The 144,179-nt window shown below is 42.7% G+C and overlaps 2 protein-coding genes across 4 annotated transcripts in view; both read right to left on the bottom strand.

The window, feature by feature from the left end:
- Nucleotides 1-10,193, bottom strand: part of SPP2 (secreted phosphoprotein 2) — a 26,426-nt gene extending 16,233 nt beyond the window's left edge. Inside the window, exons 1-4 of the mRNA XM_016950765.1 lie at nucleotides 10,002-10,193; nucleotides 9,778-9,902; nucleotides 1,920-2,042; nucleotides 404-517 (exon numbers count right to left, since the gene is read on the bottom strand). Coding sequence (XP_016806254.1) covers nucleotides 404-517; nucleotides 1,920-2,042; nucleotides 9,778-9,902; nucleotides 10,002-10,086 — 447 coding nt within the window. The 5' untranslated portion in view covers nucleotides 10,087-10,193. The remainder of the gene's footprint in view (nucleotides 1-403; nucleotides 518-1,919; nucleotides 2,043-9,777; nucleotides 9,903-10,001) is intronic.
- Nucleotides 10,194-43,257: 33,064 nt separating this feature from the next.
- On the bottom strand, nucleotides 43,258-134,764 carry TRPM8 (transient receptor potential cation channel subfamily M member 8). Of its 3 annotated transcripts, XM_054679580.2 has the most exons (25): nucleotides 134,598-134,764; nucleotides 130,675-130,748; nucleotides 123,904-124,060; nucleotides 122,237-122,414; nucleotides 118,676-118,848; nucleotides 115,385-115,559; nucleotides 114,258-114,325; nucleotides 111,267-111,464; nucleotides 107,408-107,510; nucleotides 106,173-106,291; nucleotides 100,316-100,606; nucleotides 98,013-98,108; nucleotides 96,635-96,764; nucleotides 94,625-94,770; nucleotides 91,574-91,686; nucleotides 90,955-91,171; nucleotides 81,695-81,786; nucleotides 80,059-80,200; nucleotides 78,750-78,921; nucleotides 76,108-76,285; nucleotides 65,458-65,648; nucleotides 54,752-54,851; nucleotides 53,602-53,635; nucleotides 47,046-47,138; nucleotides 44,286-44,392 (listed from the first exon to the last, which is right to left on the bottom strand). In XM_054679580.2, the coding sequence occupies exons 1-24, from the start codon at nucleotides 134,712-134,714 to the stop codon at nucleotides 47,088-47,090; spliced, it is 3,315 nt and encodes a 1,104-aa protein (XP_054535555.1). In that variant the 5' UTR covers nucleotides 134,715-134,764; the 3' UTR covers nucleotides 44,286-44,392; nucleotides 47,046-47,087. The 3 variants fall into 3 exon arrangements, with proteins under 3 accessions (XP_054535553.1, XP_063646955.1, XP_054535555.1); XM_063790885.1 differs by lacking the exons at nucleotides 130,675-130,748; nucleotides 134,598-134,764 and having other exon boundaries at nucleotides 44,047-44,392; nucleotides 123,904-124,124; XM_054679578.2 differs by lacking the exons at nucleotides 47,046-47,138; nucleotides 90,955-91,171; nucleotides 91,574-91,686; ... (12 more) ...; nucleotides 130,675-130,748; nucleotides 134,598-134,764 and adding an exon at nucleotides 85,460-85,550 and having other exon boundaries at nucleotides 43,258-44,392.
- Nucleotides 134,765-144,179: the final 9,415 nt, after the last annotated feature.

Below are 144,179 nucleotides of genomic sequence, written 5' to 3'. Positions count from 1 at the left end.
TGCCAGCAAGCCACATACTTAGATCTGAAACTTTAAAGGTTTGCTAATTTTACTTGAAGGCCATTTCCCAATCCCAGGGAAATCAAGTGTGTGTGCGTGTGTATGTGTGCGTGTGTGCATGTGTGTGTGTGTGCATGTGTGTGTGTGCATGTGTGTGTGCATGTGTGTGTGAGAGAGAGAGAAAGAGAGAAGACGTACAAGAGTGAAAGAATAAGCTGGGAGAAGTAGGGGATGTGGACAATGAGGCTGTAGGTGTCCAAGAGAGAATCCCACTGTGTCAGCAGAGTTCGGCATCCCCAAGCCCAGGTGATGATCCAGCTACCCAGCAAACCACTCTGTTTTTCACAAACCCACACAGACCCTAAGAGGTGCGGTCTGGGAGGAGACAAGGCCCCAGTCATACCTCTTCGCTGCTGCTGTAAGACTCAGACGTGGAGGAAGACCAGCTGCAGCGAGCATGCACGCCCTGCACCTGCTGGGCAGATACCTTCACGGTGCTTCTGCAAACAGCTGTGGACTGGAAAAGACAAAGGGGTGAGTTCTCTCTTCAGCTGCTTGTGGAAAGGGATAGCCTCCACTGAGTAAATCAGGAAATAAATGTCAGGTTTGATGAAATGACAAAGAAAAACTTCACAGAGGCATTTTATTTTTTCAAAATGAAAATTCCTCAAGACCGAAGCAAAAACAAATGGAATATTTAAACATCTCTTTGCTGTTTGACCCATTACAAGTCTCTAGGAAAAGCAAACATTTCCCCCATGAGTGCTAACTGGGCTGCCCTGAGTCAATTTTCATTCGGACAAAAAGAAATGACGAAGAACCCCACAGGACTTCACTCTCTTCTTCTTTGCCCTCAGATTTCATTAGAAATAGAAGCTTGTGACACTTTGGTGTGAGTCCTTTGTAAAACAGAGTCACAGTGAGTAGTTTCATGAAACAAATAACACATCAAACAATCCTCTTTTAAGTAACAAAACCCACGAGCTTGAACCTCAGAATGCAAACACTTTGGAAAGCAAATTTTGGACTGCTGGCGTTGCCCTGTTCAGATGGGATTATTGCCCATGGGTGTTGACTAAGTGTCTGTGGAGACTAAAGCTATTCCACCTTGGATGCCAATCTGCCATGATGACTTCTGATTAACCCGTTTCTGGGAATCCCTCTAAGATTTCCACTTTCATGTGCATACCGTAAATCCTGGCCTTGGGTCAAATTCCCTACAATATGTAAGCCCTGGATCTGGGAGGTAATGGCACAGGGATCCACTGTCTCACCTCCACCCAAGACATGCATTCTGTTTGTAAGTCCCTATGAAGTGTTTTTTGTTTGTTTGTTTGTTTTTCTGAGAAACTGGATTTGGGAGCCTCTTTCTTCAGCCTCTCAGCTCCCTTGGCCTTTGGGGTTAGGTTTTCATGGTCCTGCTTACCACGGAACAGTGCTGTACATGTTCTGGTCATGAGAGACACGAAAAAGAACATGCCATGTTCCTGATCTCACTGAGCCTGAACTAGTGGGGAAGACAGATGTCATTCAACAGTCAATGGCAAAAGAACGTGACATGTGCCAGGAAGAGTCAGTGTTTCATAATCCTTTGTAAGAGAATTTTAAGTGTGTCTGGGATTTGTCTCTGGTGTTGTATTCACTTTACCTGATACAAATTCATCCTCATGTTAAAAAGCAGGAAACTGAGGCACCAGGGATAAAGTAATTTGTCAGGATCACTCAGGATCTCAGACTCCACAGCTCAATGTTCAGCCATGGAGTAACACTTCCCCCACCAGGGGACACAATGTCCACATGTTAGCAGTGTGGCCAGATGCTAGCCAGGCAGCGACCAAGTTCTTTGTGTGACTCCAGGTCATGGAAGAAGTGAGGCTCTTCCTTTTGTTCATTTCTGGGATGGGTCTCCTCCCACTTACCACATAGTAGTCCCTCTGGAAGGCACATGTAGTGGGATCTTCTCCAGAATCCTTCCTGCATGTAGTCTCCCGGATGCTGAACTCTAAATTCATGACCAAGTTGTTCTCATCTAGGACCTCAACCTTCACAAAAATAAAGTTTCAGAGTGTGATCAATGCATTTCTGAAGTTTATGATGTTATAAACCATTGTTTCTACCCCATAAGAAAAAAATTACAGAATTGTCCACCATGAAAGCAATAAATTATCTTAGCAATCACCTAGTTCCATGCCTTTCTTCTGCAGACCAGAGAGGAAAAGTGACTTAACAAAGTCGTACAATAGTTTAGTGACGAAAATGGAACCAGAATGTAGGTGTTCTAACTCCAAGGCCAGTATTGCTTCTAACACTTTACAGTGACAATTGATCCTCACTATTTGTGGATTCCATATTGGCAAACTCACCTACTCACTAAAATTTATTTGTAACCCCAAAATCAATACTAGTAGCACTTACTTTGGCAATCATCTAGGGACAAATGCAGAACGACAAAAATCTTGAGTCATCCAACGTGCATGTTACCAACAGAAGCCGAACAAGGAGACATTCTTCCTTCTTGTTTCAACTCTCATATTGAAAACAAGTGTGCTTTTTATGGTCTATTTCGTGGCTTTTTTTGCATTTTTGTGCTTTTTGTTAGTAGCTTTATGTTTATGATGGCCCCCAAGCCTGGTGTGGAAGAACCCACTAGTGTTCCAAAGCACAAGGCTGTGATGCAGCTGACATGGAAAATATGTGAGTAAGGTAAGCTTTGTTCAGGCAGGAGTCACAGTGCTGTTGGTCGTGAGTTCAATGTTAATGAATCAACAATATATATTAATTTAAGCATCTTTAAGCAGGAACTCACAAAAACAAGGTTAGTATTGATGGGTTGATGAAAATGTTGTGACCCAAGGCTCACAGGAACCAAACCTTCTATTTCCCCTAGGAGCAATGATTCTGTGTTAGCTAATTCAGTGTTCGTGGTGATTTTATACAACATAACTACTACAAGTAAGAAGAATCAACTGTACATATTTCTAAGTGTCATTTTCCTAAAAGACTGCTCCATAATTTTTTAATAATTCCAGAAATAAATAATTGAGCAACGAGTGCTCTCTGCAGTACAGACTATTCTCCAGCCCTAGCTTCCTGCTTGAGCAGTTCTCATATGTGAACGAGTTTAAATGATTTTATTCTCCTTTCCACAAAGGAAAATAATCTAAACTCCATGACAAATCTGGGGAGTTCTGATGTCACAAATTCCTGTGACTTCTTGAGTACTCACTGTGTGTTCAGCACCAGAGGCAGAGCAGGGAAGATGCCCTGTGGCTTAAATTCCAGAGGAGGTGCCACACAGTGGACATATCAAAGAAAACTATACAAGATCATCCCGGATAGTTATGGGGCTATCAAGAAAAACAACAACATAGCAATGGGGGTGAGGGAAGGAAGCAGCTGTTTTAGAGAAAATGCCAGAAAAATCCTCCCAAGGAAGGCAAATTTAAACTGAGCCTTGAAGGATGGGAAGAAGCTCATCCTGTGAATAGAAAGCAGAGCCAATGCCCTGGGGCAGGGACAACTCCTACTCTTGTGGCTGGAGCAACCTGACCAAGGCAGGAACCATACACTGTGACTTTGGAGAGATGGAGCGTGTCAGGTATGGTCTTGGAGCCCACGGGAAGGTGTTTAGATTTAATTCTCACTGCAGCGAGATGCTATCACAGAGTTTTAAGAGCAGCACGTGAATCACCGTGGCTGCTGCAAGGTAAACAGATTGGGGCAGGAACAAGGGGGCAGCAGGAAGCCAGCGGGGAGCCTGCCACGGTCCAGTACCTGACAACACCCCCAGGATCCAAGTCACTTCTTGCCTCTTAGTTTCTGAACCCACCTTGCAGCAAATTGAAGTCAGCAACACATTGAACGTACTGCCCAGGGAGGAGAGAGATGGAGGCAGCGCTCTTTCTGTGAGAGCGAGAACTACTTACAAGTAGGGAATAATAGGCACATGCAGAACATTTTGTTTTGGAAAAAAAGTGGCAAAACTCCAAGCTTAGGACGGGGATCTTTATGTCTCCTAACATAGGACACATAATGAGTGCTGATAAAAGTAGAATTTTCTGAAAGCAAGTAGAAATAAAAACTCAACCTCACCATTAATTACTACCTCATATATTTATAATTTTAATATATTGAATGTTAAATCGGTGTCTCATTAAAAAATTAAAAAGTAAAAGCCTCTCCCATCAGCTGAAGTCCATTGTTTGGGGCCCTCCACTGCAGGGTGAGCTTCAGCAATTCACCTAAAAGCAATTTGATGGAAGCAACTGGCAACACAAAAGCTTAGCTGAAAAGATGAAAATGTGGGTGTTTTGAGGGTACAGATCATTTTATTGAGCTATGAGATAACTTTGCAACCTCTTTTGCATCTTGAAGGGGACTTTCAAGAATAGGGAGAAACATCTAACAATTTTGCTGTTTCATTTGAACTCACTTTCTGCCAGTAAATTTTTATTCTGTGTAATTCAAGAAATGTGGGACAGCCTAAATGCTGAACAATAAGAAGTCAACTCATTGTGGTTTTGATTTGCATTTCTCTGATGGTCAGTGATGATGAGCATTTTTTCATGTGTCTTTTGGCTTCATAAATGTCTTCTTTTGAGAAGTGTCTGTTCATATCCTTCGCCCACTTGTTGATGGGGTTGTTTGTTTTTTTTCTTGTAAATTTGTTTGAGTTCATTGTAGATTCTGGATATTAGCCCTTTGTCAGATGAGTAGATTGCAAAAATTTTCTCCCATTCTGTAGGTTGCCTGTTCACTCTGATGGTAGTTTATTTTGCCGCGCAGAAGCTCTTTAGTTTAATTAGATCCCATTTGTCAACTGGGAAGCGGGGAGGGATAGCATTAGGAGATATACCTAATGTTAAATGATGAGTTAATGGGTGCAGCACACCAACATAGCACATGTATATATATGTAACAAACCTGCACGTTGTGCACATGTACCCTAAAACTTAAACTATAATAAAAAAAACTTACCAAGATACTCATAAAATAAAATAATTCATTTCCAAAAAAAAAAAGAAGTCAACTGGAGAAAATTAAAAACCCAGCATTATTGCTGAAACAAATTATGAGAATTTACAATCAGTATTACAGTATGGTCCTATTTTTATTTAAAAATACATTGTATACCTTCATATGAATAAAAACACTCCAAAAGGATATCCTCTCATGGGTTTATAGTGAGTGTTTCTCAGATAAATGGATAATGAATGTTATTTTTCATTTTCCCTTTCTTGTATTTTTTGACTTTTTGTAATGATTACATTTTGGTTTTTATTTTTAAAAGAAATACAAATATATAAAAATAAAAGACCCATAGCAATTCCATTTGACAATTGTAATGGTTAATTTTATAGTGTCAACTTGACTGAACCATGGTGTCCAGATATTTGGTCAACATTTTTCTGAATGTTTCTGTGAAGCTATTCTTTGAATGGGATTAATATTTAAATCAGTGGACTTCAAGTAAAGCAGATGACCCTCCATTATGTGGGTGGGCCTCATCAAATCAGTTGAAGGCCTTAATAGAATAAAGACAGAAATCTTTCCATCAGAAAGGAATTCTGCCAGCAGACTGCCTTTGGATTTAAACTATAAGTTATCCCTGAATCTCCAGCCTGCTGGCCTACCTCATCAGATTTTCTTTTTTCCTTTTGGGCTTGCCAGCCTTTGAAATTGCATGAGGCAATTCCTTATAATAAATCTCTGTCTCTCTCAATGTCTCTCTCTCTCTCTCTCATATATTCATATGCATCCATTTATATATGTATGCATGTCATATTGGTTCTGTTTCTCTGGAGAACCCTCACTAATAGGGTATCAATGGTCACTTAGGTTTTTCAAATGAATCCCTTATTAATGGACAAAAAGTAAAGATCAGAAATGGCTAGCTGAGAATAATTTAGAAAGCCAAAAACCAAAAAATGCAAAGAGGTTGAAAGGTAAAATGGACACACAAAAAAGGCATGGAGACCTCAAGGATCCCAAAACTCCATGGCTTTGCCTCCAAATGTACCTCAAATCTATCTGCTCCCCGCATCCTCCCTGCCCTGACTTGAGACCCCACACCAGCATCTCACCATGCTCAGTTTCTCCCCTCACACCCCACTCCACACAGCAGCTAGAGAGATTGCAATGGACTGTTTGTCCCCCCGCCCCAAACCGTATAGTGAAACTCTAATCCCTGATGTGATATTTGGAGGTTGGGCCTTTGGAAGGTTATTAGGTCTTCAAGGTAGAGCCCTTATAAGTGGGATTAGCATCCTTATAAGAAGAGGCTGGAGAGTCAGCTAGCTCTCTTTCTGCCATGTGAGGATACAGCAGGAAATTAGCAGTCTGCAGCCCAGAAGAGGGCCCTCACCAGAACCAGACCATGCTGGCACCCTCATCCCGCATCTCAGCCTCCTGAATTCTGAGAAATAAATTGGTGTTTTTTATGCACCACCTAGACCATGGTTTGTTATGTGTTCGTGGTACTTTGTTACGGTGGCCCAAGTTAAGCAGAGATGTTTTGCAAATGCAAATGTCCCTAGGGGCTACCCATTGCCCTTAAAACAGACCTCAAACTCCTCAAAATCATGACCTAGGCATGTCCCACTCATGCCCACCTCTCTGACCGCTCTCCACTCCCACCTTTCTCTCCCAGGCTCACTTGGCTCTAGCCAGCCTCCTCTCAAGGTCTTTCGTCCTTCAGGGCCCTCCCACTGACTCTGCCAGCTCACCCCAATATTCCTCAAAACATCTTTCCACAGTGGGAACTTCTTGTCATTGGAGTGAGTCTTAGCTCAAAGATGCAGCATCAGAGGACACTGTTGCCCCATCTGACTGCTGCCCCAGGCAAGGCCTATCATGTCAACCTGCTTACCCTCCTTTATGGTACTCTCCACTATTGGAAATGAATTTGATTTATTTAACTGTGTCCTCTTCCTCTTCCCCTTTCTTCCCCTTCCCCTCCCTCCCCATCTCCTTTCCCTCTCTTTCCCTGGTAGAAACTGCTCCCTATGAAACCACAGCCCTACTTGTCCTCTTTGCTTCCCCCTCCCCAGCATAGGGCCAGTGCCCACCTTTCCTTTCTCTGCTTGTGTCCACTGAGGGAACAGTCCAAGTGAGCCTAATGTCAAGGTTGGAGCAAGAAAACCATCAGTGCTAAAGTCATGTGGATTTTTCCTTTCTCCTCCTTTCTCAAATTTGGAGCCCAGGAGGTGAGTAACTTGAAATCAATTACAAGAATATTTGATCTAGGTCTGTTGGTAATACCCAGTGGTTCTTCACCCAGACCGCACATTAGAATGAGCAGGAGAACATTTAAGAATATGAGTCCCGCCCTCAGAGACTGGGATTTAAGGAGTCGACCATCCCTCCTGGACATCAGAAATATTTAAAGCTCCCGTGCAATGATGATGTGCAGTCTGAGTAGAGAATCACTGCGCTTGGTAAGCAAACCTGAGGGCAAAGCGGAAGGGCCCGACCCTTCTCCCTACAACCATTGAACTGTACCCCCAAATACTCATGAATAAACCACTTATTTGCTTTGAACATATTCTTAGAAGTGAAACTATGCAATTGAAAGTTTTAAATATTTATTAATTTAACATTTAACATGCTAGTAAATATGTTTAACACATATTTCCAACTTGCTTTTCAAATACAATTTTACAAAATTACAAACTCTCGAGTGGCAGTTGTGATGTTTTTTTCACCGTTATTCTTTTACCTTGTTATTCTTCTTTTTCACATTGCTATTTTAATTCTGCACTTTTCTTCTATTAGGGAGGTTGAATAGCTTTCCAAATCTTTCTTAGTCTTTTGTATTTCCTCTTTCGTGAATTGTTTGTAACCCCAGTGCTAGTGATCTATTCACTCAACTCTCTCCTGAGGGCTTTGCCTTTTAGTGTATCCCTCATGTCTGCTAGGGTAGAGAGAATTGGTATATTTGGAGCCGTCTATAGGGTGTTTATAGAAGACGTGGTTAATACACACAATATAAATCAAAATATGAAACACTCCCAATAGGAAAAAATATCACCAGGAGAGATCAAAGGAAGAGAATCTCCCTTCCAGTGGGAGAAGAAATAGAGTTCTCAACAAGAGGGCACGGTGACTGTAGCTTGACCAATGAATTTGAATAATCAGAAAAGGCAGGGAGAGGCAAGAATAGGCAGACCTCCAGGTAAAGGAGCAGTGTACTTGAGGTGGAGAGGCAACATTTTTCATGTGCTCATCAAGAGTCACACACATCGCATATTATTGTATCTATTTTTAGGTGCATGTGCGTCTGGGCTCAAGTCTGGGTGACTATACCAAGATGGCGCATGAGCCAGAACACGCTCTGGTGGCTGTGCCTCACAATAGCTCATCTCCACAGGCCAGATTTCCACGGTGTCAGTAATTGGTTCTCTTGGGATCTATCCTCATGCTCTTATTCATCTAATAAACTGCTAACTTTCTTCTGTAGTGAGCAATAGCTAAATCGAAAGTAAATTTAAACTGTTCATCGGCAAGGTTGGCAAAAAGACCCCGATTCCACACCACCACAAGTGGATTTCATTAAATGCCAATGGAAACTGGCATTTGAAATACAATACAAGCAAGGAAAGGGGGTTCTGTATTCTGATCCAGGAGCAGCTCAACCTTTGGTGTGGCAGCTGACCAGTGCCTCCACACCACAACATCCAGAGCAAGTGACTCCACTCTGGCCATGATTCTGGAACGGCACCTAAAAAAAGCATAGCCCATAGTCTTCATGAACTATAATCAAACTAGAAAAGAAAACTGGGTCCTTTTGGTTCATTTCCCTTGAAATTTGGAAAAGAGAAACTAGGAGCCAGGTTCTGAAGAAGATCACGCTGAATATGTTGTATTTGGAGACTAGAACTAGGAAATCATGAGCCATGCGCTCTACAGAGTAGCAGAAGGAACAAGCTAAGAGTCAGTCCAGGAGGGATGGGAGAAGACAGCAGGCAGACAGAGAGAAAGCAATGCCCATCTGGCCTCTGCTGCCTGGACCTTCAGCCATGTCTTCATTCTCATTCCCATGCTGCCTGGCTATACAGAGCCTTCATTCCTAAGATGTGCAACTTTATAGACCCTCTCTACCTCCCACCTTAACCTAAATTTGCTTGAAAATATGTTCATCCCTCCCTCCAAATGAGCCCCATGCAGATGATAATAAGGCAGTGAAATTACCTGGGGAACAGGAAGAAGGGAGATGACTTGCTGCTTATGTTTCTCATTTCCTTTGAAGGATATTTTTACATTTCTTTCCTTGCATATCACAGACTTAGTCATTGGAAGCCCAAGTGATTACTCTTTCTTTAGCTCCCAAAGCTAAGAGGAAACAGACTATTACCAAATTGACAAGGAAAGGTGAATTTCTTTGGCTCAAAAGCCAGATTATTTCCAGTAAGTATTAGGAGCAGAACTGCTGAATTTGAAAGGAGGCTCATTTCCAATAAATGAGAAGTTCTTAATAAAACACCTCAGAAAGAATCACGAGGACTTCAAGTACAAAAGCAGGCTGCAGGGAACCAGAAGACAAGGTTAGAGAGGAGAATACAGCAGAAGAATCAGTCATCAAAAGTGGTTTGGATAGCCTCATGACAAAAAATTGTAATTAAATCCTTTCTCTGTCAAAGAAAAGAGACAGTATGAAAGAGATGACTAGCTACTATCATTTTTAAACTGGAAAAAATTTCTTAAAAGTATATCCAATGAACTGACAAAAGGCAGACAGCATTGGAAGGAGGAGTAGAGAAGATTTCATTTTGCACTTACTCTTTTTAATGAGCTTCTGAATGCCCGAAACAGATACGGACTCAGTGACTGGGAATTCACTTTTGCCACAGAGGCACTGAGGGCATCCCTTAAGGAGGATGGATCGTAGTCGTACACTGGGAAACCTGGACACGCAAGCACATGGGGCACAGTGAGACAAGACACAGGCGCCAGCATGGCTCTGCATGATCCAGAGCAGGTGGCCAGGTTGGTGAATACCTTACCTGAGCAAGACCAGTAGTTCATTCCAAGAGCAAACATAATCAATATCTTCATCATCATCGTCATCTTCTCCATTCTGGAAATCATGATTGTAATCGAGAGACAGAGAGTGTCTCTCTATGTGTTTGGGGATGACAATTCTTCCTAAGAGGAGCTGTCTTTATCAAACACTGGCTGCTTATTTTGACTGCAGCAATCTGTAACTTAAACAGAAACAATTGATCCTGGGGTCAATATTTTCTGCTGACTTTTCCTATGGAAAGGTTCCAGTTTGAGGACACTTTTGAAGTTTACAACTCACAAGAGAACTTTAGCCCAAGGCAAAAGGCATCAAGAGGCTCAGGATTCCACGTGTGCTGTTTATTTTTCTCTATTTTAATTTCATTCTTTTGGGGGAGGGGATATAATCTTACATTCAACAAAATGGTTAATCTTAAATTGTTGTGTATTGAGATCCCCTCATGGTTCTAAAGATCTTGCAGTTGACTACTTAATGAAAATAGTGTGGGTATAAGATCTTCTTGGAAATTATGACTTTGGAGAAGATAATTTTATATAGGGGTCCTAAATATTCAAAGCAAGTACAAGTGCAGTAAAAAGCTGGGACACACCATCCTATTAACCAATCTTCTGTGCTACTGGACACTTTTGCACATCACCTGGATAATAAGGTATTTACATATTATGATTCCCATGCACTGTAAGATCCCAAGGTAGTTTTTGAATGATTAAAAAGGAGAACTACTTAATTGGAAGTACAGTTTGTGTTGTATGTAGGTCATTGTGTTCTTATTTGTGGATTTCATGCATAAGAAGCTGTGTTTTGTCTCAGAAAGACCTGGACTGGGATCTTGGCTCTACCATGTACCAGGTGTATCCCCTTGGGCATGGCATTCAACACCTCTGAACCTCAATTTTCTCATCTATAAAATGGGCATAAATGGTTAGATGTCAGGTGTGTTCTTAGTCAGGGTTCTCCAGAAAGGAGAACCAAAATATAGAGGGAAAGAAAAAGAGAGATTTTTTAAATATATACTCTAAGTTCTGGGGTACATGTGCAGAACCTTCAGGCTTGTTACATAGGTATACATGTGCATGGTTGTTTGCTGCACCCATCAACCCATCATCTACATTAGGTATTTCTCCTAATACTATCCCTCCCCCAGCCCCCCACCCCCCAACAGGCCCCGGTGTGTGATGTTCCCCTCCCTGTGTCCATTTGTTCTCATTGTTCAACTCCCACTTATGAGTGAGAACATGTGGTGTTTGGTTTTCTGTTCTTGTGTTAGTTTGCTGAGATTGATGGTTTCCAGCTTCATCCATGTCCCTACAAAGGACATGAACTCATCTCTTTTTATGGCTGCTTAGTATTCCATGGTATATATGTGCCACATTTTCTTTATCCAGTCTATCATTGACGGGTATTTGGGTTGGTTCCAAGTCTTTGCTATTGTGAACAGTGCCACAATAAACATATATGTGCATGTGTCTTTATAGTAGAATGATTTATAATCATTTGTGTACATACCCAGTAATGGGATTGCTGGGTCAAATGGTATTTCTAGTTCTAGATCCTTGAGGAATCGCCACACTGTCTTCCACAATGGTTGAACTAATTTACACTCCCACCAACAGTGTAAAAGTGTTACTATTTCTCCACATCCTCTCCAGCATCTGTTGTTTCCTGACTTTTTAAGGATTGCCATTCTAACTGGCGTGAGATGATATCTCATTGTGGTTTTGATTTGCATTTCTCTAATCACCAATGATGATGAGCATTTTTTCATATGAGTGTTGGCTGCATAAATGTTTTCTTTTGAGAAGTGTCTGTTCATATCCTTTGCTCACTTTTTAATGGGGTTGGTTGTTTTTTCCTTGTGGCTAGCCATATGCAGAAAGCTGAAACTAGATCCCTTCCTTACACCTTATACAAAAATTAACTCAAGATGGATTACAGACTTAAACGTAAAACCTAAAACCATAAAAACCCTAGAAGAAAACCTAAGCAATACCATTCAGGACATAGGCATGGGCAAAGACTTCATGACTAAAACACCAAAAGCAATGGCAACAAAAGCCAAAATAGACAAATGGGCTGTAATTAAACTAAAGAACTTCTGCAGAGCAAAAGAAACTATCATCAGAGTGAACAAGCAACCTACAGAATGGGAGAAAATTTTTGTGATCTATCCATCTGACAAAGGGCCAATACCTAGAATCTACAAAGAACTTAAACAAATTTACAAGAAAGAGATTTTAAGGTGTTTGCTCACACAATTGTGGAAGCTGGCAAGTCCAAAGTGTGTGGTGTAGGCTGGGAGGCTGGAGCCCCAGTGAAGAGTTGCTGTTTCAGCCAAAGGCAATTGACTGGCAGAATATCTTCCTGCTCGGGGGACATCAGTCTTTTTCTATTCAGGCCTTTCACTGATTGGATGAGGCCCACCCACATAATGGAGGGTAACCTACTTCGCACGAAGTCTATTAATTTAAATGAGATCACATGGACACAGGAAGGGGAATATCACACTCTGGGGACTGTGGTGGGGAGGGGGGAGGGGGGAGGGATAGCATTGGGAGATATACCTAATGCTAGATGACGAGTTCGTGGGTGCAGCGCACCAGCATGGCACATGTATACATATGTAACTAACCTGCACAATGTGCACGTGTACCCTAAAACTTAAAGTATAATAAAAAAAAATTACAAGCAAGGGTGTTAAAAATAAAAAAATAAATAAATAAAAAATGTTAATCTCATTTTTAAACATACCTTCCCAGAAACGTCTAAAATAGTGTTTGACAAAATGTCTGAGTACCGTGGCCTAGCCAAGTTGACACATTAAATTAGTCATCATATACAGATTAAATAACAAGCTCTCAGAAGAGTACTTGGCAATTAATTGCTCAACAATTGGTAACCACTAGTAAGACTTCAATTCAATTCAATAGATACTTTTAGTATCTGCTACGTGTAAGGCAACAGGTCCAGAGAATATCTGAAATGAACTAATAATCCAGCCTATCCTTCATAAACAATGCAAATGTGGGTGCCAACACAGGTAATACAAATCCCTGGAGGAATTCAGAGAGAAGCTAAAGAAAGACTTCTTGGAGATGACAGAAACATTAGTAGTTTGTGTTATTCTCTCAAGCTCAGTGCCCAGGAGATCATGTGTCTCTTTGACCTTGGCCTTGATGGATGCAAACTCATTCAACAGGAGAGAAGGAGCCTCAGCCCAGGACAAAAGACCAGAAAAGGCAACACTGGGAACGAGACAGCAATCATTTGCCAAGGGATGTGGTGGGGAGCAGGGATATTCTTTAAAGGCAGGCCAGGCACTGTTACCAACCAGGAAGATGAGGAGACCTAAACACAATAGATGTACCCTGTAGGAAGGCAGGGATGCCAAGTTTCAATTACTGCTACTGTTATATAAGGCAACTTTATGAATCAAAGTACTGCCTCAGTTTTGCCTGCCCTCTTTACCAAGGGACAAAAGTATGCTTCTGACGACTTTACATACTGACCAGGTCATGATGCTCTCATGAATATTTACTGCCTTGACCAAAAGATGTTCTTGCTGCAAGTCTTACTCATCAGCACTTTGGCACAAAGGCATATTTAAAATCCCTGGATAATCTCAGGTTCTTAATGCTCATTCATCTCACTCATGCACAACACTGGGTCCAGCAGTTTCTGGCCACTCTCCAGCCTCATCTCGAGCCATCCTCCCTTCCCCACTAGGTGTCCTTGAGTTCCTTGGGGACACCAAATGACTTCCATCCCAAGGCCTTTCCATATGCTATTCACTGCATCAGACAATAATGACATTCTTCTTGCATGCCCCCAATCAGCTTCTCTCTACCACTCAAGTCTCAGCTTAAAGAGCACCTCCTCAGAGAGCTTCCCTTGATCAAGCCCTGACCTAAACCACTCTATCCTCTAACCCTCCATGCCAGTTCCCTGCTTCCCCCATTCCTAGCACTTACCACAAATGCATAATGATCTTGCTGGTTTGCTTGATGTTGTCTTTCTCCTCTAGTAGACTCTAAGCTCCATGAGGCAGAAACCATGACTGTCTTATTTATGGTATCCCGAAGCACCCAGATAGGAATATGATTAAATATTTGCTGAATGAATGAGTGAGTGAATGAGCACACTTGGTCTCTCTGAACTTGACTCCAAGCCTTTCTGTTTGAAACCGGCACTAATTTCTGGTATGTAACAGGTACACAGAGCGGTGTGCTATGAGGTGATGACCATTAAAATTTGTAATTCTATTACTTTTAACCTGCTTTGAGCTCAATTCCATTAGAGTCTTCCAGATTTAACTAATGGCACCATCTGGCAGCAAACTCCATGGTCTCATTAAATGAGCAGTAGTAATAAAACTAATTGCAAAAGAGTAGAGGAGATTAAGGAGACAACAGTAAAATAATGTTGCCAGCACAGGGCTAGTGATTTTGTTTGTAGCTTGCTGGTGTGGGGAGAGATTCTTTCATTTCTCAGATTCTCTAGGCTACAATTAAACGTTGGCACCAGACATGCAGGGCAGGCACAGATTAGTGCTAAGAAGTGATGATCTAAAAATGCCTCTGCAGACTTCTGTCATGTCTAGTAAACCTAGGAGATTAAACACAAGACGTCTATTAAATTTCAGGCCATAATGATTTCTTTTATTAGTCTTTCTCCCATCTGCATAAATGTGTACAGCATTAACGCCCCCCAGTTTTGTGCTGCTCCAACACAAATTATTTAGGTAAGGTATTAAAAATTATGTGGCACTAAGTGAAAAGAGTTGTGTATAATAGCTTTTTTTAACATAGCCTCTGGAAAGTTATATAAAATTTACCACAGAAAGCTTGACAACAGCAATTGGAAACCTATCGAATTAAGATGGGTGGGCATGCACATTATAGACTAATAAGATTCATTGCTATCATCTTTATTATTTCTTTTGATATTGTTTCTTTTCATCTTGATCATCTCTGTTATTTGAGAAAAATCACTGCATTTAGAGCAAATGTAAACCAAATCTTCATCTAATGCATAAACCATAGTTTTTGGTGCTGCCTTCCAATTTCATGTAATAGCATGATTTCTAAATTCCTGAACTCCACTATCAAGATTTACCTTGATGGTCTATAGTTCACAACCCTTCCATGTTCAATGCTATTGTTATATTTATTTGGTAGGAACCACAGGTTTATCTGCTAAGCAAAGTAGTACAGATCAGCAGTTCTCACAGTGCAGTCCCAGACCAGCAGCTTCAGCACCTCCTAGGAACTTGCAAATTCCCAAGCCCTATCCGAGACCTGCTAAATCAGGAACTCTAGGAAGAAGATCCAGCCATCTATACGTGTACTGGTTTCCCCATTATTGTGACTTACAGTCAAATCTGAGATTCACTGGTACAGAGCAATGGTTCTCAAAAGGGATGATTTTTGCCCATTTGGGGGCACTTGGCAATGTCTGAAGTCACTACCAATTGCCACAACTGCAGGAGAGGGTTCTACTGACATCTAGTAGGTAGTAGCTAGAGATACTACTGAACATGATTAATATAATGCACAGGACAGATGCCCACAAGAAAGAATTATCTGGTTCAAAATATGAATAGTGCCAAAGTTGAAAAACCCTGGTATAGGAAAGGACAAAGAAGAGTGAGCCCCACCCCTTTAAGGACACTTCCCAAAGGTCACACACACAACATTAATATTTGCATCTCATTGGCCAGAAATACGTTACAGAGCTAACCTACTGTGAGGAACAGTAGGAAATGTAATCTGCTAACTAAGAGGATAGATGTTGGAGTAGTAAGCAAGACTTTGCCAACTTGAGTTGTAGAAACCAGGGAATTTATGCTGCATAGTATAGAGATGAAGGGTATCTCCAGGAAGACAGTTATGCAGGAGGCTAGAGAGCAATCCTTGGTTGGAAAGTCCCAAAGAAAAGATGAAATTAATAGAGTCCTTGATAAACAATATTCAGAAGAGATTTATATTTCTGATGGAGAGTTTTAGAGTTTCATTTCTGATAAGTACAGAGAAGATAAAGCAAATTTTTTCAATGAGGTGTTGTTATTTTCAGGAAAAAATAAACATTTATTCAAGAAATGTTTATCAGTTGGGAATGTCTTAGTTATAGTGTGGTAACAAACATTTCCAAAGTTGCAGTAGCTGGTAACAATAAGGTTTCATTTTTTGCTTATACTACATATCCACCACAGGTTGAAAGGGGGTTCTGTTCATAATAGGCACAAATGGATGCAAGGTAATGAAGCAACCATTTATTATTATTATTATTATGGTAAATAACACATAGCAGAAGATCTGCTCTCTTAACAAACGTTAGGTATACAATGCAGTATTGACAACTACGAGTACAATGTCACAAAGAAGATCCCTTGAACTTTTACATCTTGCATGACTGAAACACTACACCCATTGAACAACTCCCTTTCCTCCTTCCCCAAACCCCTATTCTCTAGCAATCACTGTTTTATTTTCTGTTTCTATGAGTTTGGTTACTTTAAAAACCTCATATAAATGGAATCATGCAGTATTTGTCCTTTTGTGACTGGCTTATTTAACTTAGTGTAATGTCGTAGCACAATGTTCATCCATGCCATAGCATATGATAGGCTTATTTTTCTAGCTAAATAATATTCCATTCTATGTACATACCACATTTTCCTTATCCATTCATCCATCAATGAACATTTAGGCTATTTCCACCTTTTGGCCTTTGTGAACAATGCTACAATAAACATAAGAGTGCAAATATCTCTTCAAAAACATGATTTCAGTTCTTTTGGATAAATTCCCAGAAGTGGGATTGTGAATCATACGGTAGTTATTTTTAAGTTTTTGAAGAATCACCTTACTGTTTTCTATAGCAGCTGCACCATTTTACATCCACATAAACAGTGTTCAAGACTTCCAACTGCTACACAAGTTCACCAACACTTGTTATTTTCTGGCTTTTGGATAATGACCATTCTAACAAGTGTGAGGTGACATATCATTGTGATTTTGATTTGCATTTCTCTGATGACTAGTGATGTTGAGCATCTTTTCATATACTGGTTAGCCATTTATATGTCTTCTTTGGGGAAATGTCTATTCAAATCTTTTGCCAATTTTTTCATTGGGTTATTTGTGGCTTTTGGCCATTATGTTATAGAAGTTCCTTATATATTTCAGACATTAATCCCTTATCAGATGCACAATTTGCAAAGATTTTCTGCCATTTTGTAGGTTTCCTTTTCACACTGTTGGTTGTTTACTCCACTGTGCAGAAGTCTTTCAGTTTAATTAATCCTACTTGTCTATTTTTGTTTTAGTTGCCTGTGCTTTTGGTGTCATGTCCAAGAAATCACTGCCAAGACCAATGTCATGAAGATTTTCCCATATGTTTTCTTCTAGGAGTTTTACAATTTTAAGTCTTATGTTTAACTTTTTAATCCATTTTGAGTTGATTTTTGTGTATGGAGCAAGATTAGGATCCAATCTCTTTTACACATGGATATCCAGTTTTTCCAATACCATTCATTGAAGACACTAATGTTTCCCCAGTGTTTACTCTGGGCTCCCTTGGCAAAGAGCAATTGATCACTTTTTGTATAGATTAATTTCTGGGCTCTCTATTCTGTTCTATTGGTCTATATGTCTATCTTTAGGCAAGAACCACAGTGTTTTCATTACTATAGCTATATTTTGAAATCAAATAGTGTAACACCTCCAGTTTTGTTCTTTCTGAAGATTGATTTGTGGTCTTCTGTGGTTCCATATAAATTATAGAATTTCTTTCTTTTCTATTTCAATTAAAATGCCATTAGAATTTTGGTAGAAATTGCATTGAATCTTTAGATTTCTTTGGGTAGCATGAACATTTTAACAATAGTATTTCTTGCAATTCATAAAACATAAGTTGCCTTTTTATTTATCTGTGTCTTCTTTGACTTCTTTCCACAATGTTTTGTAGTTTTCAATATACAAGTCTTTTGCATCTTTGGTTAAATTTAATTCTAGGTATTTAATTCATCTTGATGCTATTATAAATAAATTGTTTTCTTAATTTCTTTTTTGGATTGTTTGTTGTTAGTGTATAGAAATGCAACTGATTTTTGTGTGTTGATTTTGTATCCTGCAACTTTGCTGAATTCATTTATTAGTTCTAACAGGATTTTGTGAAATCTTTCAGATTTTCTACATATAACATCATATCATCTGTGAACAGAGATAATTTTACTGCTTCTTTTTCAATCTGGATGCCTGTTATTTCTTTTTCTTGCCTATTACTCTGACTAGAACTTCCAGTACAATGCTGAATAGAAGTGGGAATGTGGACATCCTTGCTTTCTTCTTGATCTTAGAGGAAAAGTTTTCAGTTTTTCACCACTGATGTATGATGTACAGCTAACAGTATGATGTTAGCTATGGGCTTTATATATACAGCCTTTATTATGTTGAGGTAATTTCCTTCTCTTCCTACTTTGCTGAGTGTTTTTATCATGAAAAGGTGTTAATTTTCTTAAATGCTTTTCCTGCGTATATTGAGATAATTGTGTGATTCTTATACTTTGTTCTGTTAATGTGCTATATCACATTGATGGATTTCTGTATGTTCAACCATTCTTGAATCCCAGAAATGAATCCACTTAGTCATGGTGTATGATTCTGCTAATGTGCTGTTGCATTTATTTGGCTAGTGTTTTGTTAAGGATGTTTGCACCTATATTCATCAGGGACATTAGCCCATAATTTTCTTTTCTTATAGTTTCTATTTCTGTGTAACTCTGGTCGTATATAATGAGTTTGAAAATGTTCCTTCTTTTCAATTTTTTTGAAGAGTTTACGGATTGGCATCAATTCTTTAAATGTTTGGTAGAATTCAGCAGCGACGTCATCTGGTCCTGGGCTTTTCTCTGTTGGGAAGTTTTTGATTACTATTTAATCTCCTTACTTATACATCTGTTCAGATTTTCTATTTCTTCATTATAGGTATTTACAGGTTGTGTGTCTACTTAAAATTTAAGAGAGAAGATCTCTCATTATGTGTTATTTACCAGAAAAACCTGGGTTTTCCAATGCATTGGCGTGTAATTGTTCATAGCAGTCTCTTAGAATTCTTCCTATTTCTTTGGCATTAGTTGTAATGCCTCCTCTTTTATTTCTTATTTTATTTATTTGAATCTTTTCAGTCTAGTTAAAAATTTGTCAATTTTATTGATCTTTTTCAAAAATAAACTCTTACTTTGGCTATTGTTTTTCTATCCATTTTATTTCTGTTAGAATCTATACAGTTTTATTCATTCTGCTAACTGTAGGCTTAATTCATTGTTCTTTATTCTAGTTCCTTGAGGTGTACGTTTAGGCTGTTTATTTGGGATCTTTCTTTTTTTTAGTGCAAGCATTTATCACTTCCCTCTTAGTACTGTGTTTTTTTAATCAAGTAAGTTTTGGTATATTATTTGTTCTCACTTGTATCAGTATTTTCTAATTTCCCTTTTACTTCCTCTTTGTCCCATTAGGTGTTTAGGAAGATGTCATTTAATTTCTACATATTTGCAAATACTGGTTTTCCATCTGCTATTGATTTCTAGTTTTATTCCACTGTGGTTGGAAAAGATACTTGCTGTGATTTCAATCGTTTTAAATCTATTAAGACTTGTTTTGTGACCTAACATGAGTTCTGTCTTAAAGAATGTTCTGTGTGTTTGAGAAAAACATGTATTCTTCTGCTCTTGGGTGGGATGTTCTGTATATGTCCATGAGGTCCATTCATTCTATAGTGTTGTACAAGTCCTCTGCTTCCTTATTGATATTTTATCTGGATTTTCTATCCATTATTGAAAGTAGAGTATTGAAATATCTTACTCTTATTATGTTGCTGGCTATTTCCCCCTTTCTATTCTGTCAATATTTGCTTTACATATTTTGGTGCTCTGATGTTGGGTGCATATATATTTATATTCATATTTATATTTATCTTCCTAGTGAATTGACTTTTTTATCATGATACAATGCCCTTCTTTGTCTCTTGTGACAGTTTTGACTTCATATCTATTTTCATTGATATAAGAATGGCCACCCATGCTCTCTTTTGGTTACCATTTTCATGGAATATGTTTCCATCCTTTAACTTTCGGCCTACATGTGTCCTTAATTCTAAAGGCAGCATTTTGTATACAGTGTACAGTTGGATCTTGTTTTTTTTAAGTATATTCCCCACTCGATAGCTTTTGATTGAGATGTTTAATCCATTTACATTTAAAGTAATTATTGATAAAGGAGTTACTATAGCCAATATTTAATTGATTTTTGTATTTTTTGTAGTGATTTCATCCCTCTTTTCTTGTTGTCTTTCTTTGTTTTATTGATTTTTTTGTAGTGACATGTTTTAAATTTCTAAATTTTTTGGTATATCTTCTGTAGGTATTTTCTTTGTAGTCACCACAAGGCTTTCATAAGACATCTTTTAACAATCTATTTTAAGCTCATAGCAACTTAATTTCAATTGCACACAAAAGCTCTACACTTTAATTTCTCCATGAAATACTTTATATTATTATTTATTAAAGAAGCATGCTTAGATTTATTTTAATTTTTATTGATATACTATATTTGTACATTTTTGTGGGGGTACATGTGGTATTTTGATACGTGCATAGAATGTCTAATGCTCAAGTCAGGGTGTTCAGGGGATCCACCTGAATGGACTTATCATTTATAAGTGTTAGAGACTTTTTAAGCCCTCTCTTCTAGCTATTTTGAAATACACAATATATTGCTGTTAATTGTAGTCACCTTACTCTGCTATCTAATGACGGAACTTATTTCTTCTATCTAACTGTATGTTTGTACCCATTAAACAATCTCATTTCATTTCACCCCTCACACACACAAACCCTTCCCATTCTCTGGTAACTGTCATTCTATTATCTACCTCCATGAGATCAATTCTTTTAGCTCCCACATATGAGTGAGAACATATAATGTTTGTCCTTCTATTCTTGGCTTATTTTACCTAACATAATGACCTCCAGTTCCACATATGTTGCTGCAGATGGAGAATTTCATTCTGTTTCAATGGCCAAGTAGTATTCCTTTGGTTATACGCACCACATTTTCTTTATTCATTCAAATCTCGGTGTACACTTAGGTTGATTTCATATCTTTGCTATTGTGAATAGTGCCATAATAAACATGGGGGTCCAGGTTTCCCTTGGATGTACTGATTTTCTTTCCTTTCAATAAATACCCAGTAGTGGGATTGCTGGATTTTATGGTAGTACTATTATTAGTTTTTTGATAAATTTTCATGCTGTTTTCCATAATGGCTATACTAATTTACATTCTCACCAACAATGGATAACAGTTCTCTTTTCTCCACATCCTTGCCAGCATTGGCTATTTTTTTTTTTTTTTTTTTTTGTCTTTTAAATAATAGCTATTCTAACTGAAATAAAAGGATAGCTCACTACAGCCTCAAACTCCTGGGCTCAAGTGATCCTTCTTTTTTGTTCTTTTCATTATACTTTAAGTTCTAGGGTACATGTGCACAACGTGCAGGTTTGTTACATATGTATACATGTGCCATGTTGGTGTGCTGCACCCATTAACTCGTCATTTACATTAGGTATATCTCCTAATGCTATCCCTCCCCCCTCCCCCCACCCCACAACAAGCCCCGGTGTGTGATGTTCCCCTTCCTATGTCCAAATGTTCTCATTGTTCAATTCCCACCTATGAGTGAGAACACGCGGTGTTTGGTTTTTTGTCCCTGCGATAGTTTGCTGAGAATGATGGTCTCCAGCTTCATCCATGTCCCTACAAAGAACATGAACTCATCCTTTTTATGGCTGCATAGTACTCCATGGTGTATATGTGCCACATTTTCTTAATCCAGTCTATCATTGTTGGACATTTGGGTTGGTTCCAAGTCTTTGCTATTGTGAATAGTGCTGCAGTAAACATGCGTGTGCATGTGTCTTTATAGCAGCATGATTTATAATCCTTTGTGTATATACCCAGTAATGGGATGGCTGGGTCAAATAGTATTTCTAGTTCTAGATCCTTGAGGAATCGCTACTCAAGTGATCCTTCTTAAGAGGCTGATTCAGTTGTGTTACTTGTTATTAGTCTGTTCAGGTTTTATATTTATTTATGGTTCAATATTGGCAGAGATTATGTGTCCAGGAACTTATCCATTTCCCATAGGTTTTCCAGTTTGTTAATATATAGTTGTTCATAACAGTTTCTGATGATCTTTTGAATTTCTCTGGTATCAGTTGTTATGTCTCATTTTTTTATTTCTGATTAGGTTTATTTGGATCTTCTCTCTTTTTTTCTTGCTTAGTCTAGTTAGTGATTTATCAATTCTATCTTTTCAGATAACCAAATTTTCATTTTGTTTGTCCTTTGTGTTTTTATAGTCTCTATTTTATATAGTTCTGCTCTGATCTTTATAATTTATTTCCTTCTACTACTTTTTGGTTTGGTTTGTTCTTGCTTTTGTATTTCCTCAAGTTGCATCATCAGATTGTTTATTTGAAATCTTTCTCTTTTTCGCTGTAAGCACTTATTGCTATAAACTTCCCTTGTAGAACTCCTTTTGCTGTATCCCATGGGTTTTTGGCATGCTGTGTTTCTATCTTCATTTGTTTCAAGGATTTTTTTTTTATTTTCTCCTACATTTCTTCATTGATCCAGTGGTCTTTCAAGAGCACATTGTATAATTTCCATGTATTTGAACAGTTTCCAAAGTTCCTCTTGTTATTAATTTTCAGTTTTATTCCACTGTGGTCTGAGAAGATACTTGGTATGACTTCATTTTTAAAAAAATTTGTGGAGACATTTTGTGGTCTAACATATGATCTATCCTGGACAATGTTCCATGTGCTGACGAGAAGAATGTGTATCCTGCAGCTGTTGGATAAATGTTCTGTAGATGTCTGTTAGACGAATTTGGTCTAAAGTGCAGTTTAAATTCAATGTTTCTTTGTTGATTTGCTGTCTACATGATCTGTATAATGCTAAGAGTGGGGTGTTGAAGTCCTTAACTATTTAACATTATTATACTGGAGTCTGTCTTTTCCTCTAGATCTATTAATAATTACTTGTTATTATTACTATATACTTGTTATATATATATTTGTTATATATATATATATAATTACTATATACTTGTTATAATTACTATATACCCAGATATATAATCTGGGTACTCAGGTGTTGGATGCTTATACATTTAGAATTGTTATATCTTCTTGCTGAATTGATTGATCCCTTTATCATTATATGACTTTCTGTGTCTCTTATTACTGTTTTGGACTTAAAGTCCATTTTATATGACCTAACTATAACTAATCCTTCTTGCTTTTTGTTTCTGTTTTTGTGGAATATATTTTGCTATCTCTTTATTTTCAGTCCATAAGTGTCTTTACTGATGAAACAAATTTCTTACAGGCAGCATACAGTTAGGCCATTTTTAAAAAATCATTCAGCCAGTCTATATCTTTTAAGTGGAAAATGCAACTCATTTATATTCAAGTTTATTATTGATATGTGAGGATTTATTCCTGTCATTGTGTTTGTTGTTTTCTGGCTGCTTTGTATATCTTTCGATCCTTTCTTTCTCTCTTATTGTTTATCATTGCAGTTTTGCAGCTTCTACAGTGGTAACATTTGAGTCTTTTCTCTTCCTCATATGTGTATTTGCTCTGCCAGTGAGTTTTATACTTTCATGTGTTTTCATGAAGGTCGATATTATCCTTTGTATTCCAGGTTTGGGACTCCCTTAAGCATTTCTTGTAGGACCAGTCTATTGGTGATGAGCTCCTTCAGTTTTTGCTTTATTGGGAAAGACTTTATTTCTCCCTCCTTTGTGAAGGATTATTTTTTTAGGTATACTATTCTTGGATGGCAATTTTTTTCTTTTAGCACTTTGAATATATCATCCCATTCTGTCCCGGGCTGAAAGGTTTCTACTGAGAAATCCTCTTTTAGTCCAATGGGGATTCCCTTATATGTGGCCAGACTCCTTTGCTGTTTCTACAATTCTCTGTCTTTGACTTTTCACAGTTTGATATAACATGCTGTGGAGACTTTTTGGATTGTATCCATTTGGGGATCCCTGAGTTTCCTGGATCTGGATATCTAAACCTCTTGCTAGACTTGGGAAGTTTTTAGCTATTGTTTTGTTAAGAAAGTTTTCTATGCCTTTGGCCATCTCTTCACCTTCTAGAACACCCAAAATTCATTTATTGGGTCTCTATATGGTGTCCATATGTCACATCTGCTTTATTCATTCTTTTTTCTTTTCTTCTTCTTCCCCTTTTTTTTTCTTTTTGGCCTGACTGGGTTATCTTTAAAGACCTGTCTTCAAGTTCTGAGACTCTTCTACTTGCTCTAGTCTATTATTGATGCTCTTGAACAAATATTTTCTCTCATTTAATTCTTTAGTTCCAAAATTTCTGTTTTTTTGTTTTATTTTGTTTATGATATTGGTGAATTTCTTGTTTATATCCTGAATGGTTTTCCTGATCTCTTTGCATTGTTCATCTGTGTTCTCTTTTATCTCACTAAGCTTTTTAAATGTCATTATTTTGAATACTTTTCCTGGCATTTTATAAATTTCTTTTCATTGGAATATGTTGCTAAAGAATTATTGTGTTCCTTCAGAGGTTTCATATTTCCATGTTTGTTCCTGTTTCTTACATTTTTAAATTGATAGCTGTGCATCTGGTACAATGGTCACTTCTTCGAACTTTTAAAATTGGCTTTTATAGGGAAAGACTTTCTCCTGAAGATGAATCTATGGTGTTTGTTGGAAAGGACATTTTAGCTTTTATTCTGGGTGTGTGCAGAAGTATAGTCTTGTATGATTTCTTTGGCTATAACCAGCAATAGTGGTGTCTGATTTCTTCAGTGGCTAGAGCTGCAGTTATTAGTGGAGGCTATTGTGAGGTTTTGCTGGTAACAAGGACACCAAGTGGACCAGTCTTTGGGCCCCACTGGTGGCAGTGGTTAGCTGGATGGGTCTTTCCTCAGGCCCCCAGGAGAAGTGCACAGAAACTAGAGGTAATGGACAGGGCAGGGTAATTCCAGGGTCCTCGGGGATGTGCTTGGGTACTGGGATGTTGGGGGTACATGTGCATTGCCAGGCCAGGTAGGTCTGGCCTAAGGGCTCCTGGTGGTGTGCTTGGGTGCTGGCTATGGCAGGCAGGGCAGGCTGATTCCCAGGCCCTCCTCAGCAGAGTGCTTGGCTGCCTGCCTACAGCGGTGAGAGTAGTGGTTGCAGGGAGCCTGTCCTTGGGGCATGTGCAAGTGCACTATGGCCCTGTTGCTGGAGGAAGCATAGCTGCTGACAGTGGCTGCAGCTGCAGGTAGCAGGTCTCAGGCCTCCTGAGAACTGCAGCTCTGCTGCTGAGGAAGCAGGGTTAACGTCAGTGGCATGCACTTCAGTCTCCACGGGCAGCAGAAGTGGCTGTAATGGATGGTGGCTGAGTCTGTTCTCAGGGTGTGTGTACCCCAGCCCTAATGCTAGAGGAGGCTGGAGTTGCTGTCTGTGGTAGCCACCCTATGTAGGCAGTTCTCAGGCTTTAGGAAGCACAGGCTTTGGCTCTCTTTGTCCCATGGACAGCCTCCATAGTGTCCTCCACTGTCCATTCCCTCAGGTGCAAGACACTGTGTGTGCTAGAATGCTGGGGACCCTGCTGCTCCACTGAGTCCAGCTGGCATTGTGCTGATGCAGTCCTCTTCGTGAATGCAGTGGGAATGTTAGTGTGTCCCTCGCAATGTGTAAATGTAGGGGCTGTTGGGTCCCAGGGCAGGATGCAGTCTGGTAAGGACTGAGCTCTCGAAATGGTGCCAAGCTACAGCTACTTAGGAATGGGGAAAGGGGGCTGGTTGAGGAATCCAGTGTGAGGCTCCTTTCTGGAATGGTCTTCAGGCAGCTCCCTATGCTATCGTAGGCCCCACAAGGATTGAAGGGTTCTCCCATGGCTAGGGTTGCAGAAGTTCATGGTGGGAATGTGCACAGCTGGGGATCTTTTACCCTTTCTTTAGACTGGGGAGCCTCTCCAGGCTCCCAGCCAATCCCAGTGAACTGACTGCCTTGCTTCTCTCTCCTTCCATGCCTGTGGTGTTTTCTGTCACTTCTCTGCTAAATTCCAGTGTTCTCTCTCAGATGCTCTATTCAAAGTGTGACTGTCTACTTGCTATTTTGATTTTTCATGGAGGAGGCAAGTGTCAGATGCTGCTAGTTGGCTATCTTGAAGGTCCTCCTCACACTCTATGTTGATGATGTCACATTTCTTTATACTTTGTATCCATTAACATATTTTATATAGTTATTTTGAATACTTTGTTTTAACTTCTATACCTGCATTTAAAACGATTTATGCACCATCATTGCAGTATCATAGTATTCTGTATTTATCTAGATATTCAATTTTATCAGCAAACTTTATACTTTCATATGCTTTTGTGCTGCCATTCAATCTTTCATTTTAATTTGAAGGACCTCCTTTATCATTTCTTGTAAGGCTGATCTAGTTGTGATGGCCTCCCTTGGCTTTGTTTATCTGGAAAAGTCTTATCTTTCCTTCATTTTTGAAGAACAATTAAGCCAGATATAGTATTTTTAGTTGGCAAATTTTTACTTTCAGCACTTTGAATGTCCACCCCAATCCCCTGATATCTTATGGAGTTTTCTTTTATGCATTCTCTTGAGGCCTTCAGAACTCCCTCTTTGTCTCTGACTTTTGATCATTTGATTATTATATTACTCTGTATGGACTTCTTTTAATTTATCCTATTTGGAGACCACTGGGCTTCTTAAATCTGGATGTGCCTTTTCCTTCCCAATTTTTAAAAAGTTTTGGCCATTATTTTTTTAAATAAGACTTGTGCTCATTTTTCCTTCTCTTCTGAGACTCACATAATGCATAGCCTTGTTTACTTGATGGTGTTCCATAAGTCCCTTAGACTTTCTTTACTCTTTTGTATTCTTTTTTTCTTCTTGCTCCTCTGACTGGGTAATTTCAAATGATCTGTCTTTGAGTTAGCTTATTCTTCGGCTTGATGACGTCTACTGTTGAACTTCTCTAATGAATTTTTTAGTTCACTTATATTCTTTAGCTCCAAAATTTCTGTTTGTTTCTCATATTTTTTATTTATTTGTTGAGATCCAAATTTTGTTCAAACACTGTTTTCTTGAGCTCACTGAATATTATTATGATGGTTATTTTGAATTCTTTGTTTGGTGTTTTGTATACCTACACTTATTTAGGGCCAATTTCTGTAGATTTATTCTGTTTCTTTGATTAGGCTATATTTTCCAGTTTCTTTATGTTTCTGTAGCTTGGAGTTGATGTCTGCAAATTCAAAGGAACAGGCACCTTTCCCATTATTCACAGACTGGCTTCATGCAGGGAAAGACTTTCGCCAATTAGCACAGGTAGAAAATCTGGGGGTCTCTCAAATTTTCTATGGATGTATTTTCTCTTGGCGAGTGTGTGTAAATTTCTAATTAGAAGAATTTGCTTGTTTCTATCTTCATATGCTCATAATCTCTTACTTCCTCTGGTGTCTACCTGCTGTACTCTGGGTCTTCTGTAGCAGCAGCATGTGCTCCAGCTTTTTTTTTTTTCAGTAGTCACCAGGAATCTAGAGTATGTTAGGTCCCATCGGCACCCTGAATTGGGTGAGACAGAAATCAGTACTTCAAGCAGCTCTGCAAAATGCCGTGCTCCAACAATTTCTTTCCCCAGGGAGAAATTACCATTTGAGAGTTTTCACCCACTCATTCTCTGCTGAGCCAGGAGGAGGGGCTGTTGTAAATGAGTATATACTAGTCCAAACTGTTGCCTTTATTTTCAGTGTCCCTACCAGCCTCGTGCTTCTTCCTGCCAGTGCTTACATTCAGGCAGATGGAAACCAGTCCCTCAGGCAGCCACTCAGAAAGCGGGACCTTTAGACACACGTTTCAATTCCTTACCTCCTAAGGAAGAAGCCAGGAGTTTTGGTTTATTTTACCCATTTGTTTTGTGCTGTACTGAAGGGAAGAACAAGGCCAAGAAAAGTGCCCTGAATTTTCCTACTGACTTTTATGCCCCTGGTCTCATGCCCATCTCAGATGCAGGAACTTCTTCTTATCTGTTTCTGGGCTTCTCAGAAAGGAAGTTGCCCCATGTATTATTATTAAATCAGTGTGTGCATGGGTAAAAGGAGGGTCTGGATCTTCCAATCCACCATTATGCTAGCATCACTCATAAACTTCTTGAATATTGGTAGTTAGCAATACCAGACAGAAAGAGAGCTCTGGAAAGTTTCACACCAGTAATTACATGCTCTGGCCTGGAGCTCATTGGCTAGACCTAGTCACATGACTTTACCTAATTCAAAGGGAGCAGGAAAGCAAGTCCTGCTATGTACCTTAAAAGTTAAGAACAAAATATCTGTCAGTGAGCACTAATGACAACCACAAAAGGAAATGCGGTATTGCTGTGAACAATACTTATGGTCATGATAATACAAACACTGAACAATAACAACAACTATAATATGATTCTCTTGGGAGGATGAAGGTGGGGTTGGAAACAGGGCATGAAATGACTAAGTCTTTATTCTTTCACCATAGGAAGTCACAAATGCTAAACAATCAAAACTAGCAGTATGAGTCTATTACTTAGAAATAGGAAAAGAAAAAAGAAAAACAAACAGGCAAAAGACTTTTAAGTGGTTGCTTCAGCTCTTAGAGTGAAGTGGGGCAAGGATTTAAATGAACATTAAAACATGTCATCCATCCAGGAAGAAAAGGGAAGAATGCAGTGAGATGCCTTATGAGCTTCCCTGTCACTCAACTCCAGATGCTCAGACTGGGAGCAAATCCTGTGTCTGTTTCCATTTTCACAACCAGCAAACATGCACCAGTCATAAGCAAAAAACCTGAAGAACTGAATAATTTTCATTTGAAGGATAATTTGCAAATTTTGATACTTCCAGTAACCAAGTCTGATCCTGTGCTAACCCCTGGAAGCACAATAGCATTACTATGTGACCAGAATCCAAATATTTTAATACAACACTCTTTCATTTTTAAAATGTAAATCAGTGGACATGTTTATGGGCTCAACCATTGAAAGCACTCCAAAAACTTCTCTAAAAGAGTCTGTGATGCTTTCAAATTATTGGGATTGCTTTGTACCTCTCCAAAATTACTAAGAAGCATGAAGTTATTTTCAACCTGGGAGGATATATACATTTTTAAAGCAGTCTTTTTCCAAACATGTGCTATTGAGAAAAGTAGTGACAAGGGCATGTCTTGGGGTCGAAAACCATTGTCTTCTGAATGAGGCCCCTAGCCCTTAGTGACCGAAATCATTAAACTCTTTTTATTTGTCTCACATAGATGTAAATAATGATGACTGCCTTGCTTCTTCTCATCAGATGCACTCAATTGCCTTTATCTTTCTTCTGAAGACGGTCACGAAGGTGTTGGTGGGAGAATACTCAAGACAGGGAAATAAAAAACTTGTAATTTCACCTCAAGAGAATATTCTGTATTTCAAAGCTAACCTCCCGCTGCCTAATCCTATTTTGCACGTTAGAAACTGAAAATTATGTTGGCCTCCCTGTGTGACTTTGAGACACTTCTAATCTCTGCTCCATTCTCCCACCCTCAGGCAGATGGAGGTCCTGGGCCAACTGGAGGTGATGTCATGTTCTCAAAGAGACAAAAAAGAAATGAGATGAATAATTTCCAAAGTATCCCCCAATTTTGATGCAACCACTTGGATAGTTTTCACGTGCTAAGGACTATGCTGAGCACTCACATCCCCACGATAACCCAGCAGGAGAAACCAAATGTGACTCCCTTTTTGCAGACAGGAATATGGTGCCCAGATTGCAGGGTTAGTGGTGGAGGCAGGTGCCTGAGCTCTCTGCTGGGTTGTTATACTACCTTCTACTAGGCCACTTGCCATGGCCACGGGGGTGATAAGACTCTCCCTTAGGGACACCACTATAGGTTTGGAGGGATTGGGAGTCAAGGCAAAGCCTAAGTAGGGAGAAGAGGGAAAAGCTTCAACAAGCATTGCAAGGGACCTTCTCTTGCTTTTGCCTACAACTCCCTACCTCACCTTCTTCATGGCCAAGTTATTTTGCCCAACCAGACTCAGCTCAGACTCCACCTCCCTTGCACAGTTTAATCCCATGCTCTCTGTCTCTGCTCTAATCCCATGGGTCCTACAGCAGCTCCCTGGGATTTCCTCTATTATCATGCCTTTCACACTGTGTTAATATCTTGAGTTTGTCTTTCTCTCTCATTAGACTGTGGGTTTTTTGAAGGCAGCAGTTATGTCATTTATTGCAAATAATTCAATAAATGATTGTTGAGTGAATAAATAAATGCATAAAGGAAGGACTGCGTTCAGATGAGGAAACTGGAGCTTTGTGACCTGCCCAATTTCACATAACTAGTTATGCCTGTACATATGTAAAAGTTATGTCTCCTAATTTCTGATTCAGGGCTTTTTCTACTATACTTCGCTAAACTCTGGATGTTTTTCCTCTTTAAGAGTCCCCTGTAAAGATCGGCTAACACCCTGGGAGAAATTAATGTAACCATTTGAAAGGAAATAGAACATAGATTAAGAACATAGGAGGACATATTAATATTTCTAAATTTTCTGCAATAAACCAGTACTAAAAAAAAAAAGAACATAGGAGGAAAAAATGACAAAATTAGGAGAAAAAGAGAACATTAAAAAGTGAATATATAAGAGAGATGGTCAATAAAACCTTGCTTATTTCGGATTATCATGTAGGGGTGATCTCAGGAATGTAGTTTGTCAATGCATAAGGAAAAACAGGGACTTATACTCAAGACATTCACATGTTTTATTTCTGCACATCTCGATACTAAAGTCTAAGAAATATACAGAATGAATAAAATATAATTAATTAATGTCAAAAACTGTGAAGGGTCTGAGATTTCACCAAACACGCAACTAGCATGAGTGCTGAAAGAAGACACAAGATTATTTGTTAGAGATGAAAGACAGTTTATTACTTACAGCAGGTGCCAGGGTTTCAATACTTTTTGCGTTGGTTACTTGAGCTACAATTCCCACAAAGCAACACGAAAATAGCCATATTATACCTGCATATGCAGTCAATTATATTTCCAGCAGAACACTGATCTGAGAGAAATGGAATCACTTATTATGGGCAGGAAGCACACCTACCATTTTCTTTAGAGGGAGACATTATCTTTATTATATTGGGAAGCTAGCATGTCTGTCCTCTGTTCTGAAGGGGGACTTCATCTGTATCTTCCAAAGCTGTTCATTACTCAAAATGCTTGAATAGACAGATAGTCAGAAACAAAAGTAGTCAGTATCTCTATTCATAACATGTGCAGAAACATAAGAAACCAATGGATAGTTACCCCCCAATAATGAGCTGATTTCTTTGTTGATTCACCTATTGAATAATACTTAGTCATTATGTGTCAAGCACTGAGCTGCATGTGGGGGATACAATAGTGAGCGAACCTTGATATAGTTCCTGGCTTCAGAGAGTTTACACTTCAGTGGAGAAGATTAAATATTAATCAAATAATCTCATAAATGCATACAAAGTGGCAACAGTGATGAGGAATCTCAAAAGAGGTCAATGGCACTCAGGAGGGGCTCGGTAGGAAGTGTTGCAAAAGTGCGTCACAGGAGCATTTGAGGTAGGGAGTCAAGAAAGGCTTTCCTGAAAAAGTGGATCTGGAGACCTGAAAGGCAAGTCAGAATTAATGAGGTGAAGAAGAGAGGCCAGAAGTTCCAAGGCAGATGGAATAGAGCAAGAAAAGGGCCTGCAGTAGGAAGGAGAATGTCATTCCTGAGTGAGGGCATCATACAGTTTGCTCAGTGTGGTCATATTTTATGCCTGTTGTCCAAGACTAATTATTAACAGCATCTCTTTCCCTCTCCATAGTGTCCTTGAGAAATTGAGATAGAGATCAGAGAGGGAGAATATGTATCAGATAAGGCTAGAAAGGTAAGTAGGACTAGAGAATTTTTTTTTTTTTTTGAGACAGAGTCTCACTCTGTCACCCAGGCTGGAGTGCAATGGCATGATCTCGGCTCACTGCAAGCTCTGCCTCCCGAGTTCGAGAGATTCTCCTACCTCAGCCTCCTAAGTAGCTGGGACTACAGGCACCCACCACCATGCCTGGCTAATTTTTTTTTTTTTTTTTTTTTAGTAGAGACGGGGTTTCACTGTGTTGGCTAGGATGGTCTCGATTTCCTGACCTCGTGATCCGCCTGCCTCAGCCTCCCAAAATGCTGGGATTACAGGCGTGAGCCACCACGCCCAGCCAGACCAGAGCATTTTGAGCCTTATAGCCTCCAGTAACAATCTTGTTCATTAATCCAAGAGCAAGCGGAAGCTATGTAAGGGTTTTAAATACTGCATGATCAGAGTTTCATTTTGAAGAGATCACTTTGGTCTAGAGTTGGAGAAGAGTTAGAGGAGGGCAGGAATAAGTAGGTGAACAAGGAAGTGTCGAAGTCTATTACTGTGCTTCAGGCAAAGATAACAGTCCAAGTCCAAGCTGGACAAAGATGCAGCAGTAGGGAAGGAAAGAAGTGTTTAGATTGCAGAGATGTTTAGAGGATACAATCAACAGGATATGAAAAGAAAAGTAAGAGGGTGCCAAAAATGACTCCAAGATTTCTGTCTGGTGGAAACATTAAAGAGTGGCAGGGCATGGTGGCTCATGCCTGTAATCCCAGGAGTTCAAAACCAGCCTGGCCAACATGGCGAAACCCTGAATCTACCAAAAATACAAAAATTAGCTTGGCCGCAGTGGTGCGCACCTGTAATCTCAGCTACTTTGGAGGCTAAGGCAAGAGAATCGCTTGAGCCTGGGAGGAGGAGGTTGCAGTGAGCCTAGATCGCACCACTGCATTCTGGTCTGGGTGACAGAGTGAGACCCTATCTCAAAAAAAAAATAAAAAATTAAAAAATAAAAAACCATTAAAGAGTGTATATCAAGATGTCAGTTGGATAAGCAGAGAGGGGCTCAGATAGGAAACCTGGGCTGGAATTATAAATATAGGAATCAACAGAATCTAGACCATAACTGAAGCAATAGGTGTGAATGAGCTGACCGAGGGTGGTCCAGGAGAGAGCCTAAGACAGAGAAGGAAGGAAGGCCAAGATTCAGTGGTCAGAGTAGGATGAAATGCAGTCAGAGGGGACTAAGAAGTAGCAGTCAATGGTATGAAGAAAACCTGCAGACTGTGGTTTCCAGAAAATCAACAGAAGAAAGAGTTCAGGAAGAAGGAAGTTGTCAACAATGTCAAATCTGCTGGGCAATGAGGTAACGGGAAAACTGAAAAATGTCATTGGGTATAAAGACATTGAGATCACTGGCCAGCTTAGAAGGAGGAGCTTCATGGGGGAATGAAGGCTGTAGCGGACTGGAGAAGGCTAAGCAGAGAAAGAGAGGGAAAGCAATGGAGACAATGAGTATAGGGACATTTCTGAAAACTCAGACTACAAAAGAAAGGAGACAGAAAGGGCAATGGGAAGAGGGAGGGCATAGACTTTATACAGTGAAAATGGGAAAGGCTTGAGCAAATTGAAATACTTCTGATGGAAGTTTCCAGTTGAGAAAGGAAGAGGTTAAGGGAAGGCGAGAGGAGGGGTAATCACTACTACAAGGTTCCTGACAAGAATGGAGGGGATGGCATCCAAAGCACAGTAGGAGACAGCTGACCTTAGAGAAAACAAAAGAACACTCCTCCACTGCAGTAGAAAAGAACCCTAACGTTCTGGTCCAGGTGGACGAAGGTCTGTAACTTGGAAGAGAGAGATTGAGAGAATTGCTATTGGAATGGAAAAGTAGAAAGTCAGACTATTTGCCAAGACTACAGAAGGAGATTGGGGAATAAGAGAAACCAAAGCCTTTGAGGATACTGGAGGTCTGAAATGGCCATGACAGAGAGTAGGGAGCGGGTAGAAGGAGAGCTTCAGACAGAGCACACGCTTACACGCACACACACGCACACAAGCGAGGCAGGGCCCAAAATCCTGCTACTCCTCCTCTCCACACTCGGTAAATTCTCTCGAATGCAGCCGGGCGGGCCCCCTTCTTCCTTTCCACTTGCCTCCCTGGAACCTTCCTGTTTCCTCATTTTTCTACCACCAGGTTCATTCCCACAACCAAAGACTGCCTGGTGAACCAAGCAGGAAACTCCACCCTTCCGAAGGCTGTGAGAGGAGAGGGAAGGTGTGAACACTCATCATTTAACACCTGTCCTTTCTGCCCTGCCACATTTACAGAAATCACGTAAAAGCAACCAAAATGGTCAAGAAGGTTTGTTGTTGTTTGTTTTGACCAAAGCCATGTGCTCTCCTTCCATTTATTCTAGCAGTGACAAAATGTCAGTATTTCAAAGCAGGGAGAGCCTGCATAATTATTTGGTTCAAATCATTCCTTTTTCTAATGAGGGAACTGAAGCCCAGGGAAGCTTCATGATCCGTCTCATCAGTGGGGTTTTCACATTCTTTGAGAATGTGAAATACTGGAGAATTAATCTGAGCAAATCGTATGAAGAGGTGAGCCGTGGTGCTCAATGAAAATGAACTTATCTTCCCTCTCTGAACTCAAAAGTGCTTCCATTCAAGTCAAATGCTCTTCAAGTCTGAAAATGAAAGCCTCCTGCCTTTTAATGGGGGGAGAAAAATTGTGTCACTTAATTATGGAAGGATCAGAAGAGGAAACCTCATAACAAAGGAACCTAAATCCAGGATTCTGGAGCTCTCAGCAGTGGAAGGAAAATGATTCTCCTGACCTGGAAATGACCCTCCCTTGGAATGAGAGTATTGTGGTTGCCTGACACTCCGAAGGATAGCAGTGCTCAAAGTCCTGGGGCTTTGATGGGTTTTGAAGGGGCTGGAGGGTGGGGGAGCTGGGGAGTAGGAGGGGGCTGTGGAGGGAGAAGGATGGGAGGTTCTGCAGGGGACAGAGCTATTGCTTGGTGTTGGTGTCCTCAGGCTGTCCCTGGGGAGGGGGCTGCTAGGGAATGGACTGTGGAGAAACCTGCAGGGGGCCAGGAACTCAAGTCTTGTCAGTTCTGGGTCACTGAAGGCACATGGCTTAGAATAAAGCATCCATAAATCGCCTTATGCATCGGAAAGAAACTGACAGCGGGGCTTGAAAGGACATCCATTTCTGGAATAATCCGAGAGTGTTGCAGCTTCAGCAGAGCAGATTCAATGGGGAGGAGGGGATTTTCATTTTGCGGTGGTTTTGCCCCCATTGGGAGGTCTATCCAGAGGACATGAGAGGTGAAGCTGAAGGCAAAAACTCTCGCCATCAACCCAGAGGGCAGTTTCTCTTGAATTCTTCACTCATCTCTGAAAAAAAGGAGCCAAACATCATAGCCATTTGCCAGTGCAGAAATGAAAGCAAGAGACGCGGTGGGGGGGGGGGGGGGGGTGCGAAGGAGGAAGCTCAAAGGTAGGGTGAAAGGCATGTGAAACAGGGACAGAAACCCCGCACTATTTACAGTCAAGGGATTGGGAGTTACCATAGTCATGATAGAGACAGCATGCGCTTGGAAGCATTATCTGTCCCTTTGCACTTACTTAAAAGCAATAAGGCAAAACGCGCACATGGAATTTCAGTTATAGCCTCACAAAATTACTGCAAATGCTATTTTCCCATCTCATAACTTGAAAGGAAAAAAAAAGTGCTGCTAAAGCTCTTCATTTGGAGACCTGAAGCTTTGTTGTTGGTGCTTTTTTTTTTGGGGGGGGGGCGTGTGTGTGTGTGTGTGTGGAAAAAAAGCACTATACTGGGTGGAAAATCCACTTTGGGGTTGAGGGTGGGCAGATGCACTTTAATACCCACACCCTATGCAGGGGTCTCCTGTGTCCCTGTAGGGAGCCTCCCTGGGGTCTTTACCCCACAGGTGCAGCTCCTTGAAGGCAATTGGCTTGTTTTCATTTTTCTCAGGCAAAATCATTCCTGACACGTGAAGGCAAATTTCACATGATAACTGTGAAACATTTTGCCCGAAACACAGATTTTAAAAGAAGTTGGTAAGTGACATGTAGCTACAACAGCTAACATTTTATGAGTACGGACTGCATGCCAGGCAAGGGTCCCAGCATATTTCAGAGGTGGGATTTGAGCCCAGGCGAGCCAGTTCAAACCTGTGCTCTCCACCACTAGCCCATATGTGTTCCATTTGCTTCAAACACTCCTCCATGATAAGTGCTATTTATCCCTTAGCTGGGTCCTGGGGAGAGGTAACAGCGTGCTGGTAGCCCTCGCAGCCCTCGCTCGCTCGCTCTCGGTGCCTCCTCGGCCTCGGCACCCATTCTGGCCGTGTTTGAGGAGCCCTTCAGCCCGCCGCTGCACTGTGGGAGCCCTTCTCTGGGCTGGCCGAGGCCGGAGCCGGCTCCCTTGGCTTGCAGGGAGGTGTGGAGGGAGAGGCACGGGCAGGAACCGGGGCTGCGCACAGCGCTTGCGGGCCAGCTAGAGTTCCGGGTGGGCGTGGGCTTGGTGGGCACTGCACTCAGAGCGGCCAGCCGGCCCTGCCGCCCAGGCAGTGAGGAGCTTAGCACCCAGGCCAGCAGCTGCGGAGGGTGCGCTGGGTCCCCCAGCAGTGCTGGCCCACCGGCCCCCGCGCTTGATTTGTCGCTGGGCCTTAGCTGCCTCCGCACCAGGCAGGGCTCAAGACCTGCAGCCCGCCTTGCCTGAGTCTGCCCCCCTCGCCCGCCGTGGGCTCCTGCCCGGCCTGAGTCTCCCCGATGAGTGCCGCCCCCTTCACTCCACGGCGCCCAATCCCATCCACCGCCCAAGGGCTGAGGAGTGCAGGCGAATGGCGCAGGACTGGCAGGCAGCTCCACCTGTGGCCCCGGTGTGAGATCCACTGGGTGGAGCCAGCTGGGCTCCTGAGTCTAGTGGGACTTGGAGAATCTTTATGTTTAGCTAAGGGATTGTAAATACACCAATCAGCACTCTATATCTAGCTCAAGGTTTGTAAACACACCAATCAGCACTCTTTATCTAGCTCAAGGTTTGTAAACAACACACCAATCAGCACCCTGTGTCTAGCTCAGGGTTTGTGGATGCACCAATCAGCACTCTATCTAGTTAATCTGGTGGGGACTTGGAGAATCTTTATGTCTAGCTAAAGGATTGTGAATGCACCAATTGGCACTCTGTATCTAGCTCAAGGTTTGTAAATGCACCAATCAGCACTCTGTGTCTAGCCAGGGTTTGTAAATACACCAATGGACACTCTGTATCTAGTTAATCTAGTGGGGAGGTGGAGAACTTTTGTGTCTAGCTCAGGGATTGTAAATGCACCAATCAGCACCCTGTCAAAACGGACCAATCAGCTCTCTGTGAAACAGACCAATTGGCTCTCTGTAAAGTGGACCAATCAGCAGGATGTGGGTGGGGCCAGATAAGGGAATAAAAGCAGGCTGCCCCGGTCAGCAGTGACAATCCGCTTGGTTGCCTTCCACGCCGTGGAAGCTTTGTTTTTTCACTCTTTGCAGTAAATCTTGCTGCTGCTCACTTTTTGGGTCCACACTGCCTTTATGTGCTGTTAACACTCACTGCGAAGGTTTGCAGCTTCACTCCTGAAGCTAGCGAGACCACGAACCCACCGGGAGAGACGAACAACTCCAGACTCGCCACCTTAAGAGCTCTAACACTCACCGCAAAAGTCTGTAACTTCACTGTTGAGCCAGCGAGACCACGAACCCACCAGAGGGAAGAAACTCCAAGCACATCTAAACATCAGAAGGAACAAACTCTGGACATGCTGCCTTTAAGAACAGTAACACTCACCGTGAGGGTTTGTGGCTTCATTCTTGAAGTCAGTGAGACCAAGAACCCACCAATTCTGGACACACTGGGATGCCTTCCTGCCTTCTCTCCCATAGTGAGGTTGTGACCCCCTCCTACCTGCTCCCCTAAAGTCCTTGCACTCAAGCCCCCATCACAGTTCATGGCTCATGCCTGCAACTAGCTTGGACCTGGCTTTCCATGTGGATTGTAATTCCATGAGAATAGGTTTTGGTTATATCTAAGCACATTATGGCACACAGTTTATGTGTCTAAATGCATACGTGTGTGAACTGGTACAAATGTCCAGGGCTTTGTCCCACAAGAGCTCCTACTCAGGGGAGTTGGGGAGACAGAGCTGCGATGGTTAACTTCCTGTGTCAACTTGACTGGGTCATGGGGTGCCCAGATATGTGGTTAAGCTTTATTTCTGGGTGTGTCTGTGGGGGTGTTTCAGGATGAGATTAGCATTTGGATTGGTGGACTCAATAAAGCAGATTTCCCTCCCCCAGTGTGGATGGGTATCACTCAATCCATGGAGGACCTGAATGGAACAAAAGGGTTGAGGAAGGCTGAATTCTCTATTTCTGCCTGACTGTTTGAGCTGAGACATTGATCTTCTGCCTTTGGACTGGGACTTGCGCCATCAATGCTTGTGGTTCTCAGGCCTTTGGACTCAGACTGGAATTACACACTACCAGCTTTCCTGGGTCTCCAGCTTGCAGATGACAGACTGTAGGATTTCACAGCCTCCATCATCATGTGAGCCAGTTCCTCATAATAAATCTATTGTTTCTGTTTATCTGGAGTCCCCTATACAATGACCATCATACCTTGTAGACAGGCTGCAAGGGCTGCAGTCAAGTTTGTAAATAGGGGTCTGTCCTCACATGGGGCAGGACTTGTGGCCTCTGCCTGGGATTGCAAGGAAAGGGTGCAAAGGTGCTTAATTACAAATAATATTTCAACTAGGCAAGAGAGAAGAAGGAACATGAATAAAGAAATTATACAGCACTTTGGAGAATGGTGAAGAAGAGCTCAATTCAACCACATAAATATCCCATCCAACTCCTGCAACAGACCAGGCACTGTCTGGGTGTAATGAGTTAAACAAACCAGTAAAAGTCTCTTCCCTCAAGAACTTCCCAGTCCAGTGAAGGGAGGAGACACATAAACAGATCATGATGGGAGTTGATCATCACAGCTGCCTGACCATGAATTGACTACAGGGGTGTCAAGGCACTTAGCCACTAAGTAGGGTCCAGCCAGGGCCTGTGACTAAGAGAAGTCCTTGTCCAGCACCAGGTGACCTACAGGTTCTATTTTCTACACGTGCCATGAGTGGAAGAGCCAGGAAGCCCTCATAGGACGAAGCTACCAGAGGTTGCTCTGGGAGCAGAGGATCAAGGCAGGCTTGCAGGAAGAGGTGATTCTCAAGTTGGGCCCTGACGGTAAAATAAGAGTTTGCCAAAGAGACAGGTGGAAGAGACATTAGCCAGAGAGAACAGCTGAAAATGGTGGTGATGGGGACAGCTAACATTCACTGAGCAGTTATAAAGGGCCAGCCCTGGATCTAGGGACTTCTCAACTTATCTCATGGAATCCTCTCAGTCCTCTGAGGAAGGAGGGTCATTTTACAGATGCATAAATCAAGGCACAGAAAACTCATATAACCTTTTCAAAGTCGCAGAGCTTTCGAACAGTGATGCAGTTCTGAGTTATAGCACTATGCTGCCTCCTTTTAGGAAACCCCTAGAGGAATAAAACAAAGGATAGGGGAAAGCCATGGGGAAGAGTGGCCAACGCAAGTGGTTTGGTTTTCCCCTGGCAAAGAGTGCTGGGCAGTAGGTGGTGGGAAGTGTCAAAGGGGAACATGCCACTCAGCTCAGGACAGGAGGGCCACACGGGCAGTTGGCATGAAGTCTGTGCCCAGACGGCTGTCTTCGAAGTTTGGGATCTAGGCAGGGAGGACTCTAGGATGCATCTGCAGAGGTAAGGGCCAGGCCGCTGCTGTCCATGAGCCCCATATTAGAAGTTAGGCAGGAGTTAGTACATAGGGAATCTCTGAAGACTTGTGAGCAGGGAATGGTTGGCTCCATCTTGCATTTCAGAAAGATACCCCCAGAGCAGTGTTGAGAATCAATGGGAGAGGTGAGAACTTGGATGGAAGGATCTTGCTGCAATCTAGCATGATGGGGGGCTGTGGGGGGCTCGCAGGCATGCCATGCTCCATGTTCTAGAAGGTCACGGGTGTTCTGATGATACAAGTGCTTTGATTTGTGTATTTATTTTCTGAAGATTTGTACCATCCCAGGGAAAGGGTCCTCAAAACACACTCCCCCTAACACATTCCTCTAGCCTGCCCCTTTTCGCTGTTCTTACTCTCCCTGAATCCTCCTCAATATTTTCCCAGCAACTTCAAATGCATCCCCCTTGCCTAATGCACCGCAGTTAGTGACCACGTGCAGCCACCTGTGTCTTGCCCTCTACCTCGAGGAGTTTCTTGGGGCAGTTCTGCTCTACAAATACAAGACTGGTCTCCTTGGGAGGAATTCAGGAGAAGCCAATGTTCTCTATCTTATTGCACAAGCAAAGATGAGCATCCCCAGGCACTTCTCTCATCCTCTACCCCACACAGGAGAATCTCCTTATTCTGTATGTGGATCTGCAGAATAAAGATACACACGCACTTGGAATTCTGCCTTGTAGTGTTAATTTCATTGCTTAAATTAACCTCAACTACTCAAACAGATTGTAAAATGATGGAAGGCACAGGCTACCAATCCCTTTCACTTATTTTGAACCATTCTTATAGCCAAAGAAGTGCCCAAAGTCAACATTTAGTAACAACATGTTACATGTTACACATATAAAAGAAGAAGGGAAATTTCTTCTTGTCAGATAAGATTTTTGTAGGGAAAAAACTGATTTTAAAAATTTGATGCTATAAATGTGTATGTGTAGTACCCTAAGCCCCAACTGACTCCCACTAAATTAATTGTGGTTCAGAGATGCCTGTTTGGGTCTGATAAACAAATGAGGTAGGCCAGCTACTGTCACTTTTCCCATAAAGATTTCTATCTTCAGGGGAATAAAGGCTCACCTGTTCATACCTGAGTTCGGGTTGGGAAGGTCAGTGGGATGTCTGCTCCCTGTATCCAGCACCAGCTCAACCCTGACTTTCAAGCCTTTTATTTTGAGACCGAGGCTGCAGCCAGCAACTGTATCCATGACAACAACACACTTCAGTCCCCAGGTGGACCAAGAAGCAGCAGCATGGGAAAAAAGACATTTCCAAGATTCTTCCTGGAAAGAATGTGTGTTTGGAGCAGGAGGGCCCAGGAACACTCTGGAGACAATGCCTACAACAAGGGAATCATGTCCTTTGCTGGGCCCGAAACTCCATTGTCAAGTGGTTTGTGGACAATCAACATTCGTGTTGACCCCAACACAGAGCAGGAGCACCTGTTTGTGAGCCCACATGAGGCCTCAAAAAAGACCCATGACACATTGGGGTGGCTCTGAGTCAATGAATCTGGAGTCCCCGGGGCTACAGATGGATGCCTGACTTGGGGGAAACCAAGAAGTGGGCCACAGAATTCAGATCTGGCCATGTTGACAAGAACCGGAACCAGAGGGGGGAATTCATTTGCTTGCATTTAATCAGAATGCTCTAGTCATCTGCTTAGAGAAGTCAGTTCATGTAACTCTGGGAACCAAATCCCTATAGAAGTGAAACTGACCGAATTAAGGAATTTTATTTTGTCACCCTCAATAAAATGACAAAAGCAACACATGACAATTCCTCCATTATTTATTTCATGAACACACTCATTAAACCAAGCTGCAGGATTCTCAGTTGTGCAAAAGTACACAGGACACATTTAGTACCATACACAAGGACATAGCACCTTTGATTAGAAGTATGTTCAATACATTATTGTGAACTACACTAAAAATAATGATTTTTCATAAGCAAAATTCTCAGAGTAACCTGCAAAAACATCCACCAGATGAACTGGGTTGAAAACATTTAACAGTTCCCTCTCTAATGCAAGTTGCTTCTCAGTATTGGGCAAGTTTTCTGTCTTTAGTGTCAATGGGAGGATTTCTTTTGCAGCTGGATACTGATGTACTCACAGGCCTATTTCTGAAGCTAACAGAAACAGTCAATGGAAATATGAATATAAGGACAAATTCATTTAAAGGGGATCATCAAATAGGTTATGCTAAATACGACTTCTGGGAAGTTTTAGATTTAATTTACTGGTTTTATTCAAATTTCCTACTTGAGGGTAAGAGGTTGAGGCTGTTGTTTCTGCACAATCTTACATACTGCCATAGACTTGATTTTTCCAGTCAGCATGGAGCTGACATTACCGTCTTCTGGTTTCAGAAAAGGCAGACATTTTAGTTGCCATGGTGAAGTGAAAGTGACATTCTTTCACTAATAGAGAAATTTTGAATATTTCATTCATTGACGATTTTTGTCATGTAAATTTTGCCCATCTACTGTCAGCATCTGAAACCATGAATTGATTGGCCTTGTGAACAAGATTCCCTTTTAGGTCATTATTGGTGTTTAAGTAAAAAGGCATCTTTTATTTGTGTTAATTCCTTGCAAACATAGTGAATGTTGTGAGTGGCTATTTTCACTACCGCCCAGACACAAGGAAAATAAACTTTTTTAATTAATGCTTTTGTAGTTTTTCAAATTAGATCTTTTAGTAGCTTCCTTCTAAAATCTCCTCCTTCAGCCACTGAGTTCATAGTGTATTCAAAGCTGAGAAACTAATTATGGGCATTTCAATTGCCTTGTGCACATCCTGCTCAAATACCACCACTTCCAGAGAAAGCTGGGACTACAGGTGTTCAGTAAGATAATCTCTCCAATTCTATACCATTCCCTTCACCATCCATAATATTTATTTATTTATTTATTTATTTATTTATTTATTTATTTTCAGTCGGAGTCTCACTCTGTCACCCCGGCTGGAGTGCAGTGGTGCAATCTTGGTTCGCTGCAACCTCCGCCTCCCAGGTTCCAGCAATTCTTGTACCTCAGCCTTCTGAGTAGCTGGGATTACAGGAGCGCACCACCACACCCAGCTAATTTTTTTATTTTTAGTAGAGATGTGGTTTTGCCATGTTGGCCAGGCTGGTCTCGAACTCCTGACCTCAAGTGATCTGCCCACCGTCCATAATATTTAAATAAGCATATTGACTTCTTCTTAAACTAAGGGTTAAATATAATATTTTATTTTAATAGTTCAGGTTCATGTATCTCATATCTTATGCTCAAGTTAATAATTCCTATTTGCTATACATTTATGAAAAAGCCTTATAAATGGTTTTAATAATAAATAGATATTTTAATATTTAATAATAAATAGATATTTATTGGAATCTAAACTTGGAAAATTTTCCCAAATACAGCAATAGGATTCATGCACAAAGATGCTCATCCCAATGATCAACTGGAGATAGCCTTCAATGAGCAAAATTATGGTAATCGCTAGAGGTTGCCTATTATGCAATTATTGATATAATGTTTAAGAAGGCTATGAATATAATAAAAACATATTTGATAAAATACTAAGTGAAAAAGCTTACATAAAAAGTATATATGTAGTATGATAACATTCTGTAAAATTTTGAAAGAGAATTGAGACATACATAGAAAAAAAATAGACTTGAAAAACCATCCAGAAATTGTTAGCAGTGATTACCTTAAGGTAATGGGGGACAATTTATGTTCTTTCTACATCTCTGTATGGTCTAAATTTTCTATAATAGCCAGCTATTATTTTTAATGGAAAAATAATAAATAAGAGGAGTATCCAATAAGAACAAAGTCAGTAGTGCCTTTCAAGGTTGCATTTTGGGCGACTTTTCACATATTTAGGAATGGGGGTGGTTCCTTCAATAGGAGCCTTGTGAGTCCAAGAGAGCAAGAGACTGCCTTGTCACCTCCTCTGACAGGTAAGAAGCATCCTGAGAAATGAAAACACTTTTCCTGAAGAGAGCGGGGTCCTCTTGCTGCAGCATGTTTTAGAATCTGGCCTAATTTGAGAGACTTTTAACAATATGCCAACTAATTAGTCACATAATACAAAAAAAGGGAAAAGTAGAGAATCAATTGGAAATGAACAAAATAACAATACAGGAGTAAAGCATGACCAGGTTCTTATTCATAGGAGAGATGTTCTCCTATATATGTGTTCGTCAAAAATAAGATTAAAGGAAAAAGGAGGCGGTAAGAACACACTTAAACTATCAACCTCCAGTCCCAGGCATTGAGACACAGAGAGAAACAGGCACCATTCTGGAGAAACACATAAAGGAAATATTCTTCCTTTATATCTGTCTTCAAGTATGAAACCAATCCCACACTTTATTCTCAAGGTCTCAGCACACTAGGGTGATTTAAAATCATCCACCATGTACCCAGGGGTCTGAAAATCTCTCATTTAGTAGTCGATAGCAAAATGGTTCATCAGCATTCCTTAATATGATCTGTAAAAACAAAGAAAGAACACTGTGTTAAGAATAGATTTCCCACTTCCATTCTCAGGCAGGATATGGTTTGCTTCAAAATATACTGGGAATATACTGGGAATATACTGGGAATAGATCCAAATATACCACCAAAGTTGAGAGATTTTTTTTTTTTATAGAAGCAGCTCTGAGAATGTTTTTTTCTCTTAAAGATGTGTATTCTGACCAGTTTGTCGGTGTGAGCTGTGTGACTAAGGTTGAATGATCAAGGCTCAACTCATTCAATCTAGGTTAAAACCCAGAACGTTTCTGAGCATTTTATTTGCTCAGTGGTTTCTGCATAAATTTTTAAAAACTGAATTAAAACTGAAATAACATAAAAATGTGGGTTTATGATGAGTCCCCCAAGGAACAGCCTAGATTCTTTTAATGAACTAGAACGTAAGTGCAGCAAATGCAAGAATCAATGGATTATTATGCAGGAAATGAACAACTTCCAGGGACCTTCCTTAAAGTAAGGTCTATTCCCATAGTCTTCAAGGAGGGTGCCCACTGCTGAAGTATAAAAATAGGAGAAAACAAATGGCTTGCTCTCGCCCTGGATTCTTACTTCCTTTCAACTTTGGTGTAACAGAAGGAAAAAAAATAGACAATTATCTGTTTATTTCATCCCAAGTTCCGGGATCAAAGGTTGATTCAAGGATGGAGACGGGGGAATTGGTAAAGGCTTGCCCCCAGGGTCAGCTCCTCGCCTAGGTCAAACGGTTTCCAGTTCACTCCCACAAGAGACTGACACTGTCTTCCCTGGCCACTACCCCAGGGAAGGATTACCCTCACCCCTCTACATAAAGAAGCCTAAGGAGACACTGGCAGAGTATACCTAGCTGGCTGCCTATAAAGTTATATTTTCAGTGATGTTCTTAAGGATATGACAAACACAACATTCAAAAAAACGATCTTATATCTAGAAGTAAAAAGCATACAAAAAGTTGGACATGCCAAATTTGTTGTCTCTGAGGCCACCAGTGGTTCTGAATTTTGGGGACACCTGTTTTCTCATGGGCTCTTTTGCTCCTCTTTTTTTTTCTGTGTAGATGCAAATGTCTACACCCACACACACTCACAAAATAAGTGATGTCCTTCTCTTAGTTCCTTTTCATTCATCAGTTACTTAATTCTCAATATGTTAATAAAAGTTTAAGGTTAAAGAAAGGGCGAGTTGATAGGAAATCAGTCTGTCTGCCCGTTTTACTCAGTCAGCACATTTGAGAAAGAATGAGAGATGAGAAGACTGGATATTTAGGAGGGGGGTGTGCGTGTCTGAATCTGACTCTCTTCTGATTATTACCACTCTTTAATCACCTTTAGATTTGTATCATTTTAGTTGTTCTATCTGTTGCTGATTTTTTTTCTATATTTCAACAGATAAACTAAACAAGATGGCATGTGTTTCAAAACCCAAATTGTAATTTATTATAAGGTTTAATAGTGTTTTCATTAAACACGATTATGAAAAAGTTGAAATAAGTTCTCCCTTAATATGCAAGGCTTATTTTCTTGAGCACTTCAGAAGGCTGTACCTCCCTTTCAGATTACATCAAATGTGCATCAGTCTTGCTCTAACAAAGCCCTCCATAATACAGTGCTTTTTAATATGAGCTATAACTGTCAGAACCCAAGGAAAAGAACTCTGAGACCAGAAAGATTGAAAGGAACCTGATGCAACACGATTTCCCCTATAGCACAATCACCCCATGAATAGGAATTTCTGCAGCTTAAGTACTTAATGCATAGACAGTGGTCAGTGTATGAGGTCAGTGCCAGGGCCAGCACAGTTCTGAGCACTGAGCAGGTACTCAATAAATACTCACGGAAGGAAGGGAAGAGAGGAAGGAGAAAGAAGAGAATTCTTAATTATGTTTCCATTCCTTGCAATTTGCTTTCTCAAAAAAAAAAAAAAAAAAAAATTCTAATCCAGTGGAATGCCCATTGCTGTTCTTTTCCTAACTTGACATGTCCATAAAACATTCTTAACATTTGGTTTCAAGATTTGGACAGGTAATGAGAAAACATAATAAAAGCAAACGGTAAGACCATGGAGCAAAGCCTTGGGTTCAATTTTGCCAGTTAATTGAATTGCATTTTTATTGTGCAAAAGAGTTATTGTTAAAAACCTTGAATGCCTCACCAAAACATTTTTTGTTAGTAAAAAGATGATTAACATATTTGTATATTCATAGTAATAAATATAATATCATGAGAATAAGACATCTTTGGGTGCTGATCTGTAAATACATTCATGATACAGAATTAAGGAAGATCAAAAAATAACAGAACTTGGAACAGTGTGACCTTGTTTCAATTCATGCCAAAATAGCTGCATAGGTTGCAAGTGTTTTAAAAGGTCCTACAGGACAAGATACTTACACCCTGCCCCTAGCAATGCTAATCCCTGGTGTGGGCAGCAAAATTGGTAGGGAGGGTAATGTGAGGAGGAACTTCAACTTGTTCTTTCTCTATCTCTGTATTTTTTTTTTTTTTGCACAATGCATTATTTTCAAATTTGGTAATTTATGGAAATAAAATAACTGAGGAAAAAATCATGATTTTAATTTAGTCTTAAAAGATGCAAATCTTTAGAGCAAAGTAAAAAGCTATTAGAATGACTCACCTTGCTATAATTAGATTTTTCTCCATTAGAGTTCATACAGTTTTATTTGATTTTATTAGCAATCTCTTTCAGAAGACCCTTGAGATCATTAAGCTTGGAAAGAGAAAAAAATAGAACTCATCTTAAGATAAATTTTCCAACTTTCATTTTTAAATTATCGCTCTGTGCCTTTTCTAAGAAACAGACATGTCTACTAAATAGCAAGCATGGCACATCTAAAATAAGGCAGAATGAGAGTGGCATGTGATATTTCAGATCCTGATCATTGCTTACTTTCTGAAATCATATCACTAGCAATTAGTAACCAATTAGTAAACCAATTAATATTAACTTTACTCAGATCCAAATCATTAGTGCTCCCAAACAGAAATAATAGATTGCAATAATACAAACTAGTAATATGTAAAAAGAATAATGTTCTATGTAACTAACATTAATAAAAGTATAAGACACTAAGTTTTGCTTTGGTAAAAGTATAATACTAATAAAAATAATGTGATACTAAGAAATCAAATTTTTGCAAATAAAAGATCTCCCCACACACACAAAAACAGCAGACAATTTAAGTAAGCGGCATAATGAAATTAATCTTGATCCATGCATGTTTCACAAATTTATCACAAAAGATACATGAAGTCATTTTAAATTACATGTCATATTACTACATTTGCTAAAAGCAATTTCTGTACAGTTTGGTTTCTAATTTGCTTTATCACTCACTCAAGAAAAAAATCTGTAAGTTGAGCTTAATTCCAGTAGTAACCTTTTACTTTACCTGTTTAAAAATAAAAGAAAAAAATGAAACTATAAGTGCTAATGGCTTCCTAAAATAAATAAGGCATAGTAAGATCCATACTTACAGACTTAAGATGAATTGTAAATAACTTTGTTTTCTGGTATAAGGAGATGGGGAAATTTTGTATTCCCTATAGGAACTTTTGAGAGAGACTTGTATTTGTTAATAGTAAAATGACTTTAGTAAGCTGTTTAAAGTAGAGCAAAAACTCCAAGAGCAAAATACATTTTAAAAAAAGAGAGTTGAAAAACAATGGGAAAAAAATCATTGAAAGTAAGAGTTGGTTTTTTGAAAAGATAAACAAAATCAACAAACCTTTTAAGAAAAGGAAGAAGATACAAATAAATACAGTCAGAAATGAGAAAGACAACCTTACAACAGAGGGCATAGAAATGAAAGGGATCAGAAGGGGCTAGTATGAACAATTATATGCAAACAAGGTGGATAACCTAGAAGAAATGGAAATATCCCAGAAATGTACAACTTACAAAGACCTGAATCAAGAAGAAATACAAAGCCTGAACAGACAAACAACAAATGAAGAAAACGAAAATCAGCAATCAAAAAGCTTTCAACAAAGAAAAGCCCAGGATGGCTTACTGGGAAATCAGATGGCTTACTGGTAAATTCTAGCAGACAGTCAAAGAAGAACAAATGCCAAACCTTAGACTCTTCCAAAAAATAGAAAACGGAACAAGTACAAATTCATTGTGTGAGGCCAGCATTGTTCTTTTACCAAAGCCGGAAAAAGATAACACAAGAAAAGAAAACTATAGGCCAATGTTTCTGAGGAACATAGATACAGAAATCTCAATAAAATACTAGCAAACTGAATTTCAGAGCATATTAAAAGGATCCGTGGAGACACCACCACCCAGGGGTATTTAGCCCTGGGATGCAAGGGTGGTTCAAAATATGAAGATTCATCAGTGCGATACACTACATTAACAGAATGAAAGACAAAAACCACATGATCATCTCAATAGACACAGAAAAAGTAGTTGACAAAATTCAAGGTCTTTTCATGATAAAAGAAAAAAAAAAGACTCTCAACAAAATCGATATAGAAGGAACTTACTACAACACAATAAAGGCCATATATGAAAAAACCCACAACTAACATCATATTTAATGGGATAAAACTGAAAGCTTTTTCTCTAAGATCAAGAATAAGGCAAGAATGCCCAGTCTCACCACTGCTATTTAACATAGCATGACAAGTTCTAGCCAGAGAAATCAGACAAGAAAAAAAGAAAAGAAAAGGCATCTAAATAACAAAGAAGAAAGTAAAATTATCTCTATTTGCATATAACATAATCTTATATGAAGAAAACCCTAAAGACTACACACACACACACACTCACACACAATCACACACACACACAAAAACTGTTAGAACTGCTGGGCGTGGTGGCTCATGCCTGTAATCCTAGCACTTTGGGAGGCCAAGGCAGGCAGATCACAAGGTCAGGAGATGGAGACCTTCCTTCTCAACATAGTGAAACCCTATCTCTACTAAAAATACAAAAATTAGCTGGGCATGGTGGTGCACGCCTGTAATCCCAGCTACTCAGGAGGCTGAAGCAGGAGAATCGCTTGAACCCAGGAGGCGGAGGTTGCAGTGAGCTGAGATTGCACCACTGCACTCCAGCCTGGGCGACAGAGACTCTGTCTCAAAAAAAAAAAAAAAACTGTTAGAACTCATAAATAAATTCAGTATATTTGCAGGATACAAATTCAACATATAAAAATTAATGGCATTTCTATACACCAACAAAGAGCTATCTAGAAGGGAAATTATGAAAACAATCCATTAATATAAGTAACAAAAAGAATAAAATTCTTACGAATTTAACAAAGAAGTAAAAGACTGGTACACTGAAAATTATAAAACATTGATAAAGGAAATCTTTTTTTTTTTTTTTTTTTTTTTTAAGAGATGGAGTCTCGCTCACTCTGTCTCCCAGGCTGGAGTGCAGTGGCGCGATCTCGGCTCACTGCAAGCTCTGCCTCCCGGGTTCACGCCATTCTCCTGCCTTAGCCTCCAGAGTAGCTGGGACTACAGGCACCAGCCACCACACCCGGCTAATTTTTGTGTTTTTAGTAGAGACGGGGTTTCCCTGTGTTAGCCAGGATGGTCTCGATCTCCTGACCTCGTGATCCACCTGCCTCGGCCTCCCAAAGTGCTGGGATTACAGGCATGAACCACTGTGCCCGGCCAGGAAATTTTAAAAGACACAAATAAATGGAAAAACATCCCATGTTCATGGATTGAAAAAATGAATATTGCCAAAATATCCATTCTACTCAAAGAAGTCTACAGATTCAATGCAATCCCTATCAAAATTCCATGAGCTATTTTTTAAAGAAATAGAAAAAAAATCCTAAAATTATATAAAACCACAGAAGATTCTGAATAGCCAAAGCAATCTTGAGCAAAAAGAACTAAGCTGGAAGCATCACACTTCCTGACTTCAAATTATATTACAAATCTAAAGTAATCAAAACAGTATGGTACTGGCATAAAAACAGACTATAGACCAATGGAATAGAATAAAGGGCCCAGAAATAAATTCACATATTTATAGCCAACTGATTTCTCCAAAGGCATCAGTGGGGAAAGGAAAGTCTTCAATAAACGGTGTTGAAAAAACGGGATATCCACACGTAAAAGAATAACATTGGACCCCTATCTCAGACTATACACAAAAATCAACTCAAAATGGATCAAAGGCTTAAACATAAGACTTGAAACTGTAAAACTCCCAGAAGAAAGCATAGGGGAAAACCTTCTTGACTCTGGTCGTGGCAATGATTTTTTTGGATATGACTCCAAAAGCAAGGACAAGAAAAGCAAAAACAAACAAGTGGGATTATGTAAAACAAAACCTTCTTCACAACAAAGGAAGCAATAAATTAAATAAAAGGGCAACCTATGAAGTGGGAAAAAGAGATTTACAAACCATTTATCAGTAAGCACCTAATATCCACAATACATAAGGAACTCATACAACTCAATACCAAAAATACAAATAAACTGATTAAAAAGTGGGTAAAAACTTAAACAGACACTTCTCAAAAGAAGAAATTCAAATGTCAAACAGGTATATAAAAAGGTGCTCAACACTTAAGCATCAGGGAAATACAAATCAAAACCACAATGAGACCATACCTCACACCTGTTACGATGCTTATTATCAAAAAGGCAGATGATAAGTGTTGGCAAGGAGGTGGGAAAAGGGGAACTCTTGTACACTATTGGTGGGAAGGTAAGTTGATATAGCTATTATGGAAAACAGTATAGAAGTTCCTCAAAAAAATAAAAATACAATTATCATATGATCCAGCAATCCCACCTCTGGGTTTAGGTCCAAAAGAATTGAAATCAGGATCACAAAGAGATATCTGCATTCTCACATTCACTGCCATTCTCACTGCAGCATGATTCACAATAGCCAAAATATGGAAACTACCTAATGTCCATCAAGAGATCAATGGATAAAGAAAATGTGGTACATACCTATAATGGAATATTTTTCAGCCTTAAAATAGGGAAAGAAATCCTGCCATTTTCCACAGCGTAAGTGGAGCTGGAGGACATTGTGCTAAACAAAATTAGCCAGACACAGAAAGAGAAATAATGCACTATCTCACTTATATGTGAAATCTAAAAGAGTCAAACTCATCAAGTCAGAGAGTAGCATGGTGGTTGCCGGGGCTAAGAAGGAGGGGCAAATAAGGTGATATTGGTCAAAGGGCAGAAAGTTTCTGTTACGCAAGATAAATAAATTCTAGAGATCGACTGTACAGCATGGTGACAATAGTTAACAATATTGTACCCACGAAATTTGCCAGGAGGAGAGATTTTAAATTAATCTAATTCCCTCACACATACATACAACACTCACAGATGGTAAATATGTAGAAGTAATACAATGTTAATTAGCTGGGCTGGGTTGTAGTGATCATTTTGCAATGTATACATGCATCGAAGCATCAGATTGTACATTTTAAATATATATAATTTTATATGTCAATGATATCTCAATAAAGCTGTTTAAAAATAAATTTAAAAGACTCCAGAAGCTTTCTTGAGAAACAAAAGATTATCCCTAAAATTCTGTGTGAGTAAAAAGAAGGAGGGTTTTTTAGTTGTTCAGAAGGGGAAGTAAGAGGACAGAGGGGGAAATTTTAAAAAAAGAGACGGAGCAGGGGGAAAGGGAGAAGGGGAGGGAGGCGGTGGGACCTCCTGAGTGATGGCCGAGGCTCTGCGTTGTGCAGTGGGGATCCAGGCTGACGAACTTCCTGGACCCTAGGAGTCAGGTCGGCGGTATCCACAATTCTACCGCCTCTCCTCTGACCCAGGGCCCAGGCTGGGGCCAAGGCTTGCACCCTGTCCCTCTCTTCCTGCATCCACTGTTGCTGCCCTCCTCTGTCCACTCTCTGCATGTCCCACAGCAGGGTCAGGACCAAGGTGTGGCTTGGGGAAGCTTTTGCCCAAACCCTAAGATGGCTTTCCATTAGCTCCCCCCGAAGTAACCCCAAATAAACTCAAGTAAAAAACAAAACAAACTAAAATAGACTGTTTTCTCTACAAACACACCACGTAGAAGAGTTCCCAGCGCATCTAACTCCCCAACCAGATTGCTGGAGCCTCTCCTCCACAACCATTCTGATCACTCAGAGAGCACTGTGAAAGGAGGATTCCAGATAGGTCCCTCTTGGGTTTTAAAACTCCCCGAGCCTTCCCTTGCATGGGAATAAAATCCAGCTCTATAAAGAGGCAAGCAAGTTCCCAGGCAGAATAACCCAGACTCCCCCACTTCTTCCCACTGGGCTCTCTTCTGGTTCATGCTGCCCCTCATTTCAGCTGCTTAGAACAACCCATGGTTCTCTAGACTTAGGGCCTTCACAGCTGCCAACTACTGCCTAGATTTTTTAAATGTTGAGGGTAAACAACACAAATAAATAAACAAGAAACTGTAAACAGATAAATTCTTATATGAGAGCTCTGCAAGGGACCCCTTTTGTTCATTTATTCATTCAATAAACATTTATTAAGGCTTTACTATGGACAAGGTACTGGGTGGTGGAGATTTTGCCAAACCAGATGGGGTCCTGTCTACCCACCGAACAGCCACAACACTGGGAGGTCTATGAATGTCATCATCCGGGATGCCATTCTCAAACTAACGTGATAGAATACCAAATATCATCTCCTCTTCAGAGCCTAGCAGGGATCTAGCATATACGAATCGATTGTGATTTGAACCTGATTATAATTTCAGCTACCCAGCTCAGAGTGAGGGCAGACACACTCTATGCCTGGTGTTCATATGCGTACTCACGCATTTCCAATGCCCTCCAAATAAAACAGGCAACGAATCAGAGTGGCAGCAAAGACTAGCATCAAGGCACACTGGCTCCCAAAAAGCTCTTTTGAGCCTTCCTTATGTTCCCTATAATTGTAAGCATCTTCACCTGCCTCCACAGCTGAAAGAAAGAGAAGAGGGGGCCCTGAGTCGGATAAGACAGAAAAGATTTTGGACATCATGGAAGTGGGACTTCAAGACTCTTCCCTGGGAGATGCTTAGAGCATGAGAAGCAATACCATTCCAGCACCCTGCTCTTAGACAGTGAATTAAGAAAGCTGAATATAACTTCTTTTATTACCACAACTACTGGCCTCTAGCTGAAAGCTCAAAGTATTAGTGACCAAAAAAAAAAAAAAAAAAATCCAAACTATTAACAGAACCATACCTTTGTATCCAGTTGTCTAAATCGATGCCTCATTCTGCAAAGAAGTTAATGAAAAAGAAAGTGAACAAGAGAAAAACAGTTGAGAGAGGGCTATTAGGCTCCATTTTGCAGTCTTTTAAATTAAAGTACAGAATACAAGTCATTTTCACTCTTAGCTAAATCAAGAATCAGCTGCATTTACCTTTCTGATTTTCTTCTTAGTACCCAAACAAAGCAGAATTTTATCTCATCACAATTAGAAGTGCAGCACATAAATGCTATTGCTGTTGACAAGGCGGTGAAAAAGGACTTGTAAGTCTGTGTGTCCCTTGCAAAACCTAGATCTCAGAGTCTAGGGACGGAGGAGAGCTTATGACATCATCTCTGTTGTTAGAATGAGCATCCCATGCTTCTTTCAACAGCTGTACTGAACCCAGCAAAGGTATTAGTTGTGCTTATATATACTCATATTTTGTTAGAGCGAAACTTGAGGTGTGTTTTGAACCCTCAGGAAGAGTGACAGCTGTCAGTGAAGAACGTTAACATTTACAATAAGAGCACGCTCTATAGACTTCACAACACATTACTTCTGGGCCACCTACAGACTTAGCTATGACTTATCTATTTCTATAAGATGTTTAATCAACGTATTTCTTAATCACATGGATTTTATAACAGCTTCATGCGATTCATAAATGAATTCAGGATTTTTCATGGGCAGCCTGTAACAGATCAACAAAATGGTTTTTCTATCTTCTAATCTCTGTACTTCTTCACCACAAAGATAAATAGGTGTGTGGCACTTGCAAGATAATGCCAATGGCCCATGACCTGTGAGTCTTGCCAGAACCCACCTCTGCGGCCGCAGCAGGGGACCCACCCTCTTGTTACCTAGTTCCATGGCCCTGCACTGCAGGCTCCAAATACCTCTCTCTCTCCCAGGGCCTTGAAGGGCAATTGGGATAGTAGGTGGGTGTTTTTTCTCCTTCTCCAAAGGCTGGCACACACTTACGCGTTTGTCATCTTCAATTGCCCAGGTAATATCTTTGTGGTGGTATTGTTCTCTGTTGAAAATGCTCTTTACTGAGTTTGCTCAAATAAGCTGCCTACATTCTATGGGCTTATGTCTACAGAGGGAGCCTTGCAAAGCAGAAAGGGATGTCTGACATACTCCTCTGAGGTGTCGTTGGCTTTTGTGTTGATCTTGACAAGGTAGTTTTCCTTCATGACACCCTCCCATGCCAGAGTCTCATTGTCTTCATTTTTGAAACCTTGAATAATGAGAAAAAGAAAACATTCAAATTGTTTCATTTGCCCCTTGCTTCCTAAATTAAGATCTTCTAAGGCATTTTGTGAGACTCTAGAACTAAGAATGAGATTCGTCCTGCACAGGCTGGTTTGACTGATGTTACTTCCTAGTGACAGCATCAGAGTGATGGAATAGTAATGGCTTTCTCCTAACAATGAAGAATTGGAGCTGCCTGTGTGAAATAGGAATGCAATCTTTATTCTAAATAATCGATCCAAATCCTATCTGTGTGTTTTGTGACTTAGCAAAATCATTCCACTAATGAATTTAGTTCTCACATTTGATATGTGCTCTTCTTCCATTTTGATGACATAAAAATGCTAAACAATTCAGCTGGATAATTGCTGATGAATTGTGTACTTACTCTCAACCTAAAACTGGGGTAGGAGCTCTGGAGGAGAGGAAAATAAGCCCGAGGCATTGTTCCTGTCCTTCTGAAACATGAGCTGTGGACCTCAAAGAAAGTTCACCTAAGATAGGGCATGCCGTAAGATTGTTCTGGGACATATTCCAGTAAGATTTTTAGTTCAATTTCTTATGGTGCCTGAGCCTTTCAGAAGACAGGAAAACAAAAGGACAGATCCACATGTCACCTATATTTCAGGTACGAATGCAATGGACGTCAAACCTCCACACAAATTCACGGGGACAAGAGAGCACATATGCTCACACAGGTGTCCATTTGGAATAAAATTATGTTGTTTTTAACTTTTGAGTTACCATTTAAATGTATTCATCAACATGTTAGAGTTTAGGAATAATTATAAGATTTCTCTGGATTTAAAAAGAATTAATTGGCGGTCAAAGACAGAACCAATATGCACATGGCTGGATTTAAGCAAATTCTGTGTGTGTGTGTGTGTGTGTGTGTGTGTGTGTGTGTGTGTGTGTGTGTAGATGACGTTTCGCTCTTGTCACCCAGGCTGGAGTGCAGTGGTGCAATCTCGGCTCACTGCAACCTCTGCCTCCCTGCAACCTCAGCCTCCTAGGTTCAAGCGATTCTCCTGCCTCAGCCTCCCAAGCAGCTGGGACTACAAGCGCATACCACCAAACCCAGCTAATTTTTATATTTTTAGTAGAGATGGGGTTTCATCACGTTGGCCAGGCTGGTCTCAAACTCCTGACCTCAAGTGGTTTACCTGCCTTGGCCTCCCAAAGTTCTGGGATTACAGGCTTGAGGCACTGTGCCCAGCCTCAATTTAAGCAAATTCTACATAGCAAATATGTATTTATTTTTAAGTGTGGTTATTCACTTTACAAAATAATTCTTAACTAATTTTTTGAATTGTATTTTTCCCAACAAAGAAGTTTCAATGTCTTTTCTTCAAACAAAATCAATGAGAGAGTCCAACAGGAGTGCTTAAAAATCAGCATGGAAAGGGTAGACACTCCTGGACACAGACAGCCAGAGAGCAAGGATGACAAATGACCAAAAAATAAAAATAAAAAATGACCAACCTCTGTAACAGTCAAAGAAATGCTGATTGAAATGATGACATCACATTTTCACTAACCATACTGGAAAATTAGCAGTAAAATAATGACTATATCCCATGTTGGCAAGAACGTGGAGAAATAGGTCTCCCATACGAGGGGGCAAATCTGTCAATTGTTACTGCCTTAGGGTAATGGGGGACCAGAAGGTGGAGGAGGGGGGACAGCCAATATACAAAGACTTAAGAGGTGCATACCCTTTATTTAGAAATTTCTCTTTAGAAATAACTCAAAGGAAAAAAGTATTCATGTGCTCAGAAATGAATGCATAGAACTCTTTAACATAGCATTATATGCTAGCAAAAGCATCAAAACAATCTACATGTTTAACAAGGAACTGATTAATTATGGTGCATCCATAGGCTGGAATACTACTCCACAGTTGAAGATTGTCATGTAGATTAGATGGTTATTTGTGGATATGGAAAAATTTTGCAATGTATTATTAGTTAAATGAGCAAGTTAGATTATGAATGTGTGTGTGTAGAGCAATCCAATTACTACACACCCACACAAAAATAACAGAATAAACACCAGTGTGTTGACAATATTTACCTCTGGATGGTGGGTTACATGTGCTCTTCATCTTTATTTGTGCTTTTCTATATTTTTCAAATGTCCTATAATGAATATGGATTGCTTTCCGAATCATGCAAAATAATACATTTTATGAAAAAGCAATTACTGTGTAGCATACATTTTTATTACTTGAAGATGTCACCAAAAAAAGTACCAAAAGTGAAACTTTGGATTCTACTGCTCTGAAAGTCATTTGAAAAATCTCGCATTTTTCTCCAAAGAAGAACAATTTCAGAATTAAACCCATGACGTCACCACCATTTGGAGGCAAAGCAAAATACATGTAGGAAACGAATTGCCAGCTAGAGGCCCTGGCAGCCTCCAAGTGCTGCGGTTTCAGGCATTAGTCATCTCCAAGGAGGAGAAGCAAATGAGCAGGCAGTGACCAGGCACCCTGGGGAGTCTGCAGTCAGAAAGTGGGGCTCTTGGCTCTCTCTGTCCCATTACCACCACACCACCCGAGGGTGGAGAAAGATCCTGTCCTTCTGTTGTCTCCTATTCTCAGTGTTTCTTTGTTTCTTCCGAGAATATAAACTATCTGAAGAGGGATCATGTCAACAGTTAAACACACCATTTCTCTGGTTATTATGAGATCGCCACTCTCCCAGGGGCCCACTTGGGAGACAGGTCCAAATTCACTCTTTCATGTCTGACTTATCTGGTGGCTTCCTTGTGCTGAAGCCCCTTTTCATTTGCTGGCCAAATTGGGGGATTTGTTTCCATTTTATAGTCATATTGTGCTTAATCATTAATTAAGTTTTAGGGGAATGTAATGAATTTCGTCCTGCCTTCTCAACCTCACCCCTAATCTGGAGTACTGATTTGTCCTTATTTAGACACTGAATTTCCTAATTCCCCTGATCCTGGGACTGAGTACAATGTATCTTTGGAGAATGGACCTTTATCCCATGCAGCCCCTCCTCCCACACATCCTCAACCTGAATCCCACTAGCGATGAGCAGTTCACTACCTCCACAGAACAATTAATCTCATTTCCAGATAGCCCACACTGTTAGACATTGTTCTTTGTACTGAATCAAAATCTTCCTCACTTTTATCCATTGTTTGTTTTCTCCCCTGAATCATTCAGAAAGAAGTATGACGCTTGTAGGTTTTCTGTTACCTGAAGGCACAGAATGGCCCCCTAAGACTTCTCCCAGGTCCTATAGCCACCAGCCATGACATGGCTTCAAGACAGAACCAATGAGAGTCCTGAGGCATGTCATTAAGTGCTTCTAGTATCTGGGTGCCATGTTTGAGTCAAATTCCAGATCTGAACTTCCAAATCCTCTCCCTGATATAAAGACTTTTTGTGCTTTTAGTCAGAATTGACTCACTTTGTCTTTCAAGGCAAAACGATGGAAAGAAAGACGCAACTTATCCAAATTGTCAAAACACTTTCTTCATTAAGAACAGCAATCACATATGTGTGATCGTTAATGACATCCCCAAAGCGACATTTAACATCTTAAAATAATGCTGTTAAAAGAGTTGACTATGATGATTCTTTAAGGCATGACACGAGTTCGGGGTCGTGAATACATTTATATTCTGAAAGCCAGACTTCAGGGGCTCACAGCTATAGGGAGAGCACAGAAATATGTTATGATCAATATTTAAAGTAATATTTATGAGTACTTTGTCTCCTTTTCTAAGTAGTTCAAGAACCCCACAAAAAACGATGCTTCTTGGCAAGTTAAATTTTTCTTAATTGCCACCAATTACCATGTCTAGGTTAGCAAAATTTATATTTTTACTTTCTGAATCTTCAAAATATTTGAGATTACACTAAAGGCACAGGCATAATCAGCCCTCTATGGAACATGAATCCAGTGGTGGCAGTCAGTGACCATTTTATCAAATACCCTTAGGAAAAAAACAGAAGGGAACAGCTGTCCAGCAGCCACTGAAAGACACAACACCTGTGAACAGTAGAATGAGGATTTTTAAAAAAAGCAGAGAGAAGGACCACCTAACCCTATTCCTTTAGTCACATGTAATGGATTCTCCCCTAGATTTCCCACTTCCAAATTGCCCTTAACTCCAAATTTCCTATCTAACAGCGACTTTTCTTTTTTCAGTAGTGTTCCAGGTGGAGGCGGGGAGGCATCTCACGACCCTCCCCTCCGCCAACATCTTCCCCAAATCACAGGAGTGAGCATCAGGATCTGAGAAGCCTAATTCCACGTGGTGATCTGTGGGTCTCCCCACACCAGCCCTGGGAGTTTCTTTGCTCATTTCTGCCTTGAGGGAAACAAGTCCAGTCATCAAAGAGGTGTCATGATGTATGTTTCATGGTTCATGTCACCATTTCTTGCACTGTAGTGTCTCCTGTCTACAGTTTTTCCTTCCTCTGGGATTCATTGTGACTTGGTGGGCTGAGGGCAGGGGAAAGGGGACCGTATGGAGCTAAAACGTGGCTGTAGGATACAGTCCAAGCCTTACTCTCGTCTCCTGCAACCCTCAGTCCTGAGGTCTTCTCTCCCCTGTCCTCCTACCTCTCTTAACTCCCTCCTCCCTCTGCCCACTCCTCGCTCTGTGGTGCCATCTCAGCCTCTGCCTCTTTGCTTGGCTAATTCCAATTCATCTTCTGGGTCTCAGCTTGAATATTCCCTTCCTCCATAAATCTTCCCTGATGCACTCTAGTCAAGGGTTTAAATGTCCTCTCTGTGGCCATCACAACCCCCTGCACATTCCCTAAAATTAGTGTTTCCCACACTTTTTAATTAAGGCTTTTCCACTTTCATTCTCTGCTCCCCACTCCCCCAGATCATGAGCCCTGCTCGAGGGCACAGATAGCTTCTAGCTTATTTAGCACCAAATCCCCAGGGCCCACTATCATGTGGTAGGCTCTTGGCACATATTTGTTGAATCAGCTCTCCCAGTCCCCCTCACTCACTGCATCGCAGGCTCTCCGCGAAATTATCTGCGTCACCTCTGGTCCAGCTCCCACCAAGTGATGGCCTCCAGGCCCAGCCCATGTGCCTTTGTTCATGGCTGCAGCCTCAGAACTGAGACTTCATGTTTGTGCAGGACTGACCCCCTCCTGCAAGAGGACTGCTTTTACACTATTTATTTTTATAGGTGCTAAGGGGGGGCGCTCCTTTTCATGCTGTGCTTTTCTTGCCTATGCACAATTTCCACCCATCCTTGTGCTCACTCAATTTTCCAATTTAGATCTGTGGGTAGTGTGGTGTGCGTTTTACAGAACTCTGCCAAAGTGGACTGTGGCAGGAAATGAGGTTGGTAGACTCTTGCTTCTGAAATTTATCAGAACTCAATGATGTTCCTTTCTAACTTTTGTTCCCCTACTTAGACATTTTATGAGCACTTTTTTCATTGGTTTCTGGGGGCCGTCCGGAATATAAGTGATGATAGGGTTTAGGACACACTACCTCAAAATATGGCACCACGGCATATTGAATATTTTAAACTGAAAGAATTGAAGAAAAACCACACAATCAGGAAGGTCTCTCTGATCTGACTTTTCCTGACCCTCTCCCCAGAAGCAGGTCATATCACCTAGGAAGGATTTTCTGATCTTCCCCTACAGCAGGTCATAGGACCCTCATGTGAGAGGCACACTCCTTATACCTAGGGAAAAACAGTGTCCTCATCTCCAAAGACACAGGGATGCAGAGAGAAATGTGAATGCATAGGCCTTGCTAGGTTTCCCAGTTTATTACCATGGGATCATACTCTGTTTGCCCTATCCTATTTCTCCACAACCTTCCACTCTTCATTCAACCTACTATTAAAAATGTTCAAGTTTGGCTGAGAACAGTAGCTAACGCCTATAATCCGGTAACTTTAGGAGGCTGAGGTGGGCGGATCACTTGAAGCCAGGAGTTCGAGACCATTCTGGCCAACATGGCGAAACCTGTCCCTACTAAAAATACAAAAACCAGCCTGGCGTGGTGGTGCACGCCTGTAATCCCAGCTACTCGGGATCCTGAGGCAGGGGAATTGCTTGAACTCGGGAGGTGGAGGTTTCAGAGAGCCGAGATTGCGCCACTGCACTCCAGCCTGGGGGACAGAGCGAGACACCATTTCTGAAAAAAAAAAAAGGTTGTTTCTTTGGATCTTCCTTTCCTTATGAAGGCTCCTATGTCACATAAAACTTATATTAAATTTCTATGCTTTCCTCTTGTTACTCTGTCTTTTGTTATAGGGATCTCAGCCATGAGCCTAAGACAGGTAGAGGAAAAGATATTTTTCCTCCCTGACTGTAACAAGATAACTGGATAATTTATAAATATCAAGGAAGCCTTTTCAATGCCAAATTGCCAAAGGTCATTTTCTAGAGCCAAGTTCATGCATTTTTAAAACATCCACACAGGGCCAGGGCGCAGTGGCTCATGCCTGTAATCCCAGCACTTTGGGAGGCCAAGACGGGCAGATCACAAAGTCAGGAGTTCAAGACCAGCCTGGCCAACATAGTGAAACCCCATCTCTACTAAAAATACAAAAATTAGCCAGGTGTGGTGGCGGGTGCCTGTACTCCCAGCTACTTGGGAGGCTGAGGCAGGAGAATCACTTGAACCCAGAAGGTGGAGGTTGCAGTGAGCCGAGATCATGCCACTGCACTCCAGCCTGGGCAACACAGCGAGACTCTGTCTCAAAAATAAACAAATAAATAAATAAATAAATAAATAAATAAATAATCCACATTGATCACAGATGCTGCTCAGAAAGAATGTGCTCAGGAAAGGTTTTTTCCAAGGATGGAAAACATACACAATCTTCAAATTACTTGTGAAAATATATCAATTTTGGAACAGTAGTAACAGAAAATCAGCTAAGTGCAGAGTATGCTGAAGCGGCTCTTTCTTAAAGATCTGCTGCAACTGCCTGGGCATGGTGAGGATCAGGAAAGTCTCCCCGGGTTCAGCCCATGTACTCAGCATTTTCCAGGGGTGAATGCAGCTGCAGATGTCAGGGCATAGAAAATTGTGTTCTAAATTGTTCGAGGCATCAAAGATAACGTGGGACTGCTCGAACTACCCAAGTCTAGTATGGTAGGTGAGTTAATGAGAGGTAAGCCCCCATGCACCTTGCTCCAAGGGTGCCACGCATTTCTGCTGTGAATTTGGGAGTAGGACGGGCAGTGAGAAGCTCCCCTTCTTTTGATAAACCAGCATTGGGTGGGGGAGGCATTCTCAGAGGACTGGCGCATTCAGCTCAGTGATGCCTAGAATGGTAGGTGGCCAAACAGGGCCACGATGGCCAAACAGGGCCACGGATTCTTCCACCCACCGGGCAGGCTGTCCTTCCCACCCAGAAGCAGAGTCACATTCTCTACCCGCTCTGTCTGGGTGGGCCTGTGACTTGCTTGGATCAATAGAACGCAGCAGAAGTGACGTCATCTGACTTTCTGAGCCACAGCCTCAGGGGCCTTGCAGTACCTGCTTTTTGCAGGAACCCAGCTGCTATGTGTGGTGACACTGAGACTCCCTGCTGCTGGCCAGCCAGCACTGCATGTGAGAATGCGTGTGGATGTCCAGACCAGCCAGCCTGGGGTCCAGCTTCCAATCACTGGATGCTTCAAGGAACAGAGGCAGCCAGCCCAGCCCAGCTCTGCCCTGCCCTGCCCTGCCCCAGGAGGGACCCACAGAATCATGGGCAAATAAATGCTTTCAGGAAACCAAGTTTTGGGGTGACTTGTTACATAATTATATATAACTGATCCACTTAGAGACGTAAAATGACCCTCCTTTATTTTTTTCACAAGAAGGAAACTGAAAATGAAAATCCTGAAGGTACCAAAGCGTGGTCCAACCCGAGTCATTAACTCTACATCCCTTGTCAGCACACAGGGCCGTTAAGACTAGAAGGGTGAACAGCAGTCCCTGAAACCAAGGAGGTTCCCAGAAGGCAAAAATGCCCATGTTACAATTGGGATAGTCCTGGGCAAATGGGCACAAGCTGCTCACTCTAACTGAATGGGTAGAATCTGCTCATCCTAACAGGATGGGCACAAGCTGGCACCCTAACTGGATGGGCACAAGCTGGCACTCTAACTGGATGGGCACAGGCGGCTCACCCTAACTGGATGGGCACAGGCTGCTCACCCTAACTGGATGGGCACAAGCGGCTCACTCTAACTGGATGGGCACAAGCTGGCACCCTAACTGGATGGGCACAAGCAGCTCACCCTAACTAGCTGGGTACAATCTGCTCACCCTAACTGGATGGGCACAAGCAGCTCACCCTAACTGGATGGGCACTAGCTGGCACCCTAACTGGATGGGCACAAGCTGGCACTCTAACTGGATGGGCACAGGCGGCTCACCCTAACTGGATGGGCACAGGCTGCTCACCCTAACTGGATGGGCACAAGCGGCTCACTCTAACTGGATGGGCACAAGCTGGCACCCTAACTGGATGGGCACAAGCAGCTCACCCTAACTAGCTGGGTACAATCTGCTCACCCTAACTGGATGGGCACAAGCAGCTCACCCTAACTGGATGGGCACTAGCTGGCACCCTAACTGGTTGGGCGCAGGCTGCTCACCCTAACTGGATTCCCAGGATGCAGGACTCTCAGTACTAAGATGGGGAAGTCCTGGGCAAACTACAACGAGATGGTCACCCTAGGCCCTAGGCACATTTGCCATTCTGAGTCCCTTCCTTCAGAAAAAATATATTAAAAATATTTTATGACTTAGTTGGTGTAAAACAAATACATTAATATATATGAGAACACTTTCTTTAATCTAAAAGCTCATTTTTTTCTTCTGGTTTTGAAAGAAAATGTAAAGATGTTCAGGAGCCCCTGAGGTCCTGTGGGCCCTGGCACTGTGCCTGATGGAGGAGTTGGCCCCACAGCTACATCCCCATCCCAGAGATGGATCTTTGGCTTAGGTCTGAGGTTAAGGGATGAAGAAAAAGGCCAGGGGTGCCCTTTCTATCTTTTCTTTTGTGTCCAAACCTCCAAACAAGTAAAAACAGGCCCCTTCCTCCCTGCATGCTTAATCTGGTTGAGGCATAACTGGGGGCTAGGAAGATTGTCTGGCTTAGTGGCTCTGGGAGAAACTCAAGCCTGATGTGGTTTCCTACAGGGCCAGGAAGAGAGCTGGATGCTGGCTCCCTGCATTCAAAGGACATATGGCTGACAGCTGCTACCACTTCAGGGGTAGGGAGTGGTGGCTGGGCGGGGAGCAGCCTGCACCCCAGTTTGTGAGGGCTAGGTGACCACATGAGAGAGAGAATGATCCACAGTCTGATGTGTGGATGCGTTGGGTTGATGGCTGCCTTCCTGAAGACATTAGTGTGTGGAGTGTGTGTGGTGGACCCCTGGAAACCAGAGGCTAGGGTAGGGGGCAGCCACCAGAGAAATCATGGCCAAGTCTTAGGAGTTGGGGTCAGAGGTGACAGCCAGGGACTCTCTGAAGGACCCCCTGAGTGCCCACACAATCAAGGATCAGTTTCAAACATCCGCCAGGCCAGAGGGCACGAAGCAGCCCAGAACAGCATCACTAAGAAAAGGCTTTCAGCTCCCCTTCCCATCCTGTCCCTCTGTGCTCCAGCTGTGGAGGGTCAGTCCCCACAGCTGGTGAATGGGAGCAAAGAGAGGGAACAGCCCACTGCCGACCCTCCCTGACAGCTCCATCAGCTGGGAATGGGGCAGGGAGGAGGAGTCTCACCTCTGAATAGCAATTAATAGGCTGGTTAATATATTGAACTGCACGTTCCTATTTCTTTCTTTCTTTCTTTCTTTCTTTTTTTTTTTTTTTTTGAGACGGAGTCTCGCTCTGTCGCCCAGGCTGGAGTGCAGTGGTGAGATCTCGGCTCACTGCATCCTCCACCTCCCGGGTTCAAGCAATTCTCCTGCCTCAGCCTCCCGAGTAGCTGGGACTACAGGACTACAGGCACACACCACCGCACCCGGCTAATTTTTTTGTATTTTAGTAGAGATGGGGTTTCACCGTGTTGCCCAGGCTGGTCACAAACTCCTGAGCTCAGGCAATCCGCCCGCCTAGGCCTCCCAAAGTGTTGGGATTACAGGCGTGAGCCACCACGCCTGGCCACACATTCCTATTTCTAAACTGAGATGATGTTTTCTCAAATATGACAATTGTAAGATTTTCTATTTTCCTAAGAAGAGTCACAAACCGTGCTGGAGTCAGATTTAAAGGTTCCTAGAGAATAAATTTCACGGGAACAATGAAAAGCAAAAACAAAGTCATGATTGGACACTATCCCATGAATTCTGCCCGTTCAACATACTATTTACATTATTATTACACGATCTGTCCAAAAGTCGTTCATTCCCTGCAAAGCAGGCTATCCCGGCAGATCTACAGTGCTTTCTTCAGCTACATTTCCTCTAGAGTAATTCATTGGTTGGCCTGAGGCCTGATCTTTACAGATGTACAGATGTGAACAGTGAAAGATCTGTGAATAATTCCTTCCTGTTGAGATACACACCAGGCATCCTTCCCTGAAATTAATCGCTGCTTCTGATCCCAAGTACACATGGATAAACCACTCACAGCAGACAGAAGACTCCATGTTTTTCTCCTTGCAGCAACACTTGAAGCACTTCTTCACCACCATGTAGAAGTAAGCGAAGACGATGAAGGGGAAGGGGATATTGAGGCGGCTGCAGTACTCCTGCACCAGGAAGTACCTCTGGAACTTCCAGACCTGGTCATTGTTCTCCTGGACGGTGCCCACCGTGTAGCTGGTGAGGGAAGAGAGAAGGCCAAGACTTAGCATTGCGCATGCCTCATCGCTAAACTGCCAAGTATGGCAATAGTGGTATTAAGCTATTACTGCAATAGCTTAAGTCTAGACAGGAGAGAAGAATCCAGACTGATACACGAGCCAAAATAACTCAGCAGGAAGTGAAAGTGATCTTCAATTCATGCTGGGTCAAAAGTGTGTCTGGCTTTTGGTGGTTTTTTTTTTTTAAATCACAAAAAAATGCTCAACAAACTTTAAAATTATTTTATTTCAAGATCTTTCAATGATTCTCTTTTTTTATTCATTTCTTATGATGTTAGATACAAAGTGGTCCAAGATGTCAACACCCTTGGGACTAGCATGGTGGCCCTCATCCATGTCTAAGTGTAAACAGCCTGAGAAGAAAACAGCTTGTTAGTGTTTATCAAGAGCCTTAAAAATGTTCATCCCTTTGACCCAATGACTTTACTTCTGGGAATCTACCCTAAGAATAAGGAAATACTAAGAAAAAATATATATGTAAATGAATATATATGCATGACTGTTGGCCACCAGCACCATATGTAACAGCTGCCCCCACCCCCTACTCAAAGAGAAAGAAAGAAACTAAATGTTCATCACTAAGAAAATGTGTCACACATTACGGTTAATCAACATGATTACATTATGCAGCCATTAAAGTTATGAATAATTGTTTTATTATGGGGAAATGCTTATCATATATGTTAAGTGAAAATAATTAGGCTCAAACTTGTACTTACAATACGGTTTTGTTATGCAGATCTCAATTCACAAAGAGAAATAGATCAACCACAAATGGCGGTCACCTTGGGCATCATGTCTTGAGTGCTGTTTAGTCTCTTTTCCATTTGCTTTCCAGCATGAGGCAATGAGTATGAATTACTTCCATAATGATTAAAATGTTTATTTTGTGTCTTACTCCAAAACTGATAATGCCAAGGATTTCTCTGTTACAAATTAAACCAAAACTATAAAATAGCTAACACTTATTATAAACCAGACACTGTTCCAGCAGTCTGCTTAAATTAACTGGCTTAATCTACAAACAACTCTCTGATGTATGTCTATTATCTATGATGTCTATTATCATCTACAATGAACAGATCAGGAAATGGAGGCACAACAAAGGTAAGTGAATTGTCTGAGTCCTCCAGTTAGGAAGTGTTGAATTTGGGATTTGGACCCCGCAATCCAGCCCCACGTCTATTTGTTTCGCTGCTACATGATACCACCTCACAGAGGGGAGCAGGAAATGTTTTAAGCAATGCTCTATTTCAAAAAATGGGTTTGAGATATGCTTCATTTCAAAAGGATTTTACTGGGCCACTTGCTAGCTTAGCATTTTAGATAACTACAAAGCATATTACAATTTGCAAAGTTCAACCATCCAAGACATTTTTATTGCTAATATCAAATCATCCCTTCAAGAGCCAAAGAGGTGCAATGAACTGTTTGAAGGCAAATCCTGATGGGGGAAGCATTAAATTATCCAAATTCTGGGGAACATCCTCAATAAAGTCAGGCAGAAAAATCGATTACATATGTTATGAGACCTCATTCTTGCACCTTAGTACATTACATTACATTAGACTTAAATATCTTAAGCAAAAAAAAATGTCAGATACCTACGCAAAACACTGACCAACACAGACAATGGTTATTGGCTTTGCTTAAAGTTTAGCTTTGTTTATCTTGGTGTTTAATGATGAATGGAACACCTCTGCGATCTACACTAGGGCCTGGATCCCATGTAAGGCAGACTTGTAGCAAGTGCCTCTTGAACAGGGTGAGATCCTTAAAAGAAAAGGATTTCTGTTTATTAAACATCTCCTCCATGTAAGCTCCTAAGCTATGCATGTAAATTGGTTGGTTGACTGATCCTCACATCAACCCTGAGTGGTAGATTACTTAGGTGAAAAACAGCCAGGACTGGGATGTATTATAGTGCAGCCAGTCAAATCTAGCAGCCAGCCTGGCGTTTCTTCCAAATGTAGGTCAGGCTGCTTTGAGGCTAATAGCAAGCATCATCATCCACCCTTTCTAGTCCACAGCTGGTTCTGTTGCCTACAAAATGCACTGCATGTTTCTGCGGCTGCAACGAGACAGGTGTGCATGCAGCAGCCCCCGATTAGGGAAGTTCAGGCTAAGAACTTGCCAGAAATCAGTTTACTACTTGGGCCAGAACAACTATTACCATTCAAATTATTGTCCCTAGAAGTAACTTGAAATATTCGAGTTTGGAGAATTTAACCTAAAAATAAGAAGAGATGAATGTGAAAATACTTTAAGCAATGTTGTATTTCCAAAAAAGAAATAGATGCTCTATTTCAAAAAAGGAAATAGAAATCTTTGACTATATATCTAGTCAAAAAATGGATTATACTGACTTCCCAAAACTCTAACACCAAAGAAAAAATCAAAACAACTGCATCTATTTTTGTGCATTGATGTTGTTTTCCGAGGTATTATTCCAAAGGAAGCAATAAGTCCTATTGAAAGGAGAAACTTCCAGGATGCTCAGAGCAGGGGAAAGCATTCTCTCTGGCAAGTGGGCCCCCCATCTTCCTCAGAGAGCTCAGAGTGGAAACACAGCCCACAAGAGTCCAAGTAGGAAGAGATTTATTGCATCATGGCTTAAGTGGCCACTTGGAGTCAGGGAAAAACATATCTTCTAGATCTTCTAAAATAGGGATTGGAAAACTGCAACTTGGGACCAAGCCAAGCCCCCCACCTGTTTTTGTACAGTCCATGAGCTAAGAATGGCTTTTACAAAGCAGGGAGGTGCAGGTGGGTACAGCATCACTGAATACTGCTTCTTTTGACACATCTGACCAATGACCCTAGCTGGCCCTTACAGAGAAAGTCTGTGATCCCTGAGCTACAGTGCACGTAGGCCAGTGCCCATGAATAAGGCTTTGTGTTTGTATCATTCCCTACTTTTAAAGAGCTCTGCCTCATAGGTCACCAATCATTTGTTCCTCAGGACAACTGGGTTGACTGCACGGCCCCTCCTGCTGGAAGAGTAGCTTCCTCTGTACCTCAAGGGCAAAGGTGGATCCAGTGAGCAGCAATGCTTTCCCAGACAAATAGCAAGAACCCTTATGGGCATCCCAGGGGGTGTGAATGAACCAGCTGATAACTGGACATTAATACCCAAAGGCCGTTTTGCATAAATAATGCATATTCAGGATTGGCTAGGCTGAGATTTATTTATACACCAAGGTACAGCTGACCCATATGGCAGCAGCTTCCAAAATGTTCTTTTTCTCTCAAGTCAGTCCAGGACTCAGCCAAATAGACATGAGGGTTCTCCAGAGGGGGGCTCCTAATGGAGCGATGCTTCCACCTGCTTTCCTAAAACAATGTTTATATTCTGTAGACATTGTTTTCAAATTCTGTAAAGGGGAGACTGAACTCTGCAGAAAAGGATTTTCTGGGCCAGCACGTGCACACCCCCTCAGCAAAGCAAGCATCGTAGCAGCTTAGAGACCATCTCTCATGCCCAGGGTCTCACCCGCCCCATCTGAGGTGGTTCTTAAAGTCTCCTTGACAACCAGTGGCCATCTGGTGTTGTCCCTGAGAGAATTCTGCAATTTTCCCTTTGTGCATCTCCAGCGATATCTTGTGCCCTTGGCGTCCTGTCCCTGGCAAACACCCAGCTGGCTGGAGACATGCAGTGACAGCTGAGGTCCATCTCCTGAAACCAGCTGAGCAGGAGAGGAGGAGGAAGGAGAGGCCATGCAGAGGGACAGCAGTTCAGAAACTCACTGAGAGTGGAAATGGTACCAAGAGGGAACAGACGTTTAGAATTCAGATCACTTTGTACATAAATGAAGTCCAGAAGTACCTTAAAAGAATAACACACCATGACCACGGAATAGGATGACTAAATATTAAGAAAATTTATGTCATTCATCTTTTGTACAATGCATCATAATACTAGATCAAAGGGAAAAATAGCATTTCAATAACTGCTAGAAATCTTCTGGCAACATATAACATCCTTTTCTGATTAGGAAGAGAAAGAGAAAGGAGCTTAATAAACAAAAAAGAGGAGGAACTTTCCATGACATGATAAAAAGAAAAAAAAAGAAAAGTAATTTAGTAAGGAGACTCATTCCAGAATAAATAAGGAAAACTTTAATAACCTTCTTACGTACCAAAACGTAGTCACTGAAAAAACATAATAGAAAAAGTACCTTACTTTTTTCCCCCTACCATAAGTGGCTGGAAACAAATTAACAAGGAATCTGCCAGATCCATATGAAAAAGACCATAAAACTTTACTGGGAAATTATATATGTTTGAATAAATGAAAATCATAGCATTTCTTCTCAATAGTAAGATGCCAAATTCCCTTAAATGATTCTACAAACCTAACATCATCATAATAATATTCACAAGAATTTTTGGGGGAAGGAGAAAGAAGAAAGAATTCACAAGATAAGCCTTAGGCTCCTCTGTACAATTAAATATACAAGAAATGCCAGAAAAGTTTTGAATAAGAATAATGAGGGAAACTTGTACAACAGATGTTAGAACGCCTAAAAAAAAAAATACTTCAGTACTCAAAGCCATTTGGTAGTAAAAACCAAAATACAAAGACAGATCCACAGAACAGAATGCAAAGTCTGCAAAAAATTCACAAGGAAAAAGTAGATGCTTAAACAATGGCAGAATTTTCAAATACACTGAAATACAAGAAACTTGTCAGCTAATTCCCTATCAGATGGACACCTCCTCCAAACTTTGCGTAGATTTCATGGATTTTCCTTTGTCGCTCCTTCCCCAGCACACAGGCAGTATCTAGCCAGTACTGCCCCGTGGCCCGTGGTGACACTGACTTTTCGCTCTCTCTGATGCGCTGGTGTGTATGTTAAACTGTGTAACACATCCTGGTTCCCCTCTCATTCTGCAACATCAAAAAAGCAGGTACAAAGCCAATAACAGCCAGCAGTAAGAGATGACAAGCGATTGGATCACACTGATTTTGGAATTGATAATTCAGGTTAGTATATTGCTAACAGAGTAACCAACTAAGACTTTGCCATATACTTGCACAAAGACCCATGACATTTCTCTTCAACTTCAGGAAAAAGTCCAAATTCTTTAATATACTATAAAAGACTCTCCATAACCTAGCCCCTGCCTACATTTCCACCCTCCCCGGATGCTGATTCCTCCCCAGACTAACATTATCTCCCCTGCTTCTACCTCTCCTACCAATACTTGGGGCTCTGGGTACATGATCTTTCAAGCAAACATCACCTCCACCTAGCTGCTGCTGCAGATCCTAGGCTCCCCCAGCCAACAATCTCACAATTAATAACTCCCTCCTCTGCAAATAGCCTCTCCATGCTGTTTGTATTACATTATATTACATATATTATATTCATATGTTTCCATGTCATCTCTTCCCTTAACATCAGGGACTTAACCTTTATCTGCCTCCCACTCCTTACGTGTAAAATGGCAATAAGGCTGCACCTGAGGCAGGTTAGATGAGGTGGTCAGAGCCTCCCTTGACAGGAAACAAGAAACATGTCAAATTGATGAAGAGAACAAATCGCCTAACAGTGCACAGACCGCATCCTGAGCTCGTGGTTAGAACACCCTACAGCAAAAAGGCAGGAGCAGAAGAGAAAAATCCCCACATTTGTGCTAGCACAGAAACCCGTGATTAGTGTCCTTGGGCTGACCTGTGCTCATTATAATAGTAAAAAACACACCCCCAGGTGGAGATTTAAAATGCTTATAAGACATGCAATGGATGTACTAGCATGTACAGCCACTGCACATGTGGACCTAAGAAACCACTCCTAACATGCTTAATAGCAACACCCCTTACCACCCCTTCATGAATAATCATAAAAATTTCCCATAAAGGGAGATCCCCCAGTATTAGACAGAGCTGTCTTGCCTTTGAGTGGCCCGTTCTGACCAGCTGCTAGAGTGTACTTTGGCTTTGCAATCAACTCTCTTGCTTGATTTTGCTTTGGACTCACTTTCAAATTCTTTTCTGTCCCAAAGTCAAGAACCTGAACTAGCCCACCGGCTACACACCTACACAGAAATGAGTAATAATTAAATGAGGCGACCCCTGTAAAGCACTTGAACCTGTGCCCAGCATGGGAAAGCTTCAATAAATATTAGCTATTGTTACTATTACAATTATCTGCGCTCTTCTTTCTATTCTTTTCACCCCAATTCAATAACCTCCCTTAGACTGTTCACGCAGCACTCAAACCTTTAGTTTGTATCAGGTCATTATTTTCTTCCTTCTACTTTTCTGCATGTTTATATTACTCCTAAGATCTGAAAAACATTTTTAGAAATTATTCTACAGCAGGACATGTTTGACAAGTCCTTTTCAGAACTGCCTGGGGTGAGCTTATCTTCAGGACACAATGCTTATAAATGCCCTAGCTCCTGGTAAGTCGACCTGGAGTCATTTACTGACTTTAAATTCACTTCCTGCCTCTGATAAGCCACACAGGCCCTGTGATCGATAATTTTAATGTAGAATAATCACAGATGTTCACGTCCATTTCCTTTCTCTGTTGAATACCATCTAGAGAGCACTCCAATACTCCTTCAGAATTCCCAAAGGTACATTTGCATTGCAGTTAATAAGGTTGCCATTGTGTATGGTTAAGCTTTTAAATGAGTATTTTGATGTGGTGCCAGGGAAGGGTCACAGCCTGGGGCCATCTGCTCACAGAGTAAGCCCTGAACAACTTTAAAAATGATCAGAAACAGTGTTCCAAGGATTTAACCTAAGGATAACACCACGGCGTCTCTCGCTGTTCTGGTGTCCCCAGACAGGTATTAGCCAGGAAAAGGCCTCTGGTTTAAGCCGGAGCTAATCGAGGAGGTTCCCCAAGGACAGGGATGTTGCAAGCTGTCACACTTAAGCACTGACTGGGGCAACAGTAGGATGTGATGCAGTGGCTCTGGCCTCGTGGGGAAGAGACCTGAGTTAAGCCAGATAACGCGCGGCCAGGACCACAGACGCTGAGCTGCTGGGTCTTCATCTCCTTCACCTGAAAGTGACAGACGAGGCTCCCATCTTGCTCAGCTCCAAATTCAATCATTTCATTATCAAAATGCAGGTAATGGATTACAAAAGTGCCCAGTTCTCGTGAATGGCTCCTTCAGACAGCTCATGTGCATAGATTCAAAAAAGCTCTAAATATTTTACCATGTGCCTCGCTGAGATTTACCAAGTTAGCATAACTCAAAGGCCATGGTTTTAGGAGCTGTTGGTCTTTTTGTTTAATGTCTCTAAATATAGTTAGTGGTAAGTTCTTACAGGACTATCCAGTGTAGCTATGACATCTTATCACTGTAAAGAAAAGCCTGAAGCCATCCCACTTCGCCCTCGCCTTTGCTTCAGGTTTTGGGATTGGTCTGTTTTGCTCCCTCTCTTGTGGAGACATAATCACCCATAACCTGCTGCTTCTCTCTGCAGCTCAGATGTTGGCCCCTCTGACGTTTGGACACTATTTGGACATCATGACATTGGCTGGCTGCCTGTGAGTCAGACAGGCTTCTGGATCCTCAAGTCCCTCCCTGCCACCAGCTAGGTGGTGAGGGAGAGTTTCACCTTCCCTCCTTAGGGCCATGTGGAACTAGCAGCCACATAATCTTCATGGCCCAGGCACCTGGCACAGAGCAGATGTTAAACCTTTATGTGATGGTTCTCTTGCTGATGTGTTACTCACCATTGGTGCTTCTCAGTATATAATACACCAGGAAGCTAAGCTCCTAATAACTAAATAATGAACTAAACATGGGTAAGAACCCATTTTTTTCATTCATTGAACAAACCCACAAAGTGACAGGTGCTGAGATGGCAGGCACAATCTTCACCCTCCAGAGTTCACCATTCTCAAGGAGAGAAGGTTGTTACTCTGCAAGTAAAAGAATGCCATAGGGGCTCAAAGAGTCTCTGTGTGAAGTGGGGAGGCCATCAGGTACCACCCTGGCAAAAGATGATTCCTGGCTCTGTAAAGGGCAAGCAGGAACTGGGCAGGAAGAGAAGTTTGGGATGGAACAGGCAATCCAGACAGAGGACAAGTATGTGCAAAGCATCAGGCATAGCAGATCACCCTGTTTAAAGAGGAGCATATGGGAGGCCTGCCAGGGGACAGAGAGCAGGGGATGAGCATGGTGGGGAAGCTGAGAAGACTGAAATTTATCCTGAATGCTGTAGGGAAATATTGAAATCCTTCCAGAATTTTAAGCAGAACAATGACTGCATTAGTCCATTTTCACACTGATGATAAAGACATACCCAAAACTGGGCAATTTACAGAAAAAAAAAAAAGAGGTTTAATGGACTCACAGTTCCACGTGGCTGGGGAGGCCTCACAATCATGATGGAAGGCAAGGAGGAGCAAGTCACATCTTACGTGGATGGCAGCAGGCAAACAGAATGAGAGCCAAGTAAAAGGGGTTTCCCCTTATAAAACCATCAAATCTCGTGAGACATATTCACTACCATGAGAACAGTATGGGGGAAACCGCCCCCATGATTCGATTATCTCCCACTGGGTCCCTCCCACAACTTGAGGGAATTATGGGAGCTACCATTCAAGATGAGATTTGGGTGGGGACACAGCCAAACTATATCGGTGATGTTTTAGAAACATCACTTTTGGTCACAGTGTAAAGAAGACTGGAGTGGACTGGAGAAGGACATCTCTGGACACTGGGAGACCAGATGGCCACACACTGCTCAGCCCCTTTGCTATGTGATGTCCCCAGAGGTATGTGCTTCCACATAGCCCTGCTCAGGGGGAGGCCACTGGACAAATGAGGCAGGTGACCCTCATCTGTAGTCCTTGAGCATCTTGGAATCTCAGGGCTCTATTTGACAATTGTCTTTTCCTTATATTCTTTTCTAAATTATGAATGTAATGTGCGATCATTGTAACCAGCGAAGTATATATTTGATTTTTAAAGTCCATGTTTTTATTTTTAGAAAACAATATTATGCCATAAAATTAATTTGCAATTTGTTTTTTATATTTAAAAAATACCATTCTTTCAAGTTAACAGATATAGATCAAACTTTGTCTTTTAAGAGCGGCATAATATTCCACAGTGTGGATACAGCACACTTTCTTTAGCCTCTCCCTAGTGATAGACATCAAATAGCGATCTAATAAACATCTTTGTACATACACCTTTAGGATAGATTCCCAGATGTGAGAGAGTTCCGACAGAGGTTTGCATGTTTTTCCTTTAATAACTATTTTTGAAGTACTTTCCTAAGAATAGGAAGTGAGTCAGGTTCCCAGTAGCAATGTCCATTTCCCAGCATCATCCCAACACCAGAGACTCCCTTTAACTTTCGTTCATCTGCTGGGTTTAAAACAGCGTTTCATTGTTTCCACCTGAACTTTCCTATCCACAAGATTAAGTCCTTTTTTATGTGCTTATTGGCCATTGGACTTTTCTTTCTCTGAATTATTTATTTTCTCTGACAAGTTTTCTATGAGTTGTCTTTCTCTTATAAATTCACAGGAGCTCTTTCTATATTAGGAGATAAAAGCCTTTGTTCATTATATGCATTGCAAACATTTTCCCTAATTTATCAATTATATAAAACTGTTTTATATAATCAAATATGTTTATCTTCTCATTCAGAGTTTCTAGGTTTCTGGTTTTGAATAAAGAGTTCCCTTCCACCCAAAGGTTTAACAGATAATGTATTAAATGTGCATATTTGTTGGTTAATTTTCTTTCTGACCGTGATGGGATTTGTGCACTTAAAATGCTGATATACCTTGAAGGAACAATATAAAACCAAGGCTGTCCCACTGAAACTACCACTGGGGCTCTTTGAAACCCTCCTAAGAAAGATGGAGAGGAAATGAAAAACATCATTTTCTAAATATATAAAGGAGAATTACCAATATTATTCCCTCCAACCTCATCAGGCATGAGCCCTAAAGGAGAGTCACTCTCCAGTCTCTGCTCTTTGTATTCTGATTTAAACTGAAAAATTTAAAACAGTAATTAACTAAAGTCTGAGTCCTGTAATCCTAGAATCCATACCACTGAGCCCCATAACATATAAGGCACTTTGGAGATGAGTTAAACTACATTTCCGTCACCAATGGGTGATATTGGTACCAACCTCATGGAGCTCCAAAGAGCTTGCTAAATGGATGCCAAATATGCAGTCTGGATTTGATGAAGATTGTCACAGGTGCTTGTCTTCAGTGTCAAATAAACTCAAGGCACAGCTTATATTTTTAATATGGTCCCTTTAAAAAGGCCCCACTCCCTCCAGTCCACCAATCCCCCAAAAGATCTCTAAAGTATGTTCCTCAAGGGTGGGACCTTTGCGATGCTCCCAGCACCTCCAGCCTGGCATGGGGCTTGGCCCAGGGTGGACATCAGTGAACATGTGACTGAACACATACCCAAACATGGCGACCAGCAGGTTGACCAGCAGGATGTTGGTGGATAACATGTAGATGCACACCAGGGGGATGGTGATCCACTCGGGGAACCGGGGCAGGTTGTGCTCATCCAGCTCCACGCACAGTGGCTTGGACTCATTCCCAGTGAAGGTGCAGTGGGCAAAGTCATACGTGGTACCTGAGGATGTAGAAACCAACAGGCAAAGTGAGGACCCTCTGGAGGGGTGAGAGCGATGGCATTCCCAGGGCCACAAGAACATGTCAGTGGTCATGAAATGTCTTAGGCCTTCGTCTAAGGCACTTTGTCCAAACAAGTTATAGTCCTTAGAATCACCTGTTCATCCACTCAATGCATATTTACTGAGCAGCTACTAAGAACAAGGGGCTTTGTTAAGATCAAGATAAAAGGAAGGGCCAAGTGAACATGTTCTTTGCCCTCAAGAACGTTCCAGCCTCTTTGGATAGGCAGATAATCAACCACACACATTTAAAGTCTCAGTCCATGTAAAGTGCTAAGAAGGACACGCACAGTGCTCTGAGAAGCATAAACTGAGACAACTCATCCAGGAGCAGCTTCCCAAGAAGGAAGGGTCTCAGAACTGAGAGCAGAGGATGAGCAGCAGGAACATGAACTAATGGGGAGGTTGGGAGCTTAGAGCACCCCACAGAGGCAACAGCATGGGCAAAGGCCCCGTGGTGGGGGTTGTAAACATCAGTGGAAATGGGAGAATAAGATGTGCACGGAGCAGACATATTAATTTTTTACATCTTTTTTTTTTTTTTCAGACAGAATCTCACTCTGATGCCGAGGCTGGAGTGCAGTGGCACTATCTCGGCTCACTGCAACCTCTACCTCCCAGGTTCAAGTGATTCTCCTGCCTCAGCCTCCCGAGTAGCTGGAACTATAGGCGCATGCCACCATGCCCAGCTAATTTTTGTATTTTTAGTAGAGACAGGGTTTCACCATGTTGACCAGGCTGGTCTTGAACTCTTGTCCTTAGGTGATCCGTCTGCCTCGGCCTCCCAAAGTGCTGGGATTACAGGCATAAGCCACCATCCCCGGCCTATTTTTAAAATCTTTACACTGAAGTGATGGGAAGCCACGAGGCTGTTTTAAGCAGAGGAATGACACATCAGATTCCCTTTTCCAAAGAATCGCTCTGGCAGCAGCACAGATCAGAAGGGGCTCGAGGGGAAGGAAGGTGAGGAGGTTGTGCCTAAGACTCAGGCAGGCAAGCGACGAGGATGGCTCACGGGGTGGCAGTGGTGATGGAAAAAACAGATTTCAAAAAAACATTTAGGAGATAAAAATCAACAAAACTAGTGGATGAATTGAATAGAGGGGAATGAAATCTGAGAAGGTGTTAAGGACAACAATGAGGCTTCTGACAGCTCTGTTCACACAACTGTGTGGACGGTGGCAGCAGACCTTCACAGGAGGGCATCGGGGGAAGTTTGGGTCTGGAAGTGGGCATCAAGAATCTTTTATTAGGATGTGCCAAGGTGCGTCTGAGAAATCTCAGAGGAGGGGGCAGTGGGTACAAACGTTTGGCCTCTGAGAGCTGCTCCGTGCCAGAGATCCTCATCTGAGCATGTGTGGGGTCACACCGGCCAGTGAGAGGCCCTGTAGAGAAGATGGTGCTTTACCAGTTGTGCCCATGAAACAGAGACAGCAAAATGGAGTCACTTCCCGGGGGCACACAGCACATGAGTGGCTACCCTGGATCTGAACCCCGCCTGCCAATTCCTCTTTAGATCCCCATGGAACTAAAATGATGGACGTGGAGGGTTGTTATGAGGATGAAATGCGTCTGCTTCTGTAAAGCGGCAGGCACAGTGTGCAGACTGGGAGTGACAATACCAAGGTGCCTTTCCACCACTGCAGGGGAAAAGAGCTGTTTCTAAGGTCTTGGAAGAGGCTTCAGCAGATGGGGCCAGAGAGACTTACGAGGCCGGGAGGATAACAGAGAAAACAACAGGAACAGAGAACTGTGACCAGGAGGAGCAGGCTCTGGCTCAGGGAAACCATCAGGATGGTTTTATCGTGGTAGGGTAGGAAATGACAAGCCAAGGCTATTGTCAGCATCCTAAAGATGCTTCAGCCCGTCCATCCAAAACACACAATTTACATAGCCCCTCACTTTCCTTCTGTAAATCGGGTGTGGGCAAATTAAAACCATCTGTGCCACCATCAGCCTGCCTCCAAAAACCAGTTGGCAGTGGGCTAACGCATGCCAGAAGTCTAAATTCCAGGTTCCAATGTGGATTTTCCAATGTTGCTCTTTTTGAAAGAAATGGGAGCCCAGCCACTCTGTTACATCGATGAGTACAACTCACAACCCTGGTTTCTAAACTAGTAAGTCTTGTTGCCTTCAATTGCCACGTTGTTAATTGAAAATATCAGAATCACTATTTTTAAAAAGGTTTAAAAATTGAAATGTTGGGCACCATCTGCAAGGCTGATGTAAAATCTTGCTTAAGAGCAAAGAAGAGGTTTTGAGGAGTGAGTTTTTACTCTGTCATGTTGGACTCCGTTTCACATGCGTGCTTCTGAAGCGCGGTCTCCGGGGCAGCCCTGGGGGTTGGTTCAGGGAGCAAATGCCTCCTCCAAGCTGTTTCCATCTGAGCCAAGTCAGGCTTACCATCCACGTCACTGGGCACCTGGCCGAACATGGCCAGGTAGGGCTCGTAGATGACCGAACGGAATATCCACCTCCAGCGCTGCTCATTCTGCCTAAGGATCCCTTGCCTGGCCACGCCGAAGGCCACCATCCACACCGCAAAGAGGAACAGGAAGAAGAACACATCGATCAGCTGTCGGGGGAGGACAGGAGAGCAGAGTCAGGACCGTGCCCACAGTCGGCAAGTCCCCCCGGCCCGGCCGTCCTCAGTGGACCATGGAGAAGAGCAGCGGTTCCAGGGCTCAGAGCATCTAAGTCACCCAGAGTTCACTGACTAATTGACAAAAGCGGTCATCATCATATTTGGATCTTAAGACATCTGTCTTCCAGAGTTAAAACCGGTTTGATGCATTTTTGCTTGCTGATGTCCAAACCAGCCCAGCAACAGCAGCTTTCTGAGTGGGAGCCCAGCTCTAGAGCAAAGGAGGAATCTAAGTTTTGGAGGACCTCTCTGTCCCTGTACCTCATGATTTTGATACACTTTTAACCCCAAAATTATTTTTGTAGTTTGTTGGTTTATTTGCTTGTTTGGAAAACAAAAGCTATCCTTATTAGACAAGAATGGACCGTTTAATTTTTTTTTAATTTTGTGCACACATAGCATGACTTCATGGTGACTGGATGTCCCAGAAATGCTTTGAATTAAAACCACAAACTCAAAGAATCTCAGTGTTGGAATGGAGCTTCCAGATGAGCTCATCTCAATGCTCATCTGATTTAAAGACAGAAACAGTGGAGGTTTGGGTCATCTGGAAAACAAGTTTAGGAAAGCAACACCATCCATGTGTAATTCTTTCTATTGCGTGTATATAACGAGACTGCTATAGCCTTTCCCTGTATCTATATTACACAGTTACATGATTCAGGTTCCAATCCTCACTATGCGTCTAGCTCACTGCTTGTCTCTAGACAAACACTCCTCCTTGGACTCAACTGTCCCCAGGTATCAAATTGGCATAAAAGTCCCTCCCCTGCCTACACTCTTAGCAAACTGTCAAGACTCAAATGAAAGTAACTTGTGAAGTATAAAATCTAAATAAGTATGAGGTTATTTGTTAACAATGCACTAAATGACACTGTTTGCCCTCACAACCATCTTTCATTAAATTTTAACCTGGGAGAGGCCCCTGATGAAATACATCAAAGAAAGCGAATGTTACTGATGGTGAAATGCAACAGTCGTTCTAAGGACAAAATCCTCCTATCGACCATTAAAAGAACTCTGGGCCCCGCAAGAAAAATGATGACTACAAATATTCTTGACTCTTACCATCCTCTGCAGCATTATAATCTTGGGTCCTAAGTTTCTGCTTACAGTAAAAATGTGGATCAATCTTAGAGTGAAAATAATGTAGTCCAGACAGAAAATGACTCGTCCAGAATACAAAGAGCTTTTATTAGAAGAGTGGAGCCTAGGGGGAAAAGAAGGAACAGAATTCATGAGATATTGACAAAACATTCCAAAGTTTTATTTCTAAAAATAACCCAATTTCAAGAAACAGGCAAGAGCTGGAAGGTTGAGTGAGTGAAAATAGGCCAGAAACACCACCCAGCAGAGGCCATGATCTTCTGCTTTCATGGCCTCAAGTAGAGTCAAGGACATGAAAAGACATGAAAAGCAAAGACATCTCACCAAACTGAGCTCTCGGAGGTTCCTGTCTCTTTAGCCCGCCATCCTCACACACTACTGCAAGAACCTAACCATGCTATTGCTAACTTCCCTGGCTCACAAGGCTTCTATAACGATGCCAACCCCCAGCCCACCCCCATAACCACTTGGGACTTCACCCTGCCAGCTTTCCCCTAATGAAACTTACCTCATTTGCACCAGATCATTTGATTATCTAACCACCTGCTAATGTGCTCATTGAAAGCCATCTGTGCTTTCTAACTGGAGTGATCTAGAATCATATCCAACCAACTGTGGCTCAAATGCTGAAACCTTAAACCCAACCAGAAAGGGAGGCTATCTGAAGAGGAAATTGACGTTTTTACCCCATTCAAATTGGAGGGTGAACACTCATTGTAAACCATCTCATTCTGTATAAGTGTAAATATGAATGGTTAAGATTCTTTACAAAATGACATCATTTGAAAGTACTACTCATATGTAATTGCTAGCCTTATATTTTTTAAAAAATTGAAACAGGGTCTCACTATGTTGCTCAGGCTGGTCTCAAACTCCTGGGCTCAAGTGATCCTCCCACCTCATCCTCCCAAAGTGTTGGGATTACAGGTGTGAGCCACCATGCCCAGTTGCTAGCTTTATCTTAAAAGCTATTTGGGGACGACAGGCCAGTTAGGATGCAGGCTAGGCAATGCAAACCATGGTTTGGGGCATACCCTAATCTCTCTACGATGTGGAATACACATTGTTTTTGTGGTGGTAATTTATGGTTGGTTTTTCTAATCCCACACTCCGGCTGTGCCATTGAGGAAATACGCTTGTAACTGGAAGGGCAGACTCCACAGCCAGCATTCAAATCAAAGTTCTCAATTTCTATTTATTTCTCCCCATGATCAGGTGCAGAGGCTCATGCCTGTGATCCCAACACTTTGTGAGGCTGAGTCAGGTGGATCCCTTGAGCCCTGGCATTTGAGACCAGCCTGGACAACATGATGAAACCTCATCTCTACTTGAAAAAAATAATTATTCCCAAAGTCTGTAAGAACAAAGAGAAAAATCATGCAGGACCCCTTTTAAATTACACATCCGTGGGAGGGGGAAGAGAGGGGACTCAACTTCACGACAACCAAGCTGTATCTCTATAAAGCAGACACCATGGTCTTGTGTAATAATCTCTAATGAGTAATAGACTTCCCTTGGGTTTGAAATGTCTGCAGAGCTTTTCTCCACTTTTGTAGTCAAAACACGGAAAATTAGGAAAAGTGATGAGACTACTTACCGAAATACAATTCCTGCTATGAAGTAAAAAAGCCCCAGCGTGTCCATCACATTCCACAGGTCAGTAAAATAATTCACCCCATTTACGTACCACTGCGTACAGAAAGGGACAGAGAGGGACATCAGCAGCTTGGAAATATCAACCATTTCCAGATTTTTAAATGTCCACTCATTTTCTTCCAGTTCCTTTTTGAGCCAATGACGTGTTTGTTTATTCTTTCATATGCCAAGTGAGCCCTACCACGTGCCCCACGCTAATCCAGGAGGATTGGAAAGTAGGTGGCACACTGGCTGTTCTGCTCTTCATGTCTGCTGGCAAAGTCAGGAAAAAGGATGGATGTATCCTCACCATTTTTTCAAGAGGAACCTGCAGAGGGTGAGTACACCCTCCGTAGGCAGATGTAGACTGTCCAGCCACCACGTACAGTGGTACAGGCTGTGCACTACACAGTCCTAGAGGGTATTACTCATATTGTTGTCATCATAGATTTGTGTCATTACTGTAAAAATTTTCTGCCACATGGCAGTAAAACATCTTGATTAAAAGAAATCTTTTTTTAAAAAAATATGCACATAGGTGCTGTATATAACTTCTGTGAGGACAGATGTGGTCGCAGAAAGGACTGACAGGAACAGTGTGCCTCAGGGACCGACGTGTATGTATTGGTCATGATTCTTTGGAAGAAAGTATGTCAGGAAAACACTGAAATAAACAGAGAGTATCCTTTCTCTTTTAGCATTTTCCCGAAGAGGGAAAGGAGAAGACCACATCTGCATGGCTCCTAAATCAATCCATAAACTGGATTTGGGTAATTCCAGAGTGACCAGCTAATCCTTTCATTTGTCCATCCATTCAAATATATTTACAGAGAGCACATGGAATTCCAAACACCTGTGCCAGGCTCCCGGCACACAGAAACATTGGATTAGGTTCAATGCTAATTCTCAAGGAATCTACTGTTTGGTGGGAAAGACAGATGTTAAACACGTTGAAAAGAAATGACACAAAGATCGGTATGAGGATGAGACCGAGGCCCTACGTGAATTCACATAAGGAAACCAACACTTGTGCAAGGCGGGGAAATAACATCAAAGAAATGTCACCAAAGCAAGAGGGCACTTCTTAATGTTACTAAATGAACTCACCGATAGGAGTCCATCTGATATTTAGATATTATATTTCCTACTTTGCTGCCGAAATCACAGCCTAGAGAGGCTAAGGAACTCGCCCAGCAAGTGGCAGACCTCATGATTCTGAGCCCGAGTCAGTTGCTTCTCCCCACATCACTCTGCTTCTTCAGATCCCACAGAGGTCCTACAGTCTCAGATGTGGAAGGGATTCAAGACACATCATTCATTTCTCAAGAAGCATTTCCTTTCCTTCATTTATAAATTCGAATAGCAACTTGCGTGGGCCAAGGGGGTGAGGGCACTATGAAATCAAGCACCCAGGAAATGTTAAAATCCCCCAGGTTGGGGCAGCACCGTGGGGTGTGTCAACAGTCCAGTCACTGTGTGAAGGCTAAACTCTCTCTCTTTTTTATTCAGTAAATAGGATGTTTATTGCAGCATTTTTGTTGCAGGGAAAAGCATAATCTAGGAAAAAGATGTGGTCCATCATTCAAAGAATATTGAATATACTACAATCATGTTTTTAAAAAGGAACAGAGTGATGTCATTTGTCTTGAAGAGATTTCCACAAAGTAAAAGAGAAAGCAAAATGCAGAAAAGTATGGGAAACAGAATCTTGTTTTTGTAAAACCAGGAACGAAGAAAAAAGCCCCCAAACATACGTATGCCTACCCTATTTCATTAAACCTCAGATTGTAAGAAATTGCAGTTTCAGAGATGTTAAAATGTGAAAAAAATGACATCTCAGGTTTGATGTAATACGGTGTGTGTACATAGCACATGGACCAAATAAAAGCAGAAAGAGACACAGCAGTTTATTAACATAGCTTGAGAGGCCTTGTCTTTAGAGTAAAGGTTGAGAAAGTCCATAGGGAGACTAACAAAGAAGGAAAAAAAGGCTCAACTTAAAAAGTACACACACACACACACACACACACACACACACACACACTATAATATTCCATTTCTGTGAAATATGTGTGTTTACAAGAAACTAGGCTGAAAACAAGATCTACGTCTAAGATTAACTTGCAGGAATGCCCATGAGAAATTCTAAAAAAAAAAAAAAAAGCAAATTGTAGGGTGATGAACACAGTAGGATTCTGTGTGGATAAAAACAAACAAAACACCTGCATACGTTCATATCTTTATGGGCATGAAGAAGGTCGTGGAAGATTATACTCTAGATTGGGCAGGATTAGTCTTTATGTAGTCCCACTTGTGATAAGCATTATTACTTTGTGATTTTATAAAACTAAATAAAATAAAAATGGACAAAAATCGAGGGGAAACAGATACATCTTGCCATATAGCTAAAATATATTTGATATTTTCATTTATGTTACAGTTGTCTCTGCCAATAACCATTATTATCAGGACCATAATGAAGGACAAGAGATCTGCTAATGTATTGTCAACATTCTTGTCACCCTATTCACTCAGTTCAAACATTCTGCCTAGGCTCAGAAACCAAGGCAGGCTCCTCGGGGGAGGCCACAGGAACTGTCCGCTTTGCTGGTGCTAGCAGCCCGAGGGACCCCTCACCAACAACCATTTGCTCTTCTGGTGCCTGGTAAGATAAGGGGGATTGGGAAAGGCCCTCCCTGCTGCTAGCTCCCCACTTAATGCCCTGCTCTGGGAGGCAGGTAGGCACTGCCCCAGCCCAACCTCAGCCCGGGAGACTTGCAGAAGCCTGACCTACATGAAGAGCGACATCGGAAATAGGTCAATTCTGAGGCTCCAAGTTACCATCGCAGGGAGATAACATGTTTTTAAAGGAAAAGAGGCCTCTTCTCTGAGCAGAATGCCTGGGATAGGCTGTATTTGTAAAATCCCAGGACACTGTTTCATCACCTCTGTCAGGATTTGGACATTCAACATGCCACAAATTTGAATGGTGCCCTCCGTGAAGGCATGATGGGACTCATCCCATTCTAAATAAACATCCCCAATGTCTGTTTAACAGACCCAAGGATTATTTAGCAACTGTATTTGCACTTACTGACTGCCTCGTTTCAAAATTCCAAATCAGCATTTCGACATCTGCATTCAGGCAAAGGGACACAGGTACACACGGAAGAGCATGACTTTTTGACACAATCTAAATCAGACACAATCTAAATCAGGTCACACCCTGCTTGGGTTTTTTTTTCTTTTTTTCCCCTACCAAGTGTAAACTAGGTTAATTAAGACAGCATCAAGCCAGCAGAATTATTTCTTAGAGGAAAGCAATCCCATTTAGGATGTCAAATGCATGAGTCTGCAGACCAGAAGAGAAACAGTGACCCCAAGTGTCGGATTCTTTTAACGATAAGAATCTCCATGGCTATGTTCTACAGACCTGTTCATGTACCAGAATCAGAGTTGTAAGGCCAGAAAAGCCCTCGGATGGCAGAGCCACCTGGAACACACACTGCTGACCCTAAGCACAGGGTGCTTCCCATACTGTTGCTTTCATACCCAGGATTGCTGAGTTAAAAGTGGCCCACTCAAAGATCGTTCTTAAAAATAACAAGAAGAGATACTTAGTAAGCATCCCCCCATATCCAGCATCACCCACAATGAAGGCAGACAGAATAGGTAGGGGTCAGCCAGACCCCCACCCTTCCTCCCGCAGCCCCTGGGAATTACTCACAGCACGTTGTCCTTCCTCAGTTCTCCTGCGCACCTGCCCCTGTCTACTCCCACCCCATGTCCCTGCCCTGTGTCCTCCCTGAGCAAAAACACCTCATGCTAACCCTGCCCAGGGCCTTTCTCCAAGGAAAATGTACCTCTCCTGAGTCTCCTCCCGCATGACCCAAACAGGTGACTTAGTAGCTAAATGCACACAGGAAATTGGCACAGAGTTGTCTGTGATTTACAGACTTCGGATTTTACTGTTGCAAGTCCTCTGGGCCAACCTCCCAGTAAGTGTAAGACTCGCCCACTTAGTGCTGCTTGCCGATGCTCATCTCCTGTCCTCGAAAGTTCCCGGAAATCATCAGGAACTGGTAGAATGCTCCATAGGGGAAGAGATCTTCGTCTGTTTGGTCCATTGCTGTCTAGAACAGTGCCTGGCACAAAGTAGGGGTGTGAAGTATTTGTTGAAAGGAAGAATGCATGAATGAAATATTTGGATGAAGCCAAGACAAATCTCCCTGCAGCTTCCATCTAGGCCAAGGTCTGCCTTCCAAAGCAACCCAGAACAAGTCCTCTCTCTCAGATTCCTGGGTTTTTGTGTGTGCGTGTTTTGTTTGTTTGTTCATTTGTTTTTGTTTTGTTTGAGATGGAGTCTCACTCTGTCACCCAGGCTGGAGTGTGGTGGTGCAATCTCAGCTCACTGCAACCTCTGCCTCCAGGGTTCAAGCGATTCTACTGCCTCAGCCTCCAGAGTAGCTGGGATTACAGGCATGCGCCACCATGCCCGGCTAATTTTTGTACTTTTAGTAGAGACGGGATTTTGCCATGTTGGCCAGGCTGGTCTCGAACTCCTGAGCTCAGGTGATCCGCCCGCCTTGGCCTCCCACAGTGCTGGGATTGCAGGCGGGAGCCACCACGCCCAGCCTCTGGTTTCTTTAGATGCCTAAAGGAGTCAAACAACATCTGGACTTGCACAGCAGCTTCCGAGCCTTAATGCAGCAAGGGAGGCAGGGTCAGGGACAGGTAGAGAAATGTTTGGGAGCCTGAGGGGTGAAAAGTAGCAGAAAAAAGACTTTTGACTTTTCATCAACCGTTCTGAGAAGAGGCTACCAAAGCACCCTCTGCCCCAGAGAACACCCTTGAGCTCCTGCCTGTGGGGCTGTGGGCAGGGTTCCTCTGCAGCTCCCCAGCGCTGGTCTCCTGAGTGTTACCATGGCCACTCCAGGGCACACAGCCCTTGAGTTGAACTATGAAGACCATGCTTCATCAATGCATTTACTAAAAACACACACGCTTGTCAGAAACGTGTCAGTGCCAATACCTGTGCTAGCCCCTGAGGACCAAATGTGAATAAGAAATAAACACCTAAATCAAATCATTCCCATGCCACGCAATTCTGAGCAACAACAGAGTATGTGTTAGGAACTGGAAAAGCTCAAAGAACCTCCCAGTGGGGTTGATGCAAGAAGAGATGCACTAGGGCACCATGCCAGACGTCCATCCTCTTATTCTCTAAATAACCTCTTGCAGGTCAAAAAAAATTCAGTAAGTTACTATTGTACCAGCCATTTGCAATTCCAGATGGTTTTTACTCCCTCCCCACCTCCACATTTCTCTCCTCTGCCTCTCTCTCTCTCTTTCTCTCTCTGTCTCTCTCTCTCTCTGCTAATTTGTGCTCATGACTCATTTCCCCACCAGGCTATGAATCCATTGTCACTTGATTCTACTCAATGGCTACCTTTGAGATGTCAGGCTGGTCGCCTGAGTCATGCAGTGTGCTGCTCCCATTCCTACAGACGCTGTGCCTCTTCTAGCAAACTCTGCTGCCCCCACAGAGCTCAAGATCCTGCCTATGAGTCACCACCAAGGGTTGGAGGCCTGTGTGACCTCCCAGGTGGTCCAGCTGCCTCTCCAGGAAGCTGTGCCAGAAAAGGCCTGCCAGGAACCAGCGGGCTGCCCTCCAAGGTTAAAAATTTCCACAGACCAGTCAAAACCTTTTGGTGGCCGAGCGCAGTGGCTCACACCTGTAATCCCGGCACTTTGGGAGGCCGAGGTGGGTGGATCACAAGGTCAAGAGATTGAGACCATCCTGGCCAACATGGTGAAACCCCATCTCTACTAAAAATACAAAAATTAGCTGGGCATGGTGGTGCGTGCCTGTAGTCCCATATACTCAGGAGGCTGAGGCACGAGAATCACTTGAACCTGGGAGGTGGAGGTTGCAGTGAGCCAAGATCACGCCATTGCACTCCAGCCCGGGCAACAGAGCAAGATACAGTCTCAAAAAAAACAACAAAAAAACTAAAAAACAAAAAAAATTTGGCACTTACCCCACTTGTGGGGCAAACACTGTCCCAGTTGTTCCCAGTCCGTGATAAGACATCAGCCAGTCCCTCAGAGGGAGTGAGAGGTAGGGGGTGTTGGGACACTTCCCCCTCCAGTGCTACAAAGCCCCCAGTCTCACCTTTTCAGCCCCTCCCTCTTGCAAAAGCTAAGCTGGGAATGCTGTCTTTTTGTCCCTGAAATGCCTTTGAAAAGGGTCTTTGTCATGGTCAACCACAAGTGAGAGTGGAGGAAACCACGCCAGGTCGGGAGAAGGGAAAACGCAGGGCCTCACCCAGAGTGAGCTCCCGCACCGTGGCTCCAGGGCTCCTAGCTGGATGAGGGCTGCTTCTCTCACTTCCTCACTCTGGTCTGGGCCCACCCTGTTTTAAATGATGAATCTCCTTCAGTCTTTCTCTGCTTCCCTCAGACAGACTATTCCCATTCCCTCGCTGCTGCTGACACATACATAGCAAGGCACAACACAGAGCTAGGAAGTAGGATGGCAGCTAAGAGAAAGAGACTCGTTTTAGGTGTTACAGGTTAAATTGTGTCTCCCAAGATTCAAACATGGAAGTCCTAGCCCCCGGTACCTTGGCATGTGACATTGTTTGGAAACAGGGGCATTGCAGATATAACTAATTAAGTAAAGAGGAAGTCATGCTGAAGTAGGGTGACCCCTGATCCAGTACGATGAATGTCCCCAGGAAGAGCGGAGATTTGGACACAATCACTCATGCAGGAGTCACCCATGAGGACAGGGATCAGAGGGATGCATCGACAAGCCAAGGAATGGTGAAGCTTGCCAGCTGGCCGCCGAAAGCTAGAGGAGAGGCTAGGACGGAGTCTCCCGCACAGCCTCCAGAGGGAGTCAGCCCTGCTGACAGCTTGATCTCAGACTTCTGGCCTCTAGAACCATAAGGCAATGAACTTCTGTTATTAAAGCCATGCGGTCTATGGTGCTTCATCTTGGCAGCCCTACAGACTAATGCCGAGGGCATGGCCTGGGCAGAGCTGTGACTTCCCAGGGCAGTGCATGGGACTCCCATGCGGCTGATCCGAAGTTAGGGAAATCCCCTGCACATAGCAGGGCCCTGTCCTGGGGGAAGAATTGCTGGTAGGTGAAGCCTGATAATCCTGCTGTTCAACACTGACATGAGTCATTTACCTTACGCTTCTGAGAGGTGACAGCGTGCTGGCAGTCCTCACAGCCCTCGCTCGCTCTCGGCGCCTCCTCTGCCTGGGCTCCCACTTTGGCGGCACTTGAGGAGCCCTTCAGCCCACCGCTGCACTGTGGGAGCCCCTTTCTGGGCTGGCCAAGGCCAGAGCTGGCACCCTCAGCTTGCAGGGAAGTGTGGGATCCACTGGGTGAAGCCAGCTGGGCTCCTGAGTCTGGTGGGGACGTGGAGAAACTTTATGTCTAGCCCAAGGATTGTAAATACACCAATCGGCACTCTGTATCTAGCTCAAGGTTTGTAAACACACCAATCAGCACCCTGTGTCTAGCTCAGGGTTTGTGAATGCACCAATCAACACTCTGTATCTAGCTACTCTGGTGGGGCCTTGGAGAACCTTTGTGTGGACACTCTGTATCTAGTTAATCTAGTGGGGACCTGGAGAACCTTGGTGTCTAGCTCAGGGATTGTAAACGCACCAATCAGCGCCCTGTCAAAACAGACCACTCAGCTCTACCAATCAGCAGGATGTAGGTGGGGCCACATAAGAGAATAAAAGCAGGCTGCACGAGCCAGCAGTGGCAACCCACTGGGGTCCCCTTCCACAGTGTGGAAGCTTTGTTCTTTCGCTCTATGCAATAAATCTTGCTACTGCTCACTCTGGGTCCACACTGCTTTTATGAGCTGTAACACTCACTGCAAAGGTCTGCAGCTTCACTCCTGAGCCAGCGAGACCACGAACCCACCAGAAGGAAGAAACTCCGAACACATCCGAACATCAGAAGGAACAAACTCCAGATGCGCCACCTTAAGAGCTGTGACACTCACCGCAAGGGTCCGTGGCTTCATTCTTGAAGTCAGTGAGACCAAGAACCCACCAATTCCAGACACACTTCCTCCACCTCCATCCCAGCTCCATTCCCCATCTGCACCTCAGACCTACTAGGCAAGGAAAGTCAGACACAGGGCACTGGTGTCAGGACTCTTCCCCTAGGTCATATCCATGGCAGACATCACTAATCGATCAAAACGCTCTCCCGCTGAGAACAGACAGACCCTTGGACTCTTTCTCAACCCAGGATGGCTAGAAGTCACTAAAAAAAAGTCTATCAGAGTTGGCATGAAAGTTTAAGCCAACTTAGGATTCTTACACGAGTCAGTGACTCTGTAAGGGCAAGAACAGCACTCTTTGCCCCCTCCAGATCTATCATAGCACGTGGCATTCTACCTCGGAAACTGTAAGTGCCTAGCACACACTTGCTGAATTGATGTATTTTTGCATTTAGGTTCAGAGGGGACAACAGTGACGACAACAACAGTAGTTGTCAAATAATTTGTAAACTGCTAAGTGTGAAAGGATTTTCTGGGATGACTTTTCATAATGGTTTAGGAATAACACCAATTTCACCATCAACATTTATTTTTTCAACCATTACTAATCAAGTGCCTGCTACACATGAGTCCTGAGCTAGACTTCTGGGTTCAACGGTAAAGAGACGACGCCAAAAAATGAAGGTCCCAAGAAACTGCAGAAAAGCACCATGAATAATTCACACCAGCTCCCTGAGACCCACAGGGACTTACACAACTTTAAAACATTGTCACTCTGACATGCTGGGCATTAAGATGCTCTTAGCTCAAAAGTCCTGCCAGCTCCCTGCCACTTATCATGCCACAGTAATGGCAGGAACACAAACCACTCCTGATGACAGCAGTGGGTTTATCATCCAGGGTCTCTCTTCTCTTTGAACACTCCCCCATTCCTGACTAATTCATCTCCATCAATTAACATTCATTAGAGAGCAAAGAATAAACTTGGTACTAGGAGACCTTACTGAATTACTAAGGGTATGAAAATGCACCTTCACACTCATGGACTAGCACCCAAAGAGAACATTTATTTTGGGAAAATAATGACTTTTGAACTTCAGAAGCAACTTCTAATCCTCTTGGCTTTAGAAAGATGCCTCCCACCGAGGAAGTGAGGGGGTTCCTGCTGTCATGGCAGCCCTACCTGTCTCACTTCATCACAGAAGAGGACAAAGACCAGTGAGTACAGGACCAGCTCGGGGGGGTGTGGCACCGAATGGAAATCCATGAGCAGCACGTAGGCAAACAGCAGGAGGAAGGCGATGTAGAAGACCACGTTCCAGGAGAAGACCACGAAGGGGGAGGTGAAGAACGCCACATAGTACCAAAGCAGCTTCTTGTGCTTGTCGACAGGTTTCTTCCTGGACCCAGAGATAAGGGCATCGTCAGCATCCTTGCAAGCATGGGATGGGCACAGCCCTCCCCTCCTTCCAAACATAGATAAATACAGACCCATAGCCAGGAGGAAGAGATGGGAGCAAAACTGTGTCCTAAGATGGACCCAACCCCAATTAAATCCTTGGCATTTTGCAATTAACAAATCCGCATTCTGCCCCAGATATTAAAGACACAACCCCACCCCTACCCATTTAAGAGGAAACCCAGGAAAAGTCAGGGGAGAAACAAGACCAAATTCATAGGCAACAATGTAAACATCATAAGTTCCAGGCTTTTTAATCATTTACATGAGAGCACACATATGTGGATGCATGTACACACACTGGCACACACACTCACACACGATTATGTGCCTTGGTTTGTACCTAAATGATACAAAGCCACAGCCCACCAAGGGTATAATAAACAGACACAGGATAATCTTCCAGTTCTTGGTGTCTCGGGAAATCTCTCCATACCATTGCTTAGAAAGAAAATTCTACAGGGAAACAAAGACAGAGAACAAGGTCCTTATTAACACAATTGTATGCAGGATGCCATGCAAACTTTCTTCCCTGCCCCACACTTTCCCCAAAATACACAGCTCTTTGAATTAATGTCATTATTCTTTTATACCAGTTGCCTGGATTCTAAGGGGCAGTGTTAAAAAAAAAAAATTTAAAACTTGGTTTTTTGTTTTTTTTCTTGAGACGGAGTTTCACGCTTGCTGCCCAGGCTGGAGTGCAATGGTGCGATCTCAGCTCACCACAACCTCCACCTCCCAGGTTCAAGCGATTCTCCTGCCTCAGCCTCCCGAGTAGTTGGGATTACAGGCATGTGCCACCATTCCTGTCTAATTTTTTTTTTTTTTTGTATTTTTGGTAGTGACGGGATTTCTCCATGTTGGTCAGGCTGGTCACAAACTCCCAACCTCAGGTGATCCACCGCCTCGGCCTCCCAAAGTGCTGGGATTACAGGTGTGAGCCACCATGCCTGGCCAAACTTGGTTTTATTTTAAGTCTTTTTCTGAGTTGCATTATGTGCACTTTAAAGTAATAGTTGTGTACGTTCAAATTCAATAAACCTAGGAATTTTTATCCAACTCTCATTTTTATTATGTAAGTTTAAACAAGTATCTTTCTGGCTCCTTTGTCTTCAATGATCACAAATTCACAGGCACAGCCAGTACTACCTGTAGGGTCCCCAAGGATTCATTTCTGGAGAAAGACAGGTGATGCTTTTGTCAGGAAACTAAAAGGAAGTTCGGAAGGGAGAGACTGTTGATGTCTTGACATCAATTCAGGCTGAAATGCATGTAAAAGCTCTCCCCAGACTGTATCAACCCTTGACGTTGGGACAGAAGGGACTTTCACAAAGGTGGAAATTAGAAAACTCACAGTAGCTCTGAGAGTTAGCAGGGGAGCATAGACTCGACCACATCAAAGAACTCACATCTCTCAAAAAATAGCCCATCAAGCAGAAGGAGGTTGGTGTGTCTCAGGAACAGAGGAAAAGGGAAACCCAGGGCCTTCTCAGTGCTAGCTAGGAGGACTGGGACTGACATGCACCCCTCTGGCCCTGGGCACCTGCCCTGCCCTTGGAGGAGGATGGCTGCTTCTGAGGGCCCCTGCCTAGGGCTACTCCAGCCAGGTGCGTGCTTGACCCATGAGGACTAGTGTCCTGGAATAAGGTGTCAGCTTTCCACAAACAACCAATTGCAGTTGGTGGGTAAATGGCCGACTGCTTTGCACTGGGCCGGGCAACACTGAAGCCGGTTCTACAATTTCCCAGAGGTCCCTGGCAGGCTGAGCCCCGGGTGCCCACAGTGGCAACCTCCTCATCAGCACATCTTGTCTGTCCCTGTCCCTTCCCTGTCTCACTGGTGCCTCCTGTGCTTCCCAGGTTCACCTCCAGAATAAACTCCTTGTATTGACAACCTCACTTTGGGGTTTGCTTCTTGGGAGGGGGTGTGGGGGTGGCGGGCAACGAAGACAGGTAGTGCTTAGTCTTCCTCACTCTCCTATTCTGCTGCGGTGATGCAGACGCCAGGCCATCACTGAGTGTCACTGTCAGGCCCCAGTCACGGAAATTACAGCACTGGGTTGGGTTCCATGGTCACTGGCAGCATTCTGACCCCACACAGCACCCTGACTATAGAAAGGAAACTTCCTGGCCAGGCCCACTGGGTGATCCTGTGGCCTGGTAGTAAGATTTTCAGTGAAATGAATGACCTGGCATCTGATTGAAACCTCAGGATCTGTGAACCTGGACAGGAGTAAAAGCCAGACTCCCCAGGGCCCCAAGTTCTGGGACACAAGCGAGATAGGGTTTGGGGCCCAGGAAGACATAAGTAGAGTGTGACCCACCTGGGAAGCCACCCCAGCCTCCCAGGCACACCCCGACTCCAGCACCAGCCTTTCTACCCACTACACTGCAGCAGAGGCTAAAACTGAGCAATAGCAAGACGCTCTCCGCATGCTCCTTGTCATGGATCAATGCTCTCATTTAGTCTAGCTTAGTTGCAGTAGTAAATGGGTTTTGTTCATAAACATTTGGCTGTATGATATCATGGAAAGTCTAGGACATGAAAGTTGCAGGCAATCAACATGAGAGCCAATCCTAGTGCTGCTACTTCACAGCAGTGCAAGCCGGAAGGACATTCCAGAACCTCTCTGAGCTCCTGCATCCTCCTCAGTGAAATGGGATGGCACCCATCCCCACAGGTGCTGTGAAGATGAAATGTGGCCTAGTGTATAGCAGCTGTGGCTGACAAGCGTTGGTCCCTCCATCTCTTCCCTTCGCCCTCCCCTTCTCACACCCACATTTCTACAACTGGAACTGTGGGTGAAAAGCTCCGCTCTGCAGCCTGAGACACCAGGTGCAAACTACGATTCATTCACTTCAGTGCAGAAAGCCTCTAGACGGCTTTTACCCATTTCACAATAGTTTCCCTACTGCTATCACTACTAATAATAACTGCAATAGCAATAGCTAAATAAAGGACCAACACCTTTCACATATTATCTCCTTAAATCTTCACAATAACCCTTTATCTGCTGCTATCCCCATTTTGTAGATGAGGAAACTAAGACTCAGAGAGCTCATGTAACTTGGCCCATCATCACACACTTCATTAGGGGTACAGCGGATGGAGACCCAGGCAGTGGGATCCAGAGACACAGCTCATAATTATGATGCTGTGTTGTTTGCTTAGTGGAAACTCAAAGAATATTCTTTGTCCTGCACCATCTCTTAAAGCATGGATTTCGACCAATGCCTATACTCGGCCATCTCCCACATCATCACCAAACCACTCCTTCTATGGCTTTTATATTGGAGAATAAGGTTTGTTTTTACTATTGTTTAATGCTGCTAGTAGCATCTGACATAAAAGCCCCATTTCTGGCCGTGTGGTCTGGTGGCTGAGTATGGTTTACCTGGACCCCAGGCTGGGCGATGAAATGCTGGTCTGTGGCCTCCACCGCCAGCTCCAGACAGTTGCTTCCACCCCAAGCTTCACAGGAATAGACCAGCAGCTGTTCTGCCAAGTCTTCATCGCTGCTGTAACACTCAGTGAACAGCTCTACAGTGACATCAGCACAGAGAGAAGCTGGTGTAAGAGCTGCACATGACGGAAACTGTCCTGCTTCCACCCCCAGTCAACCCCTGAATCCAAAAATAGCCTGTGCGCGAGTCCATTCTTACAAAAGGCATAGAAAATGCCATCACAACACAATTTGTTACTGAATAGCAGAATTTTCTGAAGGCAAGACAAACCCAGCAGAGCTCCTGATGGCAGCAGGTGACAATAACGGCTCACTGGATTGAGCTGCATTGGACAGAGGGAGCCCCTCTCTTTGATGGGCTTCCATCTGGGCTCAGGCAGAAGAGCCTCAGCCACTGAGAAGGGATCTAGACCTTCTGCACCTCCCCACCGCCGCCCCCCCCACCCCCCCATAATCAGAGCAGCCCTTCCTCCATCTCCTTTGAACTCTACGCCTTCTTGGCAAGGTTGTTCGGCAGATAAGGCACAGAGGAAAAAAAAGGTTGGGCGCAGTGGCTCACACCTGTAATCCCAGCACTTTGGGAGGCCGAGGAGTGTGGATCACCTGAGGTCAGGAGTTCGAGACTAGTCTGCCCAACAATGGCAAAACCCCGTCTCTACTAAAAATACAAAGAATTAGCCGGGTGTGGTGGCATGCGCCTGTAATCCCAGCTACTCAGGAGGCTGAAGCAGGAGAATCGCTTGAACCCAGGAGGCAGAGCTTGCAGTGAGCTGAGATCACACCATTGTTCTCCGGCCTGGGCAACAAGAGCGAAACTCCACCTCAAAAAAAAAAAAAAAAAGAAACACTGATCTATTGCATTAGTGTGTGCTTACATTTCATCACCTAATGACAAAGAAATTGCAGTGTAGATCCTCAGGGAAATTTTTTTAAAGTAAAACTATTAGGAGCCATTGCCTAATTATCCAGAAATAAACTGCTTTGAAATTTTAATAAATTAAAAGAAATAATTAGACATCTTTTTTCCAACATGGACAAGCTAAACTCATGAGCATGTTTACATTTGATAAGACACTAGACAAACCTGGATGCAAATACCTCGTTGCAAACTTAAGACTGTCAAGTGAAAATGGAAAAAACTGAGCAGGCCTGAAATTCTCATTTAAAATGCTGTTTAGAGGCAATCGGTTCTGGATTTCTCACCTTCCTGAATGATCGAGGCCTCTGTGCAAAGGGCACTGGCAAGCTTTGTTCGAGGACTGAATAGCAAACAGCAGTCAGGCGTCCTGAGACATGCCAGGAGAGTAATGCTTAGTGCAGTATCATCCACTCCAGGCAATAAGTAATCTCAGCTGCAGCCCTGATAGAAGCTCAGCGTGTCCTAACTTCAGGGAGCTGCAGGGCAACCGTTATTCGAGTTACCCCTTGGGAACCGAGGCAAGGGGAAGCAACCCAGATGCTGCTCAGGCTGCTGCTTTTGCCATGAGTAAGAAACCATGAGTGTCGCAGGCCCAGGGGCTGGGTCCTCTGGCAGTGTGTGCATATGAAACTGGCAGGCTAACTGGTTAGGGCACAAGTCAGGTAAAATCTCAGCCCTGTCACAATGTTGTAACGGCATCCAGAAACACCCACCCCCCCGCCCCGCCAAAAAAATAATAGTCCAGTGCTCCCTGAGTTGCTTAGAACTGGGCCTGGGTATGGCCCTGGGTGGCCATGGGATCAGAGAGCCCAAGATTTCCCACATTCATTCTTGGAAAATTCCATATGTGCCAGGACCAAGGAGATTGTCGCATCCAGACCTTGTGGTCTGCAGCCCTCAATCAGACTGGGGAGCTTGGACATGCCACAGACCTCCACCATCTGGCCTGTGAGTGCCGCTGGCAATGTCTGTGCCACATGGCAGATCCGCGCCCACCACAGCATTCCACACTGTGGACTCACCAACAGCCCGGGTCTCGTACTCATTAGCCAGCTCCTCGGACTCCCCAGCAGCATTGATGTCGTTCTTCACTTTGGCCAGAGTCTTCAGAAGCTTGCTGGCTCCCAGGGCTGCCAGAGTGCAGCCCCTGGTCTTTTTAGGGGGGTGGAGAATTTTAAGGTTAATTCTTTTTTTTTCTTTTCTTTTCTTTTTTTTTTTTTTTTTGAGACGGAGTCTTACTCTGTGACCCAGGCTGGAGTGCTGTGGCACGATCTTGGCTCACTGCAACCTCCACCTTCCAGGTTCAAGTGATTCTACTGCCTCAGCCTCCCGAGTAGTTGGGATTATAGGCACCCACCACCATGCCCGGCTAATTTTTGTATTTTTAGTAGAGACAGGGTTTCGCCATGTTGGTCAGGCTGGTCTCGAACTCCTGACCTCAGGTGATCCACCAGCCTCAGCCTCCCAAAGTGCTGGGATTACAGGTGTGGGCCACCAAGCCCAGCCTAAGGTTAAGTCTTAATCCCTTGAAGTGGTCAAGTCAACGTTAATGTCCAACAAGAATGTATTCATGGCAAAAGCAGGAAATAGTAGAATCAATTTTATGGGACGGGTTAGAGAATGTGGTCAACACGTGCAAATGGAAACTGCTCTGGGGTGAGGGAGCCCGAAGCTCAACCTAGGAACTATTCATAATGATTCAAAGTAAAATTTTTAATGAACACAAAATAACTTGGAACCTGAATATGTTCACAGTCTTGAACATAGAATTACCACATAAAAAACATTAAGACTAATGCCATGAGAAATGACAGTAAGACCGTGATAGTGGGAGGTCTAATTCACTCTCATACTGGAACAGCTCAAAGGTTGAGTGGGGCCTGGGTAAGAACACAGAAGACCTGAACAATGTAACTTTAAGACTGAGTGTGTGAATTCAATATTCAATATCTAAGCTTATCTCTCAAAGTAAAGTAATGTGAGTGTCCATAAACCATTTACAAAAGCCCTTACATGCTAAATCACAAGGAAAATTCTCCATAAACTTTCCAAAGCGGAATTTTTTACAGGCCCTACCTCCTGTCCATAATGCGATAAAGCTGGAAATTAATTTTTAAAATCAAATGTGAATACCTCATCCACTTGGAAAACAATCACACACCCACACACACCTGAGAAGCAGGTGCCTACTGGACTGCCCCCCAAGCCTGACTACTTTCCGGGGACAGTCCCTCCCAAGCACTCCTTCACCAACATGGAACAGAGACCATGTTCATCTGACCTCAGACATCCCATTTCACTGATGATGTTTTATATTAGGCATGCGAATTTTGAGAGGATCAGAACTGTTATAACAAAGCATATATTTGGTGTAAATCTGATGTGGGCTTGGGCACTTACCTGCTCCCAAATGACTTTGGAGAGTTCCTTCTTGTTCTGAAGAATGGCCCAGATGAAGAGAGCTTGCAGGGGGTGCCGAGTAATAGGAGACACGTCCTGGGGGGTTAGAGCATGTGGTCAGCATGTGCAAATGGAAACTGTTCTGGGATCAGGAAGCCCTAGGAGAGTAGCCCGTGTTTGGAGGGCTCTGTGGCTTTGTGCATGACTCCATTCTCACAGTACAGTGATGGGATTTTCATCTCTGCAACTCATTGGGTGGTCTAATTTTGACACCAAATCTTTCATCTGTCATAGAAGACAAAGTACAACTAGATGAAAAGGTATAAAGGGTGAAAAAAGCCTTGAGAGCAATTTGAAAACTGAATGACTCCTGACAGGCTGACAGAAGGCAATTCCTTCTCATCATATAACTCTGTTTCTCTTCTAGAAAAAAATTCTTCAAACTAGATTCCAACTTTCCTATGGCTTAAGTTCAATTATCCCAACATAAAACTGTGGCTTATTTCTTTGGACTGTTATTCAAAGATTCGATGCCTAACCTATCAATTAGAATCCCAGCTCCTATTCACCATTCTGTACCTTTCAAGGGAAACTTTTCAGATAGAAAACAATTAAATGGATATATATAATATATTCCTTTTCAACTTCTTTACAGGTTTTACCAATGTATAAAATGCATGAGGCATATTATGCATATTGCAGAGAAATTTCACATGAATATAGTCGAACAGAGGCTCCCTAAACACTTCCAATTCCTGCAAACACCTAATGCATTTAGATTTTTGCAACACACATACACGCACTCTAAAAATTCCATAATTACAAAGGATAATGACCTAGTCTGGGTTTCCCCAGAAGAAATCTGAGACAAGGATTTGAGGCAAGTCGTTTATTTTGGATGCGATCTCAAGGAAACCAATGGAGAACTGAGGAAATGATACCAGAACAAAAGGGAACCCAATAAAAAGTGCATTATCAAGTCAATTCTCTTGGTGGATAACTAGAGATTAGCCCCACTAGCCAACTCTAGGAGCCAGAGTAGAGCACAAACCTTAAAGTCAGCTCCTTCAAGTGGGGGTATTTGTACACTACTGGGCTCTGATCAGGACAAACTTTCGGCAAAGAGTTACACGTGCTGGCAATTGGAAACTGGGCCTTCCTATACTTAAAATGAGAAGTCCTGCAGGATTATAGATGTTACAGCCACAAAATTGTCTCCAGTGAATATCCAGATTTATCCCTTTGAAAATATGCACTTCCCCTTTTACTCACAAAAGAACACGTGTCCATTCTTCAGTCCTTCACACGCATGGGCAGCAGGCAGCTATTTTAAGCAGATCATGGCTGGTGGACTATGACAGGAGCATGCAGCTATTTGTTTGCCCCTATTCCCTGTTAGATACCTTCAGAAAGTATACCACACTAAGCTCTGCAACTAAGAAAACCTGAGGCCGGACACGGTGGTTCACGCCTGTAATCCCAACACTTGGGAGGCCGAGGTGGGTGGATCACCTGAGGTCAGGAGTTCGAGACCAGCCTGGCCAACATGGTGAAACCCCGTGTCTACTAAAAATACAAAAATTAGCCAGGTGTGGTGGCTGACGCCTGTAATCCCAGCTACTCGGGAAGCTGAGGCAGAAGAATCGCTTGAATCTGGGAAGTGGAGGTTGCAGTGAGCTGAGATCAGGCCACTGCACTCCAGCCTTGGCAACAGAGTGAGACTCTGTCTCAAAAAAAAAAAAGAAAAGAAAAGAAGAAAAAAGAGGCCGGGCACGGTGGCTTATGCCTGTAATCCCAGCACTTTGGGAGGCCGAGGTGGACAGATCACGCGGAGAGGAGTTTGAGACCAGCCTGGCCAACATGGTGAAACCCCATATCTACTAAAAATACAAAAATTAGCCACACATGGTGGCAGGTGCCTGTAGTCCCAGCTACTCAGGAGGCTGAGGCAGAAGAATTGCTTGAACCCAGGAGGCAAAGATTGCAGTGAGCTGAGGTTCGGCCACTGCACTCTAGCCTTGGTGACAGAGCGAGACTCCATCTCAAAAACAAAAAAAAAGAAAAACTGCAACTAGTCTGAAATACAGTATCGTATAGATCATAAAGTAAGATATTAGAAATAGCAGAGACTCACCTTATAGACAGATGCCTTATCTTAAATAAAGGGAGTTTAAAAAATTAACATTGTCAATGTGTTAAGTATTTCATGGCAATAAGATAGGGAGTAGGGAAAATGGAGATATCTTATGAGGGAAGCCTCAAAATATCCGAGAACTCAAGCAGGCAACTCTCCCAGTACCTACGTGGAGTTCTATGTCCATCTCGTCCCGGCCATTTCTGTCTTCCTTCCGGAAGCCTCTTCGGAAGTTAGCAACCAGTTTCCAGACAAACGTGAGGAGGGCATCATTATAGGAATTCTTGGCGATCTGCAGATTCCGGTACACAAGCGTGCTGAAGTGGTTGGAGAAGAGCTCAGTGAGGACATCGTGGGTGAGAAACTTCCGCAGGTTCAAGCCATTCTCCAGAAAGAGGCGGACAAACTTGGGTCTGTCCTTTATGAGAGCTGTAAACATGACTTCTTGAAGGTCAGCAGACTAAGGAGAAAGAACAGAGACAGTACTAACAATACTACAAAAATATGGTAAGGAAAGCACTAGGCATTTTTCTTCCTCAGTAGCACTGTATTTCCAGCCACAGAGTAATAATATCTTCAACTTCTCTTTCAATCCTGTCTTGAGAATGAAGTTTATCTTTTTTCCGTTTTAACACAACAGAGGATTACAGTTCAAACCTCTAAACAGGAGAATGGCATGGTGAAATCTTTGTCATCAGCTAGATGTGAATTTGGATGTGACTTGGCCCCCTGCTAAAATGGAGATAAATACACCCATGTAGAGATAATGTTGGTCAGAAATTTTCCCCAGTATGAGACATAGAGGAAATACTCAATCGGGGGTGGGGGTGTGGGGGTAGTAGTAGAGCTGGAACCACCTCTTCGAAGTTGACAGTAGATACCAATTATGATCCAGCCACCAGTGCTCTCTCTATGCTGCACTGTGGGATCTGCTGCCCTTCACAGATGCCCAGGAACCTTCTATTATGGTGACTGCATTCTCAAATGCAGATGTTAAAATAGAATGCATCAAACTATATGCAAACCACATGCCACCAAACCAATGTCTGCTCTTGTTACATACCAATAAGTCACTGGAACACTTGACAATAATACTTGATTATTATCTATCTCTAGCTCTACATTCTGGGCTTCTGATAAAACTCAGCCCATAGGAACTTACGGAGAATCTTAAGAAAGATCACCAGCATTTTGGGAGGCCAAGATGGGAAAACCACTTGAGGTCAGGAGTTTGAGACCAGCCTGGCCAATAGGGTGAAACCCCATCTCTACTAAAAAAAAAAAAAAAAAAAAAAAAAAAAAAAAATTAGTCAGGTGTGGTGGCGCGCACCTGCAGTCCCAGCTACTTGGGAGGCTGAGGCACAAGAATCACTTGAACCCAGGAGGCAGATGTTGCAGTGAGCCAAGATCACACCACTGCACTCCAGCCTGGGTGACACAGCAAGACTCCATCTCAAGAAAAGATCATCGATGTTTACTTCAGACACAACCCAGTGGACTACAGGCCACTCCAGCTCTCAGTCATGTTCTGTGTGCCCTCTATAGCATTTCTTACAATTTTATTCCATTGCCAACATTTAAAAATTAGAAAGTTCATCAAAATCTACATTTCCAGCATTAAAATCTCGAGTTAACAGTAAAAGCTGCCAGGCACAGTGGCTCACACCTGTAATCCCAGCACTTTGGGAGGCCGAGGTGGGCAGATCAATTGAGGTCAGGAGTTTGAGATCAGCCTGGCCAACATGGTGAAACCTCATCTCTACATCTCTACTAAAAATAAAAAAGTTAGCCAGGTGTGGTGGCAGATGCCTCTAATCCCAGCTGCTCGGGAGGCTGAGGCAAGAGAATCGCTTGAACCTGGGAGGCAGAGGTTGCAGTGAGCCAAGATTGCACCTCTGCGCTCCAGCTTGGGTGACAGAGTGAGACTCCATCTCAAAAAAAAAAAAAGGCTGGGCGAGGTGGCTCACACCTACAATCCCAGCACTTTGGGAGGCTGAAGCGGGTGGATCACCTGAGGTCAGGAGTTCGAGACCAGCCTCGTCAACATGGTAAAACCCCGTCTCTACTAATAACACAAAAATTAGCTGGGCGTGGTGGCGCACACCTGTAATCCCAGCTACTCTGGAGGCTGAGGCAGGAGAATCACTTGAACCCGGGCGGCGGAGGTTGCGGTGAGCTGAGATCATGCCATTGCACTCCAGCCTGGACGACAAGAGCAAAACTCTGTCTCCCGCCCCCGCCCCCCAAGAAAAGAGTAAAAACCAGCAGCTCCAACAACATCAACATGGGAACCATCAGTGGGAGCCAAGGGGCAGCTGCTTCCCGGAACCTTGGCTCTCCAACTCCCCACAGTCCCCACCACTCCTCCCTGGGACCCACCAGCCCACTTACTCTCTTAACATTGCGTGCCTGATCCCTGGTCTAGGTGGATGTCTTCTGCCCACAGCAGCATTAATTAGTTTTGTTCCTGCCTAATGTTGGTCTCATGGGGATCACACATTGCCTAGAGAAGGAGTTGTCAAGGGTCCCTTGAGTCCCCACATTGTGGATGCAGCAGAGCTCAGCAGGGGAAGAGGGGGGTACCTCTGGAAAGATGGCAGCTATGATTTCTCCTCTGTCCTTAAAGGAAGTGTTCCTCATGTCCAGCATTTCCCTTTTCTTTCTAAATCCATTGGCCTTTCCACTGGTCACACACTTGCTAGCATAGGGCAGTGGTTCTCAAACTTTAATCAGAATCATGTAGAGGGCCTGGTAAATGCAGAATGCTGGGAGTCAATATTGGAATGTCTGCAAGTCTGAGGTGGAGCCTGGTGATTTGCAAGGTAACAAGTGCCAAGGTTATTCCCAGGCCGCCACCAGTCCAGGACCCACACCCTGAGAACCACCAGCATATGAGAAGAGGCTTTGCCGTCAGTCACATCTTTGCTCTCAACCTTGATTCTACCATTTTCCAGCCATGTGACCTGGATTATTGTGTCTCTGAGCCTCAGTTTGCTCTTGTAAGAAATAGACGGTTGTGGGAATGAAATAAGCTAACACAGGTCAAATTCCTCTCAGAGATTCAAGTTCAGACCAGGCCCTCAAAAAACTATCAGCAACTCCCCCTGCCATGATACCGATGGAGCCCTGATTTAATAACCACAAAGGGGATCATCCATGTTGTGGACTGGTATGACAGGCAAGTAAACACATACAGGGAAACTGCTTGGGCACTGTAAAAGGTCACAGAAATATTATCAGCATTCCAGAGATTTTTATTTTTAAACAAATAATGCTTCATATGTGCCAATGTTCTAAGCACTTTAGAAATATTATCTGATTTAATCATCATAACAGCCCAAGGAGATAAGTACTGCTATTATCGTCATCTCCATTTTCGGATGATCAGTTGGGTAACGGTAAACACTGAACCATTGGCTCTCTCAAAGAAAACAGAAGTCCTAATTTGTAGTGTTTGCTGATTCCTATGGTGTAAATACTCCCATTGTGGCCAAGTTTCAGCTACCAATGTGACATCACTAAATATGGAATCGGGAAGAGATGTGGAGTGGCTCACCATTGTATAGCACCTCCAGCTTCCAGATACAATATACACAATTGGCCTTCAGAGCAAAGGTAGTAGTAAATGTAGACAAATAATTTAAAAATGATATCTTTTGATTGTTGATTACCTTTGTAATTCTATATTCTATATTCTATAAAATCTATGTAATTCTAAGTTTGAATAATTTAATTTTTTTGTTTTTTTGTTTTTGGGGGTTTTTTTGTGTGTGTTTGTTTGTTTTGAGACAAGATCTGGCTTTGTTGTCCAGGCTGGAGGGCAGTGGTGTGATCTCAGCTCATTGCAACCTCCACCTCCTGGGCTCAAGCCATCCTCCCACCTCAGCCACCTAAGTAGCCTGGACTACGGGTATGTGCCACCACGCCCAGCTAATTTTTTTTTTTTTTTTTTGGATAGAGGTAGGGTTTTGCCATTTTGTCCAGACTGATCTCAAACTCCTGGACTCAAGCAATCCTCTCGCCTTGGCCTCTCGAAGTGCTGGGATTACAGACATGAGCCACTATGACCAGCCAAATATAACTGATTAATAATGACTGTATTTAACAACCAACTCAGAAAATCTCTAAAAATTTAGCAGTTGGCTCTTGCAAGCCAATACAAGCTGGCTCTAACATGCCACTGGAGGAGGAAACTGAGGCATAGGGAGGTTAAGTAATTTGCCCAAAGTCATGCAGATGGGCTGGCTCCAGAGTCCATTTCCTTAGCCGTTGTGCCCTTAACCCTTAACCATCTTTAGCTGAGTTAATAAAATTAAATGTACCATTCACGATGTGCCTAAGTTTATTTGTACCATCTGACCTCACTTAAATAGAACATTTCACACACAGTAATTCACTTATGAATCAATTGACTGGACCTACTTATAGTTCCACTTTCCCTCCACTAATTAAAGCCTTGCAATGTGCAGCAGGGTTCATTGTACTGCAAACACCACACACAAGATAATGTTTGCTAAAGGAATGAATAATTTAAAAAGGCATAAGCCATTACTTTATTTATGCTGCTCTCATTAAAACTGATCGCATGTTAATATAAATCGAGTCTTAGTCTTTGATTATACAACAATAGGCCTGAAAGTGTTTTCTGACCCTGTCTGCCAAGAATGAAAGTTATGAAATATATGCACCTTCAAATCTATACATACATGTATAAAATTACATATATTATCACGGCCCCCTAATGACTGAAATTAACTTGGAAAAGCTGAAAACAAAGAAGCAGCCTTATAAAACTGAGTGTGATGGTTTATAATAATTTTCATTGAACAAGGCTCCTAGGGCTGACTGCACTTTAGTTGTACACAGGAGGATACTGCTGGAAAATGCAATCCTAAAACACTAATCACATTGAAAAGTGAGAAAATGCAGTCTGCTAGAAAGAAAAAAAAACAGTTTTTATTGCATGTGCAACTTCCATATTGAAGGTGCTCATGTGGCTAGGGGAAGTCCTGAGTTTCTGGCTCTAAGACAGCAGTCACCAATCTTTTTGGCACCGGGGCTGGTTTCCTGGAAGAGAATTTTACCATCGACCAGGCTGGGGGGATGGTCTTGGGATGATTCAAGAGCATTCCATTTATTGTGCACTTTATTTCTATTATTATTACATTGTAATATATAATTAGATAATTATACTACTCTCCATAATGTAGAACCAGTGGGAACCCTGAGCTTGTTTTCCTGCAACTGGGCAGTCTCATCTGGGGGTGATGGGTGGCAGCGACAGATCATCAGGCATTAGGTTCTCATAAGGAGCACACAACCTAGATCCCTCACATGCACAGTCCACAACAGGGTTCACGCTCCTATGGGAATCGAATACCGCCACTGATCTGACTGAAGGCGGAGCTCAGGCGGTAATGTGAGCAATGGGGAGCTGGTGTAAATACAGATGAAGTTTCACTTACTCGCCCACTGCTTACTTCCTGCTGTTCCTAACAGGCCATGGACCGGCACCCCTGCTCTAAGACATTCACTGGGGAGCGTCAGTCAAGTTGTTCTATTTGTCTCTTACGTATCTCACTACGGACAGTTCTCTAATCAGAATTTGGCTAGGCAGGTGGGGGCAGGGAGCAAAAAGAGTGCTGCCGTCTGGATTTATAGTTGAGCTACTTTCAATCATCCAGCATATATTTTTTCCATACTTCTGCCCCCGCACATCCAGGAGGAGATCTGCATCTCTACACCCAGATGGAGAATCACTCTTACGTTGCAGCTGAAGGCAATGTGGAGTTGATATTATTTTATACCATTTATTTTTATTATCTCTTCACAACAAACCTACTAAGTCAATGTTATGATCCCATGCTGCAGACAAGGAAATTAAGCCTCAGCAATCCTGATATTCCAGAACAGAACAATCCTTTAAGAGACTTGGTATTGAAGACCTTGTTGGAAATGGACCAGCCATTGCCCAGACCACTGTCCAGACCCGACACTGGAATAACCCAGGAGAGCTTCGTGCTTACCTCCCATCGGCGGTCATTGGTGAAAATCTCATCATTGGCTAAGTCCAGCTGGTTCCACTCCAGCAGAAGCTTCAGCTGCCCATTCCAGTTATCCTTGTCTTGCTCATTGGTGCTGAAGGCTGTAAGAGGGCAGGAAAAGACTCAACTCACCAAAGGCTCAGAAATAAGAGTCAGAACCATTCAGTGTGGCCAATTATCAGAGCTATTTATCACAGGCGATGCTGAGTATGTTCTCTTACATTCAGACACTCAAACTGTCATTCGCTCTATCTTCACTCATTCTTAACCACATTCTGTATGTCCCAAAGTTTATAATGGGGATCAACTCAGGCTACAGTAATGTTTTTCCATTGCATATCCTAACAGTGTAATAATGGTATAGTAAAGGTTTTTTCCATAGATTCAGGTTCCATAGTATTATATTTCAAGGCCATATCTGACTTATGCTACATCTAAATCTATGAAACAATAAGCCACCTTACAACAATGTCATTCTTGTCTTTTCCAGAGCTAATATTTTCTGCATCTATGTATCTGTGCAGATATAATTCCATTTTAATAAATACCTTTATAACCAAATGTCTGGCAAGTACAATAAGAATGATTCTAATAAATTGCTAATGCTTTAATTGCACTTCCGATGTGCCTGGCTCTACTCTAGCTAATTTACATTTATCAGTCACACAATTCAAGTCTAGACAACCAAGGATCTATTTACTATGGGTAACATTCACTTTACGGAATTCTAAAGCAGCAAAGATCATGAATGAGAATTTTTTAACCTGAGGTTCATTCATAAGCCTCAGGAAATTTGTAAACCCCTGAAATTAAATGCAAAATTACTTACGTGTGAAGTATGTGTGCATATGTGTACAAATATGTAGGATGCTAGGACAAAGATCCATAGTTTTGCCGTATTCTCAAAGGAATCTGAGGCCCAATAAAAAAATTATTTTCAACCACTGTTAGAAATAGCTCTTTGGAGACTACTGTGATTTTGTTTGACCAGTATTTTAATGACATAAAAATTATTATTCTATCAAATACATACAACCAAGGAGATTCACCTCACCAGGACAAGCGTAGTTAGTTATTCTAGCTTCCAATCTAGGATCATCAAAATTAAGTACAAGCTTGCCTTTCAATAAAGCTGTTTTATAAAAGAAATGTAAGTCATGAAAAGCCACAGAAGGCAACACAAAGCTGACACTTCAAAAGGAGCTATTTTTACTCACCTTTGTATAGAGCGTAGGAGATGGCATTGCTCACAATTTCATCCCCAGCTTCTTCCATTTTAATAACTGTTAATAGGTGAGAACATTCAAGAATTTCTTTGAGCTGGCGAAATTAAAGAACAAAGTGTCAGCCAACAGATTTTAGGCATGAGGAGCATAAACTTCTTTCTTTTTGTGAGAGATCTTTTTAAAAAGACCACCTGTAGTGGAGTTCCGGATCAGCTTCTCATTTCTGAATTGTAATGAGTCCTTGACTACAGTGAGAATAAAGTATTGGTTATACACGTATCAAAAAGCCCCTATCAAAAAGCTGAGAGCCTCATTTGACTAGAGATGTGTGCATCTGTGTGCATGTGCGTGTGTGTGTGTGTCACAAAGCTTGGCACATGGCAGATGCTCAGTTATTAAATGACCAAGTAAATAAAGAAGGGACAATAGAAGACTGTAGACACCATCCAAGTGTGCCCATAAAGATTTAAACAATAGGAAATAAAAGCTCAAATGCAAACAAGAAAGAAGGCTTGGAAACTGGAGAAACAGATAAAGAATTTTCTATATTGTCCTTTGTTATTTTTCTGTAATGTTTAATTTTAAGACGTTTTAAAAAGTAAATAACCCCGTAATTTCAAGGTTACGAGCACTGACGAGCCCAGCTGGAGCTTGGTGAGAAGGGCCCCTTCTAGCCAAGGGAGCAAGTCTGGTTTCCATTAGACTGAGTTTGAGGCAATGGTGGGTTTCCCTGGCAACGTTTGGAAATAAGGATCTGGAACTGCAGAGGCTCCGCTGGGTGGGAGACGAAGTCTCAGGGTCTGGCTGTTTGAAGGTGGCAAGAAGAGCCCTTGGATTTGGAAATTAGAAGGCGAACTTTTGAGGCTGCAGCTGCCTGGGAAAGGTGGTGATGGAGGTCTTAGTTCAAAGCACCCAGGTAGGTGATGAGGAAATGAATGAAAACTGCAGGCAAAGACAAACCATGGAGATTTTGAAGGAGAGGGTGGGCGGGGATGATAGCATGAAGGAAAGGCCCTCTTCATCTGTCTGCAGCCTTTGTTCAGACTGAAGAATAGGGGTCCAGCTAGAACTGACAGGCGGGGAGGAGGGGTGAAGGTCCCAAAATTCTACGGCACAAGTGGAGGTGGGCAGTACCAAGGGGTTATTTTTATTTTCCTTTGAAATAAAAAGGAAGAAGAAGGAAATGAATATGGATAGCAAGTAAACCGATGGACCCCAGAGACGGCCACAGGGGCCTCCTAGCTGGGACTCCATCCTGCATACTCCTGCCTCCTCCATCCTCTGCCCCACTGCTGCCAGAGTGAGCTGTCCTGAACACAACTTCCATCTCGTTTTTTCCCTGCTTGAAACCTTTTAATGATATCCCATTACACTTGAACAAGACCAAACGGGGCTCAGGGAGCCTCCTGGGCTGGGCCCTCACAAGTTCTTGAGCTCCCACTCACCATTTCCACCCTCATGGCTGTCTTTCACTCCTCAGGAGTGCCTCCCACCTTAGTACCTTTGCACATGCTGTTCCCACCACCACCACAACCCCAGCCCCCACCTCGTTAACTCTCTCCATCCTTCAGATCTTGGCTCCCACATCACTTCCTCCGGGAAGCCTTCCAGAAAGCCCCACACCAGGCCAGGCTCCCTCGGCACCTGCCTTTTTGTATCCATGTTACCTTTCTTCCAAACACCCATTTCAACTTGCAATTACACAATGCACTGTACTGTCATCACTCAACATAAACCTTTTTTCAAATTCTGTTTTGTCTAAGAGGACACAGACTGTTTCTGTCGTGTACGCAATTCTTTCTGAAGTGCCTATTTCAGAACCCAGCACGCAGTATGTGCTCAACAAATATCTACTGAATAAATTAATAAATGAGAGTTAAAGATGAATACACAAATGAATGATATCTAGATTGGTTGATAGACTGGAAGACTATGGAGAGTCAAGTTCTTGAGAAGTTGAGGAATAGGCATGGGGGAATAACCATGACGGCTTTTAGGAGAGGAAGGTGTGAGCCCAGTGGGAGAGGTATAATGCATCGCTTAGAGTGGTCAAGAAACTGGGAGTCCAGGTTTTGGGGCTGCTTGTCCACATAGTCAGCGAGGTCACCCAGGACTGCCCTGGAAGGTTGTCTAATTAATATTTGCCTGAATGTATACATTCATTAATTAATAATCCCACTCTTGAGCTTGGTCTTTTGGGAAATCTGTACCAACTGCAAAACCCTGTATGAGTGCCTAATTAAAATTCCAGACTAATTTTTATTATTGATGTATGTTTTCTGATTGACGTGATTGTAATTATAATATATCATTAGCATATTCAGTATGAATATGAATTAGCTATGAATTGCAGAAAGGATAATATAATCAAAGAAGGTAGAATGTGCCTTTTAGCCTATTTCAGATGAGTTGCCTGTAACAGTTTTCATGAAGCAGAAATCAAAATCCCTTATAAAGGGTGTGGTAGCCCTTCAGATGGCCTCTATTCGTTGGACATGGCCTGGTCAAGACCTGGCAAGCCAACTTGTACAAGGAGTAAGAGGAAAGTCACTGAAGTGGACCTGGGGCCATCTTTGGTGGATAAATTAAGAGTCATCCGTTTCTTCCTCTATGGGGATCCCTGAACTGACCACTGAATTTATTCCATCCATCACAGGAAATGACGTTGAGAGTGGCAATCAATATGCAATCAATATGCAGTGTCTTACTTTGATATGTATACGTTGGAAAAGGCCTGCTTATACGCTTTTTTTGATTGATTGTTTTTGTTTTTTTGCTGAGATGGGATCTCACTATGTCACCCAGACTAGAGTGCAATGGCCCCATCGCAGCTCACTACAGCCTCAAACTCCCTGGCTCAAGTGATTCTCCCACCTCAACCTACCAAGTAGCTGGTACTAGTGCTATAGTCATATGTCAGCATGCCTGGGTAATTTTTGTTTGTCTGTTTGTTTGTTTGTAGGGACAGGGTCTCACTACATTGTCCAGGCAGGTCTTGAACTCCTGGCCTCAAGCGATCTTCCTGCCTTGGCCTCCCAAAGGGTTGGGATTACAGACAGGAGTCATTGCACCCAGCCCTGTTTATATGTTCAGAACTGACTCGAAGTAGTTAGGTATGAATGTTTAGAGAATCAAAAATGTATAAGCACTTTGGAAAGGAGTGCTGCTTTTCCCAACCAACAGAATTCCATGGGGAGGAGCCTCATCAGAATTAGCCACCTGGTCAATCTCCACTCTTTCACTTAGCTCTACTTAGGGTTGGGGAGCAATATTGGCCTTGCCCAGCCAGCCCTCTCCTTCTCCTCTCACTGGGCTTTGCACCTTGCAAAGCACTAGTGCCCTGGTCTGCAGCTGCCACGTCTAGCCCAGCAGGGAGGTCAGCAGGTGTCCGGCGCTGCCTGTGTCAGGGTGGGCTCATCTGTTTTATTCTGAGACTTAGCATATGCAGTCCCAATGTTCTGCACCTCAAGCCACCTCTTTCAACTTTGCCTTCATCATCAGTAAGGCTGATATGTTTATCTCTTTTTGTCAGATTCTTGTGTCTCTCTCTCTCCTGGACTTGAATAAGATATTACAACATCCCAGTAAGAACATTGATATAAAACCATCAGTTTTCCCTTTTTTAGTAAACTCTGAAAAATGCAATATCTCAAGTACAAATATCATACACTTGGTGAGTCACGTATCTTACTGAACTTCAGTTTCCAGCAAGACACCTGTTGAGCCTCAAAGGCACGGAGAAAATACCAAACACGTGCAGCTGCTGGTGGAGTTGGGCGTTTAAGGCATTCTCCCTTCTCACAAACTTGTCTTATTTTCTCAGCCCTCAGACATGGTCCCGACAACTTACCCATTTGATCCAACTCTCAGTCTCCTCCTCAGGTAGCCGGGACACCGTGCGGGGTAAAAAGCGCACCAGCTTCTCCTTGACGGCAGAAGATGTCAGGGCATCCTCCACCTCCACCAGGCTAGCGATCACATCAGCGATCTGGCCCGAGCCTTCCACCACCACACAAGGAATTTTATTTTTGATGGAGGTATTGATGGCCTGGAGGAAGGAGACAGAGTCAGACAGATCAGAGACCTTGGTCCACAGAACCCAGCTCTGGACTAAGGTTCTGAGCCAAGCTGGAGAAAACACACGGACACATCCCTACACGTTTTCCTTTGGGGATTTTATTTTAAATCAGAAGCAAATCAAATATTGTCAATTGCTTTATGAATGAGAAATGTAATCTGCTTTATGAAATCTTGTCCCCACAACAAATTCCATAATAAGAACACATATGACTAGCTTAAGTTTTCTATAGATAAGTGCTTTAAAATATCCCCATACACAAAATCGATCATTCCAAGTACTGACATAATAGATTTGAGTGATACGTATTAAGACTGTATTCAGCATTATTGTTGATAGCTTATCTGAAACAGGTTAGTAGTAACCAATACTCATACTTTTGAGGTATGAAAATAACTTTAAAACAGCAGCCACATGTTTTATGTGATGTTTACTCACATATTTCCCTTCTCAAATAATTTCCCCTGCCCCTGTTATTAAAAAAGAATAAAAATATTTTTTCTTCCTGGATAAACACCTAGCACACTTTTATGACCTTTGTAACAACTGCAGAGGACAGCAGAGGGGGATCATATTTTAAGGATTTTAATCACTGGACAGCAAGATATAGTGATCTACCTGGAGGTACAAAAGAAATTGAAAAGCACTTGTTTTTAGGTCTGAGTGCTTTCCTTAGAGAAGACATCACCCAGGAAGCCAGATGTGTGGTGCCATGATTGAAGCCCACAGAGGGTGAGAGTCACAGAGCAGGCTGGGATCCCTCTGTGTGCCTCAAGTGTCTGCACCACAGGTGGTCGTGGGTGTGTCGATGGGGAGTTAAACCAGGAAGGTATGCAGAGGCACCAGCTGGGTATTTTCTTTCCTTTTTCTTTCTTTTTTTTTTTTGAGACAAAGTCTTGCTCTGTCTCCCAGGCTGGAGTGCAATGGCGCAGTCTCGGCTCACTGCAACCTCCGGCTTCTGGGTTCAAGCGATTCTCCTGCCTTAGCCTCCTGAATAGTTGGGATTACAGGCACCTGCCACTGCGCCCAGCTAATTTTTGTATTTTTTAGTAGAGACAGGGTTTTGCCATGTTGGCCAGGCTGGTCTCGAACTCCTGACCTCAGGTGATCCACCCTCCTTGGCCTCCCAAAGTGCAGGGATTGCAGGCGTGAGCCACTGCGCCCGGCCCTGGCTGGGTATTTTCTCCTAGTTCACCTCACCTCTCCTACCCCCACAACTGTGGGTTGTTAATTGGCTGAGCAGACGGCAGTGGAAAATGCCATAGAAATGCAGTTCCCTAGACCAGCAGCAGCTCTCAGTCTCCCCCCTACACCCTAGGCCAAGAAATCTTCATTCCAAATCTAATATTTGATCTGGTAAGATAATAAATGTAACCATATTTCAATGACTTTTTCTCCACCCCTCTTCCTCTTTGATGTGGCTGCTTTTGCAGATTTGAGCCATTTATGCTGGAGCTTGCAATTTTTTGAATTTTTGGCGATCACCTTGGTGATGACCTTGAGCAGTAGGATATAAATAGCTCCCACATGCTTAGTGTTCCAATAATGGAACACTAGGCATAAAAAGGTTTTAATACACTGACAATCACACACTGAAAAAAAATCTCTATTTTAATGTTTCCCTGAAGATTTTTATTTAACCATGATCTCAATTGTAAATTTCATAGCGGGTACTCAATAAATATCTGTTGAATGGATGAAGAAAACAGCCATTGTTACATAAAAGAATAATGAGAAGTACTAGATGATGATTCCAGATAACTTTGCCAGCACTTACTTTAAGCTCCAGGTATCTTTAATCTATTCCCTGTCTTAGAGGTAAAATAGGATGGGTAAAAGGAGGAATATGCAAATCATTGCGGAAATTCATGAAAAAGATGAGTTAAAAATGACTTTCTTATAATGTGCTATTCCTAGAAAAATGAGCTCTTGAAAATTGTTTACAATACTTACTAAAATGTAGTCACACTAACTTTTTTTAAACTACCTATGGGGTACTATGCTTATTACTTGGGTGATAAAATAATCTGTATGCAAAACCCCTGTGACATACAATTTACCTATACATAAAACCTACACATATACCCCTGACCCTAAAAGTTAAAAACAAATAAATAAATAAAAGGTTTTGATTCAAGTGGATTATCAAACAAAAACAAAAAAACGTCAAACAGAAGCCTGGCTGCAGGCAAGATGAACTCAGTAATGAGTCCATACAGATTGGCTGGGAAGTCAAATTCTTGCTCAGTTGCTCAGTGTTGCAGGTGCAGAACCATTCAAGAAGTTTCCATGATCTCAGAATCACTTAGGGTTTGGAATTCCATCATGCAACATACCTGCATCCCCAGGTGGCATATAAATGGGCCTTAGGTGGTCTGGAAACATCTGATTTGGGGGCAATCTGTGTGCGTATGATCACAGCTCATCTCAATGCAGATAGGTTGGCCATAGCTTTCTAATATATATGCTGGTTACAATCTTTAAGTCTCCCGAGTTAATGTCAACTCTTCTCTTTGGCAGGTTGACTGTCAAGGCCAACACTAAGTACACAGGTTATTCATGTCACTGAAATTCTCCTCCCAAATCTTCTTGACTAAGGAACAACCGGAGTCTGTTAGGGGAACAGTATGTGGAGGGAAAACACTACCTACTTGCTGCAGTAAAATCAATTAGGTTAGATTAGATGAGCCCAAATCCTTGAAAATACAAATTTGTTGGATAGGCTTATTAGCCAACCTTCTAGAAAACTAAATCAGGACTCACTTTCAAAGTCTCTTTTCCACCTCCTTGGGCAAAACACACAATGGGGATCTTGCCACCATAGTTGGAATCTGTAAAATATAAAAAGTAGAGCATATTTTGAGCTCATTGGAAATACTCACCTACCTCTGTGAAAAGTTGGACCAAGAGCTTCTGCCCTGTGAGCCTAGGGTGTGGAGAGATAGCTTCACATCTCATGGACTTAAACATTATCCACTCATTAAAGATGGAGGAGTCTTTTTGCTCCACACTAGTAATAGCATGACATGGGTCATGTTGCAATTTGTCATTGATATTTAAAATACATATTTGAATACTTAAAGCCTGTGCATGATTTACCATTGCACCTATAAATTAAACTAGGTTTAAGTTTATCCTTATAATAATGATGCTCTCCTATAATCCTATGCTTGCTTGAGTGAGAACTTTGCATAACTAGTGGTCTTTCAACAGAGTTTATTGCATATATAGTTTCTTCTTTCATGTATGTCCAATTGTGAAAGGAAAAATAATTGAGAACATTTCCAACAAGTTCCTGTCATTATGTCTATCATTAAACCACAAGATAATCTTGTTCCACAGCAGGACTCATCTCAATACCCTGTCCACAGGAAGAGAGAGAGTACATGCCACTTAACCATGGCAAATAATGGCTTTCACTCAACTGTTGCATTCTTCTCTTGAGACCACTGTTTTCTGTTACTCAGAAGTAGCCAAGATTCAAAAAAGTAAACCATACCATTGTTAAACTAGCAGGTTGGTTTTATCTTTTCTATCCTAGTTAATTGCGTTGTTTCATAAACTCATATTTGTCATCGTAGATCGTATTTGTTCTTAAATGGTATCTACCAGAAGAAGACAGCCGGCTTTCGATACTAACAAACCACAATGGAAGATGGCCGTATTTATCATTGCCTTTAGCATGTTGAAGGGTACATACCACAGTGACCCTGGCAGAAGCATTCCTGATGTGTTGGGAAAATTAAGAGAAATAACAGTTCTTTGGCAATAAAAATACCTGATCAGGTGTGTTTCTCACGCATCACTCAATAGTTGGTAGCGATTGTTGTTGATGCTGTGGCTGGTGTGGTTATTGTACACTTCTAGTGTCCTACTTCCTAACCACTGACCTTGAATAGTGCGCTCAGAGATGTACTTCTCTAGCTGATTCCGGAGCTTTGCTTCGACAGTGGGATGTCCATGACAGCCATTGTCCACGAGCAGCAAATGCGTGTGGTTGTTGTCCAGGATATACAGAGGATCTCTCGTGAAGTCATCCATAAGGTACTGGGCTAAAAAATAGCCCTGAAAAGTACAGGGAAACTTGTCTTTGAGATTGTATTATCAGTCAAGATACATGATGATATTTTTATATATTCATAAGAAAGCTAATACTTTGGGTTCAATCACATTATGCCTCCTCCCAGATTCCTAAATCCAGAGGGGTCTTAGCAATCTTATAGTACAGACTTCCTTTTAAATATGAGGAAATGCAAGTTCAAAATGGTTGTGCCATGTGCTCATTTTCTCATAAATGGCCAGTGCCAGTGTGAGGATCAGATTCCCAGTCCCATTCTTGGTTCATTGCCCTGTGCTCTTTTGCATAAATTCAACGAAATTGAAATTCAGCATTCAGGAAACTGTGTATGTGCAAATGTGTGTGTGTGCGTGTGCGTGTGTGTATTTGTCTGTGTCTGGATACAGGTAGAAGCAGACATTGAAATGCACACATACATAGCTGTCTGGAATCTATCATATGCCGTGACCCATGCCAGGATCTAGGGATTAGAAAATGAATGAAACAGTCTTTGCACTTGAGAAGTGCATAGCAACAGGACCACAAAAAGAAGTAATTAAATGGATACTTTGTTCCCAAAATACCAGAGAATAAAAAGCTGCTTCAGGAACATAAAGAAAGGAATCCTTACCAAAAAGGTTCCTCACTCTCAAGCTCCATTCAAAGGCATTTAGGTTTTAAAGTATCAGGGTTGCATTAAAAGGTGTTTCAATCTTAACTCCAAAAATAGAATTTAATAAGTTTGAACAATAATATCACCACCAAAATTCAAGGAGAACAGAAGGAAAAAATAGTATTCAGAAAGAATTCAGAGTTTTGCTGGTGATACTATTTTTTAAATTTATTAATTTGAATACTATAGTGGTTAAAAGATTGTGCACCACGAACCTGCCACTAACTAGATATGTGCATTAAGAAAGTTTCTTACTTTCTGTATGCCTCACTTTTCTCATTTATAATGACGGGGGAATAGTAGTACTTACCTCATAGTTTTGTTATGAAGATCAAATGAGTTAATATATGTAATACACTTAGAATAGAACCTAGTACATAGTAAGTGCTATTATATAAATGTTAGGTTTTATTATTATGATTAAAGAATTATTTATTAATTTTATTTTTACTAATAAAGGTATATGGCTATGCATTTCACTTTGAGTGCAGCTTTGGCTGTACTGACATATTGACATGTATTCTTAATATGTAATGTTTTTATTTGCATTGCTTTCTAAGTTATCTGAGATTATATTTTTGAAAGATCATTCTAGATCCAACATTTGTTTACCAGATGGTTGGGTGGTTGGTTGTTTCTTAATTTCCAAATGATTGGCACATTTTTTAATCTTTACATATTCATTTCAAGTTTTACTTGTTGCCAGGAAATGGGCTCTATAAACAGCCTCTAGGGAGATTTTGAAGTCTTTTCTCATTCCCATTCAGAGGTAAAAATACCTACATTTTCAAGGTTTTCTGTAAGTCTGTGAATTAACATATGCACTGCATCTACCATGGGGATAATTATACAACACTACGTTGACTCCTATGCCCATTACAAATATTGCTAATAGATAATGGTATTCTTTCCCATTTAGCCTGCCATTGTCCTCAAAAGCCTGCTCTAGGCCACTCTCATCCCTGAAGTTGGCATTTGATGTGAAATCATTTTGCCATCTCCTGTTGGGCATCTAGTAATAATAAGAGAAGCTACCATTCACTCTGCACAATTAGATAAATCAGTCCCATAACAATACAGGTTATTATTATAAAAGCTTGAGGAAGGGAACTGGCTCCAGACTATGCAGCTAGAAAAGGAATGGTTACTCCAACCCCAACTTCTCTGTCTTCAAAACGCCTCCTCCTCCCCTCTACCATGCTTCCTCCTTGAAGATGCACAAAAAAAAACACCTCCCACTCTCCCCTGCCCTTTATATATCTCAAAAATGGTAACCAAGACACAAAAATAAAATAATTCTAAAAGAAGAATCACAGCAATTCCAAAAATCCTTAACATTTGCTGCTTCTAAGGAGCCCAGATGGGAGAAGGTGTAGCTTAAATGTGGATTTCTGAACATTTGGTCCAAAGCTTCTGGGCAGAGAACACCTGTTGCTCAAGAAGTTCCTCAACTACTAGAAATGTTGTTTTCAAAATTCTACACTTGATACAAAACCCCATATGTCTACCTTGTATTTTTAGCATGAAATGCTCATTACTCTCTAAAAATGTTCACAGGAAACACTTGCAGGGGGCAGGGGGTGGTTGTCTCACAGCCTTCTTAATGCCCATTTAACCAAGGACAATATCCATTGATTTGAATTTCTGTGAGTGTAGCCAAGCAATCAAGATATTGCAGTTCTCATTGTTCAATTCCCACCTATGAGTGAGAACATGCAGTGTTTGGTTTTTTGTCCTTGCAATAGTTTGCTGAGAATGATGGTTTCCAGCTTCATCCATGTCCCTACAAAGGACATGAACTCATCATTTTTTATGGCTGCATAGTATTCCATGGTGTATATGTGCCACATTTTCTTAATCCAGCCTATCACTGTTGGACATTTGGGTTGGTTCCCAGGAAGGGGAACATCACACACCAGGGTCTGTTGGGGGGTGGGGGGAGGGGGAAGGGATAGCATTAGGAGGTATACCTAATGTTAAATGACGAGTTAATGGGTGCAGCACACCAACATGGCACATGTATACATATGCAACAAACCTGTGCGTTATGCACAAGTACCCTAAAACTTAAAGTATAATAATAAAAAAAAAACATAGCTGTCCTAGTGGGTGTAAAAAAAAAAAAAAAAAGATACTGCAGTTGGCTTTGAGCCCACCTGAGATGGATGTAAGCCATGGTTATAAAGAATAAAGAACCTGACTGTGATATGAGATTGCTGAGAACACATTTTAATGAACAAAACATTCATTGCTAACTCTTTCCCAGCAGTTAATTAGGTACGTCATCCTTGTTTCCAATTCCTTTAAGGTCCCAAAGGCACTCCTTGAAAGGCAGACTTCCCCAAGACCTGGCTGGCTCCATCACAGAGCCCCAGGGTTCAGGCCACAGGCCCATGCCATGACCATGGCCTTCCATATGACCTAGCAGACCTCCTCCTGTCCCACCGGTACCTCAGCATCGCAATTCCTGATGAGGGTGTCCCGGTTGGAGACCATGCCCCAAGCTGCTATGCCAATGGCCACAATATTCTCCTCTGAACTCCTGCTGATGGTGTTATCTCTCACCACCTCCCCGATGTACTTCATCAGGCCATAATGGGTGCCTCCCGTGAGAATCCAAGCACCTGTCAACAAATAGGAAGAGTAAATGGTCAACTGGCACTGGGCAAAGTTTCCATTCTGGGCTCATAGACCCCTAAAATAAAGGCCCCATCCCTGTAGGCATCAGGACACAGCACTGGCAGCTATGCCGTATGGCAAGGAAGGAGAGGGGACCTCAGACAGTGCTCCTGAGAGGTGTTCACTTAAAAATACAGATCCTTGGCCAGGCGCAGTGGCTCTCGCCTATAATCCCAGCACTTTGGGAGGCCAAGGCGAGTGGATCACGAGGTCAGGAGTTCATGACCAGCCTGGCCAAGACGGTGAAACCCCGTCTCTACTAAAAATACAAAAATTAGCCGGGCGTGGTGATGGCCGCCTGTAATCCCAGCTACTTGGGAGGCTGAGGCAGGAGAATTTCTTGAACCCGGGTGGCAGAGGTTGCAGTGAGCTGAGATCATGCCACTGCACTCCAGCCTGGGCAACAGAGTGAGACTCCATCTCAAAAAAAAAACCAGATTCTTGACCCTATTCCAGATCTACCTCATCAGGCTCTCTGGGAGATGGGTCGAGGGAATCTGTCTGTATCTTTAGCCAGCCTCTAGAGGACTCTTATGGACAATGAATGTCTAACCAGAGCCTCTAAGCAAGTTAGGCAATGCCACCATGGTAAGTCGGGCACTCTGCTCCTGGACCCCCATATTGGTTGGATTCAAGTAAATCTTCCTTGGATGGCTTTTGTGTCAATAACTTTGCTTTATAAAACACAGTTTTGTACACTGGCCTTTTTAAGGTTTAGATCTGATTATCTTCTCAATGCTAAGGGTTATACAGGGTTTTATTGCGGCGGGGGGCAGCAAAGTAGAACAAATACAATACCTAAAAAATATTTTTTAGCATAAAACTGAATCTAAAGTTGGAAATGACCCTAGTATAATATGTTGCCCATGTAGGAATCTACCCTCAGAGAGGTCACTGGCCTCTTTGGATTAGCTCTTGTAAGAGAAGCGTCAGGAGCTGAGAGGCAGCCCCCTCCTCCAATCGTTAGAAAGCTCCTTTGCTGACTATCTCCATTCTCTAATTTTACTACGGTCTCAGCAATGAGGAACAATTTTAGTCATCGCCATATCAAAGTCATTCTAATATTTTCAGGTAAGTACGATGTGATCCTTAGAAGTTTTTCACCTACTTCTTTTAACCAGCTCTCACGGAGCATAAATCCAGCCTCTCAGCACCCAGTCTCCTTCCTCTAGACAGATTTTGAAACCGAGAGCTAACCTAATTAAGCCTGCCAAACTTCACCTGCCTTGCTTGCTTTTAATTGCTTCCTTCTAGTTGATTTTAAAATCCGTATAGCTAAAAGTCATGTAGCCAAACAATATATAACTAAATCACCACTAGTTTCCTTATAGATAACATCTCTGACATGTACGTCACTATGATAATAGTTGCTTAAAGTTGTTTTTCAGGAACTAGGGAGCTGCTCTGATCCAGTTCAAAACAGCTGAGACCATTGACTCTTCAACAGGGCGTGCACAAATGCCCAAGAGATGACCTTTCGAGGTCAGAGGGCCAAAACTCCTCCCTCAGATCATGCTAACACTGCCATTTTCTGAACAGGTGTCCTATGAAGAGCCATGAACTCTGACTACACCTGCACAAACCACCAATTACCTCATTCCTTCTCCACTTCCTATCACCTTTCCCCACGCCATAGAACACCTGCCTCTTTACTCCTTAAATATCCCTAATCCTTATCTTTAAGGAAGCAGATTTGACAACCATTCTCCCATCTTCTCACTGGGCAACCCTGTGAATAAATATTTTCTCTTTTGCAAAACCCATGCTTGCAGTGATTGACTTACTGCATGCACATACAGCGGGTATGGCTTCATATCTACTTCAGCCATTAACGTTCCCTTTTAAAATGAGACAATGGGAAGTGAAGGTAGCACTCCAAGTGGACAACTAGCAACAATGAAACTATTCAACTTCCTCAATCACTTCACTTCATCTACATAGAAAGAGGCGCCCCAGCCCAGGGACTTTTTGTCCGTTTTGTTCTGCTGTATTCCTAGCACATAAAACAATTTCTGGTACATAATAGGCATCCAATAAGTGTATGTTTAATGAACGAATAAGGTGTATTCAGGATTTAGTAGCAAGGAAGCTGAGTTGCTCAATTTTGTAACAAAGTGACAACCCACAGTGTTCCCTCTGGTTGGTCAGGAAACTGAGAAAAATAAACGGGAAAAACAAAACAAAACATCTCAGTTTCTTCTTGATATTAAAAAAAAAAAACCCATGTCTAGATTACGACACGTTTCCTTAGTTCCACCGGTCAATATTAATTCTGCGTAAAAGAAGTTTTTTAAATGTTAAGGTTAGACAAACTGAATCTAATCATGAGAAAACATCAACCAAATCCACATTGAGAGACAGTCTACTAAGCAATCGGCCTACACTTTTCAAAAAACGTAATGAAAGACAAGGAAAGGCTAAGAAGCAGTTCCAAATGTAAGGAAAAAAAAAAAAAACCAAAGCTAAATCGATTTGGAATACAAACTGAGAAAAAAGAATGTTTACTCTAAAGGACCTTATTGAGATAATTAGCAAAATTCGGGTATGAACCGTTAGATAGCAGTACTGGTCCATGGTAACTGTTCGGGTTTGAAAATTGTACTGGGTTATGTGAGAAAACCCCCTTTCTCAGGAGGGGCATGCTCATGTACTTAGGGGGTTAAGGATCATGATTCCTGCAACCTGCTTTCAATGGTCCCCCCCAAAGTCATACGTAGATATTTATGGAACAAGTTGAGACAAACGTGGGGAAATGTTAACAATTGGTGAATCTAGGTGAAGAATGTACAGATGTTCATTGCATTATTCTTGCAACATTTTGTAGATTCAAAATTTTTTAAAATATAAAGTTGAAAAGAAAGAAAATGCTAAGTGTTTCAAGTAACAAAGGCTTAGTTGCTTTGACCTCAATCAGACACTTATATGGTGCTCACAATTTCTCAGGCACTGTCACTACTTTCAAAAGTGCATCACCAATCTCACAATTACAGAACAAGCGAATTACAACTGTCCTTTCCAATTCACCTGAACCGAAATTCTGGGTAAAATTTTACGTGTGTTAATAACAAAATGAAAATCTTACAAGATTAAAAAAATTCCCCTAAGGAAGCACCTTAACGCTGATTTAGAGTTACTGTGTGAAGCTCCCCAGCTATCTGCCAGAGCTCCGTGTCCATTCATTTGAGGATATGGCTTTCAATAAGATAACGATTAATCAGATGCTTCTAGCAGCACCCGGATTCTCCGGAATTGCACACGGGAAATGCCTTCTCTGCTCCCCAAACTTGGTGCAGCCCGAATGGAAGAACCCGCGGTCGCTGCTCCCACCCGCACCTTTGGACTGCGCGATGTAGATGAGCCGGCTGAAGATCTTGCGCATGCGCGGCTTCAGGGCGAAGTTCTTGGCGCCCCCGGTCACAGAAATGACCAGGTTGGGTGTTTTCAGGTGCCAGTGCTGGGTCAGCAGCTCGTAAAGGATTTCCGCGTCCGTGTCGCAGGACAGACGGATATACTATGGGGAGAGAAGCAGAAGTATCAGGATAGGCCTGTGTTCTCCTGAGGTCGGGGTTTAGCATCCCCCCCCCAACTTCCAAGCCCACGCTTGCCTGCTTCTAGAAGAGGGGCGGGGTGGGGGCAGCAGGGATCGCGGCATTGGGGGTCCCAGGCGGGCGCCGTGCCAAGGCCCCATGAGGAAGTGGAAGTGTGAAAGGAAAATAAATCTTGGGGCCCGAAAATTCAAGCTAGGAACTGCTTAGGGCAAACCTGCCTCCCACCGTATTCAAAGTCACCCCTCTGCTCACCGAGATAGATGCACATCTGATTGCCTCCTTTGGAAAGGCTAATCAGAAACTCAAAAGAATGCTACTATTTGTCTCTTATCTACTTATGACCTGGAAGCCCCCTCTCGTTTCGAGTTGTCCCGCCTTTGCTTCGTGAGTTGTCCCACCTTTCCAGAAGGAACCAGCGTTCATCTTACATATGTTGATTAATGTCTCATGTCTCCCTAAAATGTATGAAACCAAACCGTGCTCTGACCACCTTGGGCACATGTTGTCAGAACTTCTTGAGGCTGTGCCACGGGTATCCCTCCTCAACCTTGGCAAGATAAACTTTCTAAATTAACTGAGACCTGTCTCAGATATTCAGGGTTCACGGAAGGAAAGCAGACTCGGGGGAGTGGGGGCGCTGCGCGGGCCCTGAAAAGCCCCACAGGCCAGGTGGAGAACTTGGGACTTTGTCCTGAAGGCAGAGGGGTGACTTGAGGCATTTGAAGCCGGGTAGGAACAGGGTAGGCTTTACATTTAGGGAGTCCCCCAGCGGCCATGCTGAGGCCACAGGGAGGTGGGCAGAGCTGCAGGCAGCAAGAGAGTGTGCCGGCCCATTCCAGGGCAGAGGCCCTGGGGGGAGTCAGCAGTGGATGGGGCTGGGTCACCTCCCAGGATGCCATGGGCTGGGTCACCTACCAGGAATGCCATGGGGGTTTGGGAGATGAGAGGCCCGGGCCCTGCAGGAACAGCCTGTGGACGGTGCTCTCATTGAGACTGGGAGCACGGAGGATGTAGGAAAGGCTATTTCTGATCATTAAACACCTTTGCGAAACCTTGCTGGAGAGCTTGCACAGTGAGTATGAGGGGAATGCATATTCAGGGCCATATGTACCTCAGGAGTACGCAGAGCTAAGCAGTAGGGTTCACAAAAGCATTCATGGGGCCCTCAGTAGCAGTAGGGCTCAAGGTGGATGTGACGTGGATGCCTGCCTTGCGTGTGGACACAGGAGGCTAGGTGATAATCCAGTCCTTAACCTGTTGAGTTTTCCTGTTGAGCATAGCCTAATAACTGCTTTTTGGCTTTTACAAGATGTATCTTTTTCTGCAATCATTTTTGGTGTTTACTACCCATCTCTCCTGCCTCCATCCTATTAGACAATTCCAAGTAAATCAAGGTAGCCCAGGTCATTTTGGCCTATGAATTAGCTGCCAAAGTAGAAAACCATTGCTTACCTTCCCTTTCTTCCCCAGTGTCTCAAACTGAATATCCCCAAAGGCGTCGGTAGGAAATTCCTTGGTGTGTTTCTTGTAGTTCCATTTCTCACTTTGGTTGATCTGGGTGCCTTCCATGTGCTGGCTCTGGGCATAGCCACACTTGCACACATTCTCCCTGATAAGCACGATGGTGTGGACAGGAAGGAAGGATTTCATTGAGCCTGCTTATGGAAACTGGTATTGTTAGCTTAAATAGACACACAAAGGATACCTTCAAGTCTTATTTTCAGACTGTTTTCATCATCTCGGTTGTGTAGAAACTAGTTCGATGTGGACGGGTGCGGTGGCTCACACCTGTAATCTCAGCACTTTGGGAGAGTGAGGTGGGCGGATAACTTGAGGTCAGGATTTCAAGACCAGGCTAGGCAACATGGTGAAACCCCATCTCTGCTAAAATACAAAAATCAGCTGGGCATGTTGGCAGGCACCTGTAATCCCAGCTACTCTGGAGGCTGAGGCAAGAGAATGGCCTGAACCCAGGAGGTGGAGGTTGCAGTGAGCTGAGATCGCGCCACTGCACTCCAACCTGGGCGACAGAGCGAGACTCCATCTCAAAAAAAAAAAAAAAAAAAAAGGAAAGAAAGAAAGAAAGAAACTAGTTTGATGTCTTATCCCTGGTGTTTATTGTCCCTTCATCAACAAGCTGGCTCTGTGCTGATAGGACAGAACAAAGCCCTGCTGTCATGGAATCTATCTTCTGTCCATGGGGCTGTTATGAGACTAAGTTTCAGAAATCTGGAAACTTTATTCAGCTTCTCAAACATTTCATAACACACAGGAGCCCTGAGTTGGCCTCAGTGCCTCAGCACCAACCCTGCCAGTTTGCCCAGCCAGTAAGGCTATTCTGAAGTGAAGTGAGACATCCTTCCCATGGGCTGAACTCACTGGGAAGATGCATTCCCTTGGCAGAGACCCAAAATGTTCCAGACTCTGGAGAGATCATCCTTTCCTTATTGGACATTAGCTGCTAGAGAGACTTTCAATAATTTGGGGTAGATGAGGACAAACTGTGCGGTAAATGAACACGAGATCTTCTCGTTAAAAATGCAATGGAACTAAATTCATCCATTAGGTGACACAGAGGCATAACAGGAAATTGGAAGAGGATAAAAAGAAACGCAGTCAGTGGTAAATCCTCTTCCCTTGTGCCTTTGCCAACATACCACCTTCATTCAACAGATACTGACCGAAAATCCACTCTGAGTCAGCCCTGGGCTGAGCTTCACAGCAGCCCAAGATGAGCGAGATGTCCTTCCTGCCTTTAAGTTGGTCTCTTAGGAATAGCTAAGCATGACATCTGGCAAAGTGTAGAGAAACAAACAAAACACCTCCTTTTACTCTCGCACAGCCCCTCCCCTGTCAGGCTTGCCATGAGGGTTGGAAATGATGCACAGTGTTTCACTGGGCCTGGAATATGGCACCTGCTCCATCAAGGTGACTTAGGCTATTGTGGTGCCTTACATGCAAATCAAGGATTAATGAGGGCAGTGACAACAGAAAAGAAGCAAAAATGCAGTTAAAAAAAAATCTAAAAACACATTCTATGACTATTTGACCTCTCTATCCAGGGCATCCTGAGAGATGTGGTCTCCAAAGACAGGAACAACAACAACCAAGATTCTCATTTAGCCAAAAACAACTCCCACTCAGTGAGGCACTGTTCACCCTCCTCCCAGCTTCCTTCTGCCTGCCCCATCCACTTGGTTCTGCATCCCTCCCTGCTGTCTCTCTGACCAATCTTAGGGCAAGATCCAAGGGTGCTAGGAATTCAAGGGGGCCATGGCCAGTGGAGAAGGAGAACAGAGAGTTCTGTCCTGAGAAGGCTAGAGAATAGCAAAGTGGGAGACATGTTTGGTCATTGAAACAGGCCCTAAGGGCACAGCTCTCCTTTTATCAGTGGGTGACTCAATGTTCTGATTTGCCCAGAATAGTCTCAGTTTACACCTGTTGCCAAAGTCCTGGTAAGATCAGTGCCTCCATCACTCTTATCCGTGTTCTAGACCCCACAATAAAGTTTGTGGTCAGCCATTCACCACTAACCTACCAGAAAAGGCATCCCCCTCTGGCAGATGTGGGTCAGCACCAGGATGCAGGGTCAGATAACAAGATTCAACCCCACTCACCCCAGCATCCTTGTGCAGTGCACAGCCCAGGCAACCATACATGGTGACTCTGGAGCAAGGATCCCCTGCACAGGCTGAACCAAATAAAGATATACAAACTGAGGAAATCCTGTTAGCATTTGCTTCCAGCTGGACTCTTTATCTTATATTCTCTGTCCCCATGTTTCTGGCACATCAGGGCATTTAGCAAATGTCCTTTGAATGAATGAACAAATGAGCAAATAAATACATTGATTGGTCTTCTTTTAAATGGTTTGTATCCTCAATGATTTTTGTAAAGTAGATATGTTTTCCTTCCAGAATACAAGCTTAAGTATACATAGCTGTTCATGGCCAGAGAAAGGCTGTGTTTTCAAGATCTTCTTTACTGTTCACCTTACTTAACATATGGCAAAATGTAGGATTCATTCTAAAAGCACTCTGTGGCAGGAGGTCACATTTTCATTTACAAGATGGTAATAGTGATATGCATTTCTATGACTTTTCTAAAAACACAATAAGAGCAGAAATGAGTTGCTTTATGGGCAAATTTTATGACCAGTCCAGAAGCACATGGATTCCCAGCCAAACTGTGGCCAAGTTTCTGCTGCCTGAAAGCAATTGGCTTCAACTGGAGTTGCTCTGCTGATAGTGATCTTCTTGAAGTGCTGGAAGCCCAGGGTAACTACCAAAGCCACTCAAAAAAGAAATTCTATAATGAGGAACAAATGCTTCTCAGCAGCAATCCTCATGAGCAGCTTGCTCTCCTGGGGGTTGGGGATGCTGCTGGAGATACATGGAGGCAGGTCCCTGCTAGAGATGGCGCAATGACGTGGACTGCAGTGAGACTGTCTCTTCTCTCCAACCTCATCTACACAGTAGGATCAAGATGAGCCTGTTCATATAACTGAATTGTGGAAATGTTCGTAATTGACAGGCTCAAGGATGGGAAGTTAATCCAGGATTGACATAGGCATCCCTTTCTTAAGAATTTGAAATTAGGACCAAAAGAGCTGCTCCTGTCTCTCTGTAGGTCTAGGCCTGTGACATGGAAGATCAGGCACCACAGCACAATCATAGCTACTCTGAGAAAGAAGAGAACAGGTGTGCAGGGAGAGGTGGAGGCAGGAACGGGCAGAGGGGACCTGCTGAGTACCCCCTCATCAGTCACCATTTCTAACTACTCCAGAGGCCTGACCACTCTCTGATCTTAGGTGGCATTTCTTTTTCCTTATAGTAAATCCCCTCTTTAAGTTTAGGTAGTTGAGCTCCTTGTAACCAAAAGTCTTAATTACCACACAGTATGGAAATGATCCCTATTCCAAATATTTCTCAAGGCATTTAATATTTTCTAAAGCTATAACGATTGAGCTAGAGACTGGATCCAAAATCACCCTCCAGCAGCAAACTCACCTCTGTTTTGGAACAGTTCCCAGGGCATCACTCAGTGTGGCCAAGATATGTCAACCAGAATTCAGCACAATGTTCTTGCCCTCTCTCTTCCTAAGTGTTAGGGCACTTCCTGAGCCCAGGCTACTTCCTGATGTTCCTCTTCTCTCTCCATAGCTTCCACTGTCCCACCATCCTTTGGGATCTGTCCACCCACCCAAGCTTATTGGAGGATGGGGGAGAGAATTCCCCGCCCCACCTGTTCTTGCTATAACTGAAAACAAACTGTTGGGCCCTTTTCCCTGCTAAGGGTAGGGGTGTGTCACAGGTGACCTTGACCAAGAGAGCTGCCTGGCAGCTCTGGTCTATGGGCTGGTAGCCCTCTAAGAACCAATTTGTATGAACTGGTTTATAAATGGAGAAAAGAAATTGCCAGGAAGACATTAGGAGTGCAGATACCTGAAGGAGGAATAGGGATGACAGACAGGAGAAATGAAGAGGACAGGAAAGCATCAGGACCCTAGTTCTACCCCCTTGGACCAAATCTGAATCCTGTAGAACTACACCGTCCAATATGGTAGCCACTGACCTCACGTGGTTATTTAATTTTATATTTAAGTGAAATTAAATAAATTAAAAACATTCCTTCATTGTCGTAGCCACATTTCAAATGATCAATAGCCAGATGTGGCTAATGGCTACCATATTGGATGGTGCGGACATAGAATATTTCCACCAGGGAAGAAAGTTCTGTTGCACAGTGCTGCTGTTGTGAAGGTAGCATTCTTTCTGTTTCTACCTGGAACCCAGCATGGCCAAGGAAGTGAGAAGTGACTAGAGCAAAACCAGACCTAGGAGCTTACTACCCATAGTGTGCCAGAAGGTGGCTCCTAAGCTGGCAGCACATTTCAGAGGACACAGCAGCAGGGGCAAAAGTGCGGCACCATCTTGCAGTAGCGTCCACAAGAAGTTAGAGTAGAGAGGCAAGGGTGGGTTGGTCTTAGCACTAGGGTGGCAACCCTGAGAATTCTCAGGGGAGACTTTGGCAGCTTAGGTCATCTAGTGTGGCAAGTAACAGCAAAACCAGGGTATCAATATAATTAATCATCACTTCATTTGATGCCCTTGTCTGATGGGTAACTTAGATTACATGGAGTGATCCAACTACCTGTGGAGAGAGAGAAATAATAAACATGGGGGATTCAAAGATTATAGAATCCTGCATCCTTGCATACCTTCTGAGATGGGAACTGGAAGACCCTGAGGTGTTCCTGTGCTCCGCTTGTGTTGCTGAGAGCTGCGGCTGCCCACCACATCTCCCTTCATTTTGACCCAGACTTGAGCTGTAATCAAGCACTGTAAGGTGGACAGCCACAGGTTTCCCTAACCTGCATCTACTTCCCCTTCCACTAGTAAGTGTGCCCTGATTTTCCTTGAGGAATCATGCCTTTCTGCATTGAGTTCACCTGGACACATCTCCCAAGCCTTGCCAATCAACATATTCCACTGTCCCTCAACTAATCCATCCTCCAGCCCCAGGGATTAGTTTAGAGATAGGCACATGCTCCAAGCAAGACCATCAAGAGCCATAAACATCAGCCCAGGACTTTTGATGGAATTGCTAGGAGCAAGGCCCTCTTTGCTCTAACTGGCAAATGGAAAGCTGATAACGCACAACCAACAATGACCATTTTGCCTCCAATAGTGAAGAGCCCGTCCATCAGAGAAGGGCAGGAACAACAGGTGGAAAGAGACAGAGTCTTGGCGACGTTGCCGAAGCCCTGGATCTGGCTGTGCTTTTCAGCCACAAGATCCCATTATCACACCCCACAGAATCCCTGCTCCAGCTTCCACTTATGCCAGTTAGATTGAACATCTGTAACTGAGAATGTGTTGAGGAATTTGTTCTGCCCAAAGCAATGCCATTCTTAGAAAGGGAGGCAACTGATGGTATAGAGAAGGCACAGCCTTGGAATCAGAAAGCCTGGGCTCAAGTCTCTCATTCATCTTCCACTGCACATATGACCATGGGTAAAATACTGAACTTCTCTGGACCTCACTTGCCTTAAAGGTAGCAACAGCTTCCTTGCAAGGAGGTTGATAGCATTAGCAATCCAGTATGTAAGTCCCATTCATGAAACATACAGGGGATAAATAGTGGACTTACAAAGCTTACACTTTGTCAGAATGACTCATGATGTGTATGTTTTTACCAGTGACAAGGCAGAGATCTCTTAGTTTTTCTGGTGTTCATTTTCTAATTCACATGAAGTAAGAATTATGCTCTGAAGCATTATGGTAGGTATTTTATATGCTGTGTCTTGAATACCACAACCCATGAGGTATACTTTTGCTAGATTTTTAGGATAAGAGAATTAGCTTTAGAAAAGAGAATAATTGGCTCAAGGACACACAGTGAGGAGCCAGCCAAGTCAAGGTTGAAACCAAAGCTGGTTCTAAAGCTTTTTTCCTTATTTCTATATCCTTCCTCTGTTCATTGCCCCTGTTCAACAGAGAGTCTTTTCATTATAAACTACAGCAGCAACTTGCAATTAATAGCTAGACTCTTTCTTGCATTGCCAGCCAACAAAAAGGAAGGGGCAGAGAGGAATAAGGAGAGTGGGAGGTAGGACAAAAATTGTTTAATTAGATTCAAATGCATCTTCTACACAAAGGGTGAGCACTAGTCGACCCATTCACTCACTCACTTGCTCATCAACAGTTATTGAAGAACTCCTGTAGGCTGAGCTGGTGAAGCCTGCTTTTGTAACCCAGCCTTAATGTTCCAAAACACATGAGACTTAGAGCAGATGAACACTCAATTAGAAGGAAAGACCTAAAGTCAACAGCAGGGAAGAAAAGGCTGACGGAGGAGCCAGTAAGATGGACATATGTACACATGCATGGTATTGCCAGCCAACAGCTGTAAAACAACTTTCATTACCAAGGTCACTCAGGTGGGTTCCCAATCTCATGGGAATACTGAAGAGAGTGACAGCCTCCCTCAATGACTTTTCCAACTATTGCCAAAGCTGAAAATACCAAACAAAATTGTATAGCTCTAAGTAACAACTATAAGCGCCTTGCCAGATCCTTCCTGCGCACACAGTGTTTCTGAGAATTATAAGACGAAGACATCCTTAATAATGAACTAGGGAGCATTTGTTTGTTTGTTGTAAGGGTGGTTGATAATTTTTTGAACGTGGAAAGCAAAAATGGAGGGAAAATAGTAGCTTACGTGGCCTTGGAATCTTTGGTAAAGAAGACACATTCTCGTTTCTTAAAATTTGCTTGAATAAAATTCACCAAGTCCTTTGGAGAGAGAACATTGAATAACACATTACTACTTTATTCTCACCCCTTGCTGATATTGATGAATACTAAATATGATGTAACCCCACTTCAAAGGCTTTAAGAATTTACCACATATTCATAGCATCCAGCATTTGTTCATGCCTTTAGAGTATACAAAATTTTTTTTAAAGATGCATACATTAAAATTTTTATAACTAAATGGAAAATTTTTCTAGAAGTGATTTGGACTTATCTTATTTATAAACAGTATTATATACATACAAATTATGTTTTTCCACCTCTAAGGCTACCAGGGAGAATATAGGCATTGGATGATAGTTTTTCATAAATAATATATCAATGCAGATTCCCATTCCTCTTATGCTTGCTGTTTAAAAGAAGACATATTCCAAAAACCCTTCATAAATGTATTTATCCCTCCATGGGAGAGGTAGTTAGGCACATCTGGGACCTGATTCTGACAAAAAACCAAAAGCCTTTATAAACCAAAAGCTTCCCTTAAGTTAGCAGAAGCAAACTATTTGGAAACAAAGGAAAAACTCCTTTAAAAATACCTACACTCCTCAAAGTGGAAGAAGGTATTTGCATCATGTATGAAACATCGTAAGATTGACAGCCAGAATATATAAGCACTGTACATCAGTAAGAATGAGACAGACAATCCGATGGGAAAAAAATGGCCAAAGACAAGAGTAAGCATTCGTTGAAAGAGAATAACCCATAAACATATGAAAGGAAGCTCAACCTCATTCAGAATGAGCAAATGCAAAGGAAAACCACAGTGAGATCCCATTTCACACCCACCAGGTTAGTAAAAATATCAAAGGCAATAAACACCCAGCATAGTTGAAGGGGAGGGCAGTAAACAGATACAACCGTTCCCGAATATTGTCCACTATTGCCAGTAAAGTTACCTCCCTGAGGAAGAGTCTCTGGTGGAGAAAGGCAGAATTGCCCCATGAATGACTTGCACACCCAGAATGCCTGGCAAAGCTGCCTGGCGATAAATATTCAGCCTCAGAGGGCTGCCTTTCCCTGGGGAGGTGGGGCTGCTAGGAACTTCTTCTCCCCAGCAATCCAGTGCCACTTCCCACAGGTCACCAGATACTGGCAGCTGGAGTTCTCAGACAACTTTACACACAGTTGGCCTCATAAGACAGGCCACTGGCACCAGAGCCAGCCCTGACTTCTTATGCCCTGCAGCAAGGCTACCACCAGCCATGCACTGCAAAGGGGGATGTCCCTTCTCCTGGAATGAAGTTCACAATGTGCCCCCTTCCCTTCTCACCCTCTGCCCCTGCAAGTCCTGTGGTATCAGAGAAGAGTGACCACGTGCCTTATCTTCCCAATCCTTTGAACATAAGTTTCCCCATAAGTCATATGTCTTAAACCCAGACCCCATGAAAGAGGGATGTTTACCTTCACCCACCAAGCCTCAACTCAAAGAATATTTTCCAGTTAGTCATGACTTCCACATCTAAGAATGTTACAAGTGGTATTGCTGTTCATAGCAAAGACCAGAAATCCACATACCATCCCCCTTAGGCTGAACAAACATAAGCACACAGTAGGGCACAGCATAGCCATGAAATAAATCAACAATGGTTACACGTCTCACCGTGGATGAATCTCAAAAACAGTTTTGAGGAAAAAAAAAAAAAGAAAGAAACTCACAAAAAAATACTCATAGTACAATTCCATGAATGTTCAAAACAGAACAAAACTAAACAATGTATTGTTTAGAGAGATACATATACTCAAGCCATAAAATTATAAATAAAAGCAAGGAATGGGTAACAAAAAATTCAGGATAGTGGTTATAACCTCTGACAGGAGAGAGGAAAGCCAACGGGGCGGCCACATGGGGACGATATGCTATTTCTCAAGCTGGTGGTGGGCACAAGAGCATTCTTTTCAATATTCTTTTTAAGCTGGAAATTCACCTGTATACATTCTTTTCTATGTATCTTTCAACACAAACATTTTGAAAGCAAAAATAGCTTCAGCGCTCACCTGTACAGTTTTGAAAGTCTGTGATGCCCATTTTTACTGTAATTTTTTCATCCACTTAACTAATTTCAAGTCTACTTAACAGGCAGGAAGAAAACAGCTGTGTAATCTGTATAATCAATGATCAAGGAAAAAGGGTGATGATTTTTTAAAACTGCTTTGTTGCTTAAAAAACCCTCTGAAAATGCACTTTGCAGAGGTGTGCATGTGCTTAGGGGGCAAAAAGGAACCCCCCAGAACTGAGATGCTCTTGCATGGTCTCAGCAGTTCTACCCATAGGGATGCCTGCATCTGGGAGGGGGTCACCCGCAGGGGCTGAGGAGAGGAGACCCATCCAGCAGGAGGTCACGGCGGCAGGCTCAAGAAAGAGTCAGCCTCAGCCAGGCGCAGTGGGTCACGCCTGTGATCCCAGCACTTTGGGAGGCCGAGGCAGGCGGATCACGAGGTCAGGAGATCGAGACCATCCTGGCTAACACAGTGAAACCCCGTCTCTACTAAAAATACAAAAAATTAGCCAGGCACAGTGGCGGGAGCCTGTAGTCCCAGCTACTCAGGAGGCTGAGGCAGGAGAATGGCATGAACCCGGGAGGTGGAGTTTGCGGTGAGCCGAGATCTCGCCATTGCACTCCAGCCTGGGCGATACAGCGAGACTCCGTCTCAAAAAAAAAAAAAAAGAAAGAAAGAGAGAGAGAGAGAGAAAGAAAAAGAAAGAAAGAAAGAAAGAAAGAAAGAAAGGAAAGAAAGAAAGAAAGAAAGAAAGAAAGAAAGAAAAAGAGAGACAGACTCTGTCTGTCTTCCAGGGCTCTGATGCTGAGGCCAGGTGGACCCCTCCAGAAGGGCCCTCCCAGAGGTGCTTCGTCACTGGGGTTGAAGGAAGAGAGCAAGGGGGTAAACACTGGAAAAGCTACCACCACCCTTGGCCCACTGTTTGCTTCTCCTGTGGCCAGGACTGAGGTGTGACTGGGGAGCAAGTTCAAGGAGGTGCTCAGTCCCCCCAGGCATGCAAGTGCAGGGGCAGCCCCTGAGGGCTGGCACCTCCTTAACTTTTGCATCAGGGGTGCCTCACTTGCCTAGCCCGGGCCCTGGGAGGTAGACACAAACTGGGGGAGAGCAGGTTTTTGCGTGTTTGTTTGTGTGTGCGTGTTCTTACAGCTCAATGATAGATCACAAAGTCAGCCCCCATGGAACCCACCAGTGAGATCAAAATCCTAAGCCACACCCCAGAACTGCCTCCCACCACCAATTCCTACTTTCCAAAGCTAGCCGCTATCCCGACTTTTAACACTGTAGTCCATGAGAACTGGATGTCAGGCTGGAATGTTGTCTTAATTTCTTGACAAATGAGAGTGTTGGACAGGATATGAGAGTGTTGGACAGGATCTGAGAGTGGGTGGAGAACCTGCAGGAGGGAACTCAGCCCAGTGTCAGCAAAGCCAGGCAGGAAGAGGTAGAGAGGTGCTAAGGACACAGCTCCCACTGGCACCCAGCCCCGACTCCAGCTCACCCAAGAAGCCATGATTGGGCACGTCTGTGTCCTGAAGGCAGCGTAGAAGCTGGCCTGGAACCAGGAGAGACAGTGTGAAGGAGTGCAGCTAGGAGGCCATTACAAGAACAAATGCAGATGGACCCAAACTGAGACCCTGGCCATAGAGCTGGAGAAGGGACTGTGATTCAAGGCTCAGACCGGAAACAAGAGCACTGAGCATTAAGTAGTGAAAGGAATTTTAAAGACATTGGCATTTAAAATGTTCTAAAAGTCAATGTGCAAATGCAGGATTTGACGCCTTACAAAGGTTACAGTGATAACCTTTCAAACTGGTGATGCGCATGACTTACGCTTTCACTGTAAGACAAGTCTGTGCTCCGAGACGCGCTGGAGTACAGGGTCCGGGTGCTGTCCAGAGTGTCATTCCTTCTGTTCCTCATGCTGAGCCTGGCTGCCCGAAAGGACATCTTTTCTGTGACGATGGGTGGAGGGGATAAGTTTGGGTTACAAACAGTAACAGGGCTTCCTTCAAAGCTTCACCCCAATGCCGTTTTCCCTCCACCCTCTCCCTCTCCCTTTGCCACGTGCAATGTCCCACGCTCCATTCGGCCCACCGTGGTCATTGTGCCTCTGCCCCTAATTCCTCTTCACCCTCCAAGACCCAGATGGCGTTTCCACCCCTCAGCCCATCCTCCCTGGCCCCTCATCCCTGAGTCAGGATCCCCTCCTGGGCACCCCCTCTTTGCAGTGGCCAAGTGCATGGCCCCACCAGACTGCAAGCTCTGAAAGAGCAGTCTGTACCACTTGCATCACAGTGCACTACATCTGAGGGGCTTGCAATAGCTACTTGCTAAGTAATGAATTGAGGATGAAGGGAATTTACAGAGCAGACTATGGCTAGCAGCCTGTATTGGCCAGAGGACTTGCACCTCAGGCAGAAAAGAAGACCCTTGCCCCTGAAGGGTGGTGGGTAGGGCTTGGGGGTCAGCCTGTCCCAGGTCATCCTGAGACTCTATCGCCCAAGACTTCCCTCTTGGGCTCTGGAGCAGGCTGCTAGCCTGGGCATTGCAAAACCTGATCTGTCATGCAATGCTTCCTGGGGTCCCTGCTCTGTTTTTCTCACTCTAAGATGCCCCCATCCCATACTTCAGGAGGCCCCTCTCCCCTCGTCTCCTAAAGTCTAACTCAGACCCACATCCCAAGCTCGAGACAAAACCTGTCAATGCCTACTCAACCTCTGGGGTTGTCCTGCAGACACAGTAAATGAAAGCACCATCCCTCCTGCATACCGTGTCTCCCTGAGTCCCCTCCTCCTGGCTCCAAGCTCCTCCCTGTCTGTCCCACCACATCCCAGCAGCAGTCCTTCCTCCTTACCCCTTCCAAGGATCTCGCGTTGTCTCTGCGCTCGGCCCTGCTGGTCTTCACCTCCCCGGCCTGACTGTGCCCACCTCCCTCTCTCTCTGGGCCTGGCTTTCCTATCTGGGGTCCCACCTTCTGTCCAGAGCCCTCTTCCCCATACCCCTCCAGCTGTCATCTCCTGCTCATCCTCCAGGCTCAGCTCACTCATCACTTCTTCAGGGAGATGCCCCACAATGCCCAGGCTGAGCAAGTGCTCACCTGCCTGTGTAGCCCCTTCAACCTGCACCAAGCTGTGGGCATCATGATTTGTTTAATGATCTGTTTGACCCCTGTTAACTTGCTGAGGCCAAGGACTGTATCTTGTTCACCACTAGACTTCCAGGGCCTGGTACAGTGCATAAAGGAGATCTGCATATTTATTTATTGGATGAATAGTTTGATTGAATCAATACTCCCTTGCAAATCCTTCGGTTTGCAAACTACTTCCACGTCACCTGTTATAACTCCCGAATGCAGAAATGTCTAAGACACAGAGCAGACCCACCACTCAGCCACACTCTGCTCTCAGACCCTCAGCCCAGGGGGCCATGACTCCTCCATCCAGATCACCCCTCCCAGGCCAGCCACAGGCCTCCTACACCTCAGAGACTGGCACTGCTTTAAAATGCACTCCAAATGGTTGGTCTAGACTGTTTAAAACAACAAGCGCTTCTTTTACTTCTCTCCCCAGGCATTTCAAAGAGAAGCTGAGAGTATTAATTGGCACTTTACATACATCATTGCAAAACCACAAATCAATCCTGCAAGGTATTCACTATGATTCCCTTACAGCAAATTGCTTCTAAGTAGGGCACCAAGGCTTAGGAAGTGACTTCATTTGCCTTGAAATGAAAAACTGTTTATTTCGCTGCAACAGAAAAGGGGTATTTTTGCCTTCAAATCACATTTCTATCAAACAAAACATTGGGAAGCCATTTAAGAGATGCAGCAAATAGCCCTCCTCTGACATTCCGAATGCCTTTCTCAGCAGCTGGTAGTCTCAACTGGTTCTCTGAGACCAGTTGATATTCAAGTTGGTTGACTCTGGGTCTTGGCATACAGTCTTAGACGGCAGCTATCCCAGTACTGCAGGTTTGTTGATCTTCTGGACACATTGTTGCAGGACTTCAGGCTCAGAAGTAAAAGAAGCATTGGAAGAAGGAACCTAAGGCCTGAGGTCCAAGAGAAGCTATATGGGAAGAGAGAGGCTGGGTCCCTGGAGAGTGAGAGGAGGGGTCTGTGGAAAAGGAGATGCCCCTGAAAGAGAGAGAACGGGAAAGGCAGGGGGAGAAAGCCGATCCCTCGGTACATCATGCGCCAGGGAGAAGTAAGAAAATCACACCGCCAGATCCAGCAATCCAAAATTCCCTGGAAACAATGGGCAAAGGGCTGGGATGTCCATGCCCAGAGTGAGTCCTTCCGCTCCTGACTCGCCCACCTTGGACTTATCTGTCAGTGTCAGGAGAAGTTCCCTGGGGATGATCTGAGCACACCAAAGCCTAGGAGGAACTTGTGAGAAGCTTATCATCCGTGGGGATGTCTTCTTATTGCATTCAACACTTTCCCCCCAACACTGTAAAAGTAGTTCTGTTTTTATTAGAGTTTTGATCTGGTAAAGAAAATCCTGACTGCAGCCTCCCTGCTCTTCTTTCTGCCCAGCATGTTCCCCTTATTCTGAAGTCCTGATAGTTTACTGATTCTAACCAGATATTGGTCCGAAATTTTCACATTGATTGTAAGCTCTCCTTACATGCAAACTCAATTTTGGCTGTTTTTGTTTTTTTCCAACTCTGGACAGTTTGTTGTTGTTGTTGTTGTTGTTTTATTGTTTTCTAGTTACAGCCTCCCCAGGCAGAAGAGTGAGGTGCTTCCCCAGGCACGACAGAAGCTGAGACTAGAAGTCTCAAGATCCATGAGTGAAATGCTTAATTGACAGTCGTCCTTATTTCTAATGAAGCTGGCACCCTAATCAAGTGTGGCAAAGACTGGCAGCATCGTGTGACCCCATGTCAAAACAGAGAATGTGCTCAAGATGTGCAGTGGATGCCGGCCCATGGAGCCCTGCGTGGTAACCTGGTGCCAGCAGCATTGGGCAGGCAGAGCACGGCAGCAGGGGACATGGGGCTGCGTCCCTCCACGTTAGCCCACCCCACCAAGGAGGGAAAACCTTGGTACAGCTGCACCACACCTAGCTGTGGCCATTGCTAGAGGAGCCATGGAGAACACTGGAGATTTTTCATGTCAGTAACAGGCCTTTCCAAAGAAAAGAATGTTCTACTTACAAGAGACAGTCATCGAAAAATCAACAGAATAAATCTTCCCCGAGATAAAGAAAGATCTGAGTCTTCACAATAAAAACCTCACTGGGTCTGCTGCCAAGCAAAATTAATAGGGCCAGAGGTATCCAGATGAAATCATTTAAGTATAAGAATAAACATAAAAATGGCCGGGCACGGTGGCTCACGCCTGTAATCTCAGCACTTTGGGAGGCTGAGGCAGGCGGATCACGAGGCCAGGAGATCGAGACCATCCTGGTTAACACAGTGAAACCCATCTCTAATAAAAAAAAAAAAAATTAGCCAGGCGTGGTGGTGGGTGCCTGTAGTCCCAGCTACTCAGGAGGCTGAGGCAGGAGAATGCGTGAACCTGGGAGGCGGAGCTTGAAGTGAGCCGAGTTCGTGCCACTGCACTGCAGCCTGGGTGACAGAGCGAGCCTCTGTTTCAAAAAAGAAAAAAGAATAAACATAAAAACATACAAGCGATATAGCAGAAAAAAATTACTAAAGGAGAAAAACCAGGCTGGTATAAAACTTCTCTTCTTCAACACTATAAACTAGAAGAAAATGGAACAGTGTTTACATTTTTTTAAGAGGGAAAAGATTGTGATCTAGGAATTGTATCCTGAGTCAATTCAGCTGTGAGGGCAGTAGAAAGACACACTCAGGAATGGGGAACAAGGAAGGCAAACACTCACATAACTTTAGGCAGCTCTGGAAAGGGAGACAGGGAGGCTGGAGGGAAAATGTCAGATATAAATAATAAGTAGAGATGACGTGGTAGAGGTTTTTTTTCAGTTTAAATGTTTATATTTTATCTCAATGCAGAAAGAGTTGAAGAAACTTACTAAAATATTATGTAAAACAAAGGAACCAAAGAGAAATAAATGAGCTGAGGATAAAATAAGAGAAAGAGACTGGTTAAGTGAGGAGCTTATCCAGCCACAGGGGAAGCCTGTTCCAAGGTCCTCAGGGGGCACTAGAAATCATGCCCTAAACTTACCAATGGCCAAAGCAAAGGGATTGTAAAAAGAAAATAAAATTTTAGGACCTTCCAGGTTGATTATGCCAAGGGGAAAAGTGAAGCTCTGAAAACAGAGTCACATAGCACAGCTATTTTTGCACAACCCTTGCTGACTGACTTTTGCAAGGGTTGTGCAAAACCAGATGGAGATGTTCTACCTTAACCGGACTCCCTATCCTTCATTCTAACCTAAACTTAATGATGTTGGAGACAGAGACCCTTGCGACTGTAACCTCTTTACAATAGACTGTTAAGCAACCCCCTTAGAGTATAAACAGTAGTAGTCAATCAAATCTTACATTTGTACAGTAGCCTTCATACAGAAAATGTGTTTCTGGCCGGGCATGGTGGCTCACGCCTGTAATCTCAGCACTTTGGGAGGCCAAGGCGGGGGGATCACTTGAGGTCAGGAGTTCGAGACCAGCCTGGCCAACATGGCGAAATCCCATCTCTACTAAAAATACAAAAATATTAGCTGGGTGTGGTGGCGGGCACCTGTAATCCCAGGTACTTGGGAGGCTGAGTCACCAGAATCCCTTGAACCTGGGAGGTTGCAGTGATCCGAGATCACGCCCCTGCACTCCAGCCTGGGTGACAGAGTAAGACTCCATCTCAAAAAAAAAAAAAAAAAAAAGAAAAGAAAAAAGAAAAAGAAAAAAAAGAAAAGAAAAAAGAAAATGTGTTTCTGTTCAGCACCTCTGGCTTTGCCTGTATAAATGATTCTCCCTTTTCCCCATCCCAGGTGCAGTGATCACCATCCTTTGCTGTCATTCTGCTGTCTGGATGGTGGCCCTCATCTTTGCACTTGAATAAACTCTTTTAATTGGATCCTGAGCCTTTTGATTATTTTAGCTTGAAAGGATGAACATAGTCAATTACAAGCTTCAAGGCATCCATAAACTAACTTCAAACCCACATTCCCTGATACAGAGGCCAGGGTGAAAAGAACTCCTACATTTGGGGACAGGTAGGATGAGGAGGATGGGGTGATTGTAAAGGGGCAGAGTGAAGGGGCTTTTCTAGTGATGGAACAGTTCCAAAATTCGGTTGTGGCAGTAGTTATACAAATCTACTGATGTGATAAAATTGCATTAAACTATACACACATGAATGAATGCATGTCCAAGTGGTGAAATCTGGGGCCGGGCGTGGTAGTTCATGCCTGTAATCCGAGCACTTTGGGAGGCCAAGGCGGGTGGATCGCCTGAGGTCAGGAGTTCGAGACCAGCCTGGCCAACATGGTGAAACCCCATCTCTATTAAAAAAATACCAAAAAATTAGCCAGGCGTGGTGACGGGCACCTGTAATCCCAGCTGCTCAGGAGGTTGAGGCAGGAGAATCACTTGAATCCAGGAGGCGGAGGTTGCGGTGAGCCAAGATCACACCATTGCACTCCAGCCTGGGCAACAAGAACTAAACTCCATCTCAAAAAAAAAAAAAAAAATGGTGAAATCTGAGAAAGCCTTTGCATTGTGCCAATGCCAATTCTCTGGTATTAATCTTGTATGATAGTTACGTGAGGTGTCACCATTGAGGGGAACTGGGTGAAGAGTACACAGACCCTCTCTATGCTTTTTCCTCTTCCACTTCCTGTGAAGCTATAATTATCTCAAAATAATAAGTTAAAAGAAAAATGCCTATGCCAAAAGCACACTGGGCCACATAGTGGTAAATATCCCTGCACAGCCATGCAAGACTTACAGCACTAAACTTAGCCTGGCTATTTCTTAGAATGTCCTGAATGCAAGTTGAAGCTATGCCATGAAAGTAAAATTCAATGGAATTATCTCCATGGCAGGCCCAAAGGAAGGGACCTTCACAGAGAGATAGCTAAGGATTTGTCCAGTTCTAGGATTTACTTGTTTAACTATGTCAATCTTTGCTTTCATGTTTTTAATAAATAATCTCATTTATTTCTATTCATGGTCTTTACTCTCAAAAATTTCAAATGGGCCTGATGAATTTAATGGAATCTTAATGACCACCATAGAGATAACCTCCATAAAAATTAAAATCAAGATGGACTCTTGAAATACCGTTCACATTTTTTCAAAACTTCACGATAGACCTACCATACCTATCAGGAGAGATGGCAGTTACAAACTAAGGACCAACAGTTCCTACAGTTTCTCACACAGGAAACTATACGTCATCCTGCAGGCTGACTCACTGGACTTATTAAAACTCAGAGTGCTGGGCCCCACCTCAAGAGCATGAGACGTCTGCAGTGAGCCCCAGATTCTGCATCTCTAGCAAGTTCCCAGGTGCTAATGAGGTGGCCTCAGGACCACCTTCAGAGGACCACTGGGCCACAGATCACACCAAGGACCCCCTTGTCCTTAAAGTGCAATAAAATGTTTCCAGAGCATATAATCAAATCTTTTCAAAACACATGCAGGTAACTGATTGGATGTTCAAGCGGCAATATCATGTTAATTTTGACTTTGTGTTCTTGTGTAGTCACAACTTGAACGTCTGAACATTACAATTTGTCCTGCTTGCACATGAAACATACATCTCCATCAGACCAGGAACACCATCCAAATGTCAGTAATAAATAACTGTTATGTATTGTGTCATGTCTATTATGTGCCAGGCACTGTACTTGTAATAAAATAATAATCCATATAACACATGGCAAGATGGATCCATGTAAATACTCTTTACATGGATACTTTAAAGAGTATTTACATGGATCCATCTCCCCATGAGTTATACGGATTATTATTTTCTCCTTTAGATGGATGACAAACCAAGGCACAGAGAGGTTAGGTAACTTTCCCAAAGTCACACAGCTGATAAGTAGAGGATGCAGAATTCAAAATCAAGCAGGCTGGCCTGAGACCCAATCTTAAACATTAAGCTAATTTGTGCCACTTTAATACAGCTTTGAGAAGAAATAGATTGTCATCTTAACAACATTAGTACACTGCCAAAATTTAAACAAAGGGTTACAAACCTCATGTTGTTTGTTGAGGGGAGAGGTTGGCCATGGTATTATTTTTATTATCAATGGTCATGAATAATTTTAAATAGTCTAGAAGTCACTCATGAACAACAGAATATTCATGCATCCTTTGAACTCAATACAAAAAAAATTAGTGTGCTATCTTATTATCCTAATAAAAAAAGGTTTCTGGCATGTTTTATAAGTTGCTTTTTAGCTCACCTATCACCATGGTCAAATCAGTTCTAAAGTGCCATTTTCAAGCAGGATTGTCTAGTTCTAAGTCTCTTTCTGATAAAAAAAAAATGGGGTGAGGGGAGAAACAAGATGTTTTCCTTTGCACACTGAATGAGAGAGGAAAAACTTGTTCATACTCTAAGGAAAGTGCTCCAAAGGGCCCCACACCAAACCCCAGCCATCTTCACTCTTTGAGCCATCAATTATTCATGAAAATGGTGAGTATAACACTTGCAGAAGCTTCAAATATAAATGACACCATCCAGAGAGATCTCCTCCACTCTTATTTTGGCAGGGGCATGGCAGTGGTGCATACAAGGGTTACAATACCTGAAAAGGTCACTAGGCATCTGTGCCTCCATGTCTCAGTCACCACCAGGAGAGAGCTGAGATTTATTTTGTTGTAGGCATTATCCTGTTTTTCTAATTGCCTCTATCAGCCAAATTTTTTTCAGTTTGAATAGATGGATGAAAACTAGGAAAATAGCAAAAGCCAGTGGAGGCTCCCGAAGTCATTGACCCCAAGGTATCCTGCTCCAAAAAGTAGAAGTGAGAAACAGGAGGTAGATACAGGCAGCAGGTGATGCTCCAAGATGCTATTTGCTGAGACCCTCTTAGAATAAGAGGAAAAGCGGGGGTCCCTATGCAGCCTGGACCCCTACTGTCTTCACAGGTGCCAAGAATGATATCAGTTCTTAGGCAAAACAAAGATAGTGATAATTATTATTATAAATTGTAATGTAATTATAATTTATAATGTAATTATATTATTTATATAATAATTATATTATTTGTAATATATTATAAATATCTTATTAATAAATAATAATAAATAGCTTTTTTCCAAATTATAAATAAATATGCATCCAAAGTCACAACCTTGGAAGTAAGTCCTTTGCACTGTCAAGATTTTGACAAGCTAAAACTTCTCTCATGATCAGTATCTTTGTATTAGCACATATAGAATAGTCTTAAGGAATAACAATTTCCTTATGTTCAGCTCAAGAATCCTAACACTGAAAAAGTCAGCACTGGCAATAATGGATTGAAAATTAAATGGAAATAAAACCTTTAATTATTCATCCAGCCCTTCAGTGTTTCTCTCTTGCCTCTAAATAATACAAATGATGAGCCTGTTTCAACAGGCTGGAAGAACAGAAGGAAACACAGCATGTAAAAACAAGCCAAATATACCCTCTCCTTTCATTATCAAAGAATATTTACTATTTGAATGCATTATTTCTTGATATTAATTTACATTTCACCATAGTCTTGATTCAAGAAAAACTTGTTTTATTATGTTCCCAATAGGATTGTTTCAGATAGTCAGTTGGAGTTCAGATGCCAGTGAATTTTTCATTAAAGCTCATTTAGGGAGTTTCTAACTCCTTCAATCAGAAACAGAAAACTGTAATTATATTTAAAGTCATTCAAAAATTCAGCAAAGAATTCTACATTTCTAAATAAATCTAAGTGAGGATTAGATATATCTGTGAACCCGCATTTTGCTTATGCCCACAACTCTTGAGGAATTTAAATTTTTGTCTTCCTTTAGTTTCAAATCTTCATAGAAAAACTAAGTGATGCCCCTCCCAGAGACACAAACTCGTACTATTCTACAAGTTACAGCAATGGCAACATTTAAGGAGAAGCAAAAAGCAAAAGTTGATGACATACCCTAAGTGACGGTTTTTGTCAAGCAGGATTTTCTTTCACCCAAGGATCCTGCTGGTCTCTCCCCACAGGAGGAGGAAAGCTTTTATAACTGGAATCTTCTTAGCCCCGCCTTCTTCTCTGAGGTTCTTTTAAGCAGAGGAACAAAAAACTTAAGCGACTGAAATTGCAAGAAGACTCCTAAAGCCTCCAAGCACAGTAGCAATTTAGCAATGGAATACGAGTAGGGAATGGATAATTAGTGAGCATGGTATTTTAAATGCTAATAAAGAAATGATACCAAATTCCTGCTCTTAGCTTGACAATAACACCATAGTATGAAATCATACTAATACTTAATTTCTGCAATTAATGGCACATTTTAAAAACCACAAAT

This window comes from Pan troglodytes, chromosome 13 (genome assembly GCF_028858775.2).
Source record: "Pan troglodytes isolate AG18354 chromosome 13, NHGRI_mPanTro3-v2.0_pri, whole genome shotgun sequence".
Taxonomy (NCBI): domain Eukaryota; kingdom Metazoa; phylum Chordata; class Mammalia; order Primates; family Hominidae; genus Pan; species Pan troglodytes.
This window is presented reverse-complemented; position numbering and strand designations above follow the sequence as displayed.

Excerpts from the sequence above, each read along its gene's own strand:
- TRPM8 (XM_054679580.2), bottom strand. The coding sequence starts at position 134,714 with ATGTCCTTTCGGGCAGCCAGGCTCAGCATGAGGAACAGAAGGAATGAC. Across the intron at positions 100,607-106,172 it reads CCAATGACCGCCGATGGGAG|TCTGCTGACCTTCAAGAAGT; the intron begins GTAAGCACGAAG and ends CTTTCTCCTTAG. Across the intron at positions 94,771-96,634 it reads GTACGAGACCCGGGCTGTTG|AGCTGTTCACTGAGTGTTAC; the intron begins GTGAGTCCACAG and ends ATGTCACTGTAG.